General features: G+C 45.7%; 1 pseudogene; it reads left to right on the forward strand.

The window, feature by feature from the left end:
• The first annotated feature begins 61,750 nt into the window (after positions 1–61,750).
• LOC139228021 (calcium/calmodulin-dependent protein kinase type 1D-like) lies at positions 61,751–119,987 on the forward strand (annotated as a pseudogene).
• The last annotated feature ends 1,909 nt before the right edge of the window (positions 119,988–121,896 follow it).

Below are 121,896 nucleotides of genomic sequence, written 5' to 3' on the forward strand. Positions count from 1 at the left end.
ATTTTCCTTTCTGTCTATCCTTCCTGAATATTGAATACACCTGGATGTTGAGTTTCCAGCCTTGGTCACCCTGGAGCCATTTCCATAATCCCAATTATATCATATTCGTTAATAATTTATTACGAATACTCCTCGCATTGAGACACAGAGCCTTCAGGTTTGTCTTTTTAACACTCTTTGTCCCTTTAGAATTATGCTGTGATGTGGCCCTTTTTGATTTTTGGGTTTCTCTGCCCTCCACTTTTACTTTTCTCCTTTCTATCTTTTGCTTCTGCCCCCATTTTACTTCCCTCTGTCTCCCTGCATAAATTCCCATCCCCCTGCCATATTAGTTTAATCTCCCCCCCTACAGCACTAGCAAACGCTCCCCCCTAGAACATCGGTTCCAGTCCTACCCAGGTGCAGACCGTACATTTTGTACTGGTCCCACCTCCCCCAGAACAGGTTCCAATGTCCCAGGAATGTCAATCCCTCCCTCTTGCATCATTCCTCAAGCCACATATTCATCTCAACTATTCTGCTATTTCTACTCTGACTGCACGTGGTACTGGTAGCAATCCTGAGATTTCTACCTTTGAGGTCCTACTTTTTAATTCAACTCCTAGCTCCCTAAATTCAGCTTGTAGGACCTCATCCCATTTTTTATCTATGTCGTTGGTACCTATATGCACCACGACAACCGGCTGTTCACCCTCCCCCTCCAGAATGCCCTGCAGCCGCTCCGAAACATCCTTGACCCTTGCACCAGGGAGGCAACAACCATCCTGGAGTCTCGGTTGTGACCGCAGAAATGCCTATCTATTCCCCTTACAATAGAATCCCCTACCACTATAGCTCTCCCACTCTTTTTCCTGCCCTCTTGTGCAGCAGAGCCACCCACGGTGCCATGGGCTTGGCTGCTGCTGCCTTCCCCGATGAGTCATCTCCACCAATAGTACCCAAGGTGGTATATCTGGTTTGGAAGGAGATGACCACAGAGGACCCCTGCACTACCTTCCTTCCATTGCTCTGCCTGATGGTCACCCATTCCCAAAACTGAGGACTGGGAGAAATTTAGAATTCAGCAGAGGAGGACAAAGGGCTTAATTAGGAGGGGGGAAATAGAGTATGAGAGGAAGCTTGCTGGGAACAAGGCCAATGGTATGTTGGCCTTCATACCTACTTCATTTGAGTATAGGAGCAGGGAGGTCTTGCTGCAATTGTACGGGGCCTTGGTGAGGTCTCACCTGGAATATTGTGTTCAGTTTTGGTCTCCTAATGTGAGAAAGGACATTCTTGCTATTGAGGGAGTACAGCGAAGGTTCACCAGACTGATTCCCAGAATGGCAGGACTGACATATGAGGAGAGACTGGATCGTCTGGGCCTGTATTCACTGGAGTTTAGAAGGATGAGAGGGGATCTCATAGAAACATATAAAATTTTGACAGGTTTGGACAGGTTAGTTGCAGGAGGAATGTTCCCGATGTTGTGGAAGTCTAGAACCAGGGGACATAGTCTAAGGATGAGGGGTAAGCCATTTAGGACTGAGATGAGGAGAAACTTCTTAATCAGGGAGTTGTTAACCTGTGGAATTCTCTACTGCAGAGAGTTGTTGACACCAGTTCATTGGATATGTTCAAAAGGGAGTTAGATATGGCCCTTATGGCTAAATGGATCAAGGAATAAGGAGAGGAAGCAGGAAAGGAGTACTTAGGTGAATGATCAGCCATGATCTTATTGAATGACGGTGCAGGCTCGAAGGGCCGAATGGCCTACTCCTGCACCTATTTTCTATGTTTTTATGTTTCTATGTTTCTATCTGCCTATGTAACCTTTACCTGCTGTGTGACCAACTCACTAACCATGCTAGTTACGACATCCTCAGCATCGCGGATGCTCCAGAGTGAATCTATGCGCAGCTCCAGTGCCGCAATGTGGTCTGTCAGGAGCTGCAGCTGGATACACTTCCTGCACACATAGTCGTCAGGGACAGAAGTGTCCCTGATTTCCCACATAGCACTGGAGGAGCATGACACATGACTCTCCTGCCATGACTTAACCCTTAAATTAATTTAATTTGGCAACAATGCCAAAGGTTTCTTACTGATAAGGAAAAGAAAAAGCAAAAGAGAAACTACTCGCCAATCACCAGCCAATGACTTGCCCCCTTGGCTGTGACATCACACTTTGATTTATTTTTACTTCTTTTTTGCCCTTTCTCCCTGCTGCAGCTGCACCAGCTGGTTCCTCTTCCACACTGCCTCGACTGCTGGGCCTTTTATGGGCCTCCCCACGATTCACCGCTCCTCCTTGACGCTGCCGCTGCCTCGACTGCTGGGCTTTTTATGGGCCCTTCAGTTAAAGGGGAGGGCTGCTGCGAGCTCTGCAGCCACTTTACTGGTGCCCACTGGGAGGGCTTCGGCCGGGCCTGCGGTCCAGCACCCAAAAGGGGGTGCCGGGCTGCCTGTTGTCGGGTCGACTTCAGAGTCGGCCAAAAATTAAAATAAAATGGTGACCATGGCGGAGCGCCCTCCCCTTTAAGGGCAGAAATGCCACCCAGCCACTGGCAGCTTCCTGCCGGGGAAAGCTGTCGAGGGCACTGACCGGCAGCCGCTCCGCTCCCGCGGGGCAATTTCCTTCGCGGGGCGGAAAGGGATCACCGCCAGGCAGTGAGGGGTCAGCGCGTGGCTGAAGGGGTGGGCACACGATAACCTTCTCCACCAGAAGACGGAACGAGGGCAATGTCCCAATTGTCGGCCACTCCGCCCCGACTGTGGGGTAATTCCTTTCCTACCGTTACCTCCTCTTTGAGGCGGTAACGACTCTTTAAAAAAAAAAGGCGTAATTTCGGCCCCTAAGTATTTTGGAGTAAAATTGTCACCACATGCAACTTGGAAAAGAGATAATTACAGATCCACTTTAAAAACATTAGCCTTTTGGTTAATCTCCTGCGATCTCCATGCCCCATGCTGTATCTGTGCCTCTGCTTCTGTCCCACGCTCTCATTTGTTTTGTTTGACTCCCTTTCTCCAGCTAGGGTTGTCACCTTTTACTAAGCCTGAAACCAACAGGAATGAGACTTGCAGCAGGGATAAAGCGGTGGGTTGATGCATTTCATCTGCTGTTTCTCCCATATGTTGCTGCAGCATCACAATCCACTGATCGTTTTCACTGTGATTCACCGTGACGGTGTTTTCTTTCAGTGTTCTTGGTTGCTGTTGGGATTTAAATGACGCCATGCTAAGTGGTGAGCATGGGCATTACTTGCCAGGTTCTGAATGTGTTGGATGCTTCAGATGAGGACAAAGAGGTCATGGGGTGCCACTGAATGCAGGTGTAGTGACACACAAGGTGTTCTGCCTGCTTGTCACCACCTGGGATCCATGTCTACAAGCCGCTCCATATCTACCCAGACAAATCAGAGGAGACAGAATCTAAGTTTACACTTCAATGCGGTACTGAGGGAATGCTGCATTGTGGTCTGTGCTGTCTTTCAGATGAGATGTTAAACTGAGTCCATTGTCTGCCTGCTCAGGTAAACATTAGAAATTCCATGGCATTGTTTGAAGAGAGCAGGGAGTTGGCCTGGTTAACATTCCTCCCTCAATCAACACCGAAAAGAAATTATCTGGCCATTCTTTCATTTGCCGTGTGCAAATTTGCTGCCATGTTTACCCACATAATGATACTGATTGCGGTGCAAACCATAATCCATTCATTGTAAAGCACTTTGGGCTGTTCTGAGCATGTGATAAAGTGCTGCATGAATGCAAGAGCTTTCTTACGATTATCAATTCTTATCAATGCAAATACTAAAGATTTCTACAATTACAATCATCAGATGGCCTGTAGAAATGGTAAAAAGCTACTAAACAAGAGCACAGACAATGAAACACTAAACAACTAACGGGTGATAATCATGGATGGAGAACACAAGTGCTACACCAGCAAAGACATGCCAATCCAGGCGACCTGAACAACCTACTGCCAACCTGTCTCAAATCTGGAAGACCATTTTGGACTGTCGCTTATGCCCTTCAGTCTTGATGACCGATGGTGAAATGCTTGGGAGAACTGTGACACACGGAATTGATTCCTTATAAAGAATCCTACAGTACAGCCTGAAGGTTCAAACCTTCCTCGCAAACAGTGGATAACCATCAACCGCTTCAGAACTAGTCAAGGTAGATGCTGCCACCTTCTCTTTAGATAGAAGATTAAAGCAGCCCCTTCATGTGACCGTGGAGCTCCTAATCAAACTCTGGAGCACATCATTGAACACTGCCCTCAGAGGGAATTTGCAGGCAGCCGACAAGATATCCACGCTGTTACACCAGAAGCTTTGGCTTGTATATCTGACTTAGATATTGACATTTGACTAGCTTTGCTACTACCATACGAAAGAAGCAGATGGATGTTGTACAGACTGGACCTCCCTTATCCAGGACTCCCTTATCCGGCACCACCCCTTGTCCGGCAAGATTCCGGCGGCCGGGGGCGCATGCGCAGAACGCAGCCGACCTCCACCTCGACTTTGGGGCCGCTCCGACCCTCGGCCCGCTGGGGCCGCTCCTACACTCGGCCCCCTGGGGCCACTCCTACACTAGGCCCCCTGGGGCCACTCCGACACTCGGCCCCCTGGGGCCTCTCCGACACTCGGCCCCCTGGGGCCGCCCCGACACTCGGCCCCCTGGGGCCGCTCTGACACTCGGCCCCCTGGGGCCGCTCTGACACTCGGCCCCCTGGGGCCGCTCCTACACTCGGTTCCCTGGGGCCGCTCCTACACTCGGCCCCCTGGGGCCGCTCCGACACTCGGCCCCCTGGGGTCGCTACGACACTCGGTCCCCTGGGGCCGCTCCTACACTCGACCCCCTGGGGCCTTTCCTCATCCGGCAAAATCCCTTATTCGGCACAGGCCAAGTCCAGAGGGTGCAGGTAAGGGAGGTTCAACCTGTACTTTGTTATTTATTATTAGATGTAGAAAGAAAGATTTCACATCTATATAGTGCGTTACACTCAGGATATCCAAAGCACGTCACAGTAAAGAATTACCTTTACTGTTGCAATTGTTTCAATATTGACGTAACTTTGTATCCATAGGCCAGAAGAAGGAGCATCTGTTTGCTATCTGCCAGCTCTACCAAGTCTGCCAATGCCACAAAGACCGCTGGCATTGTAGGCAATGTAGGTGGAAGCATCAAATTACAAAGGGATATTGATAGATTAAGTGAATGGGCAAAACTGTGGCAAATGGATTTCAGTATAGGCAAGTGGGAGGTCATCCACTTTGGACCTAAAAAGCATAGATCACAGTACTTTCTAAATGGTGACAAGCTAGAATCAGTGGCGGTCCAGAGACTTGGGGTTCCAGGTACATAGATCATTAAAATGTCATGGACAGGTATAAAATAAAATCAAAATGTCTAATAAAATGCTGGCCTTTATATCTAGAGGACTAGAATACAAGGGGTTAAAAGTCATGCTGCACCTGTACAAAGTCCTGGTTAGACCACCTGGAGCACTGTGTCCTGTTCTGGGCACCATACCTGAGGAAGGATATATTGGCCTTGGAGGGAGTGCAGCATAGGTTTACCAGAATGATACCCGGACTTCAAGGGTTAAATTACGAGGGGAGATTAAATAAACTAGGGTTGTAGTCCCTGGAATTTAGAAGATTAAGGGATGGTTTGATCAAAGTTTTCAAGATAAGGGTAACTGATAGGATAGATAGAGAGAATCTATTTCCACTGGTTGTGGAATCTAGGACCGGGGGCATGGCCTATAACTTAGAGCCAAGTGCTTCACAGTGAAGTTAGCAAACACTTCTACACACTATGGGCCCAAGTTTCGGGTTGCGCCGGCTGACCTGGACGCCCGTTTTTCATGCCACAAAGTGCGCCTAAAAAAAGCTTACCTATTCTCCGGCTCTCTGCAGGTCCTCTGGAGCTGGGCGCGGCACAGCACGAGCTGTAGGGGGCAGAGCCAGGTCCCTGCGCTGAAAACAGTGCCGGGTCCTCTGCACATGCGCGCTACAGTGGGCGCGCATGTGCAGTAGCTCCAGGCGCCCAAAACTGTGGGAGGGGCCCGAAGCACGCAGCCCCTAGCCCTGGCCGAATGGCCTCACTGGGGCTACGTGGATAAGGCTCCTCCCACCCGACCGGATCCGACCCGACCCCCGCTCTCCGCCCCCACCTCCCCGGCGACCCCACCCGACCTCCGCGCCTCACCCCCCCCGCGACTCTCTCTTCCCCTCCCACCCCCCCCCGACCTCCGCGACTCTCCCACCCCCTCCCCCCGACCTCCGCGACCCCCCCCCGGACCTCCGCGACTCTTCCCCCCCCCCAATCCCCCCGACCTCCGCGACTCTCCCACCAACCCCCCGACCCCCGCAACTCTCCCACCCCGACCTCTGTGACTCTCCCCCCCCTGGATCTCCACGACTCTTTCCCCCCCCGCAACCTCCGCGACTAGCCCCCCCTCCCGGACCTCTGCGACCCCCCCCCACCCCCCCGAGACCCGACGCTACCTACCTGTAAATCCAGCCCGAAGTCCTGGGCCCGGCCGTTCAGCCTCCTTCTCCCTTCCCTCCCCTTCCCTCCCCTTCCCTCCTCTCTCCTTCCCTCCCTCCTCTCTCCTTCCCTCCCCGCTCCTTCCTCTCTCCTTCCTTCCCCCCTCCTTTCTCTCTCCTTCCTTCCCCCCTCCCTCCTCTCTCCTTCCTTCCCTCCCCCTCCCTCCTCCCTCCCCCTCCCTCCCTCCTCCCCTCCCTCCTCCCCTCCCTCCTCTCCTCTTCCCTCCCCCTCCCTCCTCTCTCCTTCCCTCTCCCTCCCTCCTCTCTCCTGCCCTCCCCCCTCCTCTCCTTCCCTCCCTCCCTCCTCTCTCCTTTCCTCCCTCCCTCCTCTCTCCTTCCCTCCCTCCCCTCCCCTCCCTACTCTCTCCTTCCCTCCCTCCATCCTCTCTCCCTTCTCCCCCTCTCCCCCTTCTCTCCCTCTCCCCTCCCTCCATCCTCCTTCCCTCCCTCTCCCCCCCTCCATCCTCTCTCCTTCCCTCCCTCTCCCCCCCTTCTCTCCCTCTCCCCCTTCTCCCCCTCTCCCCCCCTTCTCCTCGCCCCTCCTCTCCTCCTCCCCTCCACTCCTCGCCCCTCCTCTCCTCCTCCCCCCATCTCCCACTCTCCTTCTCCCCCTCCAACCCCCCACCCCCCTTCTCCCCCTCCCACCCCCCCACCCCCCTTCTCCCCCTCCCACCCCCACCCCCCTTCTCGCCCTTCCCTCGCTGTCAGAAACACAGACACTGACAGACAGAGAGTGAGAGGCACACAGACAGACAGAGAGGGGGGGGGGGGGGGCGGGGGGGCAGGGGGGCGTCCCAGCATGCTGTTGGAGGACTCCCGGTGCTGCAGTCGGTAAGTAGAAAATGTTTTATTTATTGATTTTTAAATTTTTTACAATTTTTTATTAATTTGTTTGGATGATTTATTGATGTATTTATCATTTATTATTGATGATGGCTCTTTATTTGTAAAACTGAAATGTTTAATGTTTGTAAACTTCCCTTTAAACCCCCCCCATTCCCAACACCTAATTTGTAACCTACGCCTGATTTTCTAAAGTGTAGACAAGGTTTTTTCGAATGTACAAAAATCTTCACTTACTCCATTCTAAGTTAGTTTGGAGTTAGTTTTCACTGCCTAAACTTTGAAAACAGGTGTAAGTGGCCGGACACGCCCGCTTTTGAAAAAAAAATTCTGTTCCAAAATGAAACTGTTCTAACTGACTAGAACTGGAGCAAACTAAATGCCGAGAATTCAATTTTCTAAGATACTCCATTCTAAACCAGTTGCTCCAAAATAACAGGAGCAACTCAGGCCGAAACTTGGCTCCAAAGGGTGGTAGAAGTTTGGAACTCTCTTCCGAAAGTGGCAGCTAATGCTGGGTCAGTTGTTCATTTTAAACCTGAGATTGGTAGATTTCTGTTAACTAAAGGTATTAAGGGATATGGTGCAAAGGATCTCGTTGAATGGCAGAACTGGCTCGAGGGACTATATGGCCTACTCCTGTTCCTATGTTCCTACCTGCAAGAGTGGTGTTTCTTTCAGCTTTGGCACAAAGAAAGAGTGTATGTACTGTTCTTGACATGGTATCTCCCATTGGGAATACCAATCTTAGGTCTGCACCATGTCTACTCTAGCACAGGGAGTTTCCTGACTGCTCCCTGCAGCCTGGGAGGTGTTTATAAGATTGACAGCTGCATGTAGTTAGTTAAAATGGTTGAACAATGGCTTTTAAAAGGGAGTTGGATAAGTACCTGAAGGAAAAATATTTGCAGGGCTCCAGGGAAAAGGCAGGGGAGTGGGACTAGCTGAAGTGCTCTTGCAGAGAACCGGCATGGGCTCGAAGAGCTGAAAGATCTTCTTCTGTGCTGTAATCATCGATGATTCTATGATCTATGAACACATTTGTAAAATCTGAAGCCTTTTCAGATTTGTTACAACTATTTGTTGAAACTATAAATCAAGTGCCCCCTTATTAAAGGGGCACTAAATCCGACAGATTAAACAAATTAAACTTTTAACATTGAAGAATCAAATTAAAATGTGGTTGCCGGGGGTGATGATACGCTCCAGTCCCTCCGGCCTCCACCTCTGGCGAAAGGCCGCGACAGATTTGTTACAGACTGACCCCTGTGGCCAAAAACTCAGCCCCAGGGGGAGGGGGACTATTCCTACACAAGTGCCAGGAAGTGCCTGCCCAGGACCTCCACCGATGATCCTGCCAAAGTTCATGGGCTCACTGATGGGTGCCTACAACACGAGGCATAGAGGTTGCCAGTTCTGGAGAATATTGGGATTCCAGCCCCGGCAGCAACTTCAAACTTGAACCCAGTGGCTCCCTTTGTAAGTTGACTGCATTCAAATAATTTTTCAGAATGTCTTTGCTTTGAGGTCTGTATCACAACCCTGTCCTAAACCCGTAGGTGGACCGCATTTCTGCCCTTTGGTGACCTGGTACATCTGGTCTCAACCAATGTGCCAGCAGTGAACCCGACAGGTCCCAGGTGCCTTTGCTGGCTGGGGACGTGGAAGCTCCTGAGGTACCGACTCTGCCCCCAATGACCTTAATTGGGGTGAGCAGAGGCTCGACCCCTAAAAAAGCTTCAGAAAGCTCCAACTTCAGGCAGTGGTCCAGCTTAACTGGGCCCTATTGTGCAGCCCGTCTGGCCTACTCTCACTGGAATGACAGTGGGAGAACAACAGCGGGGTTGCAGATTCTCCGCCCCGAACACTACCTCTGTTGTAATGTAAGTGAATGTGGCAGCCAATTTGCAAGCAGCAAGATCCCACAAACAGTTTAGGAGATGAATGACCATTTAATCTTTTTCTGGTGGAATGCCAGCCAGTGAGAATTCCCTGCTCTTTTTTGAATAGTACCATAATGTCCACCTGAACAGACAGACCAGGCCATGGTTTAACTGAAAGTCAATATAGTATTCTCTCAACACCGCACGAAAGCATCAGCCTAGATTGTAGCTCAACAAAATGAAAGGTTATCCTATATTCCAAAAGCAGCACTCTTATTCTTTTAATTGACACCACCTTTGTTAGAAAGGGTATATTTATTTATCCATTAAGTAATATTTTCAGCAAGATAGCCTTAAAAGTTAAAAAAAATGCTTCTAATCAGTTTAACCCCAAGCAGCCTTCCAAACCCTCACTGGGATGCAACAGCGAATATCTGTAATTACACTAATTACTGTAATTACCCAGGGAGGTTTTATTTTAAATCTCAGTGCTTATACAGCTACATTTTCAAAGGATTGTGTGACCAGCCGTTTTCATTCTACTTGCTAGTAGGATATAGCTTGAAAATGAGATCTGCCAACTGACACCACTATGCAGTGCTCCCATATTGTAGCAGCCCCTTTTATAGTGAGATGAATCAGACTGTATTGATTGCATAACACTGTCCCTTTACATTGAGATGTTTGAGATATACAGGGCTCCTACAGTACATCACCGGATAAGAGATTACAAGGTAGAAAGGCACAGAATAGGAGGAAGCTTTAGAAGTGGATAGTGAACTGGTTGAGTCAGAGGGTACAAAGTGTGGTTGTTCAGGAAACAATGCCGACATGGAAAGAGATAGCGAGTGGGATACTGCAGGAACCAGTTCTGGGCCATTGTTGGTTTATTGTATATTACTGATTTGGAAGAAGGATAGCAAGCTGTCTGAATTTGTCAACGATAGCAAATTGTGTAGGTCATAAATAGTAGGGAAGGTGTAAGCCAGTTGCGAAGGAATAAAAACGGTAAATGCTGGAAATACCCAGCAGCAATGTTCCCTGTAGACTGTGCGGCCGCACAGCGGTCCAGGGATCCCGCGCAGCCGGCCTTTCAATAGTAAAACCGCACATGCCGGTATTTTCAATGGGTTCAGGGGCTGCACGGCCTGAAAAAAACTGACAGGGAACATTGCTCAGCAGGTCAGGCAGCCTCTGTGGAGAGAGAAACAGAGTTAGCGTTTCAGGTCGATGACCTTTCGTCAGAACTGGAACACGTTAGAGATGTACCCAATTGCTGAGGAACTGTAGGACAGGCTGATAGATTGGGCTGAAAAGTGGCAGCTATTGTTTAATAGTGGAAGAGAAACAATCAATGGGAATATCAAATAATAGGAGCAAAGCACAGGAAATAGAATACGAGAGGAACCTATGGGGGTAATTTTACACTTTGGGCTGGATTTTCGAGGGCTTTATGACTGGGTTTTCGCCACGTTTTGACCCTCCGCGGCGAAAACCCGGTCGCAAAGCCCGGGCGGGATCCTGGGCTCATTGTTCGTGGCGGTGATGGGACGTACCGCCGGGGAGAGCCGGGGAGAAGTGCGCCGGACATGTAACGACGCAGATTGCGTTACCGTCTGACTTTCGGCACTCTCCCGACCTGTACGCTGTGCCCAGAATAGCGACAGGTGTAGTCCTGCCAGCAACGGTAAGTAAGAAAACCTGCAAGAAAGGTAAATTGAAGTTTTTATTTTGTAATTTTTTTCCAGCATCTTACATTTTTGCAATGTTTTTAGATTTTTCCCCCCCTCCCAAGGCCTCTCTCGCAGCGCAAACGACCGCAGACTAAAGTTGCCGAAACTCGCGTTTTGCACTGCGAATAATCGTGCAACGCCTCCCTTACCGATGGACGTAAAGGCTGACAGTTCGGTCTAAAAACGGTAGCGTAACATAAACGCTAATTTTCACGTATTGCTACCGTTTTCGCTGAAAAACGCCGAAAGCTGAAAATCCGGCTACTTGTGTGATAGTATAAAATGTATGATCGCGAATCGGCAGTCCATTTAACATCTCTCCCGATTTTTATTTCCATTGACTTCAATCGGGAGAGATGTAAACCGGTTGCTAATTCGCTGTCACCCATTTTACACTATGGCACAAAGACAAAATTACACCCTGTGTAGTTTGAAACACTCTTAAACCACCTGCACAGTGTAGAATGATGGTGAAAAAGGTTAAAACTGGATCTTGGAATTTGTAGCTCAAGAGATAGAGCACAAGTCGCGGGAAGTGATAATTAGTTTTCAGGAAGCACTGGTCCATTGTCTCCTTGAGTACTGTGCACTTATCCCACTGCACCTGTTTAGCGCCCTAGCAGCAACACCTCTATTTTTATGACCTGCATATTGTTGCATCTCAAAGAAGCGTTGATATTGAAATTCTATGTTAATAAATTCCTAGCACCATTAACATGACCAGCAACCATTTTTCTTTGTATCTTTGCTGGTTGCAGGTCAGTGCTGTTTGCCCCAGATACATTGAATGCTAATGAGGCAGTGTTTTAGGTGTGTTCTTGACAATTTTAGAGCAGCATTTGAGCAATAGCTTTCTTCCAGAGGTTTTGACTGATCATGGTTATTAATTTACTGTCTGTGATTTGGCAGGCCCAAAACCCAGAATGAGGATGTTATTCCCTGTGTTCCCTTTAACTCTGCCACCGAGCGGAGGAGGCGGGTGAGAAGTGGGAAGGCAATGCTGGATGCCAGGGAGGTTCAGCAACATCAAAGGAAAAAGAGCTTGTGTACTCCACTACCCACCTGCATGGAGGGTGTACCGGGCATTGTAGACATTTCTGAAAGCTGGGTAGTCATGTAGAGGTGGATTCCTTCAAGTGTTCTTTCCACATTCCAGGTTTTGGTGCATTCACGTGCTTCACTTGGCAGAGGAAGATCAGCGAGAGTAAGAAAGAAAGTCTTGGATTTATATAGTGCCTTTCGTGACCACCGGATGTCTCAAAGCGCTTTACATCCAATGAAGTACTTTTGGAGTGTAGTCATTGTTGTAATGTAGGAAACGCAGCAGCCAATTTGCGCACAAGCAAGCTCCCACAAACAGCGATGTGAAAATGACCAGCTAATTTTTTTAAAATTTTGTTGATTGAGGGATAAATATTGGCCAGGACACCAGGGATAACTCCTACTGCTCTTCTTCAAAATAGTGCCATGGGATCTTTTATGTCCACTTGAGAGAGCAGACGGGGCCTTAGCACTGCACTGGAGTATCAGCCTCGTTCTTTTTTGTGCTCATGTCCCTGGAGTGGGACTTGAACCCACAACCTTCTGACTCAGAGGCGAAAGTGCTACTCACCATCCACTTAAAGGGTTGTCCATGATGCCAGGTGGCACACAAGGCATACCATCAAGTCTTACTGCTCCACTATACATTGGCCCTGAAATTGCGATCTGTGGCGAACTAAAGACGACGGCCTCGACCTCCGAAAGAAATGCGTACCTTGCCTGGTGCGAGGCCCCCTTCGAACACTTGTGTTGTTTCACTATAGAGCTGTGCCCACGTAGTGGCCCAGGGATCCCAGGGGCGCACCGCCTGCGTGCGTGTACCTGGGATCAGGTGGGGCAGTGAGCCAATCGAGAAACAGAAATCTCCAATCATCGACATCAATCAACTTTTAAATTAAACGGTGTGAATATTGATTTGAATTGATGACTTATCGCTCTCACTGTAAATAATAATGATAATCACTATAACAAGCTAAACTGGCAAGGAATATTTTTTGTGAAATAAACACGGATCCCCTTTCGAGAATCTGTCCAGTTTTACTTACATAGAGTGGAATGAATAAAAACTACAATTATTCAAAGCAAGGTACGGCAAAGAAATATTAGGCAGCTCATCTTGTTTCAACAATATCCAATTACTTTAAAGCCTGGTGGCTGGGAATAGTTTGTAATCAGAGTGATGGACAGCAGAGTGAGAGCAATACAAAGTAATGGCAGTGTTTGGATGACAATACAAAGCTCTGTTGAATATTTTCTACAAGACAAAGGTTCTCTACCAACCTGCCCCTGCCACACAGCAATGCCTCCCCGATTATCAAGATTCATGATGAGGCCTTGGACAACGTGGGACACTTTCCATACCTTGAGAGTACTGTCAACAAGGGCAGACATTGATGACGAAGCCCAAGACTGCCTTCAGTGTGCCAGGGCAGCCTTCGGTCACCTGAGGAAGCGAATGTTTGAAGACCAAGACCTCAAACCTGGCACCAAGCTCATGGTCTACAGAACAGAAGTGATACCCGCCCTCCTGTATGCTTCAGAGACATGGACTATGTACAGCACTGGAGAAGTACCACCGACGTTGCCTCCGCAAGATCCTGCAAATCCATTGGCAGGATAGGTGCACCAACGTCAGTGTTCTCGCTCAGGCCAACAGTTTCCTGTGCAATTGCTGGGCAGTTGGTGGGCAATTAACCCAATCCTGCACAAGCAATGATGATTTGTCGATCGCAGCGGATGATCTGTCAAGTCGGAACTTAACATATCGCAAGCTCGGGACTTAGCGTGTGCGCAAGCGCATGTAGAAATCCCAGACTTGAGGTCAATTTCAAAGGCGGTTTGAAACTGTACTTTAAGACTACGCTGTCATACCAGCCACAAATTCTGCCCCAATGTTTTTGCTATAGTTGCCACAGCTGCCTGAAAAACAACAATAGAGCTGCGCCTGAGGCTATGGATTAGCAGAAAGGTATGTGACAGAGTTGTGCATCGCTTTCAGGAAAACCTTTGTACAATATGTAAAATCCGTACACCACTGCCAGCAGCTGTCAAAGTTTGTAGTTTCTTTACTTGTCTCATTTTGCCTGGCACTATCATCCCTTTCATCATTTAACCTCTCTTACCTTCCACCCTATCACAGACCTTCCCTTTGTTCTTTCCTCCCCTCAACCCTTCCCCTGCCTCTGTACTTGCTTAAAAACTCCAGTTCTGCTGAGAGGCCATCGACCTGAAACGTTGGCCCTGATTGAGCTCCTACAGGCAGAATTCAGGGAGCTGGGAAGAAAATTAAAGGGTAGGACCTCAAAGGTAGTAATCTCCGGGGTACCAACGGTGCCACGTGCTAATGAGTACAAGAATAGAAGGATAGAGAGGATGAACATGTGGCTGGAGAGTTGGTGTAGGAGGGAGGGCTTTAAATTCTTGAAGCATTGGGACCGCTTCTGGGGGAGATGGGACCTGTACAAACCAGCTGGGTTGCACCTCAACAGCGCCGGGACCAATATCCTCGCGGCGAGTTTTGCCAGTGCTGTTGGGGAGGTTTTAAACTGGCTTGGCAGAGGGATGGGAACCTGAGAACAAATTCAATAGGGAAGGAAGTAAAGCAGAAATTGGATAGCAAGAATTTAGAAAGCGAATCTGTAAGGCAGAGGAAACAAGGATTAGTATGTAGTAATCAAGGAGGTTTTCCTGTGCTAAATACTTTAATGCAAGGAGCATAACGAATAAGGCGGATGAGCTAACAGCACAGGTAGATACTTGGGAGTCATTATAGCCATTACAGAAATATGGCTGAAAGAGGGACAGGTTTAGCAGATCAATATTCCTGATTACAGGATTTTTAGACGAGACAGAGAGGGAGGTAAAAAGGGGCAGGGGGGGGCTAGTGGTATTGATTAAAGAAACTATTACAGCGGTGAGAAGGGATGATATGTTAGAGGGATCATCAAATGAGGCCATATGGGTCGAATTGAAAAATAGAAAAGGGGTGATCACACTGCTGGGCGTGTATTATAGACCCCCAAACAGTGGGAGGGAGATAGAGGAACAAATATGTAGGCAAATTGCTGTGAAGTCCATAGGGTAATAATAGTAGAGGATTTTAACTATCCTAATATTGATTGGGACAAATATAGTGTGACGGGTATAGAGGGTGTGGAATTCTTAAAATGTATTCGAGAACTTTTTTAGTCAGTATGTAATAAGCCCAACATGAGAGGGGGCGGTTTTGAATTTAGTTTTGGGGAATGAAGCTGGGCAGGTTGAAGGGGTATTACTGGGAGAGCACTTGGGTGCCAGTGACCATAATTCACTCAGATTCAAGCTAGTTATAGATAAGACAAGGATAGGCCTGGAATAAAAGTCCCAAATTGGGGAAAAGCAAATTTTGCTAAGTTGAGGAGTGATTTGGCCACAGTGGACCGGAAACAACTACTTGTGGGTAAATCAGTGTCGGAACGGTAGGAGGCATTCAAGGAGGAGATCCGGAAGGCCCAGGCCAAACATGTGCCCTAAAAGAAAAAGGGTGGGAATAACAATTCTAGAGCCCCCTGGATGTCTAGGGACTTACAGGGGAGGATAAAGAAAAAAAGGGAAGCTTATGTCATATACCAATGGCTAAATACTATAGAATCTTTGGAGGAATATAGAAAGGTAAGAGGCAAAATTAAAAAGGATATTAGGAATGCTAAGAGAGAGCATGAAAAATGCTTGGCTAGTGAAATTAAGAAAGCACAAAGATGTTCTATAAATATATTAAGAGTAAGAGGGTAACTAAAGAAAGGGTAGGGCCTATTAGAGACCATGAGGATAATCTTTGTGTGGAGGTGGAAGATGTTGGTATGGTTCTTAATGAATACTTTGCATCTGTTTTCACAAAGTAAGGGGCAATGCAGATACTGTAATCGAGGACGAGTGTGAAATTCTGGATGAAATAAATATAGTGAGAGAGGAAGTATTAAGGGGTTTAGCAGCTTTGAACATAGATAAATCCCCAGGCCCGGATGAAATGCATCCCAGGCCGTTGAGCAAAGTAAAAGAGGAAATAGCAGAGACCTTGACCATCATTTTCCAGTCCTCTTTGGATTTGGGCATGGTCCCGGAGGATTGGAGGACTGCTATTGTGGGACCCTTGTTCAAGAAGGGAGAAAGGGATAGGCCGAGTAATTACAGGCTGGCAACCTAACCTCAGTGGTGGGAAAATTATTGGAAAAAATCCTGAAAGACAGGATAAATCTACATTTGGAAAGGTAAGGGTTGATTAGGGACAGTCAGCACGGATTTGTTAAGGGAAGTTCGTGTTTGACTAATCTGATTGAATTTTTTGAGGAGGTAACCAAGAGGGTCGATGAGGGTAGTGCGTACGATGTAGTACATATGGACTTTAGCAAAGCTTTTGATAAGGTCCCACATGGTAGACTGGTCACAAAGGTTAAAGCCCATGGGATCCAGGGCAAAGTGGCAAGTTGGATCCAAAATTAGCTTAGAGATAGGAAGCAAAGGATAATGGTTGATGGATGTTTTTGTGACTGGAAGGATGTTTCCAATGGGGTTCCGCAGGGCTCAGTACTGGGTCCCTTGCTTTTTGTGGTATATATTAGATTTAAATATAAGGAGTATGATTAAGAAGTTTGCAGATGACACTAAAAGTGGCTGTGTGGTTGATAATGAGGAGCAAAGTCACGGGCAGCAGGAAGATATCAATCTACTGGTCAGGTGGGCAGAGCAGTGGCAAATGGAATTTAATTCAGAGAAGTGTGAAATGATGCACTTTGGGAGGGCTAATAAGGGAAGGGTATACACATTAAGCAATTAATAGTGTAGATGAACAAAGAGACCTTAGAGTGCTTGTCCACAGATCCCTGAAAGTAGCAGGCCAGGTGGATAAGGTGGTTAAGAAGGCATACAGAATGCTTGCCTTTATTGGCCGAGGCATAGAATATAAGAGCAGGGAGGTTATGCTTAAGTTGTATAATACTCTGGTTAGGCCACAGCTAGTATACTGCATGCAGTTCTGGTCACCGTATTATAGGAAGGACGTGATTGCACTAGAGAGGGTGCAGAGGAGATTTACTAGGATGCTGCCTGGAATGGAGAATCTTAGTTATGAGGAAAGATTGGATAGGTTGGGTTTGTTCTCATTGGAACAGAGGAGGTTGAGAGGAGACCTCATTGAGGTATATAAAATGTTGAGGGACCCGGATATAGTGGATAACAAGGGCCTATTTCCATTGGTGGAGGGGTCTGTACGAGGGGACATAGTTTTAAGGTGGTTGGTGGAAGGATCAGAAGGGATTTGAGGGGGGGCTTCTTCACGCAGAGGGTTGTGGGGGTCTGGAACTCACTGCCTGGAAGAGTGGTGGATGTAGAAACCCTCACCACATTTCAGAGATGGTTGGATGGGCACTTAAAGTGCAGTAACCTGCAGGGTTACGGACCTAGAGCTGGTAATTGGGATTAGACTGGATAACCTCTTGTTGGCCAGTGCAGATATGATGGTAAATACTGCAGAGAATCAAATACGGCCAGGGTGATATCCTGGACTAGTTTCGATTGCCTGGATGGTTCGGAGAGGAATTTTCCCTGATTTTTTTCCCCCAAATTGGCCTGGGTTTTTATCTGTTTTTTGCCTGTCCCAGGAGATCACATGGCTCCGGTTGGGGTGGAGTGTGGAATGTTTCAGTGTAAGGGGTGTCGCAGTTGTGTGCGGCAGACTAGTTGCTCTTTACCTTTCCGCCTTTGTTCATTGCTCATAGGTTTATATGTAACCTTCAGGGCTACTGACCGAGGGCCGTGTGGCTCTTTGTCAGCCGGCGCGGACACGATGGGCCGAAATGGCCTCCTTCTGCGCTGTTATTTTGTATGTTTCTATAGTAACTTGGAGGTTGGGAGGGAGCGGGTGAGGGACGGGGTGGAGTGGGGGGAGGGGGTTATTTTGCAGTCGGGAAGCCTGGAAGAATGGGTTTCCCTCAGGCTCAGCCGCATTTAATAGCAAGGGCTGATTAACATTTCTTGTCTCCGTTTCCAGGCCGCAGACAGACAAATTGAGAGGCTGACTGGCAGGTGGGCGGGCCTGCAGCACCAGGCCGCAGCTGGGGAGCAGAAAGGAGGGAGGGAGAGATCGTGGGTCGGGGGCCGGAGACATTGTGGGTCTGGAGACACATCGGGGGGGTGGGGGTAGGGGTTGGGTGGAGGGTTTGGGGTGGCGGGGCCAGCAAGGGGCGGGTCATGGAGACACATCAGACGGATTGGAGACACAATGAAGGATTGGGGGGGGGAGTGGGGGGTGGAGGGAGCAAACGATCGGAATGGTGGGAGCGAGGGAACGGGAACGTGAGGAGATTGGAGGCCGGATGGGAGAAACGATGCGTTGGGTGTGGGAGAGTGGAAGGGGTGTTAATTGGAAGGGCTGGAGGCGAGAGCGGAGGCAGGGGGGTGGAGGAAGCAGTTAAGATGGATCCAGCAGGTAAGTGGAAAGGCACTTGAAAGGCACGTACCTGTTGGATCCAGCAGTCCTCTCCCGCCTTTAGTTGCCAGGTTTCCCGAGGCCTGGGAAACATGGCCGGCCAGGCTGAAATTTAATATGGGGATTAAATCTGAGGTTCACCGTCTCATTATAAACTTAAATGACCAACCCACCTCCTGGGAGCGGATTGGTCGGCCACCTCCCCTCCCCCCCACCCCCTACTTCCCCCCCCCACCAATCTTCCCCCTCCCCCCCCTGCACCCCCAGCCTCCGTTAAAACTGGAAGAAGTGAGCGGGTTGAGGTCAGGTTTGAGATTTTGAACATTTTTAAATTCCACCCGACCCAAACCCACCCACTTTTTGGGGTTAAAATTCCCACCATTAGCTCTGTTTCTCTCTCCACATATGTTGCCTGACCTGCTGAGTATTTCCAGCATTTTCTGTTCTTAACCACTCCTGTTAACTGCTTCTCTTGTGGAAAGATTGTGGGCTGGATTTGCCGCCTTCTGCCGCCCCTGTTAGTGCCACGTAGGGGTGGCAATGGCGCCGGTAAGCTCTTCTGGGCGGGCAGCCAGCTTCCAGCGCCCCGCCGGGACTTTCGGTGGTGATTTCGATGGGGCTTGGAGCATTACCGCCTGGAAGAGACGAGCCAGTGTTCAATGCTCCTGGTTGCGACAACAGCTCGATTTTTGGCTTGTTGTCCGACCCGTAGCGCTCCGTAGAGCGCCCCCTGCTGGGGCCGCCTGTGAAAGCGGACGGTCCGAGCTGTAGCGGCTGCAGTGAGGGAAGTAATGCCCACCTCAGGTAAGTGCGATTGTTTAGTATTTTATTATTTTTGAGATTTATGTTGTGGTGTCGTGAATTATTTATTGGGAAAGTTCTTGGTAGTTTTTTTCAGGTTTATTTTCCCCCCACACCTCACCAATCCCCAGGCTTCTCTCAGAGCGCTCCGAGGCTAGCTCTTTAGCTCAGGATTTTCACTTGCTCAGCCGGCCTAGCGCCCCAAGAGAGGTGTACAACGTCTCCCTTCGCGCGCCGCCCCCCACTCAAGGCCCAGCTGCTAAATATTCTCGGGCGCAAACTTTACCGCCCCACCGCCATTACCGCCCCGAAATGAGCAGAACCGAAAATCCGGCCCTAAGTGAGTTGGCTAGCTGTAGGATTTCACTGACAGGCTGCTGGGATTCTGGTGGCTCTAGACCTCCTTGGGCTGTGCATCACAAGAGCCCTACATGTGCCTCTCATATCTGGTGCACCAGGCATCTCTTGGTGGGAAGCTCATGAATCCCCATATTGTCTGCCTTCTCTTCCTGGCTCTTTGCAGAGTAAACAAACATTACTCCCTAAAACTTTTGAGGGTTGCGGTTCCAATCAGCGCAGTTCACGTAGGAGCGTTAATGCATTTGTACAATAAACAGTTAAATGCCTGCTTAAAAATATTTCACAGTGGAATGCAGTACAAGCACGTTAGAAGTTCAGATGTAAACTTTGCCTATTAAATGTTCGATCCTTCAGTAATCCACAGTCAATCATAGAATATTGCACAAATAGCAATTTCTAGGCTTAAAGGTTTGTTTATTATTATAATTATTACTTCAGTTGAGAAAACATATGGAGGGTAAATTTCAGAGTATGGGATGCTGCTGAGTGAGGATCCTATCACCAGCGTGTACTCAGAAAACCAGCAGCATATTGTCTGCAAATCCTGAGATTGTGGGGCCGAAATTCAGGGTCCCGGGAAGGACCGTTACCGTGAGTTTTTGGCAGCCATTTGGCAAAATCGAATGGCCGGCGTGTTCCGGTCGATTGGCCCCCGCGACGCATTTTCAGCGCGGGTGTTTTATCGGCAGTGTGGACTTCCGCCATAAGCTCCGCGGTAAAGGGCTTGCGGCCACACCGACATCATCAGGGTGCGGCCGCTGCTACGCGGCCACGCCACCCAAATTCACCATAAAATACGGAGCTATTTGTTGGACAGTGTCCCCCGCCAACTTTTTGTGTCGGTACACTTTGCCGTGCTACTCGACACCGTTGGAGGAGGAGAACGGAGGATTACCGCGATCGCGTATTTTGGTCAGAATTTTTTCTGTTGATTTTTGTGCATTTGGTTAACCTGCAGAGTCGTGCTCATCACTTTTGGGAGAGTTTTGAAGATTTTTAGCTCTTACTGATTAGTGGAGGCCTTTAGGCCTCAATCTGTGCTCCACAGAGGCCTGCTTGTGAGGGTCCAGTCTTCACACAGAATGGGCTCAGTGTTGGCAGGGGAAAGCCTTGCCCACCTTATGAGATGCAGGGCAGCACGCAGGATAAGGTGGCGCTGTCAGCAACGGGTAGAGAGGCAGTGGGCAAGGGAGGCAGCAGCCATGGCTGCCCAACATCGAGAAGGGCCTGCAGATGGGCGCAGACCTCCACGTAGAGAGGGTGGCCAGGAGGTAGATGGTGTGAGGGGGAGGGTCAGGGACGCTGACCCCCCGCACCACATACTGGGCCAGGAGTCTTGCCAGCAGCTGTCTGCAGAGGCTCCCGAAAATGAGGAGGACCAGGGAGAAGGCGATCAGCCAGCTGCAATGGGAGGTGGTCAGCACAGACCTGGGGAATGAGGCCCTACCTTCCTGGAGCTCAGTAAAGAGCAATGCCTGCAAAGGCTCAGATTTAGAAAGGACATACTGAGGGAGCTCTGCAATGTCCTGCACCAAGATCTGGAGCCTCACTCAAGGCTCAGGACTGCTCTGACCATTGAGTCCAAGGTCACCATAGCTCTGAACTTTTATGCTACAGGGTCTTTCCAGTCTGCGACTGCAGACATTTCCAACATCTCCCAATTCTCTGACCATCGCTCCATCCGGCAGATCACCGATGTTCTGTTTAGGAGAAGAGTGGACTATATCTCCTTCCTGATGACCAGGGAGAAGCAGATGGAGCGGCAGGCCGGTTTTGTCCGGATTCCCCAGGGTTCAGGGTTCAGGGTGCTATCGACTGCACACACGTTGGCCTGAGGGTGCCACAACACCATCCCGAGATCTTTATCAACTGGAATGGATTCCACTCCCTTAATGTGCAGCTGGTGTGTGATCACCAGCGTAAGATCCTGGCAGCAGCCACGATTCCTTTTTCCTGTGTTCCCGCCCTCTTCACCGGCCCAAATTAGGATTGTGGATGGCTGCTTGGGGACAAGAGATATCCCTGTCCACCTTGCTGCTGACTCCAGGACAGCGGACGAGCATGCCTTCAACGGCGCTCATTCTGGCACCAGGTGCACCATTGAGCACTGCATAGGAATCCTCAAGTAGAGGTTCCGTTGCCTGAACCGGTCTGGTGGCGCCTTGCAGTACTCTCCTGAACGGGTCTCCATATTCGTGATGGTCTGCTGCATGCTGCACAACCTGGCTCTCATGAGGGGCCAGCCACTGGAGGTCAAGCCAGCAGTACCACCTGTTGAGGAGGAGGCGCAGGAGGAGGAGGAGGAGCAGGAGGAGGAGGCACAGGAGGAGGAGGATCCCCGTCGCCACCCAGCCAGGAGGGGTCGTCCCCATCGCGACGCTGCAAGGGAGGTCCAGACACGTCTGATTGCTGCTCGATTCACATAATCTCATCCCCACATGACCCTTCAGCTCCTATTTTCCATGGCCATCCCAATGAGTGCCTTCACACAGAATTGCCCACTCTCAAATGCAACACCTGCCCAGATACATGTGCAAAAAATAAAGATTTTGGAAATGATGCAAGTCAGTGCAAAAAGACAACAGAACAAAAAACAGTACCAGAAACAAACACAAAAACATCATTTCTTACCCTTGTGCATCGCCTTATAACACCTCTTATGTGTGCCTATCCTATTACTGCGCCTCAGTCTCGCCCATGTGGCTGCCTCATGGATCTGGGAAGACTGCTGTGGTTCTTATGTGGGAGCTACAGATGTCCTTGTCGGATGCCCTCGACCATCTTTGGGCCTAGAAGGGCCAAGTGCAGACTGGTCAGCACCCTCCTGGGAGGGTTCAGTCTGGCTTGGTTTGGGCGAGGCCATGCGTGGAGGCACTGGCGGAGTGGTAGGTCTGGGACCAGGAATGCTGTGATCCCGAGAGAGCACATCATCAGGATCCTGGCCCGAGGAGCCTGAGTCACTCACCGGGGGTGGCACACTGCCACCAACACCAAGCTGAGGGAGGTCAGGTTGGTGCTGTGGCGCGACACCAGATAGTCCTCCGTGGTGGACCCAGCTGTAAACACAACACTGAGATGTTGGGTGGCATCGAGCTGAGGCTGCATGAGGGCAGCCAGAGTCTCAAAGCCAGCAGGCATGGCAGCAGTTTGACGCTCCATGGCAGCAGTAAGACGCTCCGTGGCTTGTTGCCCAGAGTGCATAAGAGCATTCTGAGCTTCCAGGGCCACGGCCATCCTCTCCAATCCAGCAACGATGCGCTCGTTCCCTCGCGCCTGTGCTGAAATGGCAGCTTCCACATCACTGCAGGTTGTGGCATGACAGCTGGATCTGCACGGTCTCTCTGGGAGTCCACCATCGCCTGCACACTGGCAATGATGGGCTCCATGGTGCATGCGGAGCTATTGACTATGTGGGAGGTGGACTCCTCCAGGCTCCTCATCACTTCCGACAGCCTCTCTGACACCCTTGTCAGTGCCCCCAACATCTGCGAATGCATGGCCTCCACCCTTCTTTTGTAAGCCGCAACATCGATGGCATCATCTGAGTCCTCCTTGGCAGAACTCCGGTGCGGACTTGCCTCTAAAGAGATGGGACATGAGGCTGCCTAGCCCCGTCACCATGCTGCAGCCCGCTAGGCCCCGGTGCAACACCCAGTGCAGACCCCTATACTACGACAATTGTATCAGACCGTGCACTCCCAGTACCTGAGCTGACGCGTGTGGGTGGAAGCAGTGACCTGTTGGTGCCAACAGTGTCCTCCACTTCCTCATCAGTCACATTCCCAACCGATGGAGTGCGCTCGACACTGTCACCAGGGCTTGACCCCTCTATGTAGTCACTGCTGCGACTTGACATGTCTGCTGTGATGTGGACAAGGGTCTCATCCAGCTGGTCTGCAACGTCTCTCCTCACTCCCCACTGTGCTGGGTGTGCTGTCACTCAGTCTCTCATCTGCAAGCATAAATGGGAGAAGGGCTGCCGTGAGGGGGAGGTGGGGGATTGACGGATGGATGCAATTAGCAGACTTCTAGAAGGAAAGTGTGAGATGAAAGGGAGCCTCCATTGCGAGAACACACACACATATTATATATATTATATGTGTGTATATATATAGGCGTCAACAATGAAATGCTGCTTCAGTGACTAAACGTGAGGATGGGAAATAAGAGAATGTTGAAGGAGAAGCAAGGTCAGCAGTTGGTGGAACAGGTACTCACTTTCATAAGACGGATGATATCATTCAAGCGTTTTCTGCACTGCGTCGGAGCCCTGTTATGAATGGAGATGCCTGAAACCTCCCGAACAATCTCCCTCCATGCTTTGGTTAACATCTCACGAGTTGGTCTCCCCACGTCGGGATAAATTAGTCTCCTCCTGCCCTCGACACCTTGCATGAGGTTCTCCGGCTCTGCGTCAGTAAAGCGGCTTGCTCTCCTTGGTCCATGAGCACCAGCCATCCTGCAACTCAACTCCTTCCCTCCTCAGGGCCTAGCTGCAAACCCGGACCTTTAAGCAGGCCAGGGAGCAGGCGGCTTGTTAGATCCACATTAGCACAATGCTGAATTTCTCCGTGGTGATCCCGCTCCAATCAAGACACCCACACCGCTGCAAATTGGCGCTTACAACGCTCCTTCGCGCAGGACACCATTTTTTTTTGCTGAATTTGGATTGGGGGCCCGTCGCGGCTCGAAAAGGTCGGGAGGTGTGCCAGCTTTTTGGCAGCCCTGAATTTCGGCCCCCATTTGTGTAATGTATTTGCTTTATGGGCTCTTTGCTTAACAATTCATAGCAACAGATTGCTATCAAGAACTAGCTGCTTTATTAACAAAGGTTTAACAATCACACGACACATTACCAGTTCATCCATTAGGCTCACGACTGATTACCTCATCGTGGATGACCTAGACCCAACTGGCTGGGGTTTTATTGAGTCTCGTGAACATCACATGACTGGCTAAGGCACTCACAATGCATCAGAAGCTGTGAGCATACTCACAGGTGCATACATTACAATATATAGCAATTGTTCTACTTTAATTGGTGTTAGTGATTGGTCCAACATGTTAAAAGCAGCAGTTCAAATCTAAAACTCAAAATGGGACAAGAGGTGAGAAGCCACAAACCTTCCTGTGATATGACATAGAACTGTGTTCTTTTTAGTTTTTCTTTCTTCTTATCTCCAAATTTAGATTTATTTTTGTATTTGTTCTCTCCCATTGCAGATACTATTTCCTGTCCAGGAGGATAAACGGACGACTTACTTTCAGCCTCCGTCAACTCTGCTGTGTAACCAGCTGCTAGGAAGCATACAAGGGCGATCAAGGGTTACTTGCCCTTCCATTTTCTTTCCCCTTTCACTGCTACCCTGTCGGACAAGCTGAGATTGAGAACTCAGCATTGCAGGAACCATGGCTGGAAATCCACCTTCTAGCACACAGTGACATTGCGTGTTGACACACCAAGCATTGCACCATTTTGCTGATGTACCGAACGATTTACTATAAGCATTCAGCATCATGCTGACTAGTGAATGCGACCCCGATGTCCCACTATTCCATTCTGTGAGGATCTGAAAAGAATTGAAACTTGCTTTCTGCAGTCTTCAAGCTCCCTGAAGATTAGAAGCGGAAATCCCAAATGCGTGTTGCTGAATTACATTTACCTTGGTTGAACCCAAAGTAGATATTTTAAAAGTAGCTGTTAGCTGCCAAAAGACATCACCTGCAGCTGAACCGGCTCCGATCAACCTTTGTCTGTGTAGGTGTTTGCTGCCCCCTCTTGATGGAAGGCAGCCATACACTAAAATGCCCAAACTTTTAGCTTCATCGAAAAGTTTACACAGACTGCTCTCAGTATGATCTCTCATGTGGTAAAACATCATTGCACAGTAATTGAAGCCCATTCCTTTATATACACCGCAATGAAGACATAGAATACCTAACATATAAAGGTGATGCTCTAAAATATTTAAATATATCTAAACCGTTAATTGCCAGGAACTTCCTCGAGGCTCTTCCCGCTCCGCTATCGTAACTTTGGCAGAAACCCTATGTATGGGTGTAAGTGGGGCTTCCACTGAACTGATGCCGAAATTATGGTGGTGGAGCAGGAAATTCCCGGCAAAGATTGTAAATAAATCAATCTTGAGCTTTCACTTACAGAAAGGTTAGTAATTTATTTTAATGTAGAGTTCAAGTTAGAAAACCCTACGTTCATGAACATTTCAAGGCCAACTTTATGAATGCAACCTTCCACCATGAGGCCTTGCCAGCTGGGTGTGCAATCTCATAGTATTACAAAAATCCACTTGTGTAATGTTAGCTTTATTCTATCTTATTATCGTCGATCGGATGAGACGTTAAACCGAGGCCCCGTCTGCTCTCTCAAGTGAATGTAAAATGTCCCATGGCACTATTTCGAAGAAGAGCAGGGGCGTTATCCCCGGTGTCCTGGCCAATATTTATCCCTCAATCAACATAACAGAAAACAGATTATCTGGTCGTTGACACATTGCGGTTTGTGGGAGCTTGCTGTGCATAAATTGGCTGTCGTGTTTTCCACATTACAACAGTGACTACATTACAACAGTACTTCATTGACTGTAAAACGCTTTGCGACGACCGGTGGTCATGAAAGGCGAAATATAAATCCAAGTCTTCCTTTTATGTCATATGAATATCAATATAGGTCTGATTTTTCAGACGCATGCAGCTCTGTATTTTTCTTTGTGGATGGTATTTTTCCAGTGAATGCAGAGTTTTTAAAGTTGCAAAGTATTTCAAGTTCTATTCTGCTTACTATGATTTTTGCAAAGCCAGGGCAAGAGTAGGAAACGGACATTTTGGTTTAAAAGCACTGTTAGACTCTAGTTTGGGACCTTTGTGCTCCAGGTCTCGCACAGGAGCGGTGTGAAATGGGGCGGCGAGGTCTCCTGCGCCCCGTCACGAGCTTCGGGTTGGGTTTTGCAGCGGTGCTAAGCAGCACCGGGTATGCCACGCCTCTCGTTGCGACACTGGCGCAGGTTTCGACTCGCACCCGACCCATACGCCCCGAAGCGCGTCCCGCGATGACTGCCAGGGAAAACACAGCGGTCCTGCTCTGCCAGCGGAGGTGAAGTGGATAAAGTGCAGAAAAGGTAAGTTCCAGTGGTTATTCTTTTATTTATTTTTTTTGCGATTTGTGCAGTGTTTTTGGAATGTTTTTGTGATTTATTTTTACCCCCGAAAGGCCTCTCTCGGAGTGCTCCCGGCCCCGCACGTTAGTTGGCGAGGTTCCCATTTTTGCGCTGCAAAAGTAGTACAGTGCCTCCCTTCGCGCTGCACCCCTGGCACAGGGCCCAGATGGTAAATATTTCTCCACACAGCGCAGACATTACCCGGGTGGTAACTTTCCCGCCCGGCCTCTGTTTTCGCCCCGAAAACAGCAAAACCGAAATTCCAGGCCATATGAATTTGTCTGCCTTGCAGGATTTTCTTTCCAGAAGCCTCGTGCCCCTCTAACAAGCACCACCAGCCTTCCGACTCTCTCCATTTTTGTTGCCAGTTCTGCTATAAGAATCCTCAGACTTTCGTTTTACATAAAAATTAGGAACAGGAGTAGGCCATCTAGCCCCTCGAGCCTGTTCTGCCATTCAACAAGATCATGGCTGATCTGGCCGTGGACTCAGCTCCACTGACCCGCCCACTCCCCATAACCCTTAATTCCCTTATTGGTTAAAAATCTATCTATCTGTGATTTGAATACATTCAATGAGCTAGCCTCAACTGCTTCCTTGGGCAGAGAATTCCACAGATTCACAACCCTCTGGGAGAAGAAATTCCTTCTCAACTCGGTTTTAAATTAGCTCCCCCGTATTTTGAGGCTGTGCTCCCTAGTTCTAGTCTCCCCGACCAGTGGAAACAACCTCTCTGCCTCTATCTTGTCTATCCCTTTCATTATTTTAAATGTTTCTATAAGATCACCTCTCATCCTTCTGAACTCCAACGAGTAAAGACCCAATCTACTCAATCCATCATCATAAGGTAACCCTCTCATCTCCGGAATCAGCCTAGTGAATCGTCTCTGTACCCCCTCCAAAGCTAGTATATCCTTCCTTAAGTAAGGTGACCAAAACTGCACGCAGTACTCCAGATGGGGCCTCATCAATACCCTATACAGTTGCAGCAGGACCTCCCTGCTTTTGTACTCCATCCCTCTCGCAATTAAGGAGGTGGCCTTGGAAATAGTGGATGCATTGACAGTCATTTTCCAACATTCCATTGACTCTGGATCAGTTCCTATAGAGTGGAGGGTAGCCAATGTAACCCCACTTTTTAAAAAAGGAGGGAGAGAGAAAACAGGGAATTATAGACCAGTCAGCCTGACATCGGTAGTGGGTAAAATGATGGAATCAATTATTAAGGATGTCATAGCAGTGCATTTGGAAAGAGGTGACATGATAGGTCCAAGTCAGCATGGATTTGTGAAAGGGAAATCATGCTTGACAAATCTTCTGGAATTTTTTGAGGATGTTTCCAGTAGAGTGGACAAGGGAGAACCAGTTGATGTGGTATATTTGGACTTTCAGAAGGCGTTCGACAAGGTCCCACACAAGAGATTGATGTGCAAAGTTAAAGCACATGGGATTGGGGGTAGTGTGCTGACATGGATTGAGAACTGGTTGTCAGACAGGAAGCAAAGAGTAGGAGTAAATGGGGACTTTTCAGAATGGCAGGCAGTGACTAGTGGGGTACCGCAAGGTTCTGTGCTGGGGCCCCAGCTGTTTACACTGTACATTAATGATTTAGATGAGGGGATTAAATGTAGTATCTCCAAATTTGCGGATGACACTAAGTTGGGTGGCAGTGTGAGCTGCGAGGAGGATGCTGTGAGGCTGCAGAGCGACTTGGATAGGTTAGGTGAGTGGGCAAATGCATGGCAGATGAAGTATAATGTGGATAAATGTGAGGTTATCCACTTTGGTGGTAAAAACAGAGAGACAGACTATTATCTGAATGGTGACAGATTAGGAAAAGGGGAGGTGCAAAGAGACCTGGGTGTCATGGTACATCAGTCATTGAAGGTTGGCATGCAGGTGCAGCAGGCGGTTAAGAAAGCAAATGGCATGTTGGCCTTCATAGCAAGGGGATTTGAGTACAGGGGCAGGGAGGTGTTGCTACAGTTGTACAGGGCATTGGTGAGGCCACACCTGGAGTATTGTGTACAGTTTTGGTCTCCTAACCTGAGGAAGGACATTCTTGCTATTGAGGGAGTGCAGCGAAGGTTCACCAGACTGATTCCCGGGATGGCGGGACTGACCTATCAAGAAAGACTGGATCAACTGGGCTTGTATTCACTGGAGTTCAGAAGAATGAGAGGGGACCTCATAGAAACATTTAAAATTCTGACGGGGTTAGACAGGTTAGCTGCAGGAAGAATGTTCCCAATGTTGGGGAAGTCCAGAACCAGAGGTCACAGTCTAAGGATAAGGGGTAAGCCATTTAGGACCGAGATGTGGAGGAACTTCTTCACCCAGAGAGTGGTGAACCTGTGGAATTCTCTACCACAGAAAGTTGTTGAGGCCAATTCACTAAATATATTCAAAAAGGAGTTAGATGAGGTGCTTACTACTAGGGGGATCAAGGGGTATGGCGAGAAAGCAGGAATGGGGTACTGAAGTTGAATGTTCAGCCATGAACTCATTGAATGGCGGTGCAGGCTAGAAGGGCCGAATGGCCTACTCCTGCACCTATTTTCTATTTTCTATGTTTCTATGAAAGTCAACATTCCATTCACCTTCCTGATTACCTGCTGCACCTGCAAACTAACTTTTTGGGATTCATGCACAAGGACCCCCAGGTCCCTCTGCACCGCAGCATGTTGTAATTTCTCCCCATTCAAATAATATTCCCTTTTACTGTTTTTTTTCCCCAAGGTGGATGACCTCACATTTTCCGACATTGTATTCCATCTGCCAAACCTTAGCCCATTCGCTTAACCTATCTAAATCTCTTTGCAGCCTCTCTGTGTCCTCTACACAACCTGCTTTCCCACTAATCTTTGTGTCATCTGCAAATTTTGTTACACTACACTCTGTCCCCTCTTCCAGGTCATCTATGTATATTGTAAACAGTTGTGGTCCCAGCACCGATCCCTGTGGCACACCACTAACCACCGATTTCCAACCCAAAAAGGACCCATTTATCCCAACTCTCTGCTTTCTGTTAGCCAGCCAATTCTCTATCCATGCTGATACATTTCCTCTGACTCCGCGTACCTTTATCTTCTGCAGTAACCTTTTGTGTGGCACCTTATCGAATGCCTTTTGGAAATCTAAATACACCACATCCATCGGTACACCTCTATCCACCATGCTTGTTATACGCCCAGTGGTCTCATGGCCTCCTCTTCGTCACCTTTAAATCTCCTCTGAAAAATTAAACATTTTCAAGTTGAGAGATTGTGGCTTCCACAACTTTTCCCCCCCCCCATTCTCCACCCTCTCTCCCCACCGCTCCCTCCCCCCACTCCCCCGTTTCTCCACATCTCTCCTGCAGTCACTATTTTGTTTGCTGTGCTTTGCTGCCAAGGGTTCCAAAATCACCTTATCCAAGTTCTATATCATAAATGTTAAGAAGATATTCAGCCATTTAGGGCATCACAGTGAAATGTTTCTAAAGTTTTCTTTCATGGTGGGACGTAAAACCTTATTGGGCCTAAAATTCCGGTTGGAGGCTTCCTTCCAACAAACGCCTCCAACCCGAAATGTTTTTATGAAAATACCTGGTGGTCCCGGAGATGCCTTTGATTCCGGTCAGAGGCCTTCACTCCATGCGCAGCGTACGGGGAGAGGATTTCACCGTACGCACGAAAAGCTGGAGTCACGTGGGCCTGGACCACCATTCACGATGCAGTATTCTCATTGATAATAATGGGAATTCCGTTTCTCCGAGTTCCCTTTACTTTCAATGAGAGTAAACCCCTAAAACAAGAAACACAACATAATAAATAAAACAAACTCACATATTTAAAATTAATTGAAGTTAAAGTTAATTAAATGTTTCGGAAAAAGTATACATTTTTTGGAATCTTTTAAAATGTGTTTTAATAGCGTTTAAAATGAACTTCCCTTAATGGACAGAGTTTTTAACTATAAAAATGTGTATTTAAATTACATTTTGTTATGTTTTAAAACTCTTACGCTGGTAAAAAAATAAGCTATGCGCCTGCTTTTACTAGACGTAAGGGTTTGAAGGGCATTCGCTGGGCATGGGTTGGGCAAATAGCCCAATCTCTCCCGCGCGGGGACGCGGAGGATCTGTCAAGACTTGACAGATCGAAAAAGCCGATTTTTGGCACATGTGCTTTGCGCCCCAAAACCGGCCTTTATGAGGCCGGAATTTTAGCCCCATTATGTTTAATAGGTCGCAATCCACCATTTCTCTTATGAAGAATGGATGTGGATTTCAGATATTCTCAGTGATCCCCAACAAAGTTCAATTCTGTATTTTCTCATGCTAGCTCCACCAGAGAAGTTATTTTAAGACTTGGGTCCTTGGACACTGGGGGGGGGGGGGGGAGCAGGGGGGGCGGGGGGTTGGGGGGGTTTGCAAGGTCATCACATTTCTGTATTTTCATGTATTTGTTGGTTTGCAGCGAAATCATCGAGACCTGGCTGCAATATTAACCCCCACCTGTAGGGGAAGGCCTGCCAGGACCAGGAGTTGGGGCCATAAGAGGCCCGGTAAGGTAAGCTTAAAAAAAAATTGTTTCCTCGTGGGGCCAGGAGGTGCAAGAGTGCCTCTTCCATCCCGGGCATTCCCCCACCTCTCCCAACCGTGATCGCTGTACTGTATGCACCTGTGAGGATGCTCACAGGGTTGTAGTGCTGTTGAGGGCGCCGGAGAGACTGGAGTGCATCGTTACCCCCGGCAACCAAATTTTAATTTGATTTTATATGTTTTAAAGTTTAATTTGCTTTAATTGTCGGATTTTTAATTTCCCCCTCCCCTTTTATAGGGGCACTTGTAAAATATATGGTTTTAATGCCCCCCAAAAAAAAATCACAAAAAAAAAACACACACACAAAAAAACCAAAAAGAACATTTATTAGAAAAAGGGGCAGTTAAGTGTCTGGAGTGCCCCCCAGATCGGGGGGCACTTTATCAAATGTTTATTTTGTTCTCTCCCCCCCCCCCCCACAAAAGAGTTGTAGTGCTGTTGAGGGCGCCGGATGGACTGGAGTGCATCGTTACCCCAGGCAACCAAATTTTAATTTGATTTTATATGTTTTAAAGATTAATTTGCTTTAATTGCCGGATTTTTAGTGTTGCCCCCTCCCCTTTTATAGGGGGCACTTGTAAAATATATGGTTTTAATGCCCCAAAAAACTCACAAAAAAAACCCACAAAAAAAACAAACAAAAAAAAAAACATTTATTCAAAAAAGGGGCAGTTAAGTGTCTGGAGTGTCCCCCAGATCGGGGGGGGGGCACTTGATCTAACGTTTATTTTGTTCCCCCCAAAAGAGTTGTAGTGCTGTTGAGATGGGAGTGGCTTAGCCAGTCACTGGATGTTAACAAGACTCAATAAAACCCCAGCCAGTTGGGTTCGGGGATCCACGATGAGGCAGGTGGTTGTGAGCCTGATGGATGAACTGGTAATGTGTAGTGTGATTGTTAAACCTTTTGGTAATAAACCAACTAGTTCATAATAGCGATGTGTTGCTATGAATTCTTAAGCAAAGAACCCATGAGCAAACACATTACAATCGCCATTGAATCCGATTCGAGCGGAAGTCAGTCCTGTAGGATGTAAATGAGGCTCCAGCGTTAAAATCAGCTGGACTTTCCGGCTGCTGCCTCTGGACAGGCCAGCGGCTCGCTAGGCCGCGTTCCCGCCCGGGTAGTTAAAATCAACCCCGCAAATCTCAGAGCTTTACTTTGAAGTCTACCACTTAAGACAGTAATTGGAGAAACAGTTGAGTGCAAAACCTGGCTTCTCTGTGCACTTAGCTGATTTCATTCTTTGGCTTTGAGCATTGCTGCCGTGTAGAAACAGCAGATCTCAGGCCCGAAGCAGCGAGGGAGGAAGCTGCACTCTGTGGAGTTGAGTGACGTTACCGACAGACAGCTCCTATGATTATTGCTGGCCTTTGTAGCTAAAGCTCTTTGTAGGTCAATTAAGATTAAATGGGATTTAATAGCTTATGGATGGCCAGTACACTGCTGAAAGTGTGACACATTAGGCTTTATTACAAATCTGGTTCATACTTCAGCTGAACCAAAATATTGCAAATTAATCTCGGGCCTATTTCCTAGTCCATTTCTTTGCTGTAAATATCAACAGAAAATCTAAGTGAGCACTCATATCTATGTAGTAATTATAAATTGTGTGAGCATTCTGAGTAACTGTGGAACTACTTCTCTCCTGTTCATCTAATTAGCTCGCTGAATATTAAGGGGCGAATCTTTTTGCTGTTTTTTTGGCACATCGGCGACGCGAAAATGGCGTTGTAAGTTTGGGTGCAAGTTGTTTCTACTGCTTTGTGTGTCTTTAAAATGCATCCCTAGAGTTTCCTCGTGCTTTTTGACCAATCCCGTGATCTGTCACCCAGTCCCCCGGCCTCACTTGCATTTGGCAGAGTGAGAGCCACATAGTTTTTTTAAGGGAATGACGGTTGTGCTAGTGCCTAGGGTGGGCAAAGAAGAACAGTAGAGTGCGCCCAATGTGTTACCTTGTCAAGCCTGATAAGGTCATTGAACTTTTTCCAGCACTATTCTGCTGTGCTGGGGTCGAGGGAGTTGGCAGTCATTGGCAGTGCCACCTCCTGCCACATGGCACAAGTGCCATTACTGGGTGGCATAGTGGTACCCACACCCAGGGATCTGTGCCTCCCGCCATCACTCTCCTCATGGAGGACTTGGAGTTCTGCATTTGTAAAGTATGAGGTTTTTCTCCTGGATGGAGCCCTGTCCTGCTGCTCTCTGGGTACAGATGGAGCTTGGCGGCCATAATTCTGTACAAGTTTAATAAAAATGGATGTATAATCCAGTGAGGTTATTTAAGAGTGAAAGCACTATTCCTCTCTTTTTTTTTCTCGAAAGTAAGAGTTGCCAGAAGCAGGATTTGAACCCATGCTTACGAAGCAGATTAGACCTCTCGGCCATCCTGACTATTCTTATAAATATTGGCCAGGACACCAGTGATAACTCCATCGTTCTTCTTCAATATAGTGCTATGGGATCTATTACAGCCACCTGAGAGGCACTCTGTTTAAGATTTAATCTGAAAGACGCTACCTCCGACAGTGCAGCACTGCACTGGGAGTGTCAGCCTGGATTTATTTACTGTGCTCGAGTCCCTGGAGCAGGACTTGAACCCACAAACCTTCGGACTCAGTGTGCTACCCACTGAGCCACAGCTGCCACTGTTAGATGGTAAACCTACTTCACCTGGTATTTATTCCTAGGCAGTCGCCCATCTAAGTACTAATCATGCCTGATTCTGCTTAGCTTCCAAAATCAGATGAGATCAGGCATTTTCAGACTAGTGTGGCCACTATTCCTCTCTTAACTGTTTTTCCCACAACCAGCTGCTGAATCACACAAGTTTCCAAGTAGTTCAACTGTTTACACCCACTTTCCACTGGTTTTACAACAATGCCCACACATATGGGAGTGGGAATGAGCAGAATCACAGAATCATACCGCACAGAAGGAGGCCATTCGGCCCATGGTGCCTGTGCCGACTTTCTGAAAGAGATCTCCAATTAGTCCCACTCCCCGGCTCTTTCCCCAGCAGACACAGGAGACTCGTGTTTAATCCGTCGGCAGGAAACAGGCGGACACAAAGTTTGTTCCAACGGAGCAGCAGTGGTGTAAATCACAGCGAGGAAATTCCTGGCCAAAGTGGTGAATTGGTATTCACTCGAGGTTTCTACCTGCTGCTGAATAATTGTTTGGAGAGCGCCTCCCATCTGTTTAAATACACAATGTGATGATCTCATTTGTGTTGTGAAAATATCAATGCCATCATATTGGCAAAAATGGCACGGAGCTCGAGTAGGTTCCTTTCGTCCTCAAAACGACTACAATGCCCTTCCTAACAGGCCATACGCACAACTATAACATACACACAACTATAACAGACACACTTTTCCTTTTATTGTACACAGAGAGAAAATTAAACATTAACCCCTGACCACTCATCTGGCAATTTGAATGTGATTTTTTCTTGCTCATTTTGAGAGCCCACCGAATATTATCTCCAATATACAATTGCTGAAATGTTATTCTTATTCATGCAGGATGATACTTGATCCAAGGATAAATAGATAATCCCACTAGCTTTCATAACATTGAATTCCTGACCCAGATAGGCAGATGGAGTTTCTGTTGGAATTTTGTAGCCTGGTCAAGTTCCCTGAGACTACACTGCTCTTCTGGGTGACTTACACCAGGAGTGTGCCTCTGGGCCTGTGGAAAATCAGGGACCTTGTTGATATCAATTGTTGACATGTTGCATAGGTGACTGGCATACAAGCCATCAGCTCACCAACTTCTCGAGGGCAAGTAGGGATGGGCAATAAATGCTGGCCTTGCCAGCAATGCCCACATCGCGTGAATAAATTTTTTAAAAAGACACGGGCCCTTCCTCATTACATCCTGTCCAAAATAATTCAAATTAAACCTACAACATGGTGTGTTTATTATTTATACTCATGCAGGTGCTATGATAAGCATGCCCAGAAATAAGTTGCATATGACTTAGGATTAGAATGTCCTGCCAAGATTGCTATGCTCACATCTCTGGAGTGGGACTTGAACCCACAACCTTCTGACCCAAAGGTGAGAGTGCTACCCACTGTGTCACAGCTGACAAGGTCCCTGATTTTTCACCCCAAACGTGGCCCATGACATCAGGCGGGAAGTCATACACCGGAAGATTTCTCAGCCCCGGCCTCCCTATCACTGAACCACCTGGACGCTGGGGTGAACCTGGGATACAGGTCGTCTCTGCAATGGCAGTGGGGCCCTCCTGAGGATCAAGATATGGACTTCCACGGAAATCTCAGCGTCATCAATCTTTTAATGGGGGCCGATTGTGCCAGGTTTAAAATGTATTTGATCGTGCCCAGTGGCACCAACTGCATCACTAATGGATGTCCAGCACTGCTTCCCATGTCCCTTCCTCTTTCTCTTCCTCTAGTGTGGGTGCCCAAGCTGTGTCCGTAGTCACGTATGTGCCTATCACTTGTATTTAAAGCAAAAGATTCTGCTCTGATCCCGGATATTCCAACAGTTTAGGAGTGGAGGTTACCGGAGCCCACTATGTTGCAATTTACGTCAGGGAAATGGGGCCGAGCATTTATGACCCCAGCATTTGCACAGATGAAAAGAATTATTTAAAAATCTTGGACCCGAAAATCCTCGGCCTCATTCTCCGAGCTGAAGGGTTGTGCCTCGAGTTCTAGTGACCTTTACTTCTCACCCCACCAAAGTATTGGGGTCAGGGCAGGGTCACTTAGAAACATAGAAACATAGAAAATAGGTGCAGGAGTAGGCCATTCGGCCCTTCTAGCCTGCACCGCCATTCAATGAGTTCATGGCTGAACATGCAACTTCAGTACCCCATTCCTGCTTTCTCGCCATACCCCTTGATCCCCCTAGTAGTAAGGACTTCATCTAACTCCTTTTTGAATATATTTAGTGAATTGGCCTCAACAACTTTCTGTGGTAGAGAATTCCACAGGTTCACCACTCTCTGGGTGAAGAAATTCCTCCTCATCTCGGTCCTAAATGGCTTACCCCCTTATCCTTAGACTGTGTCCCCTGGTTCTGGACTTCCCCAACATTGGGAACATTCTTCCTGCATCTAACCTGTCTAACCCCGTCAGAATTTTAAACGTTTCTATGAGGTCCCCTCTCATTCTTCTGAACTCCAGTGAATACAAGCCCAGTTGATCCAGTCTTTCTTGATAGGTCAGTCCCGCCATCCCGGGAATCAGTCTGGTGAACCTTCGCTGCACTCCCTCAATAGCAAGAATGTCCTTCCTCAGGTTAGGAGACCAAAACTGTACACAATACTCCAGGTGTGGCCTCACCAAGGCCCTGTACAACTGTAGTAACACCTCCCTGCCCCTGTACTCAAATCCCCTCGCTATGAAGGCCAACATGCCATTTGCTTTCTTAACCGCCTGCTGTACCTGCATGCCAACCTTCAATGACTGATGTACCATGACACCCAGGTCTCGTTGCACCTCCCCTTTTCCTAATCTGTCACCATTCAGATAATAGTCTGTCTCTCTGTTTTTACCATCAAAGTGGATAACCTCACATTTATCCACATTATACTTCATCTGCCATGCATTTTCCCACTCACCTAACCTATCCAAGTCGCTCTGCAGCCTCATAGCATCCTCCTTGCAGCTCACACTGCCACCCAACTTAGTGTCATCCGCAAATTTGGAGATACTACATTTAATCCCCTCGTCTAAATCATTAATGTACAGTGTAAACAGCTGGGGCCCCAGCACAGAACCTTGCGGTACCCCACTAGTCACTGCCTGCCATTCTGAAAAGTCCCCATTTACTCCTACTCTTTGCTTCCTGTCTGACAACCAGTTCTCAATCCATGTCAGCACACTACCCCCAATCCCATGTGCTTTAACTTTGCACATTAATCTCTTGTGTGGGACCTTGTCGAAAGCCTTCTGAAAGTCCAAATATACCACATCAACTGGTTCTCCCTTGTCCACTCTACTGGAAACATCCTCAAAAAATTCCAGAAGATTTGTCAAGCATGATTTCCCTTTCACAAATCCATGCTGACTTGGACCTATCATATCACCTCTTTCCAAATGCACTGCTATGACATCCTTAATAATTGATTCCATCATTTTACCCACTACCGATGTCAGGCTGACCGGTCTATAATTCCCTGTTATCTCTCTCCCTCCTTATTTAAAAAGTGGGGTTACATTGGCTACCCTCCACTCCATAGGAACTGATCCAGAGTCAATGGAATGTTGGAAAATGACTGTCAATGCATCCACTATTTCCAAGGCCACCTCCTTAAGTACTCTGGGATGCAGTCCATCAGGCCCTGGGGATTTATCGGCCTTCAATCCCATCAATTTCCCCAACACAATTTCCCAACTAATAAGGATTTCCCTCAGTTCCTCCTCCTTACTAGACCCTCCGACCCCTTTTATATCCGGAAGGTTGTTTGTGTCGTCCTTAGTGAATACCGAACCAAAGTACTTGTTCAATTGGTCCGCCATTTCTTTGTTCCCCGTTATGACTTCCCCTGATTCTGACTGCAGGGAACCTACGTTTGTCTTTACTAATCTTTTTCTCTTTACATATCTATAGAAACTTTTGCAATCCGTCTTAATGTTCCCTGCAAGCTTCTTCTCGTACTCCATTTTCCCTGCCCTAATCAAACCCTTTGTCCTCCTCTGCTGAGTTCTAAATTTCTCCCAGTCCCCGGGTTCGCTGCTATTTCTGGCCAATTTGTATGCCACTTCCTTGGCTTTAATACTATCCCTGATTTCCCTTGATAGCCACGGTTGAGCCACCTTCCCTTTTTTATTTTTACGCCAGACAGGAATGTAGAATTGTTGTAGTTCATCCATGCGGTCTCTAAATGTCTGCCATTGCCCATCCACAGTCAACCCCTTCAGTATCATTCGCCAATCTATCCTAGCCAATTCACGCCTCATACCTTCAAAGTTACCCTTCTTTAATTTCTGGACCATGGTCTCTGAATTAACTGTTTCATTCTCCATCCTAATGAAGAATTCCACCATATTATGGTCACTCTTCCCCAAGGGGCCTCGCACAACGAGATTGCTAATTAATCCTCTCTCATTACACAACACCCAGTCTAAGATGGTTCCTTGACATATTGGTCTAAAAAACCATCCCTTATGCACTCCAGGAAATCCTCCTCCACCGTATTGCTTCCAGTTTGGTTAGCCCAATTATGTGCATATTAAAGTCACCCATTATAACTGCTGCACCTTTATTGCACGCACCCCTAATTTCATGTTTGATGCCCTCCCCAACATCACTACTACTGTTTGGAGGTCTGTACACAACTCCCACTAACGTTTTTTGCCCTTTGGTGTTCTGCAGCTCTACCCATATAGACTCCACATCATCCAAGCTAATGTCCTTCCGAACTATTGCCTTAATTTCCTCCTTAACCAGCAATGCTACCCCACCTCCTTTTCCTTTTATTCTATCTTTCCTGAATGTTGAATACCCCTGGATGTTGAGTTCCCAGCCCTGATCATCCTGGAGCCACGTCTCCGTAATCCCAATCACATCATATTTGTTAACATCTATTTGCACAGTTAATTCATCCACCTTATTGCGGATACTCCTTACATTAAGACACAAAGCCTTCAGGCTTGTTTTTTTAACACCCTTTGTCTTTTTAGAATTTTGCTGTACAATGGCCCTTTTTGTTCTTTGCCTTGGGTTTCTCTGCCCTCCACTTTTCCTCATCTCCTTTCTGTCTTTGCTTTTGTCTCCTTTTTGTTTCCCTCTGTCTCCCTGCATTGGTTCCCATCCCCCTGCCATATTAGTTTAACTCCTCCCCAACAGCACTAGCAAACACTCCCCCTAGGACATTGGTTCCGGTCCTGCCCAGGTGCAGACCGTCCGGTTTGTATTGGTCCCACCTCCCCCGGTTCCAATGCCCCAGGAATTTGAATCCCTCCCTGCTGCACCACTGCTCAAGCCACGTATTCATCTGTGCTATCCTGCGATTCCTACTCTGACTATCACGTGGCACTGGTAGCAATCCCGAGATTACTACTTTTGAGGTCCTACTTTTTAATTTAGCTCCTAGCTCCTTAAATTCGTTTCGTAGGACTTCATCCCCTTTTTTACCTATGTCGTTGGTACCAATGTGCACCACGACAACTGGCTGATCTCCCTCCCTTTTTAGAATGTCCTGCACCCGCTCCGAGACATCCTTGGCCCTTGACCCTTGCACCAGGGAGGCAACATACCATCCTGGAGTCTCGGTTGCGGCCGCAGAAACGCCTATCTATTCCCCTTTACAATTGAATCCCCTATCACTATCGCTCTCCCACTCTTTTTCCTGCCCTTGATTTAAGTAATGGTGGCAGATGCTCGCACCATTATGCCATTTGAAAGTAAAATGTTTCAACGTCCCAAGTCATGCCCCCAAATTTCTGGGTTGCGGTGAGTGGGGTAGGTAGAGAGAGTAGGATGCAGATGTCTTGGTGAATGGGAGCAGGGTCTCAGCAAAAGACATTTTGTGACCCCTGATCTGAGGTAACTAATAGAGATGATGCCAACTTTTGCCTTTGTCTCTTTATACGTCAAAGGCTTTGGATCATCCTTCTGTGTGACACTTTCCAGGTGGTCAGCTGACAGCTTTTGTCTTCTTTGCAGCAATCCACAGACAGTCTTCCGTCAGCAGTCAGAGTGTGGACCTCGAATCCAAGAACTACAAGTGGCAGCCCAGCCCGGGGGTAGGTTAGGTTGAGTTGACATTGGGGCTGAATTTGCCGTTGGAGGCCTCTGGCCAGCAAAAAATCTTCTGCCTCAGGATCCATGGAGACTTGCGCTCCTGGGCCTCTATGCGTAGGTCTGCGTAAAGGACTACGTATCCCAGGGGTACATGCGATTCACAAGCGCCTCTGGGATCACGTGGGCCGGCCCAACTAATCAAAGAAGGCAATCACCGACTGCTTCCGTACGGAATCCTCATACGTTTGAATGGGAATACCCTCAAAAATATCTCTAGACATCAAATTTTTAAAAAGCCATTACATATTTAAAATGAATTCAAATGACGTTTAATTAAATATTTTAAACAAAAATTAAATTTTTTGAAAAATACATGTTTTAACAGAGCTAAAAATAAACTTACCTTGTTGCACAGGGTTTTAAATGTATAAATGATTCATAACATTTTATTATTTTATGTTTTTTCAAACTCTTACTCTGGTACCAGCTGGCCTTACATCTGCTTTTGCCAGGCGTAAGAATTTCACGGGTTGTTCGCTGGACGGAAGTTGGGCAAGTAGCACAACTCTCTGCCCGCGGAGGCCCTTTTCCCAGGGATGCGCAGCATAGTCGGCTTACAGATCGCAAGGCCTGGGTTTTTGCACATGCGCAGCACCTCCCTAAACTGACGTGGCCCCTACGACCATGTGCGCAACTCGCACATGCCCATAGGGGCCGCAAATTATTGCCCAATAAGTGGACTTCTGGTTAGAGTTCATGCTTGGACAGAGAGAGAATGACATCTGTCGTGTTTTTATGTATCAAGGAGCAGAGTGAAATGTATATTTCACTGTGTCATCCTGGTTAGTGCTTTCATCTATCTCATAGAACTAAAACCACTTACAAGTTCAAAGCCTAAGTCCCAACTTGGTAACAGAGTACATCCATTTAAGCTACTAAAGATAGAAGGCTTATGTGGCTGCACATGATGCAGCTCAGCAGCAGTTATACAGAGCAAGATTTCTCTGTTACAATCATTTATCTCGATACCGGTCAGAAAAGGAGTTCTCTGGATCATTAGGGGATGTGAGATCCAATTCTGGGAGTTTTCGGTGAAACTATACCAAAGAAACTATCTAGCGTAACCTACAATATGACAATTAAGTAAATTGATCCTGCTTACATTATTAATGACCTACATTTGTTACATTTTATATATATTTTTTTCATTCATGTGTGTATAAAGGGGCATTACTTTGTGATATAGTGCTCATAGCGCCGACCTTCATGTGAAGGAAACACTAAATAATAAAATGGATCCTTTTTTTACTTATACATCTTCATATATTTTTTCCATCAAGTTGAGGAAATGGCAGCGCCAGGGATTGGTATGTTCACTCATTTTGCATCCTGTGACAGCATTACACAGGCATTACATCGATCTGTTGGCTCCAAGAACTTCTCTCCATTTCCTTCAAAATATTCCAAAACCACTAAGTCAAGAGAAACACCCGATGACAATTGTTCTGAGCAGAGGTGTCCAAAAAAATGAACATATCTTACCTATTCTTAGATACTATGCTGTGTATTTCCTGTTTTTTTTTTCATACTTCCAGCATTCTTGTCCTTATCTCCATGGTACCTGTTTGATATTCTCTGTTGAATTTGTGTCAATTGTGTTAATGCTAAAAGCAGATTGTTTGGTGGACTTGTGTCTCTTGAAGGAGGACATCCCAAATTACTGTTTGGGTAAGAACGCTTCACAATCTTCAGAGAAAATACTTCCTGTGTGTTTTGGGGGTTGAATTGATATCATTCCTGGATGCTAACGTCCATAAGAACATAAGAATATTTAGGAATGGTTCATCTGCAGTAATAAACTGTGTCACTGCACTGTGCAAACTGCATCGCCACTCGTTTGTTAAAGCAGGTTTTCAGATAAATTATGAATGTGAATGACTGTGTTATCATGCATTATTAGGTGTTACACAGACATTACCTAGATCCGTTGTCTAGTCATGGAAATTTAATGACCGTTGTTGGATAGTCTATTAAATCTTTAATATTCTGTTCACTTGTGAATTTCAGGCCACTTAATACATCACACAAACAATTTTGCCTTTATTTCACACAAGCCAATACAGGTTTGATCAATAAAATAACTGAACTCTAATTTGTTATGTATGTAACACCTTGTAAGCAGCATTCTACTGCCACCAGAGGGCGCATCTTTTGGAGTCCCAAGGGATCCCAGCATCCCTTGGGAGCACTGCATATAAGCAGGCCTCCCATGCTGTGCCAGCACTCTGGAGTCAGAATAAAGAGACTAAGGTCATACTTACTCAAGTCTACAGTAATCAGTCACGTTGCTTTATTTGAGACATAACAACTGGAGACATAACAACTAATAGATAATGAAACATCACGCGAAAATGCAGAGGACTGTTGGTATCCTGGAGAAATGCTCAGAAGGTGATGATTGGGAAGCCTTCGTGGAGCGACTCGACCAATACTTTGTGGCCAATGAGCTGGAAGAGAATGAGAACGCTGCCAAACGAAGGGCGATCCTTCTCACCATCTGCGGGGCAACAACCTATGGCCTCATGAAGAATTTTCTTGCTCCGGTGAAACCAACAACCAAATCGTATGAAGAACTGGAACACCTAAATCCAAAGGAGAACGTTCTGATGGCAAGGTATTGATTTTAAACATGTCAACGGTCTGAAGGCCAGGAAGTGGCGAGCTCCGTCGCTGAACTAAGGCGCCTTGCAGGACATTGCGAATTTGATAGATTCCTGGAGCAAATGCTAAGAGACGTTTTTGTGCTTGGCAAGCGCCATGAAGTTATCCTTCGCAAACTATTGATTGTTAAACATCGAACCTGAGCAAAGCCATAATGATAGCCCAGGCATTTATGTCCACCAGCGATAACACCAAACAAATTTCGCAGCACAAAGGTGCATCGGCAAGTAATGTACACAAAGTAACACCGTTTTCAGGCAGGAATGCATATGGCAGAACGTACACACTTGCAGCTGCACGACCTCAGATGACTTAGAGTCTGCCATCAAGTGTGAATGTGAGGCAATTAACACCTAGTTGGCTCTGTGGAGGTGATCATTGAGCCCATCAATGCTGCTTCAAACACTGTGATGTATGTAGCACTCAAATCACTGACTCCACACGGTCTGGTGTTGTAGTAACTGCTGTGACCTTAGTCCTTTATTGTCTGACTCCAGAGTGCCTCTCAGGTGTGGTGGGCAGCCTTTTATACTCTGTCTTGCAGGTACTTTCAGGACTCCCACCACAGCGCCCTCTGTGGTGCACCATTGTACTTATACATTTAATGTACCTGGACAATACATAATAAACACTATGCATGCAAAGGCTGTGGAACAATGGGACACCTCCAGCAAATGTGCAGACGAGCTGCAAACCCTGCCAACCACTACGTTGTAGAGGAAGACCAATCCATGGCGGATCAAACTGAACTAGAGACTCGAACCGAGGAGGCAGAAGTGTACGGGGTACACACCTTCACCACGAAATGTCCACCGATCATGTTAAAAGTTGAACTGAACGGAATTCCAGTATCCATGGAATTGGACACGGTGTGAGTCAGTCTATCATGAGCAAAAAGGCCTTCGAGAGGCTGTGGTGCAACAAGGCACAAAGGCCCAAGCTGAGCCCTATTCATACCAAGCTGAGAACTTGCACTAAAGAGCTGATCCCTGTAATTGGCAGTGCAGCAGTAAAAGTCTCCTATGTTGGAGCGGCGCACGAACAACCACTACGGATTGTACCAGGAGATGGCCCCACACTGTTCGGCAGAAGTTGGCCGGGAAAAAATCCGCTGGAACTGGGACGACATCAGAGTGCTTTCGTCCGTCGACAACGCCTCATGTGCCCAGGTTTTGAGCAAGTTGCCGTCATTGTTTGAGCCAGGCATCGGAAATTTCTCTGGGGCGAAGGTACAGATCCACTTGGTTCCCGATACACGACCCATCCATCACAAGACACGTGCGGTGCCATACATGATGTGAGAGAAAGTGGAGATCGAGCTGGACAGGCTGCAACGAGAGGGCATCATTGCGCCGGTTGAGTTCAACGAGTGGGCCAGTCCGATTGTTCCGGTCCTCAAGGGCGATGGCATGGTCAGAATTTTTGGGGACTATAAAGTAACGATTAACCGTTTTTCGCTGCAGGACCAGTACCCGCTACCCAAGGCAGACGATCTATTTGTGATGCTGGCAGGAGGGAAGACGTTCACCAAGTTAGACCTGACCTTGGTCTACATGATGCAGGAGCTGGCGGAATCTTCAAAAGGCCTCACCTGCATCAACACGCACAAAGATCTGTTCATCTACAATAGATGCCCGTTTGGGATTCGATCGGCCGCGGCTATTTTTCAAAGGAACATGGAGAGTCTGCTAAAGTCGGTTCCACGCATCGTGGTTTTTCAGGACGACATATTGATCACAGGTCGGGACACCATCGAACACTTGCAGAGCCTGGAAGAGGTTCTAAGTTGGCTAGATCGTGTGAGATTCAGGTTGAAACACTCGAAGTGTGTTTTCCTGGCACCAGAGGTCGAGTTCTTAGGGAGAATCACGGCAGATGGCATCAGACCCACCGACACCAAGACGGAGGCCATCAAGAACGCGCTGAGACCACAGAATGTGACGGAGCTGCGGTCGTTCCTGGGACTCCTCAATTATTTTGGTAATTTCCTACCCGGGTTAAGCACCTTGCTAGAACCTCTACATGTGTTGCTACGCAAGGGAGATAACTGTGTATAGAGGAAATCACAAGAGACTGCTTTTGAGAAAGCCAGAAAACTGTTAGGTCATACAGAACAAGCAGTTTGTTGGAACATATGTAAACATTTAGTGCTAGCTTGTGATGCGTCTTCGTTCGGGGTCGGGTGTGTGTTACAACAAGCAAATGAATCAGGAACATTGCAACCGGTCGCTTATGCGTCCAGGAGTTTGTCCAAGGCCAAAAGGGCCTACAGCATGATTGAAAAAGAAGCTCTGGCATGCATTTACGGGATGAAAAAAATGTACCAGTATCAGTTTGGGATTAAGTTTGAGTTAGAAACTGACCATAAGCCGCTCATATCGCTATTCTCAGAGAGCAAAGGTATTAATACTAATGCCTCTATTCGCATCCAAAGATGGACACTCACGCTGTCTGCATATAACTATGTAATTCGCCACAGGCCAGGCACAGAGAACTGCGCTGATGCTCTCACCGGGGTGGAAATGGCACAGCCTGTAGACTTGCTCTTGGTGATGGATGCATTTGAAAACAAAAAGTCACCCGTTACGGCCCGCCAGATCAAGACCTGGATCAGCCAGGATCCATTGTCCCTTGTAAAAAAACTGTGTCCTCCATGGGAGCTGGTGCAGCATCCCAGCGGAGGTGCAGGAAGAGATCAAGCTGTTCCAGTGGCGCAAAGACAAAACGTCCATACAGGCGGACTGTCTTTTGTGGGGTAATCGTGTGGTTTTGCCTAAGAAAGGCATGGAAACGTTCATACACGACCTACATAGTATCCACTCAGACATAGCAATGATGAAAGCTACAGCCAGATCCCATGTGTGGTGTCCCGGAATCGACTCGGATTTGGAGTCTTGCATGTGCCAATGCAACACTTGCTCTCAACTGAGCAATGCACCAACGGAGGCAGCGCTAAGTTTGTGGTAATGGCCCACCAAACCGTGGTCTAGGGTCCAGGTTGACTTCGCTGGCCCGTTTCTAGGCAAAATGTTTTTGGTTGTTGTGGATGCTTATTCAAAATGGATTGAGTGTGTAATAATGTCTGTAAGCACATTGCTGACACCATCGAAAACTTACGAGCCATGTTTGCCACGCACAGCCTGCCTGATGTCCTTGTCAGCGACAATGGGCCGTGCTTCACCAGTGCTGAATTCAAGGAATTCATGACCCGCGATGGAATCAAGCACGTCACATCTGCCCTGTTCAAGCCCGCATCTAACGGCCAGGCAGAATGGGCAGTCCAAACCATCAAGCAAAGCTTGAAACGCGTGTTAGACGGCTCCCTGCAGACCCGACTGTCCTGAGTCTTGCTCAGCTACCGCACCGAACCCCACTCGCTCACCGGGGTTCCCCCTAACAAGGCTCTCTCTAGTCCATTCTGATCTCCACGACCATGTCGAGGGCAGGCGGCATCAACAAAGCATGTACCACGATCGCACAAATTTGTCACGCGATATTGAAGTCAATGATCTTGTATTTGTACTCAACTACGAACATGGTCCCAAATGGCTTGCTGGCATTGTCGTAGCCAAAGAAGGGAGTAGGGTGTTTGAGGTCAAACTTGCAAATGGACTAACTTGCAGAAAGCATTTGGACCAAACCAAACCGCGATTCACAGACAGCCACGAGCAACCTGATGGTATGCTGGTGGCTGTCCAGGATGGTATGTTGCCTCCCTGGTGCAAGGGTCAAGGATGTCTCGGAGCGGCTCCAGAGCATTCTGGAGAGGGAGGGTGAACAGCCAGTTGTTGTGGTACATGTAGGTACCAATGGTATAGGTAAGAAGTGGGAAGAGGTCCTACAAGCTGAATTTAGGGAGCTAGGAGTTAAATTAAAAAGTAGGACCTCAAAGTTAGTAATCTCTGGATTGCTACCAGTGCCACGTGCTAATCAGAGTAGAAGGAGCAGGATAGTTAGAATAAATACGTGGCTTGAGCAGTGGTGCAAGATGGAGGGATTCAAATTCCTGGGACATTGGAACCAGTTCTGAGGGAAGTGGGACCTGTACAAAAGGGACGGTCTGCACTTGGGCAGGACTGGAACTGATGTCCTGGGGGTAACATTTGCTAATGCAGTTCGGGAGTGTTTAAACTAATATGGCAGGAGGATGGGAATCTATGCAGCGAGACAGGGCGAAGTATTATGGAGTCAGAAACAGATGGTAGAAAGGTAAAAAGCAATAGTGGAAGGCTGAGTAAAGGCAAGAAACAAAAAGGGCCACACTACATCATAATTCTAAAAGGACAGAGGGTGTTAAAAAAACAAGCCTGAAGGCTTTGTGTCTTAATGCAAGGTGTATCCATAATAAGGTGGATGAATTAACTGTGCAAATAGATGTTAACAGATATGATGTGATTGGGATTACAGAGACGTAGCTCCAGGATGATCAGGACTGGGAACTCAACATCCAAGGATAGTCAACATTCAGGAAGAATAGAATAAAAGGAAAAGGATGTGGGGTAGCATTGCTGGTTAAAGAGGAGATTAATGCAATTGTTAGGAAGGACATTAGCTTGGATGATGTGGAATCTATATGGGTAGAGCTGCAGAACACCAAAAAACGTTAGTGGGAGTTGTGTACAGACCTTCAAACAATAGCAGTGATGTTGGGGAGGGCATCAAACAGGAAATTAGGGGTGCATGCAATAAAGGTGCAGAAGTTATCATGGGTGACTTTAATATGCATATAGATTGGGCTAAACAAACTGGAAGCAATACGGTGGAGGAGGATTTCCTGGCGTGCATAAGGGATGGTTTTCGAGACCAATATGTCGAGGAATCAACTAGGGGGGAAGCCATCTTAGATTGGGTGTTGTGTAATGAAAGAGGATTAATTAGCAATCTCGTTGTGCGAGGACCCTTGGGGAAGAGTGACCATAATATGGTGGAATTCTACATTAGGACGGAGAATGAAACAGTTAATTCAGAGACCCTGGTCCAGAACTTAAAGAAGGGTAACTTTGAAGGTATGAGGCGTGAATTGGCTAGGATAGATTGGCAAATTATATTTAAGGGGTTGACAGTGGATGGGCAATGGCAGACATTTAGAGACCGCATGGATGAACTACAACAATTGTACATCCCTGTCTGGCGTAAAAATAAAAAAGGGAAGGTGGCTCAACCGTGGCTATCAAGGGAAATCAGGGATAGTATTAAAGCCAAGGAAGTGGCATACAAATTGGCAAGAAATAGCAGCGAACCCGGGGACTGGGAAAAATTTAGAACTCAGCAGAGGAGGACAAAGGGTTTGATTAGGGCAGGGAAAGTAGAGTACGAGAGGAAGCTTGCAGGGAACATTAAGACGGATTGCAAAAGCTTCTATAGATATGTAAAGAGAAAAAGTTAGTAAAGACAAACGTAGGTCCCCTGCAGTCAGAATCAGGGGAAGTCATAACGGGGAACAAAGAAATGGCAGACCAATTGAACAATTACTTTGGTTCGGTATTCACTAAGGAGGACACAAACAAGCTTCCGGATATAAAAGGGGTCAGAGAGTCTAGTAAGAAGGAGGAATTGAGGGAAATCCTTATTAGTCAGGAAATCGTGTTAGGGAAATTGATGGGATTGAAGGCCGATAAATCCCCAGGGCCTGATGGTCTGCATCCCAGAGTACTTAAGGAGGTGGCCTTGGAAATAGCGGATGCATTGACAGTCATTTTCCAACATTCCATTGACTCTGGATCAGTTCCTATGGAGTGGAGGGTAGCCAATGTAACCCCACTTTTTAAAAAAGGAGGGAGAGAGAAAACAGGGAATTATAGACCGGTCAGCCTGACATTGGTAGTGGGTAAAATGATGGAATCAATTATTAAGGATGTCATAGCAGCGCATTTGGAAAGAGGTGACATGATAGGTCCAAGTCAGCATGGATTTGTGAAAGGGAAATCATGCTTGACAAATCTTCTGGAATTTTTTGAGGATGTTCCCAGTAGAGTGGACAAGTGAGAACCAGTTGATGTGGTATATTTGGACTTTCAGAAGGCTTTCGACAAGGTCCCACACAAGAGATTAATATGCAAAGTTAATGGGATTGGGGGTAGTGTGCTGACGTGGATTGAGAACTGGTTGGCAGACAGGAAGCAAAGAGTAGGAGTAAATGGGTACTTTTCAGAATGGCAGGCAGTGACTAGTGGGGCACCGCAAGGTTCTGTGCTGGGGCCCTAGCTGTTTTCATTGTACATTAATGATTTAGACGAGGAGATTAAATGTATCTCCAAATTTGCGCATGACACTAAGTTGGGTGGCAATGTGAGCTGCGAGGAGGATGCTATGAGGCTGCAGAGTGACTTGGATAGGTTAGGTGAGTGGGTAAATGCATGGCAGATGAAGTATAATGTGGATAAATGTGAGGTTATCCACTTTGGTGGTAAAAACTGAGAGACAGACTATTATCTGAATGGTGACAGATTAGGAAAAGGGGAGGTGCAACGAGACCTGGGTGTCATGGTACATCAGTCATTGAAGGTTGGCATGCAGGTACAGCAGGCGGTTAAGAAAGCAAATGGCATGTTGGCCTTCATAGTGAGGGGATTGGAGTACAGGGGCAGGGAGGTGTTACTACAGTTGTACAGGGCCTTGTTGAGGCCACACCTGGAGTATTGTGTACAGTTTTGGTCTCCTAACTTGAGGAAGGACATTCTTGCTATTGAGGGAGTGCAGCGAAGGTTCACCAGACTGATTCCCGGGATGGCGGGACTGACATATCAAGAAAGACTGGATCAACTGGGCTTGTATTCACTGGAGTTCAGAAGAATGAGAGGGGATCTCATAGAAACGTTTAAAATTCTGACAGGCTTAGACAGGCTAGATGCTGGAAGAATGTTCCCAATGTTGGGGAAGTCCAGAACAAGGGGTTACAGTCTAAGGATAAGTGGTAAGCCATTTTGGACCGAGATGAGGAGAAAGTTCTTCACCCTGAGAGTGGTGAACCTGTGGAATTCTCTACCACAGAAAGTTGTTGAGGCCAATTCACTAAATATATTCAAAAAGGAGTTAGATGTAGCCCTTACTACTAGGGGGTCAGGGGTATGGCGAGAAAGCAGAAATGGGGTAGTGAAGTTGCATGTTCAGCCATGAACTCATTGAATGGCGGTGCAGGCTCGAAGGGCCGAATGGCCTACTCCTGCACCTATTTTTTATGTTTCTATGTCTATGAAGAGGAGACCACCAACTTCGACCCTCCGATACACAGACAACCGACATTACAGTTGACCACGAAGCTGAACCCATCATCCCCAGCAGCCCAGCAAGGCCAGCTGCACAGCTGCACAGCAGCCCAGCGAAGCCCCAAACAACTCACCCGCTCCTCTGTTTGTTCCGAGATGATCGACTCGGGAGTGGAAAGCCCCAGATCATCTCACCCTGTAAATAATTGTACTTTTGACTTTGGGGGGGGAATGATGTTATGTATGCAACACCTTGTAACCAGCATTCTACTGCCACCAGAGGACGCATCTGTTGGAGTCCCAAGGGATCCCAGCATCTCTTGGGAGCACTGTATGTAAGCAGGCCTCCCATGCGGTGCCAGCACTCTGGAGTCAGAATAAAGAGACTAAGGTCACACTTACTCAAGTCTACATTGCTTTATTTGAGACATAACATAATTCAGCAGGGTTGTCAATGCGAGCAGCATTGACTATAGGTCCTTGTTTACCCGATAATATGTCATGTCATAGTAAGATATCAGGATGCGAGCAAGGTGATGCAAATTAGATCCTTTCAGTATCTCTGTTTCCAGGTAACCACAGCATCCGAATAATTTCCATCAGTCATTTACATTGTCCCCAAATTGTCACAACAACCTGAAATTAATGGTTTAAGATACCTGTTTACATTAGTGGTATTATCCCTCCTGAGTGTATGATTGAGCAGGGTGCACACTGAGTGATGGTTAACTCCCAATAAAGTGCCTGTACTGAAGCATTTAATGAGCTGAAATGGGTATTGCTGAGGACATTCCAGAAAAATGGGGGATTTTGCTATTCTGCTATACTTCAATGAAACTTGAGAAGAGATAAATAATCTTTTTGTAAAACCATAATTTTTTTTGTTCCAATCTGATACAATATTACAAATAACATGCAGAAAACTGGAAATAAAGAAGTTCCAGAAAAATGTCATAAGTTATAATTTGAAGCAGGTTAAAAGAGGGGAACAAGTACCTTAATTATTACATTCTAATGTTGTGATTTGTGAACAGGCTTATTGTTGCTTGACAGCAGTTTTGACCACTTATCAGGTGAAGAACAGTGACTGACAGTGAAACTGGGGAAATCAACAGCAAGTTTCATTTATATTGCACACATCACGCAGAGAGATGGCCCCGAGTTCTTTTTAGGGCAGTGAACAAAAGGTAGATACCAAGCAGGAAGGGAAAGGGGTGAATGTTCAGTTGAATAGAAAGTCTTAAGCAGGCTATTGAATTCAGAGAAAGTGCTAGGAGAGTGAGTTCTGAAGGGTGGAGGCACAGTGACTGACAGAATCGCTGCTTATGGCGGTGATGTCAGAGCAATGCAGGGTGTATGCAGCGAGGTATGACTTGGAGGAAATCATTTGAGGTAAGGTGGGGCAAAGCCATAGCAAAACGTGAACTGGTGGATTTTTAAATCAATACATTGATTCATGAGTTATGGAGAGTTATGGAGATAAATTCCTGGGGCCTGATAGTCTGCATCCCAGAGTACTTAAGGAAGTGGCCCTAGAAATAGTGGATGCATTGGTGGTCATTTTCCAACAGTCTATCGACTCTGGATCAGTTCCTATGGACTGGAGGGTAGCTAAGGTAAACCACTTTTTAAAAAAGGAGGGAGAGAGAAAATGGGTAATTATAGACTGGTTAGCCTGACATCAGTAGTGGGGAAAATGTTGGAATCAATCATTAAGGACGAAACAGCAGCACATTTGGAAAGCAGTGACAGGATCGGTCCAAGTCAGCATGGATTTGTGAAAGGATGTAACTAGCAGAGTGAACAAGGGAGAACCAGTGGATGTGGTGTATTTGGACTTTCAAAAGGCTTTTGACAAGGTTCTGCATAAGAGATTGGTGTGCAAAATCAAAGCACGTGGTATTGGAGGTAATGTACTGACGTGGAAAGAGAACTGGTTGGCAGACAGGAAGCAGAGAGTCAGGATAAACGGGTCCTTTTCAGAATGGCAGGCAGTGACTAGTGTAGTGCCGCAGGGCTCAGTGCTGGGACCCCAGCTCTTTACAATATACATTAATGATTTAGATGAAGGAATTGAGTATAATATCTCCAAGTTTGCAGATGACGCTAAACTGGGTGGCGGTGTGAGCTGTGAGGAGGACGCCAAGAGGCTGCAGGGTGACTTGGACAGGTTAGGTGAGTGAGCAAATGCATGGCAGATGCAGTATAATGTGGATAAATGTGAGGTTATCCACTTTTGGGCAAAAACACCAAGGCAGAATATTATCTGAATGGTGGCAGATTAGGAAAAGAAGAGTTGCAATGAGACCTGGGTGTCATGGTTCATCAGTCATTGAAAGTTGGCATGCAGGTACAGCAGGCGGTGAAGAAAGCAAATGGTATGTTGGACTTCATAGCTAGGGGATTTGAGTATAGGAGCAGGGAGGTCTTACTGCAGTTGTATAGGGCCTTAGTGAGGCCTCACCTGGAATATTGTGTTCAGTTTTGGTCTCCTAATCTGAGGAAGGACATTCTTGCTATTGAGGGAGTGCAGCGAAGGTTCACCAGACTGATTCCAGGGATGGCTGGACTGTCATATGAGGAGAGACTGGATCAACTGGGCCTTTATTCACTGGAGTTTAGAAGGATGAGAGGGGATCTCATAGAAACGTATAAGTTTCCGACGGGACTGAACAGGTTAGATGTGGGAAGAATGTTCCCAATGTTGGGGAAGTCCAGAACCAGGGGACACAGTCTTAGGATAAAGGGTAGGCCATTTAGGACTAAGATGAGGAGAAACTTCTGCACTCAGAGAGTTGTTAACCTGTGGAATTCCCTACCGCAGAGAGTTGTTGATGCCAGTTCATTGGATATATTCAAGGGGGAGTTAGATATGGCCCTTATGGCTGAAGGGATCAAGGGGTATGGAGAGAAAGCAGGAAAGGGGTACTGAGGGAATGATCAGCCATGATCTTATTGAATGGCGGTGCAGGCTCGAAGGGCCGAATGGCCTACTCCTGCACCTATTTTCTATGTTTCTATGAATGGGGCTCGGCGAGTATGGGGTGAAGATGAGGACTGCGGTTGAGGTGTAGTTTGTGGAGGGCGGAAGTGAGCAGCCAGTAAGGAGATGATTGGAGAAATCAAGCCTCAAGGTAATAAAGGTTTTGGCAACAAATGGAGCAACATAAGGGCAGAGGCAGCCAATGGTTCAGAGATGAAAAATGGTGGTCTTATTAATGGATTGACTGTCGAGAATTGAAGATAAGCTTGTCTCAAGCAGTTCACCAACAGACTGCACTTTTGGATTTAGCCAGGGAGGTTACTTCATTGAAGCCAATAGTGTGTAAGTGTTGGTAGGAGACAAACAGAATTCAGTTTAGTAGACATTTACCTGGAAGGTGTATCAGATGATCCAGATCTTAAAATCAGACAGGTAGTTGGAAAGAACCTTGGGGTTGATAAGGGAGGTGAAAACTGGTCCCATGCTTCGTACATTTAAATGACAAAGAAGAGGGATCAAGAGAAGAGAAGACATTGGAGGCGATATCGTGGCTCTGAAATCCTGGTTTCTCCTTCACGCGGGCGTTCGACTAAAAATAGGAGAAAAGATGCGCACTTACCTTTTGGTCGAACGCTCGCCAGAGATCCTGGACTCGAGGCCTCCTCTTCTTGCGCAACGGAGCGCGTTCACATTGGGACGTCTGTCGGACTCACGTGGGCCTGGATACACAATCACGGTAAAGTATTTTCTCATTCATAATAATAGGAGTTTCATAAGTCCGAAACTCCTATTACCATGAATTAGAAACACCTCCAAACACCCAAACACTGCATAAAACATTTTAAAAAACACCTCACATAAATACACTATAGAAATTAAAGTTGATAGAAGCCATTTTGAAAAAAAAATATTTGCCGATTTAAAAAAAAAGTTTTAATTATGGTTTAAAATTAAATTACCTGAGTGGGTAGGGTTTTTAACATAATACGTGTTTTAAAATTTTATTTTAATATGTTTTTGATATGTTTTTAAATTCTTAAACTGGTAAAAGTAGGCTATGCACCTGCTTTTACCAGGCGCAAGAGTTTTAAGGACATTAGCTGGGCAAGAGAGGGGCAAAGAGCCCAATCTCTGCCGTGGGAATGTCCTTCTCCCTGAGATGCGTGTGATCTGTTAAGCCAGAAACTGGATTGATCGGAAAAGCTGGTTTTCAGCACATGCGCATTGCGCGCCAAAAAACGGCTTTTCCGATTCCTTCCCAGGTCCATATAGACTCCATACGGACCGGGGAGGCCGGAATTTCAGGGCCAATGTTTATGATGGAACAAGTAAGAGTTGAGCCACAAGCGAGCAATACCACGGAGCTGAACTGTGGGGACAGCTGCTTGAGGAGGTTGGTGTGAATTGTGCTGAAGGTAATGGAGAGGAAAAGAAGGGACAGTGATCCACATTCACACTCACATAGTATATTGTTTGTGACTTTGACCAGCATGGTCTCAGGGCTATGTGCCTGATTGGAGGGTCTTGAGCAAGGAACGGTGGAAGAGGACCGAGTATAATCTCAAGGCAATCATGCATTATTGATCTTTGTAAGGAGATGGGAGATTGGAGATTGGGCGGTAGATGGAGTGAATGGAAGGGTTTAGAGTAATTTTATGATGATGACTTTGAATGTCGCAGGGTCTATATTGAAGGATAGGGACAGGTTCTTGAAGTTGACAGCACGAGGCTAAGGAGGGGAAGCTCGGTGGTGGTGGGGGTGAGTCAAGCTAACAGGTGATGCACGGCATGAGCAAGGTAAGTTTATGAGGGGAGATACGATGGAGTAAGGAGTGGCTGGAGGTTGGCCGGGGGAATAGCAGGGACAAGAGTTGGGAGCAGGGGTGAGGAATGGGTGGAGTCAGAGGAGGCGTTGGCAGTAAAGCAGATAATCTTGATTTTGGATGTGGAGAAATGTATTTGGTGTTTAGTGTGAAGGATGAGAAGAGACAGTTTGTGTGTGGAGGAGTCATTTAGAAATGTGTGGTTGCAGTCAGTTCAACTAACAACTTGAATTATTTTGAGAATGTTTTTTAAAATGAATCTGCTTTATATTTTACCGAGCAGTTCTTTCAAACATTGTGTTCGATGAGTGACTGTCCTTTTCTTATTGTCAAAGTGATGCAGGAACCTGTTATGTGAAAATCCTCTTAATTATGATTAAATAAAGATCACTTAGAGTACACTGGAGCACAACAGCAAGTAATCTGGCAATGTAAATCGGATTTTAAGGTCGGAATGGCTACAACCAGAAGTGGAGTAGTATCCACCTCTTTCAGGGAATTTCACTCTGATTGGCTCCAGTGTCTGCTCCCTGATTCCAGATTCGGACTGCTTTTACAAACTCCAACCCTGGCGTGAAGTGAACCCGTTTCATCTTAAATTGTAATGTAACTGCAAGTAAACGCCAAAGAACACGGTCACTTCAGATTGGCCTAACTTGAACAGAAGGCACTCTCCAAGTATTACGTACCTTTTATCTGAACAATGCCATTAGTTTTGGATTAACACTGAACCTGTAATGTAACCCCGGCCTCTTCGCTCAATCTCTTGCAGTTTTTCTTCCCAGGGAGAGCTAAGAGATGTGTAATGTATTACGATGTATTCGTACATTATCATAATGTATGCAGTTACTGTGCACATGGATTTATAAGAGCATGCGCAGTGCGCACATGTGTAATAAACACATACATGAACTGGCAACTCATCGTGTCTTTGTCCCTTTGACAAGTATTAACGATAAGCCCACTGACTCCTACAGCTACCTGGACTACACTTCCTCCCACCCTGCTTCCTGTAAGGACTCTATTCCATTTTCCCAGTTTCTCCATCTCCACCGCATCTGTTCTGATGACATCACCTTCCATACTAGTGCCTCTGACATATCTTCCTTTTTCCTCAAACGAAGATTCCCCTCCACCTTGGTTGACATGGCCCCTGACCATGCCCATTCTATTTCCCGCACACCTGCTCTCAGCCCTTCCCCTCAGGACCACGACAGGGTTCCCCTTGTCCTCACCTTTTACCCCACCAGCCTCCACGCTCAACGGATCATCCTCCGCCATTTGCACCACCACCAAACACATCTTCCCTTCCCCTCCCCTCCCCTCTCAGCATTCCGTGACACCCTGGTCCACTCCTCAATCACCCCTAGCACCTCCTCCCCTTCCCACGGCACCTTCCCGTGCAAGCGCAGGAGATGTAACACCTGCCCTTTTATCTCCTCCCTTTCCACTGTCCAGGGACCCACATACTCCTTCCAGGTGAAACAGCGATTTTACTTGTACTTCTTTCAAATTAGCATACTGTATTCGCTGCTCACGATGTGGTTTCCTCTACATTGGGGAGACCAAATGCAGATTGGGTGATCGCTTTGCAGAACATCTCCTATCAGTCCGTAAGTATGACCTCGAGCTTCCGGTTGCCTGTCATTTTAATTCCCTGCTCCACTCCCACTCTGATCTCTCTGTCCTCGGCCTCTTACACTGTTCCAATGAAGCTCAACGCAAGCTCAAGAAGCAGCATCACACCTTTCATTTAGGCACTTTACAGCCTTCTGGACTCAACATCGAGTTCAACAATTTCAGACCATAACCTCTGCCCATATTTTTTTGGACGCATTTATTTGTACTGTAAAAATGGCCGCCCCTTGCCTCTGATTGGTCCCCTTGGAGGATAAGCCACACTCTGAAGTTTCTCTGGAATGTGTAACTGGAAGCATCCAGCCCAAGTTCTCGTTGACTTCGCAAATTGTAACTTGATCCACTTTGACTTCCAGAAGCCACAGAGGACAGACCTCCCCAGAAGTCACCAAGTACCAGCCGAAGTTCCTTACCTCGGCGCAAGTGCATCCCTCCCCCCAGCCAAAGTCCCTTGACCCCCAACGCAAGTGCTGCCTCCCCAGCCAAAGTCTCATACCCCAGTGCTAGTGCATGACCACGAGATAGATGGGGCATTGTGTGCAGATTGTTAACAGGTTTATTGGGTTTATTGGGTATGAAGTGAATAGTGACAGTGTCGTAACTTCTGCATTGGAAGAGCCTCTCTCCCCTCCGATCCCCCACCCCATCTCTCTCATCCCCCCCCACCCCATCTCTCTCTTCCCCCCCCACCCCATCTGTAGGGGAGGACGAAAAACCCCTCATTTTACCCAGAAGGAAAAGGGCTGTGGGATCTGTCTGTGCTGCAATGTGAATTGAAACCGAGACGGTTTGACCTTGGCAGAGCAGTGATTGGACGGGGGAGGACACCGGAGGGCCAATGGTGGGACAGAGTCAGCCCGAAGCATGGGGCTTTCAAGCCAATGGGAGAGCACTTGCTCAAAAACTGTGAGACTGACTCATCGCCATTATTGGGCTATTGTCTTCCCCATGTTTACACTATGGAGGGAAATTATGCAGACCTTCAGAAAACTAGGGAACCCAAAACAACCCAAGGACCTACACAATGGCTACAGGAGGCCAACGCAAGCAACACCTACTCAAACCTTGAGTAGGCTATCCGTGGAAAAAACCCGCAATAATCTAAAACTGCTGCATTTTTCAAAATCACAAAGCCCACCAATGGGAAGGATCGATTTCAGTACGAGAGGCAGACTGGATAATCTGGCTATAAAAAAGGGGTTTCTGACCCAGTGTGTGTTCTGCGCTCTGCTCTCGTGATCCAACAACCAGCAAGTCTCTCGACACTGAAGGAAAACCAGTGTCCGAAGACACCGAAGATAGAAGAAACAAACCACCAGACTGCAGAAGGCACAGTAGTGACTATAACCTCTGGTCCCCAGAACTCCCAACTCAGTTAGGCCAGGAAAGGTGGGAGGTTGGGCATTGTACTGCTAAACTTGTGTAAAAATTTTCGTTGTGTCCGTTTAGTGGGATTTAGGGGGATTGTTCTGTTGGTGTATTGCTGTTTGTTGAGATACACCTTGTCAAATAAATTGGAAATCTAAGTTCCTCTTGGAATCACCTTGTCTCAGTTCTATTGTATTACATTTCCTGATTGTGAGTCTTATGTCAGAACAGTGTAAGGGAAGCTAGGAGCGCCTCGAAAACGCTCAACTGTGTGTCACAGGCTAGGGAAGAAGAGGTTAGGAGTGTTTGACACTCACAGGTGCCTCACAGGCTAGGCATAAGCTGTGGGGACGCATGAGTCTCAAAACCCCCTTCATAAGCTGTGGACACAGTCTCTCCAGGGATGCTCTTGCAGCACTCAGGGTACCTCACAGGCCAGGCATAAGCTGTGAGGGCAGAAGCCCAGAGAGAGACACCCAAGGCACAACAACACACCCCGAGAACCCCTTACACATCTCTCTCTTCCCCCCACCCCATTTCTCTCTTCCCCCTCATCCCATCTCTCTCTTCCCCCCACCCCATTTCTCTCTTCCCCCTCATCCCGTCTCTCTCTAATCCCCCCCTTCCCCCCCCTCTACCGGCTCTCTCCCCTCCAGACTCTCTCTTTCCCCCGAAACTCTTTCTCTCCCTCTCCCCCCACCCCGCCCTCCCCCAGGCTCTCTCTGTCCACCCCACCCCCTCAGGCTCTTTCTCTATCTCTCCCTCCCCCCAGGCTCTCTCTCTGCCACCACCCCCCCCCCCCAAGCTCTCTTTCTCTCCCCAAGCTCGCTCTCTCTCCCTCCCCAGGCTCTCTCTCCCCTCCCCAATCTTTCTCTTACCCCCCAGGCTCGCTCTCTTCCACCCCCCCCCCAGCACAAGCTCTCTCCGCCCCCAAGCTCGCTCTCTCTCACCCCCCCCAGGCTCTCTCCCTCTCTCGCCCCCGCCCTCCCCCTCCCAAGCTCTCTCGCTCCCCCCCCCCCCAAGCTCTCTCACTCCCCCAGTCTCTCTCCTCTCCAGACTCCCCGCCATGGCTTGCGGCTCAGTTCTCTCTCTCCCCGGCCAGCAGCTTCTCTCCCCACCCAGGATGTCTCTCGTCTCTCTCCCTCTCTCTCTCTCCCCCCCCCCCCCTCGCCAGGATCTCTCGCTCTCTCTCTCTCCCCCCCCCAGGATCTCTCTCTCTCCCAGTCGCTTTCTCCCCATGTGGAATGTGGTCGGACTGATTGCATGGTCCTACTTCCGGTTTGGGCGAGAGGATCGGAGACGGGGACTCCACAGCAAAAGCACAGTACAAATAGTCACTTTGTAATTTTTCCCTTCTCTCTTTTTTCTTACAAACCCCTCCCATTTTTTCTCTTTCCCAGGGCAGCTGGTGATGATTCCACCATTCACACCCTAACTAGACTCATCTTTTGATTCTTAACTTCTACCATTACCATCTCATTTTTGTCCATCATCCTTTTTGTCTCTCTAATCTCTCCTGCCTTCCACCCTATCACAGCCCTTCACTTTTGTTCTTTCCTCCCCTCCCTCTTTCCCTGCCCCTGCACTTCCTCAAGAATTTGTTACATCTCAAACTTTTCGAGTTCTGACAAAGGGTCACCGACCCGAAACATTAACTCTGTTTCTCTGCACAGATGCTGCTTGACAAGCATGTTCTGTTTTTATTTCAGATTTCAGCATCCGCAGTATTTTGCTTTTGTGTCCTTATCCTTCATTTCTTCTTCCTAAATATAACTACAAGATCTATTAAATATTTATAACTATTCTCACGTACATCTTGGCTAATGGGCAACAAATGCAGTACAGATATTCAGAACTTGGACTTCCCATACAGAAATAAAACAATAATTGTGCAGAGTTAATACACTTTAGTTGTAATTGTTAGTGAAACTTGGATTCAGACGGACTTCTTCTGTATGTCCCGTTTGTAGTGGAGCAGAGTGGAGAATATTGGGAATAAAAGAGCACTTTATCTGATATTGGCGCCTCAAAACTGTTCGTCTGGAAAACGCAAGCACGCAAGAAAGATCCTGGTATAAAACGGAGGGTGCTAGATCCCTCTCTGGATATTCTTCAATTGTTGCATTCATTTCAGATCCGCAGCAAAATGGCAGTAATCAGCACAGATTAATGCGAACATAGTTCAGAATACAAACAGGGATATTTATCCCTCAAATTTACATAACAAAGCAAAATGATCTGGTCATTGTCATATTGCTGTTTGTGGGAGCTTGCCATGTGCAAATTGGCTGCTGCATTTCCTACATTGGGGTACAGTAGCATAGTGGTATTGGCCTGGATTAATGAACCAGAGACGTGAGTTCAAATCCCACCACGGCAGCTGGGGAATTTAAATTCAGTTAATTAAATGAATCTGGAATTAAAAAACTAGTATCAGTAATGGTGACCATGAACCTATCAGATTGTCGTAAAAACCCAACAGGTTTAGAGAAGGAAATCTTCCATCCTTACCCTGTCGGACCTGTATGTAGCTTCAGACCCCACAGCAATGTGGTTGACACTTAACTGCTCTCTGAAATGGCCCAGCAAACCGTTCAATTGTACCAAACCGCTACGTCAAAGTCAGCACTGTCAGAGTACCTTCACCACAATCTGCAGTGGTTCAAGAACATTTCAAGGGCATTTAGGAATGGGAAATAAATGCCAGCCTTGCCAGCGATGCCCACAATCCCATGAACGAATAAATAAATAAAAGCTTTACAATAGTGACTACACTTCAAAAGTAGTTCATTGGCTGTAAAGGGCTTTGGGACGTCTGGTGGTCATGAAAGATGCTATCTAAGTGCACGTCTTTCTTTATAAATGATAAGGAATCTCCGATCTAGCGCATTGGGGATCTAACCCGTGTAAATTGGAGCGAGCATGTGATGTATATGAATCTACAGGACTCTTCTGTCTCGCAATTCGAGCTCAATTTTGGTCCTCTCCTCTTCGTGTTGTCTGCTTCCCTTGTCCTTAACCTTCCTCTTTAAGATGCCTATCTGTGATTTAGTGGCTCGGATTTCTCTGTAATCCGGAGCTAATACTCGGACCAAGCCAGAAGAAGCGGCTTTGGGGAGAACAATCACACCAGACAGTTCTCTGTAAGGAGCCTCGCTGTATTACTCCTCTACAGCTCTGCCTGAGCTGACACCGTTTATTTGGTGTAAGTATTTATCTATTTGTAATATCTGGCACTTGAGATTCCAGTTCATTTTGTTCCGGGATCTCCTGGAGTTGAGACGTGAGCTAAAACTGAAATCTGCTTTCTCAGGGAGTTGGCATCGATTGCTATTTAGAAATTAGAAAAACGATTTAATATTTTGGATTTGTAATGTTAAAGCTTTAGAATCCCTTAGCAGAGGGGTCAACAACCAGGGGGCATAGATTTAAAGTAACTGGTAGAAAGTTTAGAGGGGATTTGAGGGGAAATTTCTTCACTCAGAGGGTGGTGGGGTCTGGAACTCACCACCTGAAAGTGGTAGAGGCAGAAACCCTCACCACATTAAAAAAGTACTTGAATGTAAACTTAAAGTGCCGTAACCTACAAGCCCAAGGACCAAGAGCTGGAAAGTGGGATTAGGCTGGATAGGTCTTTGTTGGCCGGCATGGACACGATGGGCCGAAAAGGCCTCCTTCCGTGCTGTAACTTTCTATGATTCTAGGATTCGAATCCAACCAGACAAGTGTTATGCAGCATTTTTATGTTCCATAGCATGTAGAGTTTTGACCTCTTGGTGATTCTTATGATAGTTTATTTATTTTCCATTTTATTATCCTAGAAGTGTCAGGTTTGAGGACCTTCAGAGACGATGGGCCGTAAGGAGGGGTGTGGTTGTTGGAAGAAACAGACAATGGACATCAGGGACACCTTCCAGTTAATGGAATTACTGGGATCGTAAGTAGGTTTGTTTAAAATTAAAGACGCATCAAAATATGCATTTGATGGATTAAAAGGCGAGAAGAGAGGAGAGTGATTTATAAGGTCAGCAAATGGCAACAAGTGGATGGGATGGGGCAGCAAAATATGAGAGACGGTCACTCACTTATCATAGAATCATAGAATGGTTACAGCACAGGAGGAAGCCATTCGGCCCATCGAGCCCATGCCAGCTCTCTGCAAGAGCACTTCAACTAGTCCCATTCCCCCGCCCTTTCCCCGTAGTCCTGCAATTTTTTTTCCTTCAGGTACTTATCACATGCCCTTTTGAAAGCCGCAATTTGAGTCGGCCTCCACCACCCTTTCAGGCAGTGCATTCCAGATCCTAACCACTAGCTGCGTAAAAATGTTTTTCCTCATGTCGCCTTTGGTTCTTTTGCCATTCACCTTAAATCTGTCAATCACTTAAACTGAAAGACTAAACCTACTGGTGTGTACTGGTCCGAACTGGGACTCTCAGCAGGGTGATTGTACCCGTGGGACTCAGAGCAGTGAGGAGAATGCAGCATTTCCCTGGAGCAATTAGATGAAGGGGTCCTGTTTTTATGTTGTTTGGAATTATGTAGTTCAAGTGACATGACATGGACTACACCATGAACAAGACGTCTGAAAACTGCATTGTTGCTAGACGTAGGTTCAGTTCTCCACTTAAAACAGTTCCAAGAGCAGAGGGCCATTTGAAGAAATGCACAGTCTGACAAAAACACTTTTAATCAGTTGTAATTTTTACCATTAGGTTTTAAAGTTTTTAGATGTATCTTAAAATGTGAAATTTCTTCAAACATATTATATTCCTCAATGTAATGGTAGGGTCAGTGACTGGTGCCATTCGGAATGTCCTGCATTTGGCCCAATATGATTTTCATTTTGCCAGATACCTTATCAAAACCCATATAGTCCCATTAAATTTAAATATGCTCTTCTTTATTTTTTTCTTTAAAAAGATCAATCTTGATGACAGTAATTACTGACAGGCTTTAGTTTTTAAAAATATATTAAGAATTACCTTCTTTGCTTCGAAGGGTATAAATAAAGTGACTAATTTTGAAACATGGTTAGGATAGTACATTAAAATAAAAACAAAATACTATGGATGCTGGAAATCTGAGACAAAGACAGAAAATGCTGGAAACTCTCAGCCGGTCAGGCAGCATCTGTGGAGAGAGAAACAAGGTTAATGTTTCAGGTTGGTGACCTTTCATCAGAACTCTATTTCTCTCTCCACAGAAGCTGCCTGACCCGCTGGGTGTTTCCAGCATTTTCTGATTTTTACTTAGGATGGTACACCGTCAATCCAGCTGCTCCAGTGCCTCCATGCTGTGTACAGCTCAGGTACCGGGACAGTCAGCAGAGGTAGCTTCAGCTTATCACCTGCATCCTTCTACCTGCAAGTATATAACAAATACCATCAGACCACAGGAGGCAGGAGTTACATAAGAATATAAGAACATAAGAACGTAAGAAATAGGAGCAGGAGTAGGCCATACGGCCCCTCGAGCCTGCTCCACCATTTAATACGATCATGACAGATCTGATCATGGACTCAGGTCCACTTCCCTGCCCGCTCCCATAACCCCTTATTCCCTTATCGGTTAAGGAACTATCTATCTCTGTCTTAAATTTATTCAATGTCCCAGCTTCCACAGCTCTCTGAGGCAGCGAATTCCACACTTTACAACCCTCTGAGAGAAGAAATTCCTCCTCATCTCAGTTTTAAATGGGCGGCCCCTTATTCTAAGATCATGCCCCCTAGTTCTAGTCTCCCCTATCAGTGGAAACATCCACCTTGTCAAGCCCCCTCATAATCCTATACATTTCACTAAGATCACCTCTCATTCTTCTGAACTCCAATGAGTAGAGGTCCAACCTTCTCAACCTTTCCTCATAAGTCAACCCCCTCATCCCCAGAAGCAACCTAGTGAACCTTCTCTGAACTGCCTCTAGTTCTCAAATGCAGCATCCTAATTTCAGACACGTTGTAAATAGATTAGAAGTTGGAGTGCAGGGCTATCTTGAATTTTGTTTAGATATTAATTTGTTACAATGTAGGTGATAGAATGGTAGTCACCTGTTAACCCATCCCGTGAAAGATATACTGCTCCTTCAAATAGCAAATTCGTTTTTATTGCTTTCAAAGATTTAAGTGGTGCTTTTCCACACTTTGCACCTTTAAATGAATGATTTTGATTTTGTGGGTTTGATCTGTACACAGGCGTGTTCCGTGTATGTGTAACAAACCCTGTTCACACTACAGTTGCACTCTCCTGTTTGTGATGTGAAGTGGTCACATGTCAAGCACATGTCCAGCCTTGCTCACAGCCTCACCACTTGTCAGCGGTAAGTAATCCCCTGAGATCTGCTATATCTGTGTGGCACCACCCCAGTGTTGTGAAAGTGAGGTAAGGTTAAGCCAAAATCCCAGCTCCCAGTCTTCTCTTTCTGGTACAGGTACATCAAATTTAAAGATACAATTGCGTCTTAATCCCATTCTCTGGGTGCTATTACAATAATATAATTTCTTAAAATGTAACTGTTATCGGTGTAGAGAGAGCAGGGAATTGACAGCAATTGATTGCATATTGTTTCCTGATTAGCCTGTATTAAAGATGTCAGTCAGCATTATCCTCCTGTGCAAGTGTCACTGTTGATCCAAGTTCTGGAATTAACTGGTAGCTGTTGTGAAATGACAAAAAACGAATCAGAATTTGAACAGAAATCTGGTACATATGTTTTTTAAAAAATGATACCTGTCCAGAGTAATCAGCAGGCTGCAGTCCTATCTTAAAAATAAGAACATGAGAACATAAGAAATAGGAACAGGAGTAGGCCATTTGGCCCCTCGAGCCTGCTCTGCCATTCAATAAGATCATGGCTGATCTGATCATGGACTCAGTTCCACTTCCCTGCCCACTTCCCATATCCCTTTACTCTCTTATCACTCAAAAATTTGTTTATATCCGCCTTAAATGTATTCGATGACCCAGCCTCCACAGCTGTCTGGGGCAGAGAATTCCATAGATTTACAACCCTCTGAGAGAAGAAATTTCTCCTCATCTCTGTTTTAAATGGGCCATTCTAAGAATGGGCTAGAAACTCCACTTTTTTTGCATGCTTAATGCCCACTTAACGCCCATTTTACCATTGAAATGATGTTTCACGTCCATATATCGCCCATTCTGGCACAAAATGGAAATTGACGGGCTTTTTTAGGAGAGATATCGGCAAGCATTATTTTCCCAATGGGCTTAATGCCAAGAAAAAATATCACCGCTCACCCACTTTTTTGGGGTGGAATCAGCAGAATGGGCAAATTCAACGCCCATAATATCGCCCAGCGTTACTTTCCGCACGGAATTAATGCCGAGATTCAATATTAATGCCCGCCCACTGTTTTTTGTCGTAAAGAGCATATTTACCCAAACTAGTGGCCATGGAGATCGCCCATCTTCAATTTCACTACCTCGCACCCATATCGCCCACAATATCGCTCACTCAAAAAGTGGAACTAACCGAAATGATGTGGCTGGCATTTGTTAAGTCCCACTCTTATGTGAGGAGCTGATATTGGAAAGATTTGCCTGAAAGAGCACTGATGTAAGCGACAATGCTGACACACTGCTGTGTGTGTGCAGCTCAGACATCAATGGTGCCCATCACCTTGGTGCCAGTTAAAGTTTATGTTGATTGATGTTAAGTTGTATTTAACTCTTTCATGTTAAGGAATCACCAGTATGTAACGGTCCAGCTATCTGAGACAATGCGCAACAAGGTTATGTTCAATAACAAAAGTTTAATACCAACATTGGTCTGAAATCATAAGTATCACAGCCAATAACACCTAACCCCTGCCCACACCCCACTTTTTCCACCATGGACATAAATCACATGTTCAACATGTCCACCAACACAGAATACAAAGGCAAAGCAGGAACGTGGTCCCCAGCCACCATACATTGCAAAAAATTGCATACCCCAGATGGAGATATAACACAGCCATCACCTGCGCACATGCACCTCACTTTCCTTCCCCCCTCTCCTTCTTCTCCCCACCTCTACTCCTTCCCTATCTCACTCCATAGCGCCTGGCCGAGGAGCTCCTCAGGCGGTGCCTCATTGGGGGGGTAAAGGCAGATGCATTGGTTACACAGGTACGGGAGCGGGCGGTGCCGAGGGGGCAACATTCTCTGATGCAGTAGCAGGATCTTGGTCCTTGCTCTCAGCTGTCATTCACAGTGGTGGTGCAGAACCTAGGGGTGGAGTGCTGCGCTCGGGGACCACTGGGAGACCTGTGGCAGCAGTGTTCCTGGCTATCGCATCCAGGGACTCCGCCATGCACGGAATGTACTCGGTCATGGTGGCCAGGTGTCGGGAGATGCCTCCCAATGCCTCGATGAGCTGGTCACCAATATCTACAGTCCTCCTGGACAACTGTACCATCTCTCCGCTGTGATGTTGCGCTCCTGGGGACAAATGGGGTGCCCTGTGGAGAGATGCTTGGGGCCGGCACCTCCAGAGTGGAGGCGGGAATGACTGGAGGACCACTAGATGGCCTTGGGGTGGAATGGGTTCTGGAGCGTGGCAATGCAGGTTCTTCGAAGTCCGCGCTCTCATCCGTTGAGAACAGATCCAACGGATTGACGGGCGACAATCGGAGCTCCTCAGCACCAGTTGTAGTAGGATCGTCCACTGACTCCTGCCCCACACCCCCACCTTCTGGCCTCTGTGGCCTTGTCTGGGGCCACGCTGCTGGCTGAGCTGCAAGACACAAATGAGGTTATTAGAGGAGAAGGAGGTGCTCGAGTGACAAGGTGAGTCCAGCGCTACACACAGCATATGCACGACAAAAGCACCACCCCTCCCAAAATCATTGCAGACATCACATTTCATGACCATCAACACATTGTGCATCGCAATGATTTTCATTAGGCCAGCATTATTTCTATGACACTTTTAGAAATCATCTATCATACATAATTATTCAGATGTAAGTTCGTGTGGCATCTATTGACTTTACATCACGCAATGGTGTAAGCTTTACTCACGTGGCATCACTTCAGGGTCTGCAGATGCGTCTGTGGCTGTCCGGGGGTGCTATCCCAAGTGTGCTAGCACTCGCTCCTCCATCTCTGTGATGTCGCTGGGGACTGGTGGCCCCCCACCCGTTTCCCTCTGCACGGACCTCATCGTCGATAGCTTCTTCTGTAAAAGGCGACAGGGCGACATAGCATGAGATCGTTGCGTGATCACATTGCTAGGTACTGTCACAGAGACTGATACAACACATAACTGACAGATGTAATCATGATTATTATGATTATCATTCTTTACCTAAAGACATACACCGTGATCGCAGACTTTGAGTAAAAGATTCCCGGTAAAAGTGCAAGACCTCACATCTGCTGATAGTCACTCATGACTGTTACAAATCAAATTATATAAATACATAAGTACATGTAAATCAATGTAATACTTACTCTTGCGGATCCCACAAGGTCGTTTGCAGCATTGGTTGCCCTCACGCACCTCGTAGGTCGCTGACCAGACCACCTCTGCTATCTCGGTCCATATCCTCTGGTAGGCCTTTGGGGTGGGCTTCCCACGCCCTCCCTGTGTCAAATCACCCCAGTGTGACTCGACCTCCTACAGGAGGGAGGTATTTGATTCGTCCGAGAACCTCCTGGCTCTTTTACGGCCTCCAATGTGCTCCTCTCCCACCTCACTGCTCTCTCCAGCATCAGTCTCCACAGTGTGCTGTGATACCTCCTCCTCTCCCTCCATTATAGGCCAAATTCGGTCAAATATGTGGCTGGTAACAGCTACTTTTTGTTTGCCTACTTGCTGTGAAGCTCTAAAGTCTCCCTCCTTCCTCCCAAAGCAGTCATACCACACTCAGCCACGCCTTCAGTCCCTCTGAGCTCCCTCTCTCTCTATCTCCTCTTCTGCACAGGTCATGATGACCCTTGACCTCCAGAATCGTGGGAATCGAGCGTTGCCATACCGTTGCTAAGGATGGCCACACTTTATGGCAGAAGGTCAAAAATATTTAACGCTACCGCCCACTTGATATCGCTCCTTCCGATCTGCTACAAGGGACAACTCCTGTATCTCCCAGTCTGCAGTATACAGTTGCAATAAACAGGTTACCAATGTCCTGTTTGCCAGGACTGGCCAGTAAATCACATTCCCCATTGACCTCAACAGTCAACAGGAGAGAGCTGGGGGTTTTGCAGCAGTGGCTAGCTTCGCATGCGTCCAGGGCATTACTGTCTGCACACATGTTGCCATCTCAGGCACCAGAATACCAGCTGGCAGCATTCGTGAACAGAAAGAGCTGCTGTTCCATTAATGTCCAACTAGTCCTCGATCACAGGAAAATGACAATCATGAAAGTTTGTACAAGGTATCCAGACAGGTGCCATGATGCATTTACCCTGCGACACACAACCAGCACCCCCAGTATTCAACCCTTCCACCACTGAGACAGGATAGCTGCTCGGGGACAAGGAATGCCCCCTACATCCGTGGCTCAGGACACCCCTGCTGAAATGTCATTTTGAATATTCTTTTCACCGCAACTGCTCAGCCCACACGGATGGCTACCTCTCCCTCTAGTGTCTTTAAAGGCAAGAGATTGTGCCAGTCTTTAGCTCCTTGAAAGCACGACTCAAGTTATCTAGTTCATTTCCCCATTGTTCCTGGTTAAATGGCACTTTTCATCGGTACCATCAGTGAGCCCGCTACTTTATTACATTAATGCTGTAGGATGTCATTTCAAATGTAATTAAACTGCACTTATTGGTGATGCAAAGCAGGCTACAACATTTTCCACTATTTCATTTGATATCGCTCACGGTAACGCCCATTTTCAAAAATGTAAACTAGGTGTTTTGAAAATGGGCGCGATCTGAAAACCCTTTTTTTCCGCCCACGCCGGAAATAACGCCCATTTTTGGCCGATAAGCACAAAAGTGGAGGTTTTAGCCCTATGTCCCCTAGTTTTAGTGTCCCCTATGAGTGGAAATATCCTCTCTGCATCCACCTTGTCGAGCCCACTCATTATCTTATATATTTCAATAAGATCACCTCTCATTCTTCTGAACTCCAATGTGTATAGGCCCAACCTACTCAAACTATCTTCATAAGTAAACCCCCTCATCGCCGGAATCAACCCATCTCTGAACAGCCTCCAATGCAAGTATATCCCTCCTTAAATACGGAGACCAAAACTGTATGCAGTACTCCAGGTGTGGCTTCACCAATACTCTGTACAGTTGTAGCAGGACTTCTCTGCTTTTATATTCCATCCCCCTTGCAATAAACTGATCCCATCCTTTATTAACAGTGCTACCCCACCTTATTTTCCTGTCTGTCCGTACTTCCGAATTGTCAAATACTCCTAAATATTTAGTTCCCAACTTCGGCTAACTGTTGAACACTATTTGAATTGAACTCTTAATTAGATTGCAGGCTAATGATTGGTCCCCGGTGCCCACTGCCCTCTCTACTCTTGTGAACAGGAAGCTGCTGTTTATTGGGCTGTCAGTGGTTTTTATTTAATCCTGTGACAGAAAAACTTTTTCAATCTTTTGACTTATTTATTTATCAGTTTTGCACACAAACAGCAATTCATATGCTAATAATAGAAGTGATTCACCAAATATTTTACAGCAAAGACATTATAAGAACATAAGAAACAGGAGCAGTAGGTCATTTGGCCCTTGAGCCTGCTCCGCCATTCAATAAGATCATGGCTGATCTTCTACCCAACTCCACTTGCCCGCACTGTCCCCATATCCCTTGATTCCCTTAATATTCAAAACTCTATCGATCTCTGTCTTGAATATACTCAACAAATGAACCTCTGCAACTCTCTGGGGTAGAGAATTCCAAAGATTCACCACCCCCTAAGTGAAGACATTTCTCCTCATCTCAGACCAAAATGGTCGACCCCTTATTCTGAGACTGTGACCCCTGGTTCTAGATTCCCCAGCCAGGGAAAACATCCTCTCTGCATCTACCCTGTCAATCCCTGCAAGAATTTTGTATGTTTCAATGAGATCACCTCTCATTCTTCTAAACTCCAGAGAATATAGGCCCAGGATCGGTCCAAGTCAGTATGGATTTATGAAAGGGAAATCATGCTTGACAAATCTTCTGGAGTTTTTTGAGGATGTAACTAGTAGAGTGGACAAAGGAGAACCAGTGAATGTGGTGAATTTGGACTTTCAAAAGGCTTTTGACAAGATCCCACACAAGAGATTTGTCATGTATCTTACATTATTATATATAACTGTATCCAAACATGCTATACATGACTGTAATAAGATATGACCTGTAACCACCAGCATACCTTACCACCAGGAGTGCACTTGCAAGAGACAGGTATATCAGGACAGGTCTCAGGCAAGTGCAGCATTCCAGAGCTGTGAAATAAAGGTACAGGTCCAGAGTGACCTTGACTTCACTACATGCCTCGTGTAAATCTGTACTGAGGGGACGAATTACGGGATTACAGAATCCACAGAATGGCGAACAACAGATCAGATGAAAAGTACAATGCCGAAGACAATTGGGAGGACTTCATAGAAAGGCTCCAGCAAAGCTTTGTAACCAAAGACTGGTTAGGAGACGACAAAGCAGACAAGAGAAGAGCCCATCTCTTGACCAGCTGTGGCTCGAAAACATACGCTTTAATGAACGATCTGTTGGCACCGAGAAACCAGCAAGCAAGTCGTTTGAAGAATTGAGCACACTGGTAAGAGACCACCTGAAGCCAGCGAGCAGCCTACACATGGCCACACACAGGTTCTACAACTAGAGATGCTGTGTGGGCCAGAGCATACCCGACTTCATGGTGGAACTTCGGAGGTTGGCTAGTTTGTGTGAGTTCTCCGATGAACTGAGGAGAGAAATGCTGAGAGACTTTTTCATTGAAGGAATAGGCCACGCAGGCATATTCCGAAAGCTCATAGAGACCAAGAACCTGACCTTACAGGCAGCAGCACTGGTTGCACAGACATTCTTGGTAGGGGAAGAAGAAACGAGGTTGACTTACAATGCAGGTACGATAACTAATGAAATATCGGAACAAGAAGTTCACAGCACTAAACAAGCTGCTACCCCCACACACAGACAAAACCAGCAGAACAGGCTTTCGACAGCAAGCAGTGGCAACAGAAGCCATCAAGGGCCACAGGAACGGCCGTTCACACCTCATCAACCCACAATGCGAACAATCAACTACAAACTGAGAGAAGCTCAAGAGAGATCAGCCAGACGCAGCTCATTCTTTGCAAGCAGTCTGTGCTGGAGGTGTGGGGGTGGGCACTCGTCAAGGGAATGTCGATTTCAGCAGGCTGTTTGCAGGAACTGTGAATATACAGGGCATTTGGCCCTCATGTGCAAAATAACGGCAGCTCGGCTGTTATACGAATCGGATGGGTCGGAAAGCGGACCAGAAGACGGTGGGAACAGTACCCGGGACACCGATGTACAGCGGGTCAACACGATCAATGGCCGCTGCTCCTACAACAGGACGCCTCCTAAAATGATGAGGGTCCTACTCAATAGGATACCTGTCAACATGGAGCTGGATACGGGAGTGAGTCAATCTCTCATGGACGCTCAACAATTTAAACAACTGTGGCCGCATAAAAGAGACAGACCAAAACTCACAAGGGTCGACACCAAACTAAGGACCTATACCAAAGAAATCGTACCAATCCTCGGCAGCGCCATGCTCTCTGTCACACACAAAGGGACAGTGAACCGACTTCCCCTGTGGATTGTCCCCGGAGACCCCCCAACACTGCTGGGGAGAAGCTGGCTGGCAAAACTAAACTGGAAATGGGATGATGTCCATGCCATGTCATCAGAGGAATGGACCTCCTGCTCAACAGTTATAAAGCGATTTGAACATCTCTTTCAGCCAGGTGTGGGCACTTTCAAAGGGGCCAAAGTCAAAATCTACATCACACAGGATGCTAGGCCGATCCATCACAAGGCCAGAGCTGTACCCGATGTGAAGAGAGAAAAGATTGAACACGAACGAGACAGGCTTCTGTGGGAAGGCATTATATCACCTGTGGAATTTAGCGACTGGGCAAGTCCCATCGTCCCAGTCATGAAGCCTGTGGGGACTACAACTCTACCATAAACAGAGTCTCCCTACAGGACCAGTACCCGCTGCCCAGAGCGGAGGACTTATTTGCCACATTGGCTGGAGATAAACTTTTCTCAAAACTAGACCTCACATCTGCGTATATGATGCAAGAATTGACCGAGGAATCCAAGCTACTCACCACGATCAACACACATCGAGGCCTTTTCATGTACAATCGATGCCCATTCGGCATCAGGTCGGCAGCTGCCATATTCCAGCGCAACATGGAGAGTCTGCTCAAGTCCATCCCGGGGACGGTTGTATTTCAAGATGACATACTTATCACGGGCAGGGACACCGACTCCCATCTCCGTAATTTGGAGGAAGTACTAAAGCGGTTGGATCGGGTAGGCCTACGAGTCAAGAAATCCAAGTGCCTGTTTCTCCCGAGGTTGAATTTTTGGGCAGAAGGATTGCCGCTGATGGAATCCGCCCAACAGAGTCCAAAACAGAAGCAATTCGCCGGCACCCAGGCCCTGGAATGTTTCAGAACTGCGCGCCTTTCTCGGGCTACTCAATTACTTTGAGAACTTTATGCGGAACTTAAACACGCTGCTGGAGCCTCTCCACGTGCTACTCAGAAAGGGGTGCGATTGGTTTTGGGGGGACGCTCAGGAACGCACCTTCAATAAGGCACGCAACCTTCTGTGTTCCAACAGTGTTTTGACTTTCTTTGACCCAGGTAAAAAGCTAGTTCTCACATGCGATGCGTCAGCGTATGGGTCGGGTGCATTTTGCAACATGTCAATAGTGCGGGCAAATTACAACCCATAGCTTATGCCTCCAGGTCACTTTCGCGGGCGGAGCGCGGGTACGGAATGGTAGAGAAGGAGGCGCTTGCGTGCGTGTACGGTGTCAAAAAGATGCACCAAAATCTTTTCGGGGCCAAGTTCGCATTAGAAACCAACCACAAGCCCCTCACGTCCCTCCTATCTGAGAGCAAGGCAATAAACGGCAACGCCTCGGCACGAATTCAACAGTGGGCACTCATGCTGGCGTCCTACGACTATATCATAAGGCACAGACCAGGCACAGACAACTGTGCCGATGCGCTCAGCAGGCTACCCCTGGCGACCACGGAAGAGTCTGACAAACAGGACTGTGAGATAGCCGTGGCAATCAATGCCTTTGAGTCCACAGGTTTGCCCATGACGGCTCGCCAAATCAGAGCCTGGACGGCCAGCGACCCCATGTTATCCTTAGTAAAACGATGTGTCCTAACCGGAGACTGGGCAGAGGCTCGCGATGCCTGCCCCGAGGAATTAAAACCCTTTCACATGAGCTATCACTACAAGCAGACAACTTGATGCGAGGCAGAGAGGCATTTGTCCGGGAGCCCCACCGCGAGCACCCGGGGATCGTTCTCACGAAGGCCATAGCCAGATCCCACGTCTGGTGGCCTGGTATTGACGCGGACTTGGAGCTCTGCATCCGAAGGTGCACCATTTGTGCCCAACTCAGCAATGTCCCCAGGGAGGCTCCCCTGAGCCCCTGGCCCTGGCCTTCCAAACCATGGTCGCGGGTGCACGTAGACTATGCAGGCCCATTCATGGGCAAAATGTTCCTCGTAGTTGTAGATACATTTTCAAAGTGGATCGAATGCACCATTTTAAACTCGAGCACAACCTCCACCACTGTGGAGAGCCTCGCAACCATGTTTGCAATGCATGGAATCCCTGACATATTGGTCAGCGACAATGGTCCGTACTTCACCAGCGCAGAATTCCAAGATTTTATAATTGACCACGGCATAAATCACATCAAGATGGCACTGTTCAAGCCGGCCTCCAAAGGCCAGGCGGAGAGAGCAGTGCAAATCATTAAACAAGGAATGCTTAAAATCCAAGGTCCCACGCTGCAGGGTCGCCTGTCGTGACTGCTGCTGGCATACAGATCTCGTCCGCACTCATTTACTGGGATCCCCCCCGCGCAACTGTTGATAAAAAGGACTTTAAAAATAAGGCTCTCATTAATCCTCCCAGACATGCACGAAATCGTTGAGGCAAAGCGCCGTAAGCTGACTGAGTACCATGACAGAAATTCAAGGGGGAGATGGAATGAGATAGGGGACAAAGTGTTTGTACTAAACTATGGCAGGGGTCCCAAATGGCTTGCAGGGACAGTAACGGGCAAGGAAGGAAACAGGCTGCTGGTAGTACAAATGGACAATGGCAAAACCTGCCAGAGGCATGTAGACCAAGTCAAAAGCAGATTTACCAACAACACTGCGGAACCAGAGGCAGACTACAATGTGGAACTCGCACCACACCTGGTGGACAGACAGAGGGAACAACCTGAGGAAAGGGCAATCCCAACAGACAGCCCAGGCGAGTTAACAACAATCACACCAATCGAAACAGACAGCCTAGGTGAGATACCAGCAACCACACCCAAAGAAAAACAGACACCAAGGCAAACAGCTGAACCACAACTCAGACGCTCCACGCGAGAGCGTAGACCACCTGAGAGACTGAACCTATAAAGACAATAAGACCTTGGGGGAGGGTGATGTCATGTATCTTACATTATTATATATAACTGTATCCTAACATGCTATACATGACTGTAATAAGATATGACCTGTAACCACCAGCATACCTTACCACCAGGGGTGCACTTGCAAGAGCCAGGTATATAAGGACAGGTCTCAGGCAAGTGCAGCATTCCAGAGCTGTGAAATAAAGGTGCAGGTCGAGAGTGACCTTGACTTCACTACATGCCTCGTGTGAATCTGTACTGAGGGGACAGGACTTTACAAGATTGGTGTGCAAAATTAAAGCACATGGTATTGGGGGTAAAGTATTGATGTGGATAGAGAATTGGTTGGCAGACAGGAAGCAGAGAGTCGGGATAAACGGGTCCTTTTCAGAATGGCAGGCAGTGACTAGTGGGGTGCCGCAGGGCTCAGTGCTGGGACTCCAGCTATTTACAATATACTTTAATGATTTAAATGAAGGAAATGAGTGTAATATTTCCAAGTTTGCAGATGACACTAAGCTGGGTGGTGGTGTGAGCTGTGAGGAGGATGCTAAGAGGCTGCAGGGTGACTTGGACTGGTTAGGTGAGTGGGCAAATGCATGGCAGATGCAGTATAATGTGGATAAATGTGAGGTTACCCACTTTGGGGGCAAAAACACGAAGGCTGAATGGCGGCAGATTAGGAAAAGGTTCGGTGCAACGAGACCTGGGAGTCATGGTACATCAGTCTTTGAAAGTTGGCATGCAGGTACAGCAGGCGGTGAAGAAGGCAAATGGTATGTTGGCCTTCATTCCTAGGGGATTTGAGTATAAGAGCAGGGAGGTCTTACTACAGTTGTACAAGGCCTTGGTGAGGCCTCACCTGGAATATTGTGTCCAGTTTTGGTCTCCTAATCTGAGAAAGGATGTCCTTGCTATTGACGGAGTGCAGCGAAGGTTCACCAGACTGATTCCAGGGATGGCAGGACTGACATATGAGGAGAGACTGGATCAACTGGGCATGTATTCACTGGAGTTTAGAAGGATGAGAGGGGATCTCATAGAAACACATAAGATTCTGACAGGACTGGAAAGGTTAGATGCAGGAAGAATGTTCCCGAGGTTGGAGAAGTCCAGAACCAGGGGACACAGTCTAAGGATAAGGGGTAAGCCATTTAGGACTGAGGTGAGGAGAAACTTCTTCACTCAGAGAGTTGTTAACCTGTGGAATTCCCTACCGCAGAGAGTTGCTGATGCCAGTTCATTGGATATATTCAAGAGGGAATTAGATATGGCCCTTATGGCTAAAGGGATCAAGGGGTACGCAGATAAAGCAGGAAAGGGGTACTGAGGTGAATGATCAGCCATGATCTTATTGCATGGTGGTGCTGGCTCGAAGGGCCGAATGGCCTACTCCTGCACCTATTTTCTTTGTTTCTATGTGTCTAGTCTACTCAGTTATAAAGTAGATGTACAGGTTTGGAGCTGTTGACTGCTGATAAGGGCAGATATGGGGTGGGGGTGGAAACGGGCAGTCATTGAATGTGAACAGTGGGATATAATTATGTATTGCTCGGAGCTGTCAGGTGTGAGTATTCTTATCAGACAGGTTACAGACCTAGCTACATGTTGGAAAAATGGTGCAGTGACAATAATGTGTAAAGGGGAACCATGTCCACAAGAACTTCTGCCTGGGACATTGTCCGCTGCTAGTGTTTCCATATGCCATCGTAGGAAGTTTGAGATGTGGTGAAAAGCAGTAGATTTATCAACCTTGCAATGAGTGAGTTGAGTGGCATCTCAACTGGTGGATGTAGGATGAATTAACATGAGGAGGAGATGACAGACACACTGATACCAATGCATTGTCCCCACCAAACCTAGAGACTTTTGTGAATTTTTTTTGTAATGGTAATTATCACAAGATAATTATAGATGAGGAAGACCATTTGGCACATCCTAATTCATCCATCCAGGAAAATCCTAATGCCCCACCCACCATTGTAACATCCAATTGTTTCTTAAGTGATTCTGGGGTTTCCACCTCCTCAACTCTTTTTGGAAGTTTATTCCACATGTTGATCACTCTTTGTGTGAAGAAGAATTTTCTGATATCAGTCCTAAAATTAACTTTTACTAGTTTAAACCAATGTCCCTTTGTTCCAAAGAAAAAAAGAAAGACTTACATTTATATAGCGCCTTTTACGACCACCGGATGTCTCAAAGCGCTTTACAGCCAATGAAGTGGAGTTACTGTTGTAATGTGGAAAACACGACAGCCAATTTGTGCGCAGCAAGCTACCACAAACAGCAATGTGATAATGACCATGTTAATTTGTTTTGGTTATGTTGATTGAGAGATGAATATTGGCCAGACACCGGGGATAACTCCCCTGCTCTTCTTCAAAATAATACCATGGGATCTTTTATGTCCACCTGAGAGAGTAGACGGGGCCTCGGTTTAATGTCTCATCAAAATTCAGCACCTCCAACAGTGCAGCACTGCACTGGAGTAATAGCTTAGATTTTTGTGCTCAAGTCCTTGGAGTGGGACTTCAACCCACAATTTTCTGATTCAGAGGCAAGAGTGCTACCCACTGAGCCACAGCTAACACTACTCCACTACTTCAATATAAAGCAATATTCCAGGTTAACATTTTCTATACATTTAACAATCCTATATACCTCTTTAAGATCACCTCTCAAATTTCTTCTTTCCTCATAACTCAAATCTTGGACTCTGGGGGTAAGCCTTGCAGATCTTCTCCTCTCTGCACTACCTCCAGCACTTGTTTCTTGGCAACCAGAACTGGATGCAATATTCAAGATGCAGTCTGACCAGAGTACCAAGCAGTTCAATCATTCGCTTCTCTGACGATATTCTATCTTTTTGACTATGTAGTTAAACATCCTATTAGCTAAGTTGAATGCTACTCTATCTTGGTGGGACATATTTAGCATGGTGTTTACCAAGACTCCTAGGTCTCTTTCAACTTCAAGCATCCTGACTAGAGAAGGAAATCCCATTTGGGGTGGTGAGGTAGCATTTACATAAGAGCCTAAGAACATAAGAAATAGGAGTAGGCCATATGGCCCCTCGAGCTTGCTCCGCCATTTTATACGATCTTTGCTGATCTGATCATGGACTCAGGTCCACTTCCCTGCCCACTCCCCATAACCCCTTATTCCCTTGTTGGTTCAGAAACTGTCTATCTCTGTCGTAAATTTATTCAATGCCCCAGCTTCCACAGCTCTCTGAGGCAGCAAATTCCACAGATCCACAACCCTCTGAGAAAATAAATTTCTCCTCATCTTAGTTTTAAATGGTTGGCCCTTATTCCATGATTATGCCCCCTAGTTCTAGTCTCCTCCATCAGTGGAAACATTCTCTCCGCATCCACCCTGTCAAGCCCCTCTCATAATCTTATACGTTTCGATAAGATCACCTCTCAATCTTCTGAATTCCAATGAATAGAGGCCCAACCTACTCAGCCTTTCCTAATAGGTCAACCCCCTCAACTCTGGAATCAACCTAGTGAACCTTCTCTGAACTGCCTCCAAAGCAAGTATATCCTTTCGTAAGTATGGAAACCAAAACTGCACGCAGTATTCCAGGTGTCACCAATACCCTATATAACTGTAGCAAGACTTCCCTGCTTTTATACTCCATCCCCTTTGCAATAAAGGCCAAGATTCCATTGGCCTTCCTGATCACGTGCTGTACCTGCATACTAACCTTTTGTGTTTCATGCACAAGTACTGCCAGGTCCTGCTGTACTGCAGCACTTTGCAATCTTTCTCCATTTAAATAATAACTTGCTCTTTGATTTTTTTTCTGCCAAAGTGCACGACCTCACACTTTCCAACATTATACTCCATCTGCCAAATTTTTGCCCTCACACTTAGCCTGTCGATGTCCTTTTGCAGATTTTTTGTGTCCTCCTCACACATTGCTTTTCCTCCCACCTTTGTATCATCAGCAAACTTGGCTACGTTACACTCAGTCCTTTCTTCCAAGTCATGAATATAGATTGTAAATAGTTGGGGTCCCAGCACTGATCCCTGCGGCACCCCACTGGTTACTGTTTGCCAACCAGAAAATGACCCATTTATCCCGATTCTCAGTTTTCTGTTAGTTAGCCAATCCTCTATTCATGCTAATATATTACCCCCAACTCCTTTTATCTTGTGCAGTAACCTTTTATGTGGCACCTTGTCAAATGCCTTCTGGAAGTCCAAATGCACCACATTCACTGGTTCCCCTTTATCCACCCTGTTCATTACATCCTCAAAGAATTCCAGCAAATTTGTCAAACATGACCTTCCTTTGGCCTCACCCCCAAAATTTTCCGACGTTCTCTGGTGGGATCCTGCCTGAGTTCAGTTAGGATCATGGAGGAGAATTCCCCCATTATGTCCTGCACCTCAGCCTTGAAGATGGTAACAAGATGGTGACTCTCATTAGGCGGCAGTCATCTTCTGGGTTACTTTAATCAAATGTTGTCATTTCTATAGATTATTTTTTTAATTGAATACAGAGCCATACATTCCACAAATGCTTGAGGAGATATTGACGTGTACTAACAGAACACTGCAACTGTGTAATATCTTCACAGAGCACAGCACACACAGCTCCTAACATGGCAGGCAGCTCTCGCGGAAGCCTCCGGAATCTGCCTGGTTCTGTTTATTATTACTCTGCAGTTGCAGTACACAATACGTCCACATCCACAGTGTGGAGCTACAAACATTACAAGCTTACAGACATTACATTTCTCCCTCCTTAATGAAGAAATTATTATAACAAACATCATACATAACTTTCATGTTTATACATAACACAGGATATAAACTTATTTTTCTTTTCCATATTTACAAATTTAACTTTACCACTTGTTTTCTGTTTCAAAGAGGATTTCTTCGCTCTCGAACAGAATCTTCCAAACATGGTGTCGAATCTAAATTCATTCGAGGCTCATCCTGAGGAACATTTTCCTCCACGGAATTTCTTTGATTTTCATTTGAACTCACTCTAACTTCAGGCTCTTTGTTTTCCTGACTCGGTCTCAGACTTTCATTCTGATTCTCTCCTGGATTTGTTTCCAGTACATTGGATTTAGGATTTTCTACTGGTGTATCAAAACTATCTGATGAGTCAGAAATAATTGAATCATTCCCACCTTCAACTCCTTCCATGACTGTAGGTAAAATCTGATCAGTATGAACAAACCTAACCTGTCCATTATCAAACATCTTTAGCAAATATGTGCGAGGACCACATATCTTCACCACTCTTCCTGGTAACCACTTTAACCATTTATGGTGATGGTTCTTCACTCTCACCTTCTGGTTTAATTTCACACTTCTCTCTTTTACTCTACCCCTATCATGATTCTCTTTCTGTCTTAATTGTGTCTCTTCTACGGACTGTGCCAAATTTGGTTTTAACAACGAGAATCTGGTTCGTGGCTGTCGTTTGAGAAACAACTCTGCTGGTGTTCTACCTGTAGTTGTATGAGGAGCATTTCGATATGTAATCAAAAAATTAGCCAATTTGTGATCCAATGACAACTGTCGTTTCCTTGGATTTGGATCTAACATTTGTTTTATGAGGCACATTTTACAATTTGTACAGTGCACTCTGCTGCACCATTCGAAGCAGGATGGTATGGTGGAACCTTGGTATGTTTCACACCATTTTTGCTTGTGAATTGTGCAATTCTGAATGAAATTGTGGTCCATTATCTGAAACAATCTCTTCAGGGAGGCCAAATGAAGAAAATAATTTTCGTAAAATATCCAATGTTTTACTTGTTGTTATTTTCCACATTGGAAACACCTCAGCCCACTTCGAATGGCTATCAATCACAATGAACAATTGTTTTCCTACCAATTCAGCAAAATCATTATGTAGCCTTTGCCACATCCTGGGAGGCCATTTCCATGGCTATAATGGTACTGGTGATGGTTGCTTGCTTACCGATTGACATGTCATACACTGACTCACGATGTACTCTATATCTTTATCAAGACCTGGCCACCATAAATAACTGCGTGCAAAACTCTTGGTCAAGCACATTCCCAGGTGCTGGTCACGGAGGTCTTCTAATAATTTGGACCTGAATTTATTTGGTATAACCACTCTTGCACTCCACATGATACAATCTTTATCGACTGATAATTCATTCCTACGAATGAAGAATGGATGTGTATCTTTGTCTGTTACCTGGTTTGGCCATCCATTTGCAATATAATCATACACCTTTGACATCACTGGGTCACGTTTGGTTGCTCTACCAATCTCTTCAGCTTTTACTGACAGTTCATCAATGTATGAAAAATAAAACACTTCTTCCCTATCGGGTGTAACTTGTAATGGGGAAGGCAATCTAGACATTGCATCAGCATTACTGTGATCAGCTGATCGTCTGTATTCAATATCATATGTATATGCTGACAAAATCAAAGCCCATCTCTGCATTCGGGCTGCAGGTAATGTTGGAAGTGGGGACTTTGGATGGAGGAATGCTGTTAGGGGCTTTTGGTCCATAACGATGGTAGACTTACGACCATACAAGCATTTGTGAAACTTCTTGACCCCAAAAATTAATGCCAAAGCTTCCCTTTCCATTTGCGTATAATGACTCTCTCTGGCACTGAGAGTGCGTGAAGCAAAAGCAATTGGTCTCCCATCCACTACATGATACTACTGCCCCAACTCCATACAGAGAGGCATCACATGCTAGCTTAATCTCCTTAGATATGTCTTAGTGAACTAACATGGTGCTCTCTACCAATTTGCTTTTACACTCCTTGAATGCTGTATCGCATTCTTTTGACCACTTCTAATGGACCTGTTTTTTCAAAAGTTCATTCGGTGGATGTAATACTGTAGCCAAATTTGGTAGGAACTTCCCATAATAGTTCAAAAGACCCAAGAATTAACGAAGTTCAGTGACATTCCTGGGAATGGGTGCATTTCTAATTGCAACCAATTTTTCCATGGTTGGATGTAAACCATCTTTGTCTACTCTGTACCCTAAGTACTCCACTGAGTTTTAAAATAACTCACACTTATGAGCAGACACTTGTACTCTGTACTTCTCTAGCTGTTTGAGGACTTCATTCAATATGTTATTATGAATTTGTCTATTTGATGCTGAAATTAGTATGTCATCCAAATAACATACTACCCCTTCAATACCTTGCAAAATCTGGTTCATCACCCCTTGAAATATGGCAGGGCGGAAGACATTCCAAACCTCAGCCTATTAAATTGATATAGGCCTAGATGAATATTTATAGTCAAACATGACTTGGACTCCTCATCTAGTTCAAGTTGTAAGTAGGCATTCGTAAGATCCAGTTTGAGAAGATCTGACCACCTGTCAGTGTTGTGAACAAATCTTCTATATTCGGCAATGTATTGGGGACATTACCCTCTAGAACCTGGTTTATGGTTACTTTATAATTACCACATAATCTTACCTTACCGTCGGACTTAGGTACAACAACAATGGATGTAGCCCAATTACATCAATCTATCTTACAAATAATGTTCTCAGTCTCTAGTCTTTTGAGTTCTTGCTCAACTTTTTCCTTGAATGCATATGGTATGGAACGTGGCTTGTAGTAAACCGATCTAGTGTCCTTATGTACCCTGACACTCGCCTTGAAGCCTTGGATTGGACTGCCCGATTTGCAGAACATCTTCGGATACTTCTTGATAACCTCATCCATTGGTGAAAATCTCGCTTCGACACAGAAAATCTTACTCCAATCCAGCTTCAGTGAGCTCAACCAATTTCTTCCTAGTAAGGCGGACTTGTCTCCTTTCACTACTATTAGAGGCAAGTTCTGAAATTGATCTTTATATTTCACCGGTACGGTGATACGACCTACCACAGGAATTTTCTCTCCCGAGTAGCTCTATCTTGAATTTCTCCAGTTGAAAATCACGCAATTTGTCGCGATATAGTGACTCCGGTACTACATTCACGGAGGCACCCGTGTCAATTTCCATTGGTATCTTGAATCCCGCAACATCTATGTGGATTTTGATGTTTTCCGAATCGCTGTCCTTTAACCTCGTGCTCCTGATGACGTGTAATTCTAACATCTCCTCGTCCTGTTGTTTTTCTTCCATGCTATGTATTCTCTTGGGCTTTCTACTCATAGCTTTGAACGCTGGACTCATAGCTTTAAAAACTGGTTTACCCTTCAGTTGGCATGCCTTCGCAAGATGCCCAGTCTTTCTGTAGAAGAAACACTCTGCCTTCACGTATGGACAACTTTGAGCAATGTGTTGTCCCAGGCACCTATAGCACGACTTCGACGCTCTGTTAGAATTTCCAGTTTCTGAGACTTTGGGCCCCCACCATCTTTTACTTTGAACCTGCAGGTGATTTATCTCGGTTGACTGACGACCGTAATCATTATTTAATTCCCTGGAATATTGTTCGGTCATATCCATCGACCTCGCTGTCTGACAAGCAACCTCAAAAGTCAAGTCATCCATCATCAATAACTTCCTTCTGATCACATCATTTTTCACCCCAGAAAACAAAACGATCCCGTAATGCTCGGTTTTGAAAGTTTCCAAAATTACATTGCATCGATAGCTTTTTTAATGCTATGATATAATCACTGATACTTTCATCAGCCTTTTGATTCCGAATCCCGAAACGATAGCTTTCAGCAATTTCTAACGGTTTGGGGTTATAGTGCTGCTCCAGCTTCATTAAAATGTCTTTAAGCGTTGTGTCCTTTGGCTCGTCAGGCACAAGCAGATTTACAAGGGTTTCGTACAATGCCGGACCCGCCTCCGCTAAGAAGATCGCTTTCTTACGTTCCAACACAGCCCGGTTCTGGACTGCATTGTCTGGAACTTCGATTATGTTGTTTGCAGTGAAATACATTTCTAGCTGATCCACATACGCTTTAAAACGTTCCAGGTCATGAGTATATTCCTCCAAATGTCCGATTACGCCTGCCATTTTAATCTCTAGCTGTTCACACTGTGTGCTGTATTTTACCTTGGATTTTTTTAGCTTTTTCCAAAGACAGAAACTTCCAAAGTCTCTCTGTCGGCTGACTGAATCCTTCCCCAACAAAATTTAAGCTTCAAATCATCAAAAAAAAATCCCATCTCGCCACCAAATGTGATATATTCACAGAACACAAGCACATACAGCTCATAATATGGCAGGCAGCTCTCTCGGAAACCTCCTGAATCTGCCTCGTTCTGTTTATTATTACTCTGCAGTTGCAGTACACAATACGTCCACATCCACAGTGTGAAGCTACAAACATTACAAGCTTACAGACATTACAAACAGCTTGTATTTATATATTACCTTTAACATATTGAAACATCCCAAATTGCTTCACAACAGGAGGTGGGGGTGAGTCTGACACAGACCAGAAGCTAGGGGATGAGTTATGGGGGTGACTAAAGGCTTGGTCCGAGATAGGTTCTGAGAACATTAAGATGAACAGTAAGTAGTCATCTTAGCCTCCGAGATATGAGGGGAGCTGTACAATTCGGACGTGAGAGACAGCAAATACCACATAAACTTAAATATTGAGAATCCCTTATTTCCTATTTGCGATTTGCATCTTCCTTTATTTCTACCAGTAAATTTTCCTTTTAGCCCTCATCGTGATTCTGAACATAGTAAGTATGCTATATCAGGCTTTATTTATATACCACCACATCATTATTTTGATTTTCCTGTATATTCCTGAAACACAACAGTAAGATGTGCAGTAACAGCTAAGCTGTTTCTGAGTGATATACTGTCTACAATGGTATGCATGCCACACATGCATCACAAGTTATACAGGAGCTGTACACCATTGCAAGACATGCACTATATTATGGCTTCTGTACCCATATCAGAAACTAGAAGAATGAATCCCAACTGGAACTACAGATAAATACAAATCAAGGAATCCACTTTGTACTCACATTGACTTTTCCCTAAAATTAATGACATAAGAACATAAGAAATAGGAGCAGGAATAGGCTATTTGTCCCCTCGAGCCTGCTCCGCGATTTAATAAGATCATGACTGATCTGATCTTGTGCTCAACTCCACTTCCCTACCTGCTCCCCATAAACCTTCACTCCCTTATCGTTCAAAAATCTGTCTATCGTCACCTTAAATATATTCAATGACCCAGCCTCCACAGCTCTCTGGAGCAGAGAATTCCACAGAATTATGATCCTCTGAGAAAAGAAATTCCTCCTCATCTCAATTCTAAATGGGCGACCACTTATTCTTAAACTATGCCCCCTAGTTCTAGATTCCCCCACGAGGGGAAACATCCTCTTTGCATCTATCTTGTCGAGTCCCCTCATTATCTTATATGTTTCAATAAGATCATCTCGCATTCTTCTAAACTCCAATGTGAGTAAAGGCCCAACCTGTTCAACCTTTCTTCATAAGTCAACCCCTTCATCTCACGAATCAACCTAGTGTACCTTCTCTGAAATGCCTCTAATGCAAGTATATCCCTTCTGTTAGCACGAATGTACCTCCAAGAATCACTCGTCACTCAGGGTTGGCCCATACATCAAAATGGTTTATTACGCCGGCAGAGAAATGAAGCAACTGGTGGGCCCAGGTACCTCTCTCCACCGAACAAAGAGTTTCATGGATTTTTATATGTTTTACAACAGTTTACTACAGTTAAATCAGCCCATTTCGGCCGGACACTATCCAATAATATTGATTATAGATTACATATAGATTCAAATAGACCAATAGAAGTAGTCTCTAACCATTATGTGACTGTGTGATTGTCTCATATGTTACTAAGGGTTATTTATGGTCTTGTGACATGGTCTGGGCCCCCCTCCCTTATCTTACTGTCCTTGGGTGCTGTCTTTGGGCTGTCTCCTTATCTTAGTCCTTATCTTATAGAGTCGTATTGTTCTAACATGAACCAGGACGTCTTGTCTGAGGCCTGTTAGCCCGTTGATTAGGAACATCTACAGAGCTCATGTGTATCCCTGCGTGAGAAAACAGCAGTTATCAGTAACTAGGAATGCAGCCTCTTTTTGCTGGCTGAAATCCCTTGTGGCTTTGCTGAACCACAAGTAGCTAGCTTTATACATTTTACACATGCATTTAATACTACAGTTAAATATTTCATTCTAACATTATGCTACAGGTGCTGCTGCTCTATGTGAAAATCTTTCTCTATAACACAGACCAAAACTGTACACAGTACTCCAGGTGTGATCTCACCAACACCCTGTACAGTTGTAGCAGGACGTCCCTGATTTATACTCCATCCCCCTTGCAATAAAGGCCAATATTTCATTTGCCTTCTTGATTACTTGCTTTACCTGCATATTACATTTTTGTGTTTCATGCACCAGGACCCCCAGGTCCCTCTGTACTGCAGCATTTTGTAATCTCCCTCCATTTAAATAATAATGTGCTTTTTTATTTTTCCTGATGATGATATTTACCTTATAATTAATGATGCAATGATTTTTGGAGGCTCTATGGAAAATATTAATTTCTATGAAAATTGAATGATACAGAAATAAGCACATGGAAAACGTCAATGGATAAATATTTTACATTTAAAGCAGTTATTGATCATTTTACCTTTTAATATTCCATGGGGTGTATTTTGATCCATGTGCAACATTAAAGAAAAATGAGTTCTAATGAAAGGTCAGCGACCTGAAACGTTAACTTTGATTCTCTCTCTGCAGATGCTGCCTGGCCTGCTGAGTATTTGCAGCACTTTCTGTTTTTATTAAAGAAATATTCTCTTACTGAACTCTATAAACTAATTTTCTTTCATTTAACATGCACGGCTGCACCCACTTGGTAGTAACACTGCAGCTCCAAGGATTTTAAGGCAACTTACTGCGAGACTGTGCACCAGAATATATACCAGTCACCCTGTAATTTGTTGAAAAATGGATGCCGAGCCAGAGGAGATGTTAGGAAGGGTGACCAAAAGCTTGGTCAGATTTAATGAGGGACCTAAAAAAAAGAGGTGGACAAACAAAGGGATTTAGTGTGGGAATTCCAGTGAGTGAGATCTGGGCAGCTGAGTGTACAGCTACCAATGGCGGGGCCAAGGGAAGAGGGAATAAATCGGAGTCTGGAGTCTGAAGAATAAAGAGGTCGGGGGTGGGGGAGTGGTTAAGGCTGGAGGAGGTGAGGGAGACAGGGAGGGACAAGGCCCTGGAAGGAGTTAAACACAAGAATGAGAATGTTAAACTTGAGGTACAGGAGGGCCGCGAGCTAATGTAGGTCAGTGAGGGCAGGTGTGATGGACAAGGATGATTTGCTGTGAGATAGGATGTGGGCAGCAAAGGTTTGGATGAGCTGAAGTTTATGGAGGGTGGGAGAAGGTGATGCTGGCCAGCCAGGAGAGCATTGGAATAATTGACTAAAGTATGAATGAGGGTCCCAGCAACAGATGGGCTCAGCTAGTGCAGAGGTGGGTGATGTTACTGAAATGGAAGCAGGAAATCTTTGTAACAGAGATGATTTGGGTTCAGAATAGAGTACTGAGAGTGTGATTAGTCTGGTGCAGCTTGAGACAGTGCTGAAGGAGGATGAAGTTGCTAGCCAGTGATTGGCATTTGCGATGGATGTCAAAGACGATGGCTTCAGTCCTTCCAATGTTTAGCTGGAGGAGTTTAAGACTCATCCAAGACTGGATATCAGTTGACAAAAGGCAGCATGTAGATGAGGAAGAGGAGTGGATCAAACATGGAGCCTTGGTGACCTGCAGAGGTGACTGTATTGGGGTGGGAAGAGAAGCCTTTACTACAAATGCTCTGGCTGTGACTGGATAGATAAGAGTGGAACCAGATAAAACAGTCCAACAGAGCTGGACAACGAAAGAGAGATGTTGGAGGAAACTTGTGTGATTGGCTGTGTTGAAGGCTACAGAGAGCTCATGGAGGACAATATAGAATCTACAGGCTACTCTCAATTATCCGGGTCCCTCGGGGATTGGGCTATGCCGGGTAAACGATTTCTCCGTTAGAGTGAGTTGATATTACATTTAATGCTTACAGTACTGCAGGTGTGCTCTAACCAATAGCTGTAGCATATCTTCTAATCTTTGAATTCTAGTCCTCTAGATCTAAAGACCATTAGGCTTGTTGATTACTTCCTGTAACTGTTCATGGCATTTTAATGAATTATGAGAGGCAGTGGACCTGTGTGCGAGCAGCAGCGGGAGCTGAGGCAAGGCAGAGCGCTTAAAAGCAAGGCTCAACAGGCAACATTTGAAAGGAACATCAGAGTTTCAAAGTGACGTCACACACACGGAATTTTAAATGCCGTTACAACGGTTTCCCGTGTGCGGATAATCGAGAGTTGTCTGTATTTGGAAATTAAGAATCTAAATGGGGTAGAGGAGCAATGCGATCTGGGAGCACAAATACACAAATCACTAAATGTAGTGACACAGGTTAATAAGGCCATCAAAAAGCAAACCAAGCACTAGGGTTTATTTCTAGAGGGATAGAATTGAAAAGTAGAGAAGTTATGCTAAACTTGTATCAAACCTTGGTTAGACCACACTTTGAGTACTGTGAACAATTCTGGTCGCTGTATTGTAAAAGGGATGTAGAGGCACTGGAGAGGGTGCAAATAATATTTACAAGGATCATACCAGAAATGCAAGGTTATACATATCAGGAAAGGATGATGTTGACTCCCTGATCCATCACCGCATTTGAGGCCGAATTGCGCGCGTATATTATTTTAGTCTCTTCTTCCCCCGCCATGAAAGTTTGAGCTATCAACGCCGCCGCTTCCAAGGTCAAATCCTTGGTCTCAATTAATTTGTGGAAAATTCCCGCATGACCGATGCCCTCGATAAAGAAGTCCCTTAGCATCTCCCTCCTGCAGGTGTCTGTGAACTTACAGAGGCTGGCCAAACGCCGGAGGTCCGCTACGAAGTCCGGTATGCTCTGTCCTTTACGACGTCGTTGGGTATAGAATCTGTGTCGGGCCATATGTATGCTACTCGCCGGCTTGAGGTGCTCCCCGATAAATTTGCTAAGTTCTTCAAAGGTTTTGTCTGCCGGCTTTTCGGGTGCTAGTAAGTCCTTCATGAGCGCGTAAGTCTTTGGTCCGCAGCTGGTCAAAAGATGAGCCCGTCGCTTGTCGGCCGCTGCATCCCCCAGCCAGTCTTTCATAACGAAGCTTTGCTGAAGCCTCTCGACTACCCGGTCTTCCCCAACACAGTACCATTCCTCTGTGCTACCGGTGGCCATTCTTGTGGGTCGTGAATTCCCATTTCTCGTCGTCCTTACTCTACAGTATGAAACCACACGAGGCACATTCTGGGGACAAGGTCACTCTGTGACCTTAACTCTTTATTCACAGGGCTCCAAAGACGATGATCCTGCATGGGACCTCCCTTTTTATACCTGTGTGATCAGGTAAGGAGTGTCTCCCACAAGTTCACCCCTTGTGGTCAAGGTGTGCATCTAGGTTGAGTGTATACAGTGTTACATTGTGGTTACATACATGACAGGTTGGGTCTCAGAGAAGGCTGGGAGGTGAACTAACAGAGGTTATTAAAATTATGAAAGGTTTTGATAGAGTAGACGCAGAGAGAGTGTTTCCACTTATGGTGAAAAGCAAAACTAGAAGCCATCAATAGAAGATAGTCACCAGAAATCAAATATGGAATTCATAAGAAACTTCTTTACCCAGCAGGTGGTGAGAATGTGGAACTCGCAATAGTGAAGCAAATAGCATAGATGCATTTAAGGGGAGGCTAGACAAGCACATGAGGAAGAAGGGAATAAAGGGTTATGCTGATAGAGTTACATAGGGAAGGATGGGTGCAGGCTCGAGTACAACATAAACGCCAGCATGGACTGATTGGGCCGAACGACCTGTTTCTGTGCTGTATATCCTATGTTATTTTATGTAGTTCCATTTATGTAGTTGAATTGCAAGCAGTTTAATGTTGTGAACTGGCATCCATTTGGAATTAATTAACTACAATTGTTTTATTCGTTCATGGGATGTGGGTGTCTCTGGCAAGGCCAGCATTTATTGCCCATCCCTAATTGTCCATGAGAAAGTTGTGGTTAACTTCCTTCTTGAACCGCTGCAGTCCGTGTGGTGAAAGCTTTGAGGGAGGATTTTGACCCAGTGATGATTGAAGGAACGCTGATACATTTCCAAGTCAGGATGGTGTGTGACTAGAAGGGGAAACTTGGAGGTGGTGGTGTTCCCATGCGTCTGCTGCCCTTGTCCTTCTAAGTTACTTCATAGTCCGTGGCGCTTTCTACTTACATTACTCCACTGTTTTAAGCACATCTACTTGTTGATTAAAATGAGTGAATGGAGAAAAATATAGCTCTAGCAAGTCAACAGATTAATTGCAAAATTTTGCGTGTCACTGAGTGAGCAGAGTATAGAAAACAACCCCAGTCCCCACAGCAGTATAAATGATGAAAATAGCATTCTACTTCATAATACAAAGACTATTAACCACTCTGTTATCCACACATGGGAGATCTCAGAGATGCCGTAATCGTGACCATCTTCAAAAAGGGGGACAAGTCCAACTATGGCAACTACAGAGAAATCTCCCTGCTGTCGGCCACTGGGAAAGTCATCACTAGAATCCTCCTCAACCATCTTCTCCCCGTGGCTGAAGAGCTCCTCCCAGAGTCACAATACGGATTCCGTCCACTAAGGGGTACAACGGATATGATCTTCACCGCGCGACAACTACAAGAGAAATGCAGGGAACAGCACCAACCCTTGTACGTGGCCTTCTTTGACCTCACAAAGGCCTTTGACATTGTCAACTGTGAGGGACTATGGAGTATCCTCCTCCATTTCGGCTGCCCACAAAAGTTTGGCACCATCCTCCGCCTGCTCCACAATGACATGCAAGCCATGATCCCGATCAACGGATCCACCACAGACCCAATTCACGTCTGGACAGGAGTCAAGAAGGGCTGCGTCATTGCGGCAATGCTCTTCTTGATCTTCCTCGCTACAATGCTCCATCTCATTCTCAACAAGCTCCCCGCTGGAGTGGAGCTAAACTATAGAACCAATGGGAACCTGTTCTACTTTCGTCGCCACCAGGCTAGATCCAAGGTCATCCCATTCTCTGTCATCAAACCACAGTATGTGGATGACGCTTGCATCTGTGCACATTCAGAGGCCGGACTCCAAACCATCGTCAACATCTTCACCGAGGCATACGAAAGCATGGGCCTTACACTAAACATCCATAAGACAAAGGTCCTCCACCAACCTGACCCCACGTCACAGCACTGCCTCCGGGTCATCAAAATTCACGGCGCAGCCTTGGACAACGTGGACCATTTTCCATACCTCGGGAGCTTACTATCAGCAAGAGCAGACATAGACGACGAGGTCCAGCTCCGCCTCCAGTGTGCCAGCGCAGCTTTCGGTCGCCTGAGGAAGAGACTGTTTGAAGACCAGGACCTCAAATCTGGCACCAAGCTTAGGGTCTACAGGGCAGTAGTGATACCCACCCTCCTATATGATGTGGACCATATACAGTAGACACCCCAAAGCACTGGAGAAGTACCACCAGCACTGCCTCTGCAAGATCCTGCAAATCCACTGGGAGGATAGACACACCAATGTCAGTGTTCTCGATCAGGCCAACATCCCCAGCATCAAAGCACTGACCACACTCAAAGCCTCCTTGATAAAGTACAACATCCCCAACGGCACCTGGGAATCCCTGGCCCAAGGCCGCCCTAAGTGGAGGAAGAGCATCCGGGAGGGCACTGAGCACCTCGAATCTCTTCGCCGAGAGCGTGCAGAAACCAAACGCAGACAGCGGAAGCAATGCGCGGAAAACCAGACTCTCCACCCACCCTTTCCTTCAACCACCTGTGACAGAGACTGTGATTTCCGTATTGGACTGTTCAGTCACCTGAGAACTCACTTTTAGAGTAGAAGCAAGTCTTCCTCGATTTCGAGAGATTGCCTATGATGATCCACACATGTAATATAACTGTTTCTTTCATTCTTACAGTGGGGCCTTTTCTGAAGTGTATTTGGCAAAAGAGAGGGCAACTGACAAAATGGTTGCATTGAAGTGTCTTCCGAAAAAGAATAAGGCTGTAAATGACATTGTATTAGAAAATGAAATTGCAGTCCTGAGAAAGTGAGTATGATTATTTCTATTTTACTTGTATATCGCTGAGGGTCCATTGACTAACTTGGCTCACTTAAATGACTGCACTGGAGCAAATGCAGATTTATTACAACGTTTTTACTTCTTTCTTTGAATTTCAGGATAAAACATGAAAACATCATAGCCCTGGAGGACATCTACGAGACTCCCACTCACTTCTACCTCGTCATGCAGCTGTGAGTAGGCACTCAAATCCTTTTCATATCATTGGAACTTCTTTCCGTGTTTTATGCTTCGCATTATTTCATGAATTATGTTGCGTCAATGATGAATAACACGGATTCAAACGCGAGATCTGTGTTTTTCTGCGGGCAACAACGAGAACAACTTGCATTTGTATTGTGCCTTTAACTTAGTAAGATGTTCCAAGATTTTTCATAGCACCTTTATCAGACAAAATTTGACACTGAGTCACATAAGGAGATATTAGGACAGTTGAGCAAAATCTTGGTCAAAGAGGTAGGTTTTAAGGAGTGTTTTAAAGGAGGAGAGAGAGAGATAGAGAGCAATGTTCCGTGTAATTTTTTTACGGGTTGCACGCCCCATTCAAAATACCATGCATGCCTGGTTTTTCTATTGAACAGCAGGCAAGCCGGCTGCGGAGGACCCCTGGAGCGCTGCATGGCCGCGCCGATTACAGAGATCATTGATAGAGAGGCGAAGAGGTTTAGGGAGGGAATTCCAGAGCTTAGGGTCTAGGCAGCAAATCTCACTCGAGCCATACAAGTAGGACCAAAAGTAAAGCCTATAACGTAGTTGGGTTTTAGGCAATCGCAATTTGAAGATGTGGCTCAGTGGGTAGCACTCTCATCTCTGAGTCAGAAGGTTGTGGGTTCAAGTCCTATTCCAGGGATTGGAACACAAAATCTTGGCTGACTATTGCATGTGCAGTGCTGAGGGAGCGCTGCACTGTGGAAGGTGCTGTCTTTTGGATGAGACGTTAATCCAAGGCCCTGTCTGCTCTCTCAGGTGGACGTAAAAGATCCCACGGCACTATTGTGAAGATAGAGCAGGGGAATTCTCCCCGTGTCCTGGCCGATATCTATCCCTTAACCAACATCACGAAAAACAGATTAACTGGTCATTATCACAGTGCTGTTTGTGGGAGTTTGCTGTGCGCAAATTGGCTGCTGTGTTTCCTACGTTGCCTCAGTGCCTTCAAAAAATACTTAATTGGTTGTAAAGCGCTTTGGGGCATCCGGAGGTCATGAAAAATGCTATGTAAATGCAAGTCTTTCTTTTTTTCTTTATATCTGCAAGATCACTACGAATGGCGATAGCTATGGTGGGCTCTCCAGTACAGATCTAGGTATAGTGGGGTAGCATTTCCAGGCGGATCTCTGGCTTCCCGTCGCAACTTCGGTGGAAGATCGCAGAAACTCCAGAGAAATGGCTTAAGCGTTCATTTACATCGTTTCCCCGGGTGTCTACTGAAGTTATGGTTGGAAATCAGGAGAATCCCATTTCGGAAATGACTGGCAATTGACTTTGAACCATCATGAAATTGTCTTAATATCATAATTCTCAGATGGATAGGTTTTTATAGAACTCATCACTCTATGCCTCATTAGAAAAGCAGCAATCAGAATAGCGAGTGGCTGATTGTGAGTCATAATTACAGGGAAGGAAGGTAGCAGTTAAGACTGTTTTGCCAACACAATGTTCTAGGAGAATCATGTGAGTGATGCATATTCTCAGCATTTTCATCACTGAACATTTAGTCACATCAATGATTCCTGCAGGAATACCCACACTGCAAATTGAAAACATTAACCAGGTTAGAGGATTCTGTGACACATCCTGCCTCTGTATAAAACTGGGCCAAAAATCGCGGTCTCTATGTGTACAAGTGCCGGTTCTAGGCACGCGATGCACATGCACCGAATTCCGGCATTTGTGCACTGTCAAAATTTATTTTGACAGTTCCAACGCATCCCTGGGAGAAGGGCCTTCGCCAACTCTTGCCCAGCGAATGTCCTTCAAATTTTTAAGCCTGGTAAAAACAATAATGTAAATCATTTTTATAATAAAAACCCTGTCCGTTAAGGTTAAGTTTATTTTTTCCCCTATTAAAACATATTTAAAAAAAATGTTTTTGTCTAAAACGTTTAATTAAATTCAATTTCAATTAATTTTAAATATGTGAAGTGTTTTTCTTATTTATTTAAAATGTTTCTATGTTTTTTGGGGTATCCTCATTCACAGAAATGGTGACCTCCGTACAAACGGAGCTCACCATTACTGTGAATGGGGATACAGCATTTTCATTGGTTGGTCCGGCCCACGTGATCCCAGGCTGCACACGCGCTCCTGGAATACGTGGGCCTCTGCGCTGGGCTGTGAATGGAGGCCTCAGACCGCAAGTGTTCGCTCCTCTGGGACCAACAGGTACATGTGTAAATATTTTTGTGGTCGGAGGCATCTGCCCGTGGGAAGCCTCCGACCGCAATTTCAGGGCGTTCTAAGTACTGTTAAGTGCAAGCATGCTCATTAGGAGTGTGCATTGCATTCCATTCCAGATGAAACATGAACGTTCACATTTATTTCCAGCGTGTTGGGAGGAGAACTGTTTGACAGGATTCTAGAGCGTGGAGTTTACTCAGAGAAAGATGCCAGCATTCTTATTCGGCAGATTCTTGATGCTGTGAAATATCTTCATGACAATGGAATTGTACACCGAGACTTAAAGGTATTGATATGATTTTGCTGGCAAGAATATTTGAAAGAACAACCATGAATAAATAATGTTCTAACTTTACCAGAATAATTTTGTTCACCTACATTATTTCAATAGTTCTTCATACATAGTCCACACCTTCTTACATAGAGGTGAAACCGTATGTGTAGCAATGCATTGTTCAACTTCCAGGCCTTTGCTCCCTATGAATCAAATGTAGCTTTATGCACAATGTAATCTTGAATAACATGCCTTGGATGGACAATGAAGTGTCCTTACACACTACTATAAATTCACATGAGGCACATTCTATGGACAAGGTCACTCTGTGACCTGTACCTTTATTCACAGGACCAAGAAGTGATGACCCTGCGTGGGACCTCCCTTTATATACCTGGATGACCAGGTGAGGAGTGTCTCCCACAAGTTCACCCCCTGTGGTCAAGGTGTGCATTTCTTAGGTGTATACAGTATGCAAGGTTGTTATATGAAGGTTACAGTTACATGAAGGTTACATGCATGACATCACCTCCCCCCAACATTTTACGGGGTCAAAGATTGAGTCTTTCAGGCGGTCGACGCTCTCTCGTGGAGCGCCGCAGTTGGGGCTCTGGTTGTTGAGCCTTGGCATGTGTCTCTGTCACCTGTGGTGATTCCGGCCTGTCCGGGCTGACCGCAGGGACTGTGCATGCTGCTGAATGTTCTTGTTGCTCGTTCACTGGCGGTGGTGTGGGCAACATCTCATGATCTTCCTCAGGTTCCTCAGTGTCCATGCTGAACCTTTTTTTAACTTGGTCCAGATGCTTGTGGCATATCTGTCCATTGTTAAGTCTGACCACTATGACCCTATTTCCCTCTTTGTCAATTACAGTACCCTCAAGCCACTTGGGCCCCAAAGCGTGATTAAAAACAAATACAGGGTCATTGATTTCTATACATCTCCCCTTTGAGTTACGGTCATGGCACTCATTTTGGGACTGGCGCTTGCCCTCAACAATGTCTGACAGGACTGGATAAATGAGGGACAGCCGAGTTTTAAGTGTACGTTTCATGAGTAGTTCCGCGGGCGGGACTCCCGTGAGTGAATGCGGTCGGGACCTATAGGCCAGCAGTGTTAAGTCCTGACTCTAATGTACTGACTTACACGAGACACATGCTGAAGTCAAGGTCACTCAGGACCTGCACCTTTAATTCCAGCTCTCCCGTGCTGCACTTGCCTGAGACCTCCCTTTATATACCTCAGTGGGACAGGTATGGAGTGTCTCCTGCAAGTGGTAAGGTATGCTTATTGTTACAGGTCATATCCAGTTACAGTCATGTATAGAATGGTAAGATACAGTTATATACAGTAATGTGAGATACATGACAAGCAGGAGGCGCGATAGGCGGCATTGAAGGGAGGGTCCTTGAATCCAGAACATGCCTTGCTTTATGATTTGGACCGCACGATCCGCCTGGCCATTGGAAGCCGGCTTGAACGGTGCTGTCCTGACATGTTTGATGCCATTACCCGACATGAACTCCCGGAATTCATAGCTAGTGAAACACGGGCCGGTTTCGCTAACCAGGATGTCCGGCAAGCCGTGGGTCGCAAAGACCGCACGCAGGCTCGCCACAGTGGTGGATGTCGTGCACAAATTCCATATGATGCACTCGATCCATTTCGAGTACGCATCAACAACAATGAGGAACATTTTTCCCATGAACAGGCCCGCGTAGTCTACATGAATACGTGACCGTGGCCTGGTGGGCCAGGGCCACGGGCTGAGTGGGGCCTCCCTGGGGGCATTGCCCAGCTGGGCACACATCGTGCACCTGCGAACACAGTGTTCCAGGTCTGATTCAATTCCCGGCCACCATACATGTGACCGGGCAATGGCCTTCATTAGCACGATGCCTGGGTGCTCGCTGTGGAGTTCCCTGATGAATGCTTCCCTTCCCTTCTGGGGCATGACTACCCAGCTGCCCCATAATAGGCAATCAGCTTGGATGGCGAGCTCATCCATCCGACTGTGAAACGGTCTGACCTCCTCAGGGCATTCTCCGTGGGCGGGCGCCCAATCCCCAGTCAGGACACATTTCTTAATCAAGGATAGGAGAGGATCTCTGTTGGTCCAGATTTTGATTGTGATGGGGGAGCCTGTGCTGTCAAAGGCATCAACAGCCATGACCATCTCAGCGCTTTACTCCGCTGCCCCCTCAGTGGTGGCCAGTGGAAGCCTGCTGAGCGCGTCAGCGCAATTTCCAGTGCCTGGCCGGTGCCGTATGGTGTAGTCGTACGCAGCCAGCATGAGAGCCCATCGCTGTATGCGAGCTGACGCATTGGCATTGACAGCTTTGTTGTCTGACAACAGGGATGTTAACGGCATGTGGTCCGTTTCTAATTCGAACCTTCTGCCAAAAAGGTACTGGTGCATCTTTTTCACCCCATAGACACATGCGAGTGCTTCCTTCTCAACCATCCCATATCCCCTATCTGCTTGGGAGAGCGACCAGGAGGCATAAGCCACAGGTTGGAGAGGTGCAGCAGGCGGTTAAGAAAGCAAATGGCATGTTGGCCTTCATAGCAAGGGGATTTGAGTACAGGGGCAGGGAGGTGTTGCTACAGTTGTACAGGGCATTGGTGAGGCCACACCTGGAGTATTGTGTACAGTTTTGGTCTCCTAACCTGAGGAAGGACATTCTTGCTATTGAGGGAGTGCAGCGAAGGTTCACCAGACTGATTCCCGGGATGGCGGGACTGACTTATCAAGAAAGACTGGATCAACTGGGCTTGTATTCACTGGAGTTCAGAAGAATGAGAGGGGACCTCATAGAAACATATAAAATTCTGACGGGGTTAGACAGGTTAGATGCAGGAAGAATGTTCCCAATGTTGGGGAAGTCCAGAACCAGGGGTCACAGTCTAAGGATAAGGTCTAAGGATAAGGGGTAAGCCATTTAGGACCGAGATGCGGAGGAACTTCTTCACCCAGAGAGTGGTGAACCTGTGGAATTCTCTACCACAGAAAGTTGTTGAGGCCAATTCACTAAATATATTCAAAAAGGAGTTAGATGAGGTCCTTACTGCTAGGGGGATCAAGGGGTATGGCGAGAAAGCAGGAATGGGGTACTGAAGTTGAATGTTCAGCCATGAACTCATTGAATGGCGGTGCAGGCTAGAAGGGCCGAATGGCCTACTCCTGCACCTATTTTCTATGTTTCTATGTTTCTATTACACTGCTGCACCATGCACCCAACCCCATAGGATGATGCATCACAGTCAGAACCAATTTCTTACAGGGGCTGTACAGGGTCAACAGCTTATTAGAGCAAAGCAGGTTCCACGCCCGATTGAAAGCCCGTTCCTGACAGTCCCCCCAAAACCAACCGCAACCCTTACGCAGAAGCACGTGTAGCAGCTCTAACAATGTCTTTAAGTTCGGCAGAAAGTTCCCGAAATAGTTCAATAGTCCCAGAAATGAACGCAACTCCGATGTGTTGCCGGGCCTGGGCACACGACGAATCGTCTCAGTTTTGGATTCGGTAGGCCGGATCCCGTCTGCGGCAACCCTCCTGCCCAAAAACTCGACCTCTGGGGCCAAAAACACACACTTGGACTTCTTTAGTCGCAGGCCTACCTGGTCCAGTCGGCGTAGCACCTCCTCCAGGTTGTGGAGGTGTTCCTCAGTGTCTCGACTCGTGATAAGGATGTCGTCCTGAAATATGATTGTTCCAGGAATGGATTTGAGCAGGCTTTCCGTGTTCCTTTGAAAGATAGCGGCCACTGATCGAATGCCAAATGGACACCTGTTGTAGACAAACAGCCCCTTGTGCGTGGTGGTGGTGGTCAGTAGCTTGGATTCTTCGGCCAGTTCCTGGGTCATGTAGGCTGAAGTGAGGTCCAACTTGGTGAACAACTTGCCGCCTGCCAGCGTGGCATAAAGATCCTCCGCTCTCGGAAGCAGGTATTGGTCCTGAAGGGACACTCGATTGATAGTGGCCTTGTAGTCGCCACAGATCCTGACCGAGCCATCCGTTTTTAGGACAGGGATGATGGGGCTTGCCCAGTCGCTGAATTCAATGGGCGAAATTATGCCCTCTCTTAGCAACCTGTCCAACTCACTCTCAATTTTCTCCCGCATCACATATGGCACAGCTCTGGCTTTGTGGTGCACTGGTCTGGCGTCCGGGGTGATGCGTATCACTACTTTGGTACCTTTGAAAGTTCCGACACCAGGTTGAAATAGGATTCAAATTTCTGTGGGACTTGTGAGCATGAACTTTGCTCCACAGATGAAATGGCATGCACATCCCCCCATTTCCAGTTCATCTCGGCTAGCCAGCCCCTCCCCAAAAGCGCGGGACCATTTCCCGGGACAATCCAGAGTGACAGCTGGTTCTCTGATCCATTATGTGTGACCACCAACATTGCACTGCCTAGCACTGGGATGATCTCTTTGGTGTACGTCCGTAAATGCGTGTCAATGCGTTCTAGTTTGGGTCTGCTAGCTCTGAGTGGCCATAGTTTCTCGAATTGTTGGACACTCATAAGTGACTGGCTGGCTCCTGTGTCCAGCTCCATGCGTACCGGGATGCCGTTTAACAGTACTCTCATCATCATAGGTGGCGTTTTGGTATATGAGCTGTGGATGTTTGCCACATGAACCCGCTGAACTTCAGCATCCATTGCTTTGTCCCAAGCTTCAACCTGCCTTGCAGCCCCCTCTTGTGATTCATCTGCTTCGTAAATTAGCCTCACTGCGAACTTCCTGCACATTCTGGCTAAATGTCCACTGAAGTTACAATTTCTACAGATAAATTGTTGAAACCTACAGGTTTTTGCAGCATGTCTGTCCCCGCACCTCCAGCATGAGCTGAGATTGTTGTGAACAAAAGAGCTGCTACCAAGCATTCCTCTCGGATTGGCTCTTTGATTACTCCTGAGCACTCCGTTAGTGGATGTCAATGGCCCCATCCCTGGACGCATTGTCCACTGTGATGGTGTAATTCCCGTTCAACCTGCCATTGTCTCTGTTGAGGACCCACTCCAGAGTCTGTTGCTGCCTGGGTGGTGTCGAATTGCCCTTGCCTGCCTGTGGGGTTCTAGGTCGCATTTACAATGTTAACTACCTGATCCATCACCACGTTGGAAGCGTATATTATCTTGGTTTCCTCCTCCCCCGCCATGAAGGTCTGAGCCATGAACACCGCCGCTTCCAAGGTCAAGTCCTTGGTCTCAATTAGCTTTCTGAAAATCCCGGCATGACCCATGCCCTTAATGACGAAATCCCTTAACATCTTCCCCCTGCAGGCGTCTGTGAACTTACAGAGGCTGGCCAAGCGCCGAAGGTCCGCAACGAAGTCCGGTATGCTCTGTCCTTCCCGACGTCGGTATAGAATCGGTGTCGAGCCATGTGTATACTGCTCGCCGGTTTGAGGTGCTCACCGATCAGTTTGCTGAGCTCTTCAAAGGTTTTGTCCGCCAGCTTCTCGGGTGCGAGCAGGTCTTTCATCAGCGCGTAAGTCTTAGGTCCACAGCTGGTCAGTAGACGCCTCCTTCGCTTATCGGCCGCTGCATCTCCCAGCCAGTCCTTCGTGACAAAGCTCTGCTGGAGCCTCTCAGCGAAATCGTCCCAGTCCTCACCAACATAGTACCGTTCCTCTGTGCTACCGGTGGCCATTCTCGTGAGTCGTTGATTCCCGTTTCTCGTCGCCAAATGTAGTGTCCTTGCACACTACTATAAATTCACACGAGGCACATTCTTCAGACTTGGTCACTGTGACCCGAACCTTTATTCCTAGGACCAAGAAGTGATGACCCTGCATGGGACCTCCCTTTATATACCTGGATGACCAGGTGAGGAGTGTCTCCCACAAGTTCACCCCCTGTGGTCAAGGTGTGCATTTCTTAGGTGTATACAGTATGCAGTGTTGTTACATGAAGGTTACAGTTACATGAAGGTTACATACATGACAGAACCTTTTCACTGCTCCCCGATAGTATGTGGGAGTTTCAGTATGTCTGATGTCACTTTAGAAAGCAGATAATATCATCCTGACTAAACAGTTTTGTAACAGACTAAACCATCATCTGGGTTTAATATTGAAGAAACAGAGGCAAGATAATGGCCCATAATTTGTGGTTAGCAGCAAAGCAAAGGCATTTGCCGCTGGCCCCGAAGTAAGCTTCGCACAAAGACCTCGCGATCTCTGTGGTGCGATGTTCGGGTTTTCTGACGCATCATTGAAATCAACGCAAGTTAATGGGGATTCCCAGCGAAGAGCTGTTGTGGCATCAACAAGCTGTCTAAGCAGCCAATCAAAACATGGAATTCTCACAGGCAGCGAACCAGGAAGTTGGGAAACTCCTTTGAATCTAACTTTTTCAAAAGCACCCTAAACATGCCTGACCTAGCCAGCTTGTCACCATAACAATGCACCCTTCGTGCGTAAGCATTGTCTTTGGATGGGCACACTGCAAAGCAGGAACAGAGCCCCAGTCACCACGAGGAGAAGCTTAAAAGGGTAAATAAAATACGATAAGATTGCAGTTTTCCAAATAGTTGTTTGGTTGAAAGTTTGGTCATGGTGTATTCCCAAACAGAATTTGTTTACATGTGTGTGTTATTCTGCAGTTATTGCAAGCCTGATGATTGTCTCACCTGACGAGGCACCTCTGCATTATCCTCTTCAAACGCTTACTTTATACTTTTTGTCTTAAATGAATGCACAACTTACTTTTTGAGTGTGATGTTTTAGAAGTAATTTTAAACTAAGCGACATGGTAAAAAAAAACAAGAAACCATAAACAAACCCTTTGAATAAGAAAAGGTCATTTGGCCCATTAAATGTGCTCCTTCCACAAACCAAATATTGTGTCAACCATGGACTCCTGATTAACTATTTGATCTCCCCGGATAAAGTTCTGCACAAATGCACTCTGATCTCTGAAGGAAATTGAACAAAAATCCAGAATCTAAATGCACAGCTCCACTGTTCAACCCTGGTCTGCTGCCCTCCAAAAACAATGTGACCTCCTGAGATGAACCAGAAGGGGAGATTTTCCTGGGTCTGTGACCAGGCGCACATTGGTTCACCTGGGTACCGTGACTATCAGAAAATCAGGTGGACCAAGTGCATGTCTGCAAAAGAACTCACCTGGTTGTCCTCCATTCATTTCGAGGTGTGCGTTTCAACCTATTTGATATTCTTTCCATCTGGGCTATCCAGTGCATCTGGGCACAGATCCAGGAATATCTCCCCTGTGTTTCCTTGTATGTTTTGCTGATTACCCAACTCATGTCTGTTCCAAAATATTTAATTTTCTCCTAACCAGATATCTCTCTAGCTCCTTTTTGAAGTTCATTGACGTGGCATCAACTGCTTTTGCTAAGAGTTGGTGGGAATAAAAACATTTCTTCTAATCTCTAATCTCATTGGAGGCTTGCTCATTCTAAATCAATGTACTCCAGTGCTGCACTCAAAAATACTACGTCAAATAGCCTACTTGCACCTACATAATCATGCTGCTGAGCATTGTAAAGACCTGGATCATGGGGACCAATTGGTCAGATATCGAAGTCCATAACAGTTCTATGTGAAGTAGGTCTGGATATTCTCAACACCAAAGCAAGATACTGCAGGTGCTGGAAATCTGAAATAAAAACAGAAAATGCTAGAAATACTCAGCAGGTCAGGTAGCATCTGTGGAGAGAGAAACAGAGTTAATGTTTCAGGTCGGTGACCCTTCCTCAGAACTGGTGAAGGTTGTCGACCTGAAACGTTAACTCTGTTTCTCTCTCCACAGATGTTGCCTGATCCGTTGAGCATTTGCTGGATATTCTCATGGATTATGGCCTCTAAATCGCCAATCTCAGCCAGAGATGGCAAGTGTGGGAAATGGGGAAAATGTCACAATAGTAAGGGTTGTTTTTTTTTTGAGGTTAGTTGCTGAGGGACACTGGTTGGGAAGAATAGAGGGAACTTTTTCTTATACACCTGTCCAGAGAGTGCTTGATACTGATACTGGGTTCCTGAGATGGAGAGTGTTCCATTCTTCAGCAGTTACATCATTTATCTTGCTAAATGTAGAACTCACAAAGAAAACAAAACTATAAAATAATCTGAATCATGTCCCCTTTTAATTCTGTTTCCCTCCAATTGAAACAAGTATAGCTCTATGAGTCTGTCATCATAAAATCTTAAGACATGGAGGAATGGTTCTTTATTCTTCTTCTTTGAACCTTCTCCAAAGCATCAATGACCTTTTGAAAGTACCCAATAATGCGTAATAATTATTACAATATTCCAAATCAGGCCACGTCAGTGATCTAAAGCAGGGAGGATTGAAGATACTCTCAATATTCCCAACAGGAATGTTAAATAAATACTGATGTTACAATTTCATTCCTAGCCCGAAAACCTGCTATACTACAGCTCTGATGAAAACTCCAAGATCATGGTCAGCGACTTTGGTCTTTCTAAGATGCAGGACACGGGTGTGATGTCCACAGCATGTGGTACACCTGGCTACGTCGGTAGGTCTGAATGTTTAGGAATTGAATCCATGTATGAATGGATGGTAAAACATCCCTAGCTGATATAGGCTGTTGTGATACTTAATGAGGTAAGAATGTTTCACTAATAACTCTGAGGGATTCGTCACACACCAATCTTCAATAAGTTTAGAAACTTTAACAGATCTCTCTAGCCTTTTGTTATCAATTTTGTCTCAAGAATTGGGTCATCTTTAGAAAGAAGGAAGTTGGCTTTATACAGTGCTTCGTCATGTCCTGAGGACATTTCAAGGTGCTTTACAGTCAATTAATTACTTTTGAAGTGTAGTTATTGTTGTGTAGGCACATGTTTACATGACACAAAATGTACAGCCCAGTCAGTATCTAATTCAATGGTAGTTAACAGAGCTTTAGGAGCCACATGTGACATTCTGTTTCTGAACGATGTCTCTTTCCCATTAATTCAAATTGCCTGTAGTGTGACTCCCGTTCTCTGATTAGCTGAACTGGTGCTACTGGGTCCCGTTGTCAACTGAGCCAATTGGCAGCTATAGCAATTACGTGCGCAACACGGACGAATCATGGTAGAGGGTTCAAACAGGCAGCCTGGAGACGAACAGTGGGGAATAAGAAAATAGTGATTACAATCCAACAGCAAGCACACTGGTGAGTCAGAGCTGTGCAAAACCTCCTTACCTTCCCGTGTTCACATTGTATTAAAATAAAGCTCCTAGTTGTGAGATTCCATCTATGATGGAGAGGAAAAAACAAACATAATTCGACATTACTTGGAATGAGTGACACAACACACTGAGTTGATAATTCTGCTGCTGGGATAAGAAAGCCAGATTTACTCGTGTAAATGCTGAGAGCTGGCTTATGCATATTGGCCTCCTGGAATCTTACTTATCCAATGTAGAAGTAGCTTTGGATCCAAAGCAGATGAGTTTGATAAGGCCCAACCCACTGCTAGTGAGTAGCCACTATCCATAATTCAGCACAGGTTGGGAGTCTGCAATTCGAGGTATGTGTGCAGGGGGATGGTGCTCCCCAGATGGGGGTTAAATTACATTACTTGTGGAGGAAGTTTTAATCTACACCTGACCAGCAGCATATCTGACCATGGAGCACTTGAAGTGAACACAGGTGGAAAAATGTTCCAATCTCCAACCATCCCGTACCATGATATCCAATAAATATTTACTTTTTACAAAACTATGGTTAACTGAAATATCATTTTGTTTTATTTCTGTTTATATTTTTACTTAATATTGATAAGATGATTAGGGAAAAACGGACCTTGAGGAGTCAGAGAATTTGATGGCAGGGTTAGCGAATTAGCGCAGGCTTTTTAAATGATAGCAATGTTTATGTTAATAGATCCCTCAGAGTCAGATTCAGTAACTACTCCTCGCCCTCCTAAGGGCATAATCAATATTCACATTGCACAAAGGCCTATTTATTAATGTATTAAAATTTTTGCGTGCAGAACGCTTTTCCTTTAAGTGTCACACTTACCCCTTGCAACACTTTCCTCATAACACTTTGTTGATAACAGCCCCATTGTTATAAAGCAGTATCATCTCAGACTCACCATGAGCAATGATATGGGAGATCTGCACATGGTATATATCTGCGTTGGAGCCCCTTGCCACTGGACTAAGACCTTGCTCAGCTAAGCCCGTGTGGTAGCTAAGGGTGTGCAACGGCCACCCCACGTTAAAAGGACTCACTCACAGGCATCTTCCACTCCTCAATCATTTTAAGAGTGGAAGCAGGTATTCCTCGATTCCGAGGGACTGCCTATGATGATGATGATGATTTATGTGTGTAACTTGTGTCTAATGCATGTCTATCACCTTTCAGATGTCACATTCATAAAGAAATTAGCAGTAAAATGGAAATAAACTAAAATAATGTTAGAGATAATTAAAATACTGCACAGCTGATTTTTAAAATGAGGTACTAATGCTTACACTGATTCTTTAAACTTGGATATCAGCAAAGTTTCTTATTGATAACCAATGAATTCTGTAGCAACAATTAGTCAAACATACCTAAAACAAAGAATGTAATAATTGATAAGAAATATATTCATTCTATTTTGTTTTGGTAGAAAACAACCACTATCATCTTTAAAGGAACTAACCCATTTTATCTCTCCCCAAGCCCCTGAAGTTCTTCACCAGAAACCATATGACAAGGCAGTTGACTGCTGGTCCATTGGAGTAATCGCATACATTTTGTGAGTATCTGAATATATGTCAAGAATTCTGAGCTGATGCACTCTTGTGCACAAAAAAGGAATGAACCATCTTATCAGCTGGCCTTTGAAAATGCTGCATAAACATGCATTGAACATACAAGCCTCACACACAGCTGGCTTTAAAGCCACTAAGTGTCTTAATTGCCAAGTCATTACATTCTTAATTCTCTCTTCAACATAATTATACTGGTAGCAATTTAGAAACTAAAAATATTCCAAATCTGACACCTTTCTTAAGCTAAACCAAATCTGTTTGATATACAGTATGGATGATTTACTCAACAATTACATGTCGAATACACTTTAAATTCAGACATCAACTGTGAGATTTCAAGACCTAGCCTTTTCAGAGGGCAGTTAAGAGTCAACCACATTGCTGTGGGTCTGGAGTCACATATGGGGCAGACTAGCTAAGGACGGCAGATTTCCTTCCCTAAAGGTAGGGTACTGGGGTACTGAGGTGAATGACAACCATGATCTTATTGAATGGTGGTGCAGGCTCAAAGGGCTGAATGGCCTACTCCTGCACCTATTTTCTATGTTTCTATGTTTCTAAAAGACATTAGTGGACCAGGTGGGTTTTTGCAACAATAATGGTCACCATTACCGACACTAGCTTTTTATTCCAAATTTATTTAATTAACTAAATTTAAATTCTCCAGCTGCCATGGTGGGATTGGAACTCATGTCTCCCAATCATTAGATTACTAGTCCAGTAACATAACCACTATGCTACTGTACCCCATAATATGTTGTAACTTGTAACTACTATGGTCATGATTCTGACACAGGCAACAACCCAGAGGATTCAGACTAACAATGTTGTTTAATTTTCACAGGTTGTGTGGATACCCTCCTTTCTATGAAGATACTGACTCTAGATTGTTTGCTCGAATTACGAAGGCTGACTATGAGTTTGACACTCCATTCTGGGACAATATTTCTGAGGAAGGTGCGTGAGCAGTAGAAGTAAAGGCTTTATTGCATCTGAATACATTGAGTGGCTCTGATCTCCTATCCCATCACTGAAGGATATTTTGAATGGACTGTAAAGATCAGGTTTGCAAATCATCCACAGTGTTTCGAGGTATATTCTGTCAGTGCCATAATTGAAGGATTTAAACCCTTATTTCAATCATTTCACTAGGACTTACATTGCGTACTTAGTGAAACTTTACAGTACATGACACCTTGGACTGAATATCCTCTGCTGTACCCGTGAGAGTTTTTCCCTAGTATTGTCAAGCTGCTTTGATATGGTCACCTGGGGCTTGGGAGAGTGATTGGATTGTGCTGCTCTCCCGCATTTCCCAGTTGATATCCCAGAGGCTGTGGATGCTCAATCGCTGAGTATATTCAAGACTGAGATCGATAGATTTTTAGACAGTAAGGAAATTAAGGGATATGCGGATAGAGCAGGAAAGTGAAGTTGAGGTAGAAGATCAGTCATAAACTCATTGAATGACGGAGCAGGCTCGAGCGGCCGTTTGGCCTAAACCTGCTCCTATTTCTTATGTTATGATGTGTTGGCTGAAAAATATTTGGTGAATCACTTCTATTTTTAGCTTATGAATTGCTGTTTGTATGCAAAACTGATAAAATAAATAATAAGTCAAAAGACTGAAAAAGTCCTTCTGTCACAGGATTAAATGAAGACAACTGACAGCCCAATAAACAACAGCTTCCAAACTCTTTTGGAGTAAACAAAAACATTAAACCGTGGCCCCCCGATCTGGGGGACGCACCAAACATTTACAACGCCCATTTTTTGTTTTTTTTTGGGCACTAAAATAATATTATTTTCCTAAGTGCCCCCTATAAAGGGGGGGGGGGGAACAACAGCTTCCAATTCACGAGAGTAGAGAGGGCACCTGGGAGCAATCATTAGCCTGCAGTCTAATTAAGAGTTTCAAATTAACTCAAAAACAATACTTGATTATTTTTTCAGCAGTCAGTCGAAGTTTGAGATTAGACTGCAGCCTGCTGATTACTCTGGACAGAAAGGGGTGGAAATTCAGTTGGAGGCTATTTCGGGCGCTAATGGCGACGGGACGGTAAATTTTGCGCCAGGAAATGGTTTGCGTCTGCAGCCACAAAATTCATCAGCTGGGCCCTGAGTGTGGAGCGGAGTGTTAAGGGAGGCCCTTTCCTGCTCTTATTTCTTATGTTCTTATGATGGCCAGCTTGTCTTCCTGTTAACCAGCTGCCCCATGGGGCCTGTTATTTAGAGCACAGATTGGCTAGTTGCCATGTGCAAAGTACGGACATCACGATGTGGCATCAAGACCCCGCTAACAATGGGTTTCACTGCCTCTGAAGCAGCGTGTTTACTGGGCCACGCAAGACTGGCTGGCAGCAGTCGGGAAGATGCTGCAGAAAACAGGCCTCCTGTTAATGAGGAGGCCGGACAAGATGGATGCAGAGAATATATTTCCACTCTTGGGGGAAACTAAAACTAGGGGCATAGTCTCAGAATAAGGGGCCGCCCATTTAAAACTGAGATGAGGAGGAATTTCTTCTCTCAAAGGATTGTAAATCTATGGAATTCTCTGCCCCAGAGAGCTGTGGAGGCCGGGCCATTGAATATATTTAAGGCGGAGATTGTCAGATTTTTGAGCGATAAGGGAGTAAAGGGTTATGGGGAGCGGGCAGGGAAGTGGAGCTGAGTCCATGATCTTATTAAATGGCAGAGCAGGCTCGAGGGGGTCAAATGGCCTACTCCTGCTCCTATTTCTTGTGTTCTTGTGTTCTTGTGGGCATCAGTCTTAAAATAACCAATACATTTATTTTAATGTTATACCAGAAGCATGAGACTTTCACTCTGAGACCTGCTGCCATAAACCAATATAAAAACGGTTATAAACAGTCTGGATCCTGTGTGTGCTGTTCAAAGTTCTTCAGATTATGCACATGCTACAGGATCAAAGCACCTGAACCCACCAAAAGTATTTCTGATTTCAAAATAATTTGAGAATTTAACTACCTCACATGTGAGAAAAGATTTGAATGCAAAAGCAATGTATCCTTTAAGTATGATATTATAAATTATGGGCAGAAGAAACACTCTGTGCGCAGAATGGACAGATCCAGGCGCATCAACATTTATTATTACTGGAAAAGTGATTTTCCAGTGTGGCTTTCCTGAGGGAGGTTATTTTAAATATACTTGCACAGTGCAAGTACGATTAATGCAGAACTCTCCTTCAATGGAGCCATGTGGTGTGTCCTACACACTGACCAAGGCACTGCATTGAAGTGCCCACTAATAGTGCTATTTGCCGATAGTCACATGTACTAAAATGCACTGGAAAAATCCAAACAAACTAAAAGGGGTTAAAATCTCACTAAAGGAAGTGAACATTTGGAAATGTTTGTTTTTTTGCAGTAAGTATGGAATTCCTGTTCATTCCGTGGAATATAAGTAAATACAATGCCATCTGCTGGATAATAACATATTTTAATTCGGACATTTTAAAATATATTTACCCATTTTGGCACAGAATTAACTCTGTGATTACACTGCTGTTGCAAAGGCCCCAAGTTTCCACATGATTTGCTCCTGATTTTTAGGAGCAACTGGTGGAGAACGGAGTATCTTAGAAATCGCAATTCTCCACATTTAAGTTTTCTGCAGTTCTAGTCAGGTAGAACAGTTTCACTTTTGAACAGAAATTATTTTTCAAAAGGGGGCGTGTCCGGCCACTGACGCCTGATTTGAAAGTTTCCACAGTGAAAACGTACTCCAAACTAACTTAGAATGGAGCAAGTGAAGATTTTTGTAGGCCTGAAAAAACCTTGTCTACACATTAAAAAATCAGGCGCAGGTTACAAATTAGGCGTCGGGAACGAGGTGGGGGAGGGGGGGGGAGGGAAGTCATTACATTCTACAATAAATCCTTAGTTGTACTTATACAAATATTATACAAATAAATCCAACCTGAATAAAAATTTATAAGCAAAGAAAAGATTAAATAAATCATGTTCCTACCTGTGTGAAAGTGCTTCAGGCAGGGAGAAGGCTGCAGGAAGCCTCATAAGTTGAGGCAGCCGTTCCCGACGGCAGTGGGGGGGGGAGGAGGCAGTAAGGGCCTGACCATCCGCAGCGAAGGGCAGGCAGGGAGGAGGCAGCCGTTCCTGACAGCATGGGGGGGGTGAGGAGGCAGTAAGGACCCGACCGACGGCAGCGGGGGGCAGGCAGGGAGAAGGCAGCCGTTCCCGACAGCATGGAGGGGGGGCGAGGAGGCAGTGAGGCCCCCCTGCCGTCAGTCGGGCCCGTCGGGAAACGGCTGCCTCAACTTCTGAGGCTTCCTGCAGCCTTCTCCCTGCTGCAAGAAGCCTCAGTGCTGATCATGGAAGGGCAATGTGCTTTTATTAAAAAATGATAAAAAATGAACAGCTGCAAAGAACTACAAAAATGGCCGAGTGCCAATGTTTCCTTCACACTGCGCGTGCGCGAACGCTCCAACGCGCACGCGCAGGGTTGCCGGCACGAAAAAAACTCATTTAAATGGTACCCGCCCCCTCCTACTTACAAAATCGGTGCGAGTGGTAGGCTCCGCCCCCTGGGCGCCGCGCCAAGCTGACATCGAGCTGCAAAGCGCTCGAGAATAGCGCGTTTTCTTTCAGGCGCCGTTTTTGGCGCGAAAAACGGGCGCCCAGCTCGGAGGGGCACCTGTTTAGCCGCGTGTGGAAACTTGGGGCCAAAGTGTTGGATCTGATGGTGGCCTCTGTCTAGAGGAATACACAGGAATTTCCTGGGTCTGCTCATTTCCATACCCATTGGTGCAAGCACTTTTGTTGTTATAGTTTATGATGGGGTTTGTGGAGTGCGTTAACGTGCTGGAAAATGTTCCACCTGGCTTCAAAAATTGATCTGTTACTTGGACCGACATTCCCAATACATTGACAAAATGCATCAAAATACAACAAAACACCGCCAATACCCTTTATTAACGCACTGGAAAATCTTTAAAGTGTATAAAGTGCTGTTGTCGCATTACACAGTGTTGTTTTTTTCATTTCTCTTTTCTCATTTCCTGAAACAGCGAAAGCCTTTATCAAGCACTTGCTGGAGAAGGACCCATCAAAGCGCTTCACGTGTGAGCAAGCTCTGGAGCATCCCTGGTAAAGGCAACTATTACATGACAGCTTTAATCAGGGTGAACTGTTTACATTTCTCTAAAGTACAGTGAGACAAAGAACTGTTAGAGAAGAGAAAAAGTAAAATCAATATCACATATTCAAATTGTGGGGCATTAATATCGGTTTTCATTTATTAGAAAGGGCTTTGTGACTCTTTGATGCTACATGTGAATCATGGGACTTTCCCATTCTTGTAAAAATGATAATACAGAGTATTTATGTAGAATATATGAAGAATTCAATCTCTGATGGGGGGGGTGCAGTGGTTCAGTTTTTGGTACTAATTAGAACTCTACGTTTTGCATCAACTGGATTTTGTGTGACGTTCCTGAAACTCCACAAAGATTTGTGCTTTGTGGAAGTGATCCATCATCATCGTCATAAGCAGTCCCTCGGAATCGAGGAAGACTTGCTTCCACTCTAAAAATGAGTCCTTAGGTGGCTGAACAGTCCAATACGAGAACCACAGTCCCTGTCACAGGTGGAGCAGATAGTTGTTGAGGGAAAGGGAGGGTTGGACTTGTTTGCCACATGCTCTTTCCACCTCCTGTGCTTGATTTCTGCGTGCTCTCAGCGATGATCCACCACCTACATGGAACACATCTATGAAATACATTGGCTCCCTCAAACATTGTGATTTTATATGAAGGGTGAGATTGAGGGAAGACAGGAGTGTGGAGAAGTCAGACGAGTGAGTGCTTTTGAGACTTGAGGTTGAATCACTGGGGCTGAGTTGTGCTGTGCAGAGAATGAGGAAGAGAGATGGGACGACACCTCATGACCTCCATCTAGTGCCACCTCCTGACAACGCTGTCCGATTGGTTTGTCTTACTTTGTTTTTGACATAACTTGTTGCTGAGGTCCTGAGGTATGGGTGGTAATAAGTGCACATGATGAGGTTGGTGGTGTTTTAGTAATAACCTGGACACTACTATGTGGCTACACAAAAGAGCAAGTTATTATTTAAATGGAGAAAATATGCAAAGTGCTGCAGTACAGCGGGACCTGGGGGTCCTGATGCATGAAACACAAAAGGTTAGCATGCAGGTACAGCAAGTGATCAGAAAGGCCAATGGAATGTTGGCCTTTATTGCAAAGGGAATGGAGTATAAAAGCAGGGAAGTCTTGCTACAGTTATACAGGGTGATGGTAGGCCACACCTAGAATACTGCATGCAGTTTTGGTTTCCATATTTAAAAAAGCATCATCATCATCATCATCATAGGCAGTCCCTCGAAACAAGGATGACTTGCTTCCACGCCAAAAAAAAGGATGTGTTCACAGGTGTTTCGAATGGCGAACCCGAACTACATCCTCAAGGGTGGAAGATGCCTGTGAGTGGATTTTTTTAACGTGTGGTGGCCGTTGCACACCAGCCACCACACGGGCTTGACAGAGCTAGGTCTTGGTCCAGTGACAAGGATTACCCAGGACAATTGGAGACCAGCTCTGCTGCAGGGACCTAGTGCGCACACATGTCGCAGTGTGGGCTGGTCCGTGCTGCCTCTGGGCCCCTGGCACGGATATACTTGCTTTAGAGGTAGTTCAGAGAAGGTTCACTAGGTTGATTCCGGAGATGAGGGGGTTGACTTATGAGGAAAGGTTGAGTAGGTTGGGCCTCTACTCATTGGAATTCAGAAGAAGAATGAGAGGCGATCTTATCGAAACGTATAAGATTATGAGGGGGCTTGACAAGGTGGATGCAGAGAGGATGTTTCCACTGATAGGGGAGACTAGAACTAGGGGGCATAATCTTAGAATAAGGGGTCGCCCATTTAAAACTGAGATGAGGAGGAACTTCTTCTCTCAGAGGGTTGTAAATCTGTGGAATTCACTGCCTCAGAGAGCTGTGGAAGCCGGGACATTGAATAAATTTAAGACAGAAATAGACAGCTATAGACAAATAGACAAATGAGTCCATGATCAGATCAGCCATGATCGTATTAAATGGCGGAGCAGGCTCGAGGGGCTGTATGGCCTACTCTTGCTCCTAATTCTTATGTTCTTATAACTGAGAAACTAAAGGAAGGAGGGGTATTTGCAGAGGGCTTGTCGGCTTGTGAACATCAGTCGAGCGAACCCTGACCCTGAACCCTGCCAAGACAAATTGGTAGTAAATATTGCAAAAGCTTACACCAACTCTGCAAATAATACCAGCTTAAAAAAAAAACTCTAATAATAAACCCTATGTGTGGGAGAAGTGTTGAATAAGGGGATTGGTTGATTCTTGGTCTCCATGGTAATATGTGCTCTGTGATCTCGCGACTCAACTACCTGTTAAACATTTCTTCCTCTTTGACTGTCGACAGGATTGCAACGAACATCGCTTCACATCGTGGTATCTATAATTCTGTCAGCTCTCAGATGACAAAGAACTTTGCACAAAAGGAATTGGAGGGTGAGTCTGACTGGAATGTGTTTCAAAACTGTTATTAAAGCTGCCAATGTTGAATGTTGCTGATGTTTATTACACAAACTATTACATATATTAAAAACACATTTTATAATGGTTATATTCTTTCAATCTTGCGTACAATTCAGAAAATATTAGAATCAATATTTTGTTATGTTATTACTTTAATGCGATCAGTGTAAAATAATAAGCAGGCAGTAGTTGGTCTTCAAAATGGAGCGCCTTTCACCACCATCAGACATCTCAAAGCGCTTTGCAGCCAATGAAGTACTTTTGGAGCGTAGTCACTGTTGGAATGTGGGAAGCACAGCAGCCAATTTGCGCACAGCAAGCTCCCACAAACAGCAATGTGATAATGACCCAGATAATCTGCATTTGTTATGTTGATTGAGGGATAAATATTGGCCAAGACACCGGGGCTAACTCCCCTGCTCGTCTTTGAAATAATGCCATGGCATCTTTTACATCCACCTGAGAGAGCAAACGAGGCCTCGGTTTAACATCTCATCCAAATCTAGGCGGCACTGCACTGGAGTGTCAGCCTAGATTTTGTGCTCAAGTCCCTGGAGTGGGACTTGAACCCACAACCTTCTGACTCAGAGGCGAGTGTGCTACCCACTGACATTTGTAATGCGATGCTACAGCGGAAGAGTGGGAGCAGCTCCGAGAAAATTCCTGCCCATAGATTTCAATGACGTTGCAGCAAAATAGAAATCATTTGGCTCATTTTAATGACAAGTGCTGGTGATATAATGGGAAGCTTACTAGGAAGAGTTAGTAAGCATAACCTGTGAGAAACCACTGAATACGTATTAAAGCACATATAAACATACACACACATGCTTACTCACACATACTGATCCTATCTCGGACCAAGTCCCCTTCACCCATCATCCCTGTGCTTGCTGACACTTTCCCTCTCTGTCCACCAACGCCTCAAATTTAAGATTCTCATCCTAGTGTCCAATTCCCTCCATGACCTCGCTCCTACCTATCTCTGGAATCTCCTCCAGCCCCACAACCATCCGAGAACTCTGCGTTTCTTCAATTGTGGCCTCTTGTGCATCTCCTACTCCCTTTGCCCCGCCATTGGTGGCCGTTCCTTCAGCTGTCGGGGCTCTAAGCTCTGTCAATCCCTCCGTAAACCTCTCCGGCTCTCTAACTCCATCTCCTCCTTTAAGATGCTCCTTAAAACCGACCACTTTGCCTGTCCTAATGTCTCCTTCTTTGCCTCAGTGTCAATTTTTGTTTGGGCTCCTGTGAAGCGCCTTGGGATGTTTGACTATGTCAAAGGCACTATATAAATGCAAGTTGTTGCATTTGGCAAATGGCAATTAGGTCAGTCGATGTGTTTCTTGCTCCCTTACTGTTGGCAATGATCATTCCCAGGTAGGTTATCCTAATTCTCTGGCTGTTTAATTTTTTTTTTCCTGTTTGCCTTTTCCAACATTTTCTGGAAACTTGCCGTGTGGAAAGTGGGTGATATTTTTGTTTACATATCAGCCATTACAAATTAAAAAGTCAAATGCATTTATGAAGCACTTGGAGATGTTTTTGTGGGGCATGATAATGTAAGATTTAAATGCAATTTAAAAAAAAAAGAGGAATGTAATTCAAAGCTCCCTCATTGCAACTTTAATTGCACATAGGTGGTATCTTCAGTCAAAAAGCATAGCAGATTAAGTTTATTTTTCAGATTTGACCATTCAAAATATACTCCTGTAGTCTGGTGGAAATGATGCAAAGAACTGGTTAATTCTAGTATTAATATTGTGCTGCTAGAGATCACTGGTGCACTTAGAAACATAGAAAATAGGTGCAGGAGTAGGCCATTCGGCCTTTTGAGCCTGCACCACCATTCAATATGATCATGGCTGATCATGCAACTTCAGTACCCCATTCCTGCTTTCTCTCCATACTCCTTGATCCCTTTAGCTGTAAGGGCCATATCTAACTCCCTTTTGAATATATCTAATGAACTGGCCTCAGCAACTCTCTGTGGTAGAGAATTCCACAGGTTCACAATTCTCTGAGTGAAGAAGTTTCTCCTCATCTCGGTCCTAAATGGCTTACCCCTTATCCTTAGACTGTGACCCCTGGTTCTGGACTTCCCCAACATCGGGAACATTCTTCCTGCATCTAACCTGTCCAATCCCGTCAGAATTTTATATGTTTCTATGAGATCCCCTCTCATTCTTCTAAATTCCAGTGAATATAAGCCTAGTCGATCCAGTCTCTCCTCATATGACAGCCCAGCCATCCCTGGAATCAGTTTGGTGAACCTTCGCTGCACTCCCTCAATAGCAAGAATGTCCTTCCTCAGTTTAGGAGACCAAAACTGTACACAATATTCAAGGTGTGGCCTCACCAAGGCCCTGTACAACTGCAGTAAGACCTCCCTGCTCCTATACTCAAATTCTCTCGCTATGAAGGCCAACATGCCATTTGCCGCCTTCACCACCTGCTGTACCTGCATGCCAACTTTCAATGACTGATGTAGCATGACACCCAGGTCTCATTGCACCTCCCTTAGTAAATTCAGCATGAAGTATGTGGAAAAACAAGGTTCCATGAAAAGATTAGTGGAGTGCTTAGTTACAATGTACTATATGCTATAATTGGACCACTGGTGGCCATCGTGTTACCAGCCTAGTCCATTCTTTCTCAGCAGGAGTATCTCAGCCAGTCTCTATTTCTTTACATTTGTGACTTATCCGATCTCTTTCTTCTCACAGCGAGCGATCAATGCTGCAGTTATAGTGAACCACATGAAGAAGTTGCAATTAGTTTCAGAACAGAATTCTCAGGAGATGACTCCAGGAGCCACCAGGATGACTCCAGACGCTCCTGTTTACAGCTTTCTAAGAATCTGCCACAAGAGGGATTTGGGCAGCATTTGGCTCCGAATCTTCCAACAAATGGTCCAGCACCACTGGTGACAAGCAAAGTTGTCAATCAGAACGCTGCAGCAAACCCTGTTGCAAAGGAACCTCCCCACCAAAGGACAAATGAGAGTGCATTGGCCTGTGAGAGGTCAGATATGAAGAAAAGTGATGGACCGTCAACACAGAACATGGCCGCTAGCTGTGCAGTAAATGGCAACGCGCACATTGGGACAACTGAGAAAAGAAAGCAGGCAGAGGTTTCTAGAGTCGCAACTAAAACTCTTCACCCAAGTGGGATCAAGGCTGAAGACCGGTGTGTAGTGCATATTTCAAACTTATCATTCAAAATGTAAAAAGACTTCCCTTAGGGCCATTGATTTTATTAGAGTACAGAGTGTGTGTGATAATGCTTTCCTTTATTAGCCGAGGCATAGAATACAAGAGAAGGGAGATTATGCTTGAACTGTATACAACACTGGTTAGGCCACAGCTTGAGTACTACGTGCAGTTCTGGTCACCACATAACAGGAAGGATGTGATTGCACGAGAAAGGGTACAGAGGAGATTTATGAGGATGTTGCCAGGACTGGAAAACTTTAGCTATGAAGAAATTGGATATGCTGGGGTTGCTTTCCTTGGAACAGAGGAGGCTGAGGGGAGATTTAATTGAGGTGTATTAAAATGATGAGGGATCTAGACAGAGTGGATAGGAAGGACCTATTTCCCTTAGCAGAGGGGTCGTTAACCAGGGGGCATAGATTTAAAGTAGAAGGATTAGAGGGGAGACGAGGAAATTTTTCTTCACCCAGAGGGTGGTGGGGGTCTGGAACTCACGGCCTGAAAGGGTGGTGGAGGCAGAAACCTTCATTGCATTTAAAAAGTACTTGGATGTGTACTTAAAGAGTCGTAATCTGCAGGGCTACAGACCTAGTGCTGGAAGGTGTGATTAGGCTGGGGGTAGCTCTTTATCAACCGGCACAGACACGATGGGCCGAATGGCCTCCTTCCGTGTTGTAATTTTTCTATGATTCTATTCTATAATGGGACACCAATCGGAGGCACAGGCTCCACCTTCTACTTTGCGGGTTGTAGCTGCCGCTCCAGAGCAGATTTCTGGGCTCGGCTCAGTACCACGCCCCACTCTCCCCCCCAACATAACGACTTCTACTGGGGAAGGTAAATGAGAGGGCGATTCCTCCAGGGGTTGCCAAACGCCTTGTAATGATTAGGTGATGATTGCCACTAGCAGAAGCCTGGAACTCACTCATCCACTGGCTCTCTTGTCTGCAGCAAGTACACGACTCGATAAAATAAAGGGATTTCACGCCAATACAGCAATTATTCATTTCCTCAACACTCTCAATCTCCAAAACCATGGAAAAAGTATACTAAAAGTGAATTTTTTAACAAATATTTTCATGTACTGTATATAGAAAAAGTGCACGAGGAACACAAAAACACTAACGTGCTACAATGGTGCAGATTAGGAGTATTTTGTTCCATTTCAGGATGGAGATGAGCATCTAGTCATACTATACTTGACCAGGAGTATTTGATGCTGACACCAAGTGCCAGATGCATTATTTGCCTTTTACCCTTGCTGAATATAAAAAAAATAATTACATCCAAAATGTTATAAATGTTACATAGACATTTAGGAAACGTATACACCCACTGCAGGTTGAACCTCCCTTATCCAGAACAGGGATTTTTCTGGACGTGGGGTGGTCACGTTAAATTGGATGGTACAGGTACTGAGCAAGGGAATTTCGGGGTGGGCTGGCTTGGGGAGTGTGGCAGGGAGATCATGGCGGGGGGGGGGTGCTGGGGGCTGGATCGCGGGGTCAGGCCAGCGGTTGCGGGAGTCGGCAGCAAGGAAGGACTTCAATTTGTTCTTGTCAGAGTTCTGTGCATGCGCCACCAATGGTTCCGGATGAGGTGTGGTTCTGGATAAGGGTGTTCTGGATAAGGGAGATTCAACCTGTATCTATGTAATATTATAGTCTTGCGTCTAGCGTGCACTTCCTAATAGTCTCACACTTACTCCCTGTAACAATTTCTCATCACACTTTGTTGATAAAGCCCTCATTGTTATAAACAACATATGTCCAACACATCATAAGCACACGAGATCTGTGAGTAACTTCAAAATGTAATTCAATAGTTAATATTTTGAGAAGGTTTGGAGATTTACTGTACAACCCATACGTTGCTTCATTTCATCCAGTTACTCAAGTACTGCACTGAAAAATAGTTTGCAGCTTACTTTTCTTGAGGTAAGTCCAGATTGTCCTGGAAACTATGACCCTCATATTGGTGGCCTTTAGCGCCCACTGCCGCCGAGTTTCCCTGCCATTTTCCTCTCGCTCCCAGTTTTCACTTGAGCTGGAGCAGGCGGGAGGAGAGCACCGCCCGCTGATGTCCTCTGGCGGCCAAGTCGCATAAGTGGCCTCCCGCCCACCGAGGTGCCATTTGGAGCGGGCGGGAGTCGGCGGCAGAATGGGGAAGGACCTCTGTGTGGAGACTATTCTTATCCCGATGGTAGGTATGAAGACCTGCAAAAGAAGCTGAGCGAACTTCTTTAAAAAAATTTTTACAGTGACTTACCTGGATGGGGTCCCCCGAAGGTATTCCGGTGATTTTTTTTTTTTGTGTTGTTTTTACTTTTCAGGTCTTCCACCCTCCCTGGGCCCGACTCCATCCTCAGCGGCACTTGGGCAGAAAGCTCGTTTGCCGCCAAGATTGAGAGCTCCCACCAGCTGCCCACCCAGATTGATGGCGTAAGCCGTTATTTTGCCGCCGGGTTGTACTGCCACCTCTTTTATAGGAATCTTTCAGGAAAGTACTGCCCGGTCTCTCGGCAGCCATCAGCTGTCCTTTGGGCGGCAAATGGGCAGGTCTTGCAGCTCATGAAAACCGGGGCCATAAAGACCAAAAGCCCAAATAGTCAAACCACTATCTAAAATAGGACATAATGGCGTTGAAATTCCAATGTCCCGGGCCCATACGAAGTTTCTACCGACCCGGGAAGACATCGGAAAAGCCGATTTTCAGCGCGCAATGCACATGCACTGAAAACCGACTTTTCCAATCTGTCAAGCTGGAACATGACAGATGATCCGCAGATCGGGAGCGAGGTCATTTGCAAGGGCAAGGTTGCGGGACTTACGCATATCTTGCCCGGCAAATGTCCTCAAAACTCTTGCGCCTGATAGAAGCATATCAAAAACATGATTAAAATAAAATTTTAAAAATCATATTTATGTTAAAACCCTGCCCACTCAGGTAATGTTATTTTAAACTCTAACTTTTTTTTAAAATCGGCAAATTTTTTTTCTTTAAAAAACATTTATAACAACTTTAATTTCTATTAGTGTATTATGTAAGGTGCTTTTTAAATGTTTTTTGTAGTGTTTGTGCATTTTGGGGGTTTTCTCATTCATAGGAGATTCGTAACTGGGCCAATACAAAATCAAGGAGTAGGCAAATTGACTGCTAACTTTCTACGGTCATTTGCCATTTCTTTATGCTATCTAATAGATTTGCATGAACTCATGGATGTCTACAAGGAGCTAATTGCTCAGTTCCCTAGTTAAAACTAGGCCTCCATTCAGCCTCACATGACAAAATTTTCAGGATTCGTATTTGGATTGAAGAGGTAAAGTGAAGTAAGTAATGATACCATGCCCCTAATATCTCCAGCAGATTTTGCAGTTACTGAATGTGCTAGTGACATTTAAGGGCATAACATCAATAATGTACCAACCGTTTCTTTATTATATTGGAAGGGTTGGGACCTCAGAGATTTTACTTCATAGGTTTGTTGAGTAAGAATTTACATCAAAATCAAACAAAAAAAAAGGTGCCTGAAGAGCTCATATCTGCACTATCATGAATTTTGAAGGAATACTAGGAATCCCGATCGAGCCAAGTTTGACATAAAACTATAATAATAGAGTGTGCATTAACAATTATCATTTCCAAAAAAACCTTGAACCATTTCACTTTGTGTCAGTATGTTTTAATCACAGGTTCACTGATTTTTCCTGGTCCTCAGGCAAAAAAAAAAATCACCTCAAATTCTCAAAGGACTAATAAAGCCATCATAATGCACTGGTACAGAAATATATTAGCACAGACTAATTGTAGAAGGACCCAAATTATTTGGGTTATGCTTTTCCTAGAAGTTGCCCATTGTCTACCAATTCGCGGAGTTATCAGTTCAAAGTTAGTGATGGAATGTGGAGTATGTCTGACCAAAATGTTGAATAATAGGTTTTTAACAAAAAAATCATCTACATCTTTAATTTTCTTGACAGACCATTATGTCAAGTTGCGATCCCAAAGAAATGGCGTAACATTCAGCGTGGCACCACCACACGGATGGGGCTGTGCTTGGTTATGTAACTCATGCCATTGGAACGTGTTTGGCTATCTTCACGCATCAGTAAGTAATTAAAGTTGTGATGTGGTACATAAACAAAGGAAATCACAACTGTTTCAATCATGAAGTCAGGAAAAATAAATTAAATGCATCACAAAGTGAAGGTGCATCCTCCTTACCCATATAGAGATTGGATTCCTGCCTCAGATCACGGCACTTTATTTCTCTTATTCTTTGCTCCCTTCCCACATTACAACAGTGACTACACTCTAAAAGTACTTCATTGGCTGTAAAGCGTTTTGAGACATCTGGGGATCATGAAAGGCAGTAAATAAATACAAGTCTTTCTTTCTTCAACCACGTTTTAAGGTCCTTTTTAAAATAAAAACCCAATAGCGCCAATGGAATTATAGATTGATAATTCAGCTATTCTGCTCTTCAATAGTTGACTGCTTTTTTGCATCTTAACCTCCTTTTTCATCTCTTACATTTAAGGTTACATTTAAATATCAGTGCTAAATCTTTTCATAATTCTTAACATAAGTAATACAAATAGCGACAGGTGATTTACCCTAAGCTAAGAACTGATGCTATTTCGCAAAGCCTGTTCTGAAGTTAGTTAATGCCAACAGGTTAAATTAAGCGCTTTAACATGTTTTGCTATCATTACAAGACATTTTCCTACTACAACAACAACAACTTGTATTTAGATAGCGCCTTTAGCGTAGTGAAACGTCCCAAGGCGCTTCACGGGAGTATTATGATAAAACCTTTGACACCGAGTCGCATAAGTAGAAATTGGTCAAAGAGGTATGTTTAAAGGAGAGTCTTGAAGGAGGAAAGAGAGGCAGAGAGGGCGAGAGGTTTAGTCAGGGAGTTCCAGAACTTGGGGCCTAGGCAACAGAAGGCACGGCCACTAATGGTTTTAAAATGCACACAATTTATGCTGGCATCATGTATATATGGGTGTGGACAGAAAATGTAAAAATGTTTGTTACTAATGTCCAATCTTGTATGTTGTACTAATTACTTGGATTTAAAAAAAAACATTATTCTTTATACTAGGTGGAACAAGTGTCTTCTCAATAATATCTGTTTTTTGTGCAGATGAAACAATTGCAAGCACGTTACCATAAGAGAAGATATTTCACGTAAATGAGAAAGGAGATGTTATGCTGTTGCACTTTGTGGCGGATGCTCCTCATTGAATTGGAGACCACTGAAGAGTGGGTCGAGAACAAATAGAAGGAAGCTATTGAAATGGGGCGTCCCATTAATGGGTGCACAAGATTGCATTGGACTGGGCTAAGTATAGCCAAGGCGAGATTTCATCTAAAATCTTCCTCTAATTTTCAGGTTCTGTTTAATTTATTGTGAGAAATGTATTTTATTGAGTAATAGCAGTATGGTGTTCTTCATCAACAGCAAACAATATACATTTATGCTGAAGCAATAGTTTTGTTTTTGCGTTTAATCAATAAAATAGTGCATTTGTGTGGCATTCTCTATAAGTATACACAATGAGAGTCGGTGGGAGATTTAGTTCAATCAGTATCCAAAGAAGTTGGTTCACGGTAGCTTTGATGTCACAACTGGTGAGGTATCAGAGAAACATAGCATTGCTCACTTGCTGGGCTGCAAGTATTCACAACTGTATCAGGTACCACGCCACCTCCACAGAAAGGAGCCACCCTGCCAACGTTGTAATGCATTGAAAATATGGTGAAATGCTGACATTTCTATATACTTTTATTGTATTTAAACTCATGTGAAATAATAGTTATAACATTTGTGGATGGTGGTGTTTGTATTCGCAATCGCACTACTTTGTGCGTCCAACAGTTAGGTTAGGTCCATCGGCATAAATATATCATGGGCTCTCTGTAAAATAAATGAATGTCAATCTTATAGGCAACTAAACAGCAGGCAGAA

The sequence above is a fragment of the Pristiophorus japonicus genome, chromosome 17 (assembly GCF_044704955.1).
Source record: "Pristiophorus japonicus isolate sPriJap1 chromosome 17, sPriJap1.hap1, whole genome shotgun sequence".
NCBI lineage: Eukaryota > Metazoa > Chordata > Chondrichthyes > Pristiophoridae > Pristiophorus > Pristiophorus japonicus.